The 121,896-nt window shown below is 55.7% G+C and overlaps 4 protein-coding genes across 5 annotated transcripts; 1 reads left to right on the top strand and 3 right to left on the bottom strand.

Moving 5' to 3' along the window:
- The first annotated feature begins 1,688 nt into the window (after positions 1–1,688).
- On the top strand, positions 1,689–2,899 carry LOC136570916 (NAD(P)(+)--arginine ADP-ribosyltransferase 2-like). Its single transcript, XM_066571330.1, has 2 exons — positions 1,689–2,430; positions 2,814–2,899. The coding sequence occupies exons 1-2, from the start codon at positions 1,689–1,691 to the stop codon at positions 2,897–2,899; spliced, it is 828 nt and encodes a 275-aa protein (XP_066427427.1).
- Positions 2,900–16,895: 13,996 nt separating this feature from the next.
- Positions 16,896–19,124, bottom strand: LOC136570899 (erythroblast NAD(P)(+)--arginine ADP-ribosyltransferase-like). The gene is made up of 2 exons (XM_066571306.1): positions 18,374–19,124; positions 16,896–16,981 (listed from the first exon to the last, which is right to left on the bottom strand). Exons 1-2 carry the CDS (start codon positions 19,122–19,124, stop codon positions 16,896–16,898), a joined length of 837 nt encoding a protein of 278 aa, XP_066427403.1.
- A 6,550-nt stretch (positions 19,125–25,674) lies between these two features.
- On the bottom strand, positions 25,675–53,291 carry PUF60 (poly(U) binding splicing factor 60). 2 transcript variants are annotated; one of them, XM_066571322.1, is made up of 11 exons: positions 53,211–53,291; positions 48,423–48,518; positions 45,861–45,950; positions 44,872–44,922; positions 40,378–40,539; positions 39,213–39,305; positions 37,553–37,766; positions 36,647–36,837; positions 33,210–33,345; positions 30,702–30,937; positions 25,675–27,008 (listed from the first exon to the last, which is right to left on the bottom strand). In XM_066571322.1, exons 1-11 carry the CDS (start codon positions 53,235–53,237, stop codon positions 26,709–26,711), a joined length of 1,596 nt encoding a protein of 531 aa, XP_066427419.1. In that variant the 5' UTR covers positions 53,238–53,291; the 3' UTR covers positions 25,675–26,708. The 2 variants fall into 2 exon arrangements, with proteins under 2 accessions (XP_066427419.1, XP_066427421.1); XM_066571324.1 differs by lacking the exon at positions 44,872–44,922.
- A 7,522-nt stretch (positions 53,292–60,813) lies between these two features.
- On the bottom strand, positions 60,814–117,299 carry NRBP2 (nuclear receptor binding protein 2). Its single transcript, XM_066571327.1, has 18 exons — positions 116,964–117,299; positions 83,399–83,521; positions 81,885–81,986; positions 81,662–81,751; positions 80,800–80,840; positions 80,435–80,529; positions 79,467–79,490; positions 77,448–77,531; positions 76,619–76,674; positions 75,872–75,967; positions 73,292–73,424; positions 71,673–71,775; positions 71,247–71,297; positions 69,777–69,912; positions 67,392–67,445; positions 65,560–65,623; positions 64,664–64,719; positions 60,814–62,354 (listed from the first exon to the last, which is right to left on the bottom strand). Exons 1-18 carry the CDS (start codon positions 117,078–117,080, stop codon positions 62,286–62,288), a joined length of 1,494 nt encoding a protein of 497 aa, XP_066427424.1. The 5' UTR covers positions 117,081–117,299; the 3' UTR covers positions 60,814–62,285.
- Positions 117,300–121,896: the final 4,597 nt, after the last annotated feature.

Consider the following 121,896-nt stretch of genomic DNA (forward strand, 5'->3'; position numbering starts at 1 on the left):
GGATTACTGGGAAATGGCTTTTCTGAGCTACCATGCCAACATAGGCTCAGGTATCTCCTGGTATTGATGGATCCCTTTTTTGGTGGCTCCAGAACTTCTCCTGCCACACCAAGGCCACACCAAGGCCACACCAAGGCCAAGGGAGTCACCCAGGCACTCCCCCAAGAGATCATCCCCAGGCTCAAGGTGCCTGCAGGGATGGCATCTGATAGGGGACCCCAGCTGGTATCTGAGGTGTGGCAACAACTCAGTGAGCAGTGGGGAGTGGGACTGGGGGGCACTGGGGGGACATGAGACAATGGGTTTGGGGTCATGGGGGGTGAGCAATAAGAGAGAAAATAGAAAGTTTCAGATCCCTTAATGATGCTGGATAGAGCTTAATGATGAACGGGCAAAAGCAAGAAAAGGAGTGAGAAGTGTGGATACCAGGATGAACGTGGATAGAATCCCTGGAGAAACGGATAAAGAAACTCCAGTGAGGGTCTTCTGCGAGTTCTGGAGCACAGAAGGAGCAGTGCCTGCAAAAAGCAGAAGCTGCAGGAAAGGTCATCTGGCATATTGGGACACTCAGTATGAACCACACCCAGAAACCCCTTTGGGTGACCCTCCAGTACCATAAAAGGACTTCCAGAAACAGGCAGAACCATGCAAATTATTTCCAGAGAAAGTGATGCATCCACATTAGCTAAGAAGCCCCTTCTAATGAATATTTATAATTGTGGTGGATAAATACCCCATGGCAAAGTCTCCCCTGAGCTGCAGGACCAGGAGAGATCTGCTGTGAGTCCGAGCTGATAAAGAATTCCGTCTTTCTGATACCTCCAATTCCATCAGGGAGTTCACTCCGGCTGATTTTGGTATCGGGGCTGGGGGGACTCTGGGGACACTTGGAGGAGGGGAGAGGGGACCTTGACATCGGGACTGGGGCGCTGGGGGATACTGGGGGGACCCTGGGAGAGAATGTGATGTGGGTTTGGAATCCTGGGGGAAGCTGGGGGACACGGGGGGACATGGGACTGGGGTTCACTGAGTCCTGGGGGAAGCAGGGGGGAACTGGGGGTGTGACTGGGCCATGGGAGGGCTGGAGGACACTGCAGGGGGCAGGGGGTGATCCCTGCATTTGGGTTGGGGTCCTGGGGTGTATAATTTCCAACAACCCCAAAGGGGACTCCAGACTGGGAATGGGATTGGGGTCTGGGGGTGGGCTGAGAGGGACACACAGGGTGTCAGGGAGTGACCCCAGATTTGGGTTGGGGTCCTGGGGGGGCTGAGGGGACCCCAGGGGAATGACTCAAAACTGTGGGAGCATAATTAGGGTCTCTGGGAGGACTGGAGGACACTGGAGCTTTGAGGAGTGATCCCAGGATTTGGGATCAGGGTCCCAGGACATGTTCAGGGGTCTCCTGGCCAGGGCTGCCTCCCCTCCCTGGGCTGACCCAACTCTCTCTTTCCAGCCCCTCACCAAGGAGGCCTTGCCATATTCCCTGTGTCCCTCAGCGTCCCCTATGTCCCATCAGTGTCCCCTGGTGCCCATCAGTGTCCCCTCAGCATCCCCTGGTGTCCCCCAGTGTCCTCCTTGTGTCACACAGTCTGTCCTCTGTGTCCCCTCTGTGTCCCCTCTGTGTCCCCTCTGTGTCCCCTCTGTGTCCCCCAGTGTCCCACACCGGTCCCTGTGGCCTCTCTTCTCCATGGCCCCCCTGGCTCAGACCCTGGCACTGCTGGCAATGACCGTGGCCACTGCGGCCATCAAGGTGGTGCCCCTGGACATGGCCCAGAACTCCTTTGATGACCAGTACCTCAACTGTGGCCCTGCCATGACTGAGGCCTTGCTGGCCCTCAACGCTTCCGAGTTCCAGGAGAACAAGGAGTTTTCCCAGGCCTGGGTGAAGGCCACGGCCGAGTGGCGGAAGCGGGGCTCCTCTTCATCCCCTCTGTCCCCAGCCCAGGCCATCGCCCTCATGGCCTACACGATGCCGGACGTGCACAAGCAGCTCAACCCGGCCGTGCGCCAGGCCGGGCGCTCCCGCCAGGAATACCGGGACAACTTCCGCTTCAAAACGCTGCATTTTCTGCTGACCCAGGCCCTCCAGAAGCTGAGACGCCCTTATGAGTGTCCAGATGTGTTCCGTGGGGTGAGGACAATCCAGTTCAATGTGACAGCTGGTGATAAAGTCCGCTTTGGTCAATTCGCTTCGTCGTCCCTGGACAAAACGGCGGCCCAGGGTTATGGGAACGTCACGATGTTTGAGGTGCACACGTGCCACGGAGCAGACATCCAGAAATTCTCCTTCAATCCAAGCGAGAAGGAGGTGCTGATCCCACCCTTCGAGACCTTTGAGGTCACCAAAGTCACCAGGGAAGGGAAGAAGGTGCAGATTGAGCTTCGCTCCACCGGGAACTTCAGCAACTACAACTGCGAGTGGCTGCGAGGTGACATCATGGGAACAACCGGGGGGATGGGGACACTCAGTGAGGGCTGGGGACAAGGACCCAAAGTGCTGGGGACACCCATGGCCCAGAGGGGACAGGGACACCCACTGTGGGGGGAGGCAGGACACCCAGAGCTGGGGACAAGGACAGGGACAGCCACTGCCGGGCACAGGGGATGGGGACACCCAGTGCCAGGTGAGGGGGACAGGGACATCCAGTGCTGGGGACACCCACAGGGGTGGGGAGGACAAGGCCACCCATGGTTGGGCACAGGGGAAAGGGGCCTCATTATGGCCCCCTCTGACATCCCACACTCCCAGGACCCCCCATCACCCCTGTCCCTCTCCCCACGGCCCTCCTGACCCCTCTCTTTGTCTCCACAGGTGGGAGCCTCCCCAGGAAATTCCCCCAGCTTGGGGGGCTTCTCCTGGCCACCGTGGCCATGGCAGTGGCCATTGGAACCCTCTGAGCCATGAGGCCACCAAGGTCACGGTGGTCCTGGGGCCACTGTGGTCACCATGAGCATGAAGGCCACCAAGACCCCCAGGGAAATGAGGGCACCAAGGCTACCGAGGCCATTATGGCCACTATGGTCACTTTGTCCACTGTGGTCACTGTGGCCATTGTTACCCTTGTGGTCACTGTGGCCATTATTGCCACTGTGGCCACCATGGTCACTGTAACAAGGCGCCCATCCAGGGGAAGCCCCTCCGAGAGCTGCCCAGCGAGGGAGCAATGCCAGGGCAGCAGGACCAGCATGGGGGGACTGGAGCAGCCAGAAAAGTGCAGGACAGCACGGACAGCAGAGACTGGACAGCACCTGGGGCTGCTTGGGCAATTCCCAACAGAGGGGTTTGGGAATGGCAACATCACGGCCACCTGCTGACGTTCCTTGGCTGCCTCGCCTGATGTAGCAATAAATTGCTGCTTGCTCACCTGGGGTATAAAACATGTATCAAAAACTTGATCCTTGCTTGCCTGGCATATCAAATGTTTATCAGAAATTTGATCCTTGCTTGCCTGGTATATTAAAATCTTACCAAAATTTGCTGCTGGCTCGCCTGATGTATCCACTGCAGCTCCTTTAATGCCTCTCCTGCAGAGCACCTCATTTCCTAAAATAAAGCAGTTCCTGGAGTTTTCGTTTGAGGGAAATCAAAACTTTATTTTTAAAACCTCAATCTGCAAAAAGGTGCTGGAGAAATGTTCCTCCCTTTTTCACTGCAGACACTCAGGACCTGGAGGGGCTGGAGCATGTCCAGGGAAGGGATGGAGCACCAGGAAGGGTCTAGAGCACCAGGAAGGGCTGAGAAAACTTGCGGGAGCTGCTCAATGCAATTTAAAAAGGATGAACAATTAGTTTGGAGCCTGTTCCAAAGTTTCTGATTTGTGGTAACACTTCAGAAGAAGCATTGGGAATAAACAAATAAAAACAAACAGAATGAAGAAGGATGAAAAATAAAATAGAGAAATGGGGACAGAAGTAACACCATCCATTTATTTATTAAAAAAACCCCTGATATTTTGCTCAGGAAACTCTTTTTTCTTTCAAAGCAGGGATTTTCCTTTTTTACTTGCACATCTCCTGGAACTCATCGTACAATTGCAGTTCAGGAATTGTCCACCGGAGGGCAGCAGCGAGCACGGGAAATCAGCGGCACCGCGCATGCGCCGCCCCCAGCTGCAGTTCCGGGTGCCAACAGCAGGCGGCAGCACGAGCTGCTGGCGCTGCCGAGCGCCCGCCCCGCCCCATCCCGGCCCCGGGGGCTCTGCAATGGTTTGGGATGGAGCCACCCTGACCTCTGGGCCCAAGTCTTTCCAACATCCCCTGGGTCCATCCTGGCCTCAGGCCACACAGGCAGCTCCACTGGTCACCTACCAGCACCTCCAGGTCCTTCTCCACAGCTGCTCCAGCAGGTTAACCCCAGCTGGGACTGGCACTGGGGACTGTCCCTCCCCAAGGACAGGATCTGCCCTCGCGGTCTTGAACTTCCCAGTTTCCAGCCTTTAAGGTCCCCCTGAACAGCAGGATGTGTTAGGATGCTCTGCCTGGAATGTGGTCAAGGGACAATGCCCTATTTGTGGCCATCGGGGCTGCATTGAGAGGGGTCTGCTGCTGCTTTTGGTGCTGAATTGAGTTAAAACCAGCCCAAATCACCAATGCAGAATTGACAACTAAGGGTGAAGCACCAGAACTGGGCCTCATCTGGCCCTGGGAATGTCCAGTCCCCTCTTAGACAGAGATTCCTCTCCCATATTCGTGCTTAAAATGAAATGTGTGTGTTTCCTCCCTCGGGAAGGGGATGCTCCCCAAGGATCCTCCTCGAGGCTGAGAGAAAGAGAAATTCCCACGAGTGTTGGTGTGGTGAGTGACATTGAGCTCTGCTTAGGAATTGTCACTTTTTGTTGGCTTTGACAGATATACTTAATAGAATTGTTTTGATTGATTTTTTAAATACAATTGCATTGTAAAATGGTGTTGGTAGCCATGGTGGCTGTTGTAACTTCGTAGCTGAGGGATTCTAGGTGATCATGGTGGCCACAGTGGCCTTGGTGGCTTCTGTGACCATGGTGGCCACAGTAGCTGTGGTGGCTGCAGTGCCACAGTGGCAATGGCGGCCAGAGTGACCTCATGGTGGCAATAGCTGCCAAGGTGGCCAGAGTGGCAGTGGTGGCCTTGGTAGCCTTGGTGGCCTCGTTGGGTCATGGTGGTCTTGGTGATCGGGGTGGCCGCAGTGACCTTGGAGGCCGTGGTGGTCTCGTGGCTCAGAGGATCCCAGTGGCCACTGTGAGATGCAAAGCTGTGTTTCGTGTCAGGTACAAACAGGCAAAGTGTGTACTTGCGAATGTGAAATGTGTGGACATCGACAATGGGATAGTTGCAAATTCTAATAATAACTGATGAAAATAAAGCATGGAAAAGGCCTTTGAACCTATCTCTTGTTTGCAAGTTGATTTAGGAGCATTGGAATTAAGGTGTTAAGGATGTTGCTTTTTGCTTGCATTTAATCCATACAAAGCTCTGCAACAATAACCTTTTGAAGTATAATTTTAGAATATTACTTGCATCCTTGAAACTATAGCTTTAGAATATATATATAGGAAATATGCTTATCTCACGCCGTATTGAAGCAGAGAAAAACAGTTTGAGAAAGGAAGATGAACATCACCTCAAGGATTTATGGTTTCGACCAAAGGGAAGCTGGACATCACTGTTGTTAGATTTATAGCCTCTGCAATTAAAAGGTGGACACATCTGGGGAGCTGGACTCCACCAGATGGGATTCGTCTTTCTTCTTTCGGAAATTGGACCATCACCATCTGGGGATACTCCTTTGAAAATGCATCCTGAGAAATTAAAATCCCAATAGCGTATAGAATTGTGATGTAATAATTTGGAATAAAAATTGCTGATGAGTAAACATTTGAAATAGAAACTGTTACAAAAAACCTGATGAGTACCCCTAGAAATACCTGTAACCATCAATTATTGGTGTGCAGTTGGAGGGAAAATTTCCCCCACTGTACCCAGCGCTGTATTGCTCATACTTTACCACATAAAAAATTGATTGCTGCTTGAATATTAGCCTAGTCAAGCTTCTTATTCATAAGAGATTTGGTACGTTGGCTGGGAATTTCCAAATCCATTGAGGGAGACTCCTGATCTCGGGGAGGCGCCCCACCTTGGAGGCTTCTGCCTCCGGTGGCCCTGAGTGACGGGGGAATCTTTCAGGGAAGAGGAAATCCATAAGGTAAATTATGAGCAAAGAGTTTTGAGCTCCCGGAGTAGACTGCAGTAAATTCACCTGTAAAAACTCGTGCACGAAGACCCAGGTGAGAAAAGGAGGCTGTGAGTATCGCTTGGTTTGGTGGGATGAGAACGGGTGGTTGTAGGTGTGTGAGAGTGTGAATGGTGTGTGTATGAGACGTGACCTAGTCACCACACGAGTGAGGAGTTTTTCTAACCTTGGTTTCGCTACCCCGCGAGGGGCACGGCAGGTGAAAGAACAAAGTGTGTGGAAAAGGATTCTCTGTATGTAAAAGGTTGGGGGTGGTGAGAGAAGATAATAGTTACGGAGAGGAATTTGTTTTCTTTTCCCGGTAGAGAATCAGAGGCGGGAGGCGTTAGAAGGGACTTGTTATTAAGGAAATTCCTGACAAGAAAGGACTAAGGTCTGAAGGAGTGAGGTCAGAGCGAGTGAGGGTACACCCGTTCGGTGGAAAAATGGGTCAATGCCAGAGCAAATACCCAGGAGCTGGTATAAACCAGCAGGAAAATAAAGGTACTGAAAGTACTGGAAAAAGAGGGAGCATTTTGCCAGATATACCCCAGGACAGCCCCCTTGGGGTAATGTTAAAATTGTGGGACAAATGTGAATCCAGGAGAGGAAAAAGTAAAGAGAAAATGATACAATATTGTATGGTAGAATGGACTAAGGAAATTATACAACCTGATCATTTATACTGGCCAATGCACGGGTCATCTGAAGGGTGGATCTGTAAGGCCTTGAATGCCTATGTAAATAAAAAGAACCCTATTAACCAAGAAGAAAGCAATTATGCTGCTTTATGGCATGGGTCCTGGCCTACTCCCCTGTTTGCATTAAAAACCAAAAAGAAAAGGGATCAGTGGGAACCCTTAGATAACCTCCCCACCCTTATCTACCACAGCCAGCTGCACTGGCAGAGGTGCCTCATCCAGCACCTAACCCAGCACCCTTTGCACCCATTCCAGCACCCCCTGCACCACAAGCCCCGGTGGCTCCGCTCCCATTGCCACAAACCCCGGTGGCTCCGCTCCCATTGCCACAAGCCCCAGTGGTTCCACTGCCCCTGCCACAAGCCCCGGTGGCTCCGCTCCCATTGCCACAAGCCCTGGTGGCTCCGCTCCCATTGCCACAAGCCCCGGTGGCTACGCTGCTGCTGCCACAAGCCCCGGTGGTTCCACTGCCCCTGCCACAAGCCACGGTGGCTCCGCTCCCATTGCCACAAGCCCCGGTGGCTCCGCTCCCAATACTTGATTCACCACCAGCACACAGAACAAGAAGCCAGGAAAGGGCACGAGCAGAAAGCAGTGGGGATAGCAATGAAGAAGGGAAGGGGGGGCAGCTGTACCCATTGAGGGAAGTACCATTAGTAGGAAATCAAGGGAGACCAGTCATCGGGTATGTGTCAGCACCCCTGAACACGGGGGATGTAAGGGCTTTTAAAAAAGAAATGGGAAGGTTACTTGAAGATCCCCTGGGAGTGTCTGAAAGGTTAGATCAGTTTCTAAGACCCAGTATTTACACCTGGACAGAGATTCAGTCAATTTTAGGTATTTTATTTACAGCAGAGGAGAGGCAGCTGATAAGACAGGCTGGCATGAGAATTTGGGATAGGGACCACCAGCAGGGACCTTTAAGAGAAATGAAATGGCCCCTGGCAGTCCCTAACTGGGACCATAACAATGACCAGGACAGGCAGAATATGGTGGATCTCAGGAATATAATTATTCAGGGAACCAGAGAAGCAGTCCCCAGAGGGCAAAATATTAGCAAGGCCCTGAATGAACATCAGGGGAATGATGAGTCACCCACAGATTGGTTAGAAAGGATAAGGAAGAGTATACAAATGTATTCGGGATTAGATCCTGATACAGCAGTGGGGGAAGCATTAATCAAAACTCAGTTTGTGGCCAAGTCCTGGGAGGATATAAGAAGGAAACTTGAAAAGTTAGACGGTTGGCAAGAGAGAGGTTTGCAAGAATTGTTAAGGGAAGCACAGAGAATTTATATTTGCAGAGATGAAGAAAAGGCCAAAGCCAAAGCTGAGGTCTTTGTGGCTGCGGTAAAGGAAGTACAGAATGGTGGTGCATCTTCAGGGAATGCTAAAAAACCATGAGAAAAGTAACAGGTGAAGGTTCTAAAAAACCTACCTGCTTTTACTGTGGTAAGGAAGGACATGTTAAAAGGTTTTGCAAGAAACGGGAGGCAGATCAAAAACTGTTTGACCAGAATTAATGGTGTCAGGGGCTCTATTTATTAGGGACCAGACCATCGCAAGAGCCCTTGATAAAATTAAGAATGGGTCCCGAAGGTGAAGAATTCACCTTTTTAGTAGATACAGGTGCTGAAAGATCAACAGTGCAAAGATTACCAAAAGGATGCAAAATCAGCAGGAAAACAGCTCAAGTAATTGGAGCAAAAGGGGAGGCCTTTAAGGTTCCCATTATTGAACAAGTATTAATTGAAGCAAAGGGAAAAGTGGATATTAGTGATCTATTACTAGTTTCAGAAGCAGAATGCAATCTTTTGGGGAGAGACCTGATTCTTTCGTCAAAAATTGGCATCCAACCCTAACATGATCAACTAACGGTACAGCTGTACAAATTGACAGAGCAGGATGAGAGTAAAATATGCCCTGGTGTCTGGTCCACTCCTGGGGAGATCAGTAAATTGGATATAGAGCCCTTAAAAATCACCATTGTAAACCCCGAGTTTCCTATAAGAGTGAGACAATACTCTATTCCACGAGATGGCATGCAAGGGCTGAAGCCAGTGATTGAAGAACTCTTAAAGCAGGGCAAGTTAGAAGAATGTCTGTCACCCCACAATACTCCCATAATCCCTGTGAAGAAAAGTGACGGCAGCTCCCGTGTAGTCCAAGACCTAAGGGCTGTTAATCAACGAACAGGCACAAGGTTTCCTGTGGTAGCTAACCCCTATACATTACTAAGTCAGGTTTCCTCTGACTATACCTGGTATAGTGCAGTGGATTTGAAAGATGCCTTTTGGTCCTGTCCTTTAGAGGAGGGATGCAGGGACTATTTTGCCTTTGAGTGGCAAGATCCAGACACAGGGAGAAAACAACAGTTAAGGTGGGCGGTACTTCCACAGGGCTTTACTGAATCCCCAAATCTTTTCGGTCAGGCTTTAGAAAGAATTTTACAGGATTTTGAAAGACCAGAAGGAACTAAACTAGTACAATACGATCTATTAATTGCAGGAGAGAATCAGGAGCAAGTGAGAGAAGCAACAATCAGTCTGTTGAATTTCTTGGGAAAGAAAGGCCCAAAGGTTTCAAGGGCTAAGTTACAATTTGCTGAAGAGGAAGTGAAATATCTAAGTCACTGGCTGAGTAAAGGAACAAAGAAATTGGATCCTGAGAGAATATCGGGAATCCTAAGTCTACCTCCACCTAATACCAAAAGGGAGGTACGACAACCCTTAGGGTTACTGGGGTATTGTAGACAATGGATAGATGGATATAGTCAAAAGGTGAAATTTTTGTATGAAAAACTAATAGTCAATACAATGAAATGGAACCAGGAGGATGAAAAACAATTTAAGAATTTGAAAGATGCTCTAATTCAAGCCCCAGTACTCAGCCTACCTAACTTAGATAAACCTTTTCAATTATTTGTAAGTACTGCTGAGCAAACTGCTTATGGAGTGCTCACCCAGGACTGGGGAGGAGACAAAAAGCCGGTGGGGTATTATTCAGAATTACTGGACCCTGTTAGATGGGGATGGCCAATATGTTTACAAGCTATAATAGCAACAGCCCTTCCGGTAGAGGAAGCAAAGAAAGTTACATTTGGAGCTCCCTTAGCAGTATATACCCTCACAATGTCAGAAGCATATTGCATCGAAAAGCAGAGAAATGGCTCACTGATAGCCGGATTTTAAAGTATGAAGCTATCTTGATACATTCCCCTGAACTGGAACTTAAGGTCACTCGGGCTCAGAACCCCGCTCAATTTCTCTATGGGGAGCCAGCTGAAGAGCTTGATCATAACTGTGTGCAATTAATTGAATTACAAACAAAAGTGAGACCACATTTAAGTGAGACAGAGCTATCTAGTGGGGAAAAATATTTTTTCAATGGTTCGTCAAGGGTGATAGAAGGGAAAAGAAATTCAGGATACACTATTGTAGAAGGAGAAAATCTGTCTGTAATAGAACGAGGAAAAATAAGTGCTAGCTGGTCAGCTCAGGCTTGTGAATTATTTGCTTTATACCAAGCTTTAGAACTTTTAAAAGATAAGGTGGGGACTATTTACACTGACTCAAAATATGCTTTTGGAATTGTACACACATTTGGAAAAATCTGGATGGAAAGAGGTTTGATAAACACTCAAGGGAAGAAACTGATCCATCAGGAGTTAATAATCAGAGTGCTTGAAGCCCTGAAAGGGCCTAAGAGAATAGCTGTAGTACATGTAAGAGGTCATCAACGAGGGCCAAGCCACTTAGCAAGAGGAAACAACACAGCTGACCAAGCTGCTAAGGATGCAGCCTGTAAATTAAAATAAACTATCCAGCTGAACACTACAGCGGAAATTGAAGAGGAGCTGCCAAAAAGTTACAGTACTCAAGAGGAGGAAGGTATAAAAAGATTAGAAGCTAAGAAAGAGCTGGGAAAATGGGTACTGTCAGATGGGAGAGAGATTTTACCTAAAGCTTGTGCTAGAAGGATTCTAAGCCAGTTACACCAACATACTCATTGGGGAACAATGTGTGATCATTTTTAAAAATATTATGGATGTATTGGAATTTTTGAAATAGCGAAACAAATAACACAGGGGTTTTGACATGTCAAAAGGTTAACAAAAAGGTAATGAGTCAAGCTCCAACCGGTGGTAGAAAAATAGCCTACCGACCATTTGAAAGGGTTCAGGTGGATTATACTGAATTACCAAGGGTGGGCAGATGGAAATGCTTGTTAGTATTAGTAGATCAACTAACTCATTGGGTGGAGGCCTACCCGGCTGCCCCAGCCATGGCGAAGTTTGTGGTTAAAATATTGTTGGAACAAATCATTCCTCGATTTGGGGTTATCAGGGCCATTGATTCTGATCAGGGCTCCCACTTTACTTCCAGCATCATAAAAGGAGTAACACAAGCCATGGGGATTTCCTGGGAATATCACACACCTTGGCACCCCCAGAGCTCTGGGAAGGTAGAAAGAATGAACCAAACAATAAAACAGCAGTTAACAAAATTAATGATTGAGACCCAAATGTCATGGGTAAAATGTTTACCTTTAGCATTGCTTAATATAAGGACACTTCCAAATGCAGATACGGGACTTTCTGCATATGAGATGCTTTATGGAATGCCTTATTCCCAGGAAGTACCCCACACATCAGTAGTCATAGCCGATATGACTATTCAAAAATACATCCAGAAGATGGGACAACATGTCCTAGAACTAAGGGAGAAAGGGGTAATTGCTCAATCAGCCCCTCTCGGATTTAGCATACATCAAATAAAACCGGGTGAACGGGGTGCTGATTAAAAGCTGGAAGGAAGAGAGTTTTTCTCCTAGGTGGGAAGGTCCATATTTAACTCTGCTGACCACTGATCGAGCTGTCCGAACTGCGGAAAAAGGTTGGACCCACGCGTCGCGGGTCAAAGGAGCAGTGGAACCAGCGACAGAGACGGAACCAGCGACAGAGACGCCTGCTGGATCCCAGCGGAGAATTGCATCTACTCCCGGAGAACTGAAAATCAAGTTAAAAAGGGATTGATGTATGTCACGAAAACACTCCTACCTTAAGCTGCAAAACCAATTGTACTCACGAGAGGTAGAATGTGCTACTCCAAACTGTAAGTGTTATCCATGGGGTTCTTTTAAGTGTATAGAGCGTGAAGAATTTTGGTATGCAAACCTACCAAGGGGACAGATCCCTAATGCTCTCTGCTGTAATTGTATGAAAGAAATAGAGAAAGAAACTGATAAAACTTTGTGAGCTGCAGTAAGGAAAGGATATATTAAAACAGGAGATAAAGATTGGTGGAGAACCTGGGTACACGGAACAAGAGCAGGAATTGATTTGCAGGAAGTACCAAAGGCCAAATTAGAAAAAGTAGAGTGTGACAAGGGCAATTGGATACCGGACGAATATCAAATTAAAGCAAAAGAGTGGCAGGAAGCCGAGTATCGCTGGAAGAGGGGGAGGCACATACACCAACCCTATTGCAGTCGCACATCCCCCGAACTCAGGGGCCAATAAATTAAAAAGAATCGGACCACAACCACGATAAATAGAGATCTGAAGGCTCATGAGGCAAAAGGCAAAAATGAAACGGAGAATATCAGTGACTAAATCCGAAGGTATAAACTCTGCTACCGAGAAGATCTACATCTCGGCCCTTGGATGCAACCCAAGGGGCCCTGAGAGAGGTAGAGAGATAAACCCCTTGAGGATTATTCCCACTGTATTGATCATTGCCTCCCAGGCATATAGCTACCATAGCCTCACTCCCGAACTCCACAGAATCCACGAGCGAGCTGCAGGATCAGAGCCTATGGCTCCAGCTGTCTGTGACAAATGCAATCGCACTGTCTGGTTCGGGGGAAAAATGGAATCAATGTTCATGGCACATTCCCATGTTAGTGAAGTGTGCTATGACCATAACCAATTAAAGATGTGCACTATGGGTGGAAAATTATACTGGGTTGGAGAAAATTTAAAACGTGGACTGAAGGTTTCTATCGATGATGGACCCGTGTTAACCAACCTTCTTAAAGATGATGATGAACGAATTTGTCTGCGATGTGCCAAATTCTTTTGTTTAGCAAGGGACAGAGAAGGAAGAGACCCAGAGAGTAAAATAAAACAAATGACTCAAAAATTACAAAAGCAAGAATCAGCAGCAAAAAAGAAATGGGCAGAACAAGAAAGGCTAAAGAAATTGAGTGAAAAATACAAACAGTTAGAACAGCAATATGGTGATTGGGGTTTTCTGACTTCAAATAAGAACCTTTTTGTAGATCTAATGCAAGAAATTGCCACAGAATTAGAGTTATCCAACTGTTGGATTTGTGGGGGATTATAATCAGCCAAAAAGTGGCCATGGAGAAGGGAGGGTCTAGCTCCAGAGCAATTCCTAAAATAGAACCATACTCAAATTTCCAAAACATTGAAGCGGCCTGAGGGATACATTTTGAATCATCGAATAATTGGGACAGTTTGCATCAGCAGAGAGGGGAGAAAATATACTGAAGTGGTAGGGTATACTCCCTGCATGTCTACTTTAGCCGTGAATTCAAACAATAATGCTAGAACTTGGCAGCCAACACCTCCTGCTGGATACTGGAGCTTAAATAAAGAGAAAAATTGTGAATGGAACAACAAAACAAAGTTGTGCTGGCATAAAAGTCCTGGAGCTAACCCTTACCAATCCCTGGAGACGCTAAGAATGTACTGGGAAAAACCTGAGAGTGTAAATGACCCATGGAAAGCCCCAAATGGTATCTATTGGATTTGTGGGCAAAAAGCTTACAGTGAACTGCCCCATAGATGGAAAGGATCCTGTACTTTAGGGATTATACAACCCTCCTTCTTTGTACTACCAAAGTCCAAGAGTAACCTGTTAGGAGCACCCTTATATGAAAACCTTAACAGGGAAAAAACAGAATTGAAACTGGAGTTTCCAAGGGCAGGAGGGGACCAAAAATGGGGAGAAGAAGAGTGGCCGGCAGAAAGAATAATAGATTATTATGGGCCAGACACTTGGGCTCAAGACAGAAGCTGGGGATATAGGACCCCAATTTACCTGTTGAATAGGTTGATCAGACTGCAAGCAGTGGTAGAGGTAGTCTCAAATCACTCCTCAGAGGCCCTGGACTTGTTAAGCCGGCAGCACACTCAGGTGCGGGCTTTTGTGTATCAGAATCGAATAGCCTTGGACTATTTGCTGGCCGAAGAAGGGGGAGTGTGTGGGAAATTCAATGAGTCAGAATGCTGCGTTGAGATTGGTGATCACCGAGAAACCACCCGGGGTTTGGCAGCAGAGATCAAAAGGGTGGCTCATGTCCCTGTCCAAAAATGGAATTCCATTCTTCAAGCCTCATGGTGGGACCAGATGCTTGGAGGAGGAGCTTGGTGGAAGAAAATAGGGTTCCTGATATTGTGCTCATTGGCTGGGTTATTGTTTCTCCCTTGCCTTATTCCATGTTTTTCCGACTAATCTACTCAGTTATCCAAAGCATGCAGATTGCAGTAACCGACTCGGAATTGGCTACCGGAGAAGTTGGTCGATCTGAGAAAAGAGCTAAGATAACCAAAATAATGAAATTAAAGAAAAGAGACCAAAAAGAGAAAGCTTCCAAAGTTTTATCCAGATTTGAAGCCCAGACACAAATGAGTAAGATCAATGAAAATTTATACAAGCAGGGGGGGGACTGTGAGATGCAAAGCTGTGTTTCGTGTCAGGTACAAACAGGCAAAGTGTGTACTTGCGAATGTGAAATGTGTGGACATCGACAATGGGATAGTTGCGAATTCTAATAATAACTGATGAAAATAAAGCATGGAAAAAGCCTTTGAACCGATCTTTTGTTTGCAATTAACTCTGGTTGATTTAGGGGCATTGGAATTAAGGTGTTAAGGATGTTGCTTTTTGCTTGCATTTATCCATAAAAAGCTCTGCAATAATAATCTTTTGAAGTATAATTTTAGAATATTACTTGCATCCTTGAAACTATAGCTTTAGAATATATATATAGGAAATATGCTTATCTCACGCCGTATTGAAGCAGAGAAAAACAGCTTGAGAAAGGAAGATGAACATCACCTCAAGGATTTATGGTTTCGACCAAAGAGAAGCTGGACATCACTGTTGTTAGATTTATAGCCTCTGCAATTAAAAGGTGGACACATCTGGGGAGCTGGACTCCACCAGATGGGATTCGTCTTTCTTCTTTCGGAAACTGGACCATCACCATCTGGGGATACTCCTTTGAAAATGCATCCTGAGAAATTAAAATCCCAATAGTGTATAGAATTGTGATGTAATAATTTGGAATAAAAATTGCTGATGAGTAAACATTTGAAATAGAAACTGTTAAAAAAAACCTGATGAGTACCCCTATAAATACCTGTAACCATCAATTATCGGTGTGCAGTTGGAGGGAAAACTTTCCCCAGTGTACCCAGCGCTGTATTGCTCATACTTTACCATATTAAATAAAAAATTGATTGCTGCTTGAATTTTGGCCTAGTCAAGCTTCTTATTCATAACACCATGATTGCCGCAGTGACCACAGTGACCTTGGTGCTCATGGTGCCCATGGTTGCCGCAGTGACCACAGTGACCTTGGAGGCCGTGGTGGCCACAGTTGCTGCAGTGACCACAGTGACCTTGGAGGCCGTGGTGGCCACGGTTGCCGCAGTGACCACAGTGACCTTGGAGGCCGTGGTGGCCACGGTTGCCGCAGTGACCACAGTGACCTTGGAGGCCGTGGTGGCCACGGTTGCCACAGTGACCACAGTGACCTTGGAGGCCGTGGTGGTCTCGTGGCTCAGAGGATCCCAGTGGCCACTGCCAGGGCTGTGGTGACCAGGAAGAGTCCTCCGAGTTGGAAGGAAGCACTGGGGATGCTCCCACACATCAAAACTACGATCAATAACTTTCTGCCCTCTATCACAAATCCTCTTCTGAACCCTAGTTGCTAACGTCCTCATCCTAACCTTTGTGGGCAGCCAACCAGTGGAACACCCATTCATCATTATTGGCCTCCTAGCCCCATCCACCTGCTTCACAATCATTCTAGTTTTATTCCCCATTGTGGCTGCCCTAGAAAACAAACTACTCACACTCTAATTAACTCTAATAATTTATAAAAACATTGCACTTGTAAGCCAAAGGTTGAAGACTAAACCCCTTCTTAGATTTACCTTACTGTCACCCCACTACTTCAGGAAGAAAGGACTCAAACCTCCATCTCCAACTCCTAAAGCTGGCATTTTAAGCTAAACTGCTTCCTGACCCCCCACCCCAAAGAGCCTGAATTGCCCCTCAAGATAACCCTCGCACAAGTTCCAGCACCACAAACAGACTCAACAACAACCCTCAGCCCCCAATTAAAAGCAACCCCACCCCCTCTGAATAAAGCAAAGGCACCCCACTAAAATCTGACCAAATCAACAACAGACCCCCATTATTCACCGTCCCCTCGTCCACTAACAGTCCCAGCACACCCCCTATAGCAAGCCCCACCACAAAAAACCAAACCTGTCCTAAAACCAGAACCAACAAGCCCCCCAGCTAGCCCAAGCTTCAGGATAAGGATCCTCTGCCAACAACACTGAATAAACAAACACTAAATAACATCCCCCCTAAATAAACCATAACAAGCACCAAAGATACAAAAGAAACCCCCAAACTCACTAATCAACCACACCCCGCAACAGCCGCTACAACCAATCCTAACACCCCATAATAAGGAGGCGGATTAGACACAACCCCCAACCCCCCTAAAACAAAACATGGTGGCCAGGGTGGCTGTGGTGGCCGCAGTGCCACGGCGACAATGGTGGCCACAGTGACCTCATGGTGGCAATAGCTGCCAAGGTGGCCAGAGTGGCAGTGGTGGCCTTGGTAGCCTTGGTGGCCTCGTTCCTCTGGGGGTCATGGTGGTCTTGGTGATCGGGGTGGCCGCAGTGACCTTGGAGGCTGTGGTGGCCTCGTGGCTCAGAGGATCCCAGTGGCCACTGCCAGGGCTGTGGTGGCCAGGAGGAGTCCTCCAACGTGGAAGGGAGCCCTGGGGGCGCTGTCACCTGGCAGACAAATAGACGGACGTCAGGGGGATCATGGGGGGAGTGAGGGGGTGGGGGAGGACCATAATGGGGGATTAGGGGTGACAGGAGAGATGGGGGCCATGAGGTGACCAGTGATGGGCTACAGGCACCAGCGAGGTCATGGTGGGCTTAGGGGTGACAGGGATAGGGGAAGTCAGGGGGTGCCATGGCTGGTGACAGGGGGTGTCTGGGTGTTGTAGTGTGTTTTCTTTATTTGGCATGTTCACTGTTTAATTTCTGGTTTTGTAATCCCTCTGTATTTTCCTCCCCCTGTCTTTAGAGCGGCACAGACTTGCTTTTTCATTGTTATTCAGTTTAGTTAAGTACCTAGCAAAAACTAACATTAACGTTAGGACTAAGTCTTTTGTCCTTGGGTGTGTGTGGCAGCCATCTCGACGTCTTCATCCCCTTTGGTGGGGAGGCACAGGATCGGAATGGGGACATCCCTGTCTCTGTCCCTGCTGTCCCCTGGCTGGTGTTTCCCTGTCTCCTCCCAGATGTGGGGGTCCCCATCCCGGTGCCTGTCATGGACATTCCTGTCCCCGTGCCCACAATGGGTGTCCCGAGATTGGCGTCCCCAGCATGGGCTGTCCCTGTCCCCAAACTCTCACTGAGTGTCCCCACCCTCTGTGCCCTGTCGTGGGTATTCCCTGTCCACAGTGGCTCTCCCCAGCACTGGGTGTCGCTGTCCCCCATGCCCAGTGAGTGTCATTGTCCCCCGTGCCTTATCCTGGTGTCCCCATGGCCACAGTGGGTGCCCCCAGCACTTGGTTTCTCACCACATCCAGTGAGTGTCCCCAGCACCGGCTTTCCCTCTCCTTGTGCCCAGCATGGGCTGTCCCTGTCCCCAAACTCTCACTGAGTGTCCCCACCCTCTGTGCCCTGTCGTGGGTATTCCCTGTCCGCAGTGGGTGTCCCCAGCACTGGGTGTCCCCCATGCCCAGTGAGTGTCATTGTCCCCCGTGCCTTATCCTGGTGTCCCCATGGCCACAGTGGGTGCCCCCAGCACTTGGTTTCTCACCACATCCAGTGAGTGTCCCCAGCACTGGCTTTCCCTCTCCTTGTGCCCAGCATGGGCTGTCCCTGTCCCCAAACTCTCAGTGAGTGTCCCCACCCCCTGTGCCCTGTCATGGGTGTGCCCTGTCCACAGTGGGTGTCCCCAGCACTGGGTGTCGCTGTCCCCCCACCCCCAGTGAGTGTCCCCAGCACAGGGAACCCCTGTCCTTGTTCCTAGCAGTGGGTGTTCCTATCTCCACACACTGGGGGCCTATGTCCCTGTCCCCCATGCCCTGTGAGTTTCATTGTCCCTGTGCCTTCTTATGGGCCACAGTGGGTGTCCCCATTGCCCCAGGCTGTCACCTGCAATGTCACCTTCCAGCCACTCGCAGTTGTATCTGCTGAAGTTCTCGTTGGTGCGGAGGTGGATCCTCGTCCTGTCTACTTCCTGGCTGACTTTGATGACCTCGAAGGTCTCAAAGGGTGAGATCAGCACCTTCGTCTTGTTAGGAAACTTGGAGAATTGCTGGATTCCCACCCCATGGCACGTATGCACCTGGAACACCGTGCCATTCCCAAATATCTTGTCAGTTGTTTCATTCTCTGACACCGACATGAATCGACCGAACCGGACGATGTCACCGGGCTGTGCCTTGAACTGGTACCTGCTCACCCTCCAGTACACGTTGTGACACTCTGGTCCCCGAGTGACCCTCAGTGTCGCCAGGGCCTGGGTCAGCAGGAAATGCAGCGTTTTGAAGTGGAAGTTGTCCCGGTATTCCTGCCTGGAGCGCCCGGCCGTGCGCACGGCTGCGTTGAACTCTCTGTACAGGTCATCCATCGTGAAGGCCACGAGGGCGATGGCCTGGGCTGGGGATGACAGAGGGGACACAGGGGACCCAAGACTCTGCCACTCAGCTGTGGCCTTAGTCCAGGCCTGGGCAAAGAGAGGGTTCTGCTCAAACTCGGAGCGGTTGAGGGCTGGCAATGCCTCAGTCATGGCAGGGCCGCAGCCCTGGTACTGGTCATCGAAGGAGTCCTGGGCCATGTCCAGGGGCACCACCTCGATGCCCGTGGTGGCCACGGCCATTGCCAGCAGTGCCAGGGTCTGAGCCAGGGGGGCCATGGCAGGGAGAGGCCACAGGGACCGGTGTGGACACTGGAGGACACAGAGGGGACACAGGGGAGACACGGGGAGGGTTCATCAGTGAGGGACTGGGCCGGGGAGTGGGGTCAGCCCAGGGGGAAGGGAGGCACTCCTGGCCAGCAGAGCCCTGGGCATGTCTGGGCTCCCTGATCCCGAATCCTGGGGTTACTTATCCCTCCCCAATGTCCCCCAGCCCCAGGAGCCCCAATCCCACAGTACCGTGTCCTCCTGGCCCCCCAGAAGCCCAATCCTACTCCCATGAATACAAGTCCCCTCAAATCCTGGGGTCACTCCCTGAGGCCCCCGGTGTCCCCCTCGGCTCATCCCCAGACCCCAATCCCACTCTCCTTCCCCAGTTCCTTTGGTGTCACCCCAGAGCCTCAACCCAAATCCAGGCATCACCCTCTGCCCCCACTGTGTCTCCCAGCCCCCCCATGACCCCAATCCACTCTCACCATCCCGTGTCCCCCCTCATTTTCCCCCAGAGCCCCCCATTACCCCAATCCCTGACCTGTGACTCCCCCAGTGTCCACCCAGCACCCCAATCCCATTCCCTCAGTCCCGTGTCCCCCTGCAAGTGTCCCCCCAGAGTCCCCCCAGTCCCGATACCAAAATCAGCCGGAGTGAACTCCCTGATGGAACTGGAGGTAGCATAAAGACTGAATTCTTTATCAGCTCAGACTCACAGTGGATCTGTCCTGGTCCTGCAGGTCACAGGGGACTTTGCCACAGGGTCTTTATCCACCACAATTGCAAATATTCGTTATAATGTGTCCCTCACCTTGTACAGAAACAGCACATTTCCTAGCAATAATTTGCATGGCTCCACCTCTTTCTTGAAATCCTTTTATGGTCCTGGAGAGTCGTAAAAATGAGTTTACTCAGTGAGGTTTTCACTGAGTGCCCCAGTGTGCCAGATAACCTCACCTTGAACTTTCACCTTTGGTAGACACTGCTCCTTCTGTGTTACAGAATTTGGCAAAAAAACATTACTGGAGTGCCCTTTATCTCTTTCTCCACAGGTTACAGCAACCTTTGCCCTGCTGCACACACTTTTACATCCTTTTATTGTTTTTTGCTTGTTCATCTTTAAGCCCTATCCAGCACCTTCAGGACAACTCAAACTTTCTATTCTCTCTCTTATTGTTCACCCTCCAGGACCCCAATCCCACAGTCCCACGTTGCCCCAGTTTCCCCCAGTCCCACTCCCCACTGCTCACTGAGTTGTTGCCACACCCCAGATACCACTTGGGGTCCCCTATCAGATGCCATCCCTGCAGGCACCTTGAGCCTGGGGATGATCTCTTGGGGGAGTGCCTGGGTGACTTCCCTGGCCTTATTGGTGTGGCAGGAGAAGTTCTGGACCTCCAAGAAGGGATCCACCAACACCAGGAGATACCTGAGCCCATGTTGGCATGGTAGCTCAGAAAATCCATTTGCCGGTAATCCCCAGGAGTGTTTCCTCTTCCAGTGATGCCTGGAGGTGATGGGTTTGAATACAAAGGAACCTCTCGTGCCGCTTTATTGCAAGTCTGTTTCCCACAGGGATTTGTCAGCCCCCAGGCTGGTGTGCCCTGGGTTGTAGAACGGCCACGCCTTGGGGCAGCTCAGCTCAGCTCAGGCACCCAGGCACTCCCCCAAGAGATCATCCCCAGGCTCAAGGTGCCCACAGGGATGTCTGTTGAGGGAATTTTGCAGGAAAACGGACACAGTGCCCAAGCAGCCTGTAAAGGGACGGAGCAGAATTTCTCATTGTCCCCGATAGCTCAAAAACAGGAAGAGCCTACTCAGGAGAAAAACAAGTCCAGGATGTGGGGCGGGCTAAGAAGACGGAGCAAAAAACCACAGCAGAGTGCCTGAAGGGAAAACAATAAACCACAATGAGATGCATGAAGAAAGAAGACTGAACAATGAGCTGAAGGCTTGAGACGCGTGCACAGCCAGGCTAAACCAATCATGTATTAGCTTGAGGCGCATGAACAGTAGAACAAAGCATAAATACATTTTGTTCTTGCAATAAATTTGACTTCACTTGGTCATATTGATCGTGGCGTGATGTCCCATTGCTGATCCTCCGCAGATGGCATCTGAGAGGGGACCCCAGTTGGTATCTGAGGCGTGACTGCAACTCAGTGAGCACTGGGGAGTGGGACTGGGGGCAACTGGGGGGACATGGGACGGTGGGAGTGGGGTCCTGGGGGCTGAGCAATAAGAGAGAGAATAGAAAGTTTTACATCCCTTAATGGTGCTGGGTACAGCTTAAAGATGAACAGGTAAAAACACAGCGGGGCAAAGGTGGCTGTAACCTGTGGAGAAAGAGATAAAGGGAAATGCAGTGAGGGGTTTTTGGCAAGTTCTGTACCACAGAAGGAGCAGCGACTGCTCAAAGCGAAAGTTTGAGGCAAGGTCATGTGGGATATTGGGGCACTCAGTGAAAACAAACTCTGACACCCCATTTTTATGACTCTGTAGCGCAATAAAAATTATTTCCTAACAGAGGCAGAGCCATGCAGATTATTTATGGGAAAAGTGCTATTTCTGTATTAGGTAGGAGACACATTTTCATAAATATTTGTAATTGTGGTGGATAAAGACCCTGTGGCAAAGCCCCCCCTGAGCTGCAGGACCAGGAGAGATCTGCTGTGAGTCCGAGCTGATCAAGAGTTCCGGCTTTCTGATACCTCCAGTTCCATCAGGGACTTTCACTCTGTCCGATTTCAGTATCAGGGGCTGGGGACCCTTGTGGGACAGTGGGATTGGGGTCTGGGGGGGCACTGGGGGTGTCACAGAACAGGGACTGGGGTGCTGGGGTGGTCTGGGGGCCAGCGATGGGAGACACAGGACCATGGGAGTGGCAGTGGGGTGATGGGGGACGCTTGGGGGGCCCATGGGACTGGATCGGGGTCCAGGGGTCACTGGGGAGGCCATGGGACTGAGAGTGGGATTGGGGTAAGGGGGGGAGGCCACAGGGACAGTGGGACCCATTGGGGACCCCAAACCTTGGGCCAGGGTCCTGGGGGACATGGGGCCACTGGGAGGGGTACAAGGGATTGGGAGAGGGATTGGGGTAATGGAAACACTGGGAAACACCAAGAGGGGGGACACAGATCTGTGGGAGTGGGATTGAGAGTCTGGGGGTCACACGGGTTACTGGGGAGGGGGGGGTCAGGAAATGACCCCAGGATTTGAGTCAGGGTCCTGAGGGTGGCTGACAAGACACCTTGAGGGGGGATATAGGACTGCGGGACTGGGGTTGGGAGTCGGGGGGTCTGGGGGACACTGGGGCATCCAGGAGTGACCCCTGGATTTGGGATCAGGTTCCAGGACATGTCCAGGGGTCATGTCCAGCTCCTTTAACGCCTCTCCTGCAGAGCGCCTCATTTCCTAAAATAAAGCAGTTCCTGGAGTTTTTGTTAGAGGGAAATCAAAACTTTATTTTTAAAACCTCGATCTGCAAAAAGGTGCTGGAGAAATGTTCCTCCCTTTTTCCTCATTCACTGCAGACCCTGAGAAAGGACCTGGAGGGGCTGGAGCATGACCAGGGAAGGGATGGAGCTGGGGAAGGGTCTGGAGCAGCAGGAAGGGCAGAGGGAGCTGGCAGGGGCTGTTCAGTGCAATTTAAAAAGGATTAATAATCAGTTTGGGGCCTGTTCCAAATTTCCTGATTTGAGGCAATGCAACAGAAGAAGCATTGGGAGGAAAAAAAGAAGAACAGAAAGAGAAGGGATGAAAATAAAATGGAGAAAAGGGGACAGAGGTAGCACCACCCATTTTTTTAATTAAAAATCCTGATGTTTCGCTCAGGAAACTCTTTTTCCTTTCAAATCAGGGATTTTCCCTCTTTACCCGCTCATCTCCGGGAGTTGCAGTTCAGGAATTGTCCACCGGAGGGCAGCAGCGAGCACAGGAAATCACCGTCACTGCGCATGCGCCGCCCCCAGCTGCAGTTCCGGGTGCCAACAGCAGGCGGCAGCACGAGCTGCTGGCACTGCCCAGCGCCCGCCCCGCCCCATCCCGGCCCCGGGGGCTCTGCAATGGGTTGGGATGGAGCGACCTTAAAGCCCGTCCGGTGCCAGCCCTGCCATGGGCAGGGACATCTTCCCCTGGGCCAGGCTGCTCCAGGCACCGCCCAACCTGGCCTTGGACACGGCCAGGGATGGGGCAGCCACAGCTTCCCTGGGACAGAAGGAGAACATCGGTATGGATCTGGTCCATAAATGTATTCGATGGGTCCTTGTGACAAGAGCTCCAAGCCCTCAGTGCTCCCACTGCCAGAAGGGTTTGGTTGCTTCCTTGCTTGGGTCCTCCAGGTCCCGGACAGGTGGTTTGGGGTCAGTGGCCCACCGTGACGGGCGAGCAGGACAGGCTGTCCCGTGCTGGTGTGAGCAGCGCTGCCCGCTGGGCGCGCCGGTTCTCCCGTGCTTACCCCCTGCATTTTTGGGATGTTTTCCCTGAACTCCGGAGCCTCCTTTGACATGGCCCCAAACAGAGCTGCTCAGTGATTTGTGCAGCTACCCCTGAAAGCCTGGGGCTGCCAAAGACGGCATCAAAACTGCTGTAGCACAGCATCTCCAAATCCCTGCATCCCTATGTCCCAGCTGCTGTAGACACAGCATCCCATGATCCTTGCATCCTCAAATCCTAGTCGCTGTAGGCACAGCATCCCCAAATCCCAGCACCCCAAAATCTCTGCATCCCAAAATCCCAACTGCTGTAGCACAGCATCCTCAAATCCCTGCATCCCAAAATCCCAGCATCCCAAATCCCTGCATCTCAAAATTCCAGCATATCCAAACCCTGCATCCCAAAACACCACCTGCTGTAGACACAGCATCCCCAAACCCTGCATCCCAAATCCCAGCTACTGTAGGCACAGCATCCCCAAACCCTGGATCCCAAATCCCAGCTGCTGTAGCACAGCATTCCAAAATCCCTACATCCCCAACTCCTAACTGCTGTAGGCACAGCATCCCAAACCCCTATATCCCAAAATCCCAACTGCTGTAGATACAGCATCCCAAAATCCCTGCATCCAAAAATCCCAGCATCCCCAAATCCCAGCACCCCAAAATCCCAGCACCCCAAAATCCCAGCATCCCAAATCTCTGCATCCCCAAATCCCAGCACCCCAAAATCCCAGCATCCCCAAATCCCTGCATCCCAAACCCCAGCTGCTGTAGGCACAGCATCCCCAAATCCCCACATCCCAAAATCCCAGATCCCTGCATCCCCAAATCCCTGCATCTCCCAAATCCCAGCATCCCAAATCCCTGCATCCCAAACCCCAGCTGCTGTAGCACAGCATCCCCAAATCCCCGCATCCCAAAATCCCAGCATCCCAAATCCCTGCATCCCAACATCCCAGCATCCCCAAATCCCAGCACCCCAAATCCCTGCATCTGAAAATTCCAGCATATCCAAATCCCTGCATCCCTAAATCCCAGCATACCCAAATCCCTGCATCCCAAACCCCAGGTGCTGTAGCACAGCATCCCCAAATCCCCGCATCCCAAAATCCCAGCATCCCAAAACCCCAGCATCCCAACATCCCTGCATCCCAAACCCCAGCTACTGCAGGCACAGCATCCCCAAATCCCAATATCCCAAAATCCCAGGTGCTGCAGGCACAGCATCCCCAAATCCCTATATCCCAAAATCCCAGCTGCTGTAGCACAGCATCCCCAAATCCCAATATCCCAAAATCCCAGCTGCTCTAGGCACAGCATTCCCAAATCCCAATATCCCAAAATCCAAGCTGTTTTAGACACGGCGTCCCAGCCTCCCACCATGCCAGCTGAGGACACAGCTGCTGGCTGCGCTCCAGGCTGAGCCCTTCCAGCCCCGGGTGAATGTCCCAGCTCAGCTCCAGGACATCCCCAGGCCTGGCAGCAACCCCCGGAGGGAGGCTGGGCTCAGAATTCCCGAATTCCCGGCTGCAGTTCCCTGGAGGTCACTCTGCTCAGATCTGCATTTCTGGAGTACCAGGACCATTTCCTCCAGCTGGGTCCCAGTCCTGTGGGATTCCTGAGCACAGGCTCAGCTCAGTTCTCTGGATCGGGGCTCCCTCCCAGCACCCCCAGTTCCCCCAGTGCCAGCACAGGAGCCCCCAGGGGTGACTCCCCCTCCCAGCACAGGAGCCCCCAGGGGTGACTCCCCCTCCCCAGGGTCCCCCTTGGCTCCATCCCAACCCCCTGGAGCCCATCCCGGAGGGGAAGGGCCCCTCCTGCCCCCCAGGGAACTGACCCCGGTGTGCCTGAGGGAGCTGGGGCTGGGCAGGGGCACCCACAGCACCTCCTGAGGGCAGCTCTGCTCCCCCGGGTGCCAGTGCAGTGCCAGCCCTGTGCCAGCATGGGCCAAGGAGGTGCCAAACTGGGCTGAGGAGGCGCCAGTGTAGTGCCACAGCAGTGCCAGGCCGGGCCAAGAAGGTGCCAGTGCAGTGCCAGCCCTGTGCCAGAGCAGTGCCAGCCCCGTGTCAGCCCGGGCCGAGGAGGTGCCAGCCCTGTCACACACACACACAAGTGACACCGGCTTTCTCTGCATTTTTATCTCAACTCCCCAGACACCAGATCCCTGTGCCCGCCCTGGAATGTCCTGGAATGTCCTTTACACACGGCTACAAAAACCCCGGGAGGCAGAGGGGCAGGGCAGAACCCCAGGAGCTCGGCCAATTCCTGGGATCAGAGGTGGGCTGATTCCCTGGATCCAAGCTTGGCCAATTCCTTGGACAGAGCTGGGCTGAGTCCCTGGATCTGAGCATGGCCAATTCCTTGGACAGATCTGGGCTGAGTCCCTTGATCCAAGCTTGGCCAATTCCTGGGATCAGAGCTGGGCTGATTCCCTGGATCCAAGCTTGGTCAAGCCCTGGGATCAGAGCTGGGCTGGATCCAAGCTTGGCCAATTCCCTGGATCTGAGCTCAACCAGGCTCTGGGATCACAGATAAACCAATTCCCAGAGGCCAAGCTCAGCCAAGCCCTGGGAACAGAGTTGGGCCCATTCCCCAGATCAAGGCTCTGGGATCAGAGCTGGGGCTATTCCCAGCCCCAGGATCAGAGCTGGGCCTATTCCCAGCCCCAGGATCAGAGCTGGGCCTATTCCCAGCCCCAGGATCAGAGCTGGGCCTATTCCCAGCCCCAGGATCAGAGCTGGGCCCATCCCCAGACCCAGGCCCATCCCCAGGCCCCAGGATCAGGTCCAGGCCCAGCGCCAGCCTCAGGATTGGACCCAGGCCCATCCCCAGCCCCAGGATCAGGTCCAGGCCCAGCCCCAGGCCCAGGATCAGGTCCAGGCCCAGCCCCAGGATCAGGTCCAGGCCCAGCCCCAGCCCCAGGATCAGGTCCAGGCCCATCCCCAGGATCAGGTCCAGGCCCAGCCCCAGGATCAGGTCCAGGCCCAGCCCCAGGCCCAGGATCAGGTCCAGGCCCAGCCCCAGGATCAGGTCCAGGCCCAGGCCCAGCCCCAGCCCCGGATCAGGTCCAGGCCCAGCCCCAGGATCAGGTCCAGGCCCAGCCCCAGGATCAGGTCCAGGCCCAGCCCCAGGCCCATCCCCAGCCCCGGGGTGCAGTTCATGCCGAGAGGTCGCTGTTGTCGAACCTCTCCTGGTCGTAGACCTCGGCCACCACCTTCCTGCCCGCGAACCAGCGCCCGTTGAGCGCCTGGATGGCCTTGTGAGTCTCTGAGGCCATGGAGAACTCCACAAAGATCTTGACGATGATCTCGGCGTCCTCCTCCTCGCCCTGCTTCTCCTGGTAGATGATGACCCTGTTCACAGCCCCGAACTTGCCGCACTCCTCCGTCACCTCTCCCTCCAGGTCGTCGTCGATGTCCTTGGGATCCACCATGTTCCGCAGCACCATCACCGTGGACTGCAGGGAGGGAGGAGAGGAGGGGGTGAAGGCTGGAGACGCGCACGGGGCACAGCCCAGCACCAAAACCCCAAACCCCAAACCCCACTGCAGGCACTGCAGCCATGATATTTTATGAAAAATCCTTTCGCTAGAATGAGAAGCTGAGAGGCCTCAGAAATGAAATGTAACCAATAATTATCTGCTGCTGTGGAATGCAACAGGTGCATCTGTGATTGGTCTCAGGTGCAGCTCTGATTGGTCTCATGTGGTTGTTTTTAATTAATGGCCAATCACAGTCCAGCTGTCTCAGAGTCTCTGGCCAGTCACAAGATTTTATTATCATTCCTTTCCTATTCCTTTCAAGCCTTCTGATGAAATCCTTTCTTCTGTTCATTTAGTATAGTTTTAATGTAATATATATCATAAAATAATAAATCAGCCTTCTGAAACATGGAGTCAGATCCTCATCTCTTCCCTCATCCTGGGACCCCTGTGAACACTGGCACACAGGCACCCTCCAGGGGGCTGCAGGCTCAGCCTCTCAGGGATAATCACTGAGTTCCTATTGCTGCCTGGCAACTCAGCAAAGGAGGAATGATGAGGAGGACTTGATCCATTAGAAGGCTAATAAATAATAATTAATAATAATTAATTACTTTAATAATAATTAATTAAAATTAATAAAAACAAATTTTTAACTTTTACTCAATTAATTTTAATTAATTTTTAATTTTAATTTTATTTAATCGAAATAATAAAAAAATATTAATAATTACTTTAATAATAATTAATTACTTTATTATACTATGTTACATTCCATCTAAAGTGAATCTGCCAAGCACTCACTCTGCACACAACTGCTCTCTCTGCACTCATCTCCTGACCCTCCCTTGTGACTGTCCAGGCAGTCCAGGACACACACACACACCTGGGGCTGACAGGCCAAGGACACAAAACACCATCACTCTGGGTAAACAATCCCCACACTGCATTCCACTTCGGCACAACAAATGATAAGAATTGTTTTTCCTTTCTCTGATGTTCACAGAATGTGAAACTCAGAAATATTCTTGGGAAGATTTGTGCCTTGCTTTTCTCTGTGAAGAGAAATGTGGCAGCAAGTTTCCAGGCCTGTGTGCTGCTGGCCCCTGGATCAGAATTCCCCTGGCTGGGAATGCTGTGTGCCATTTCCTGGGACACTCCTGGAAGCACAACGAGCCTTGGGCACCACTCTCATCTTCCCTGTGCTGCTGCCATCCAGGTATGTCACTGGCACGTTTTCTGGAAAAATCCCTTCGCCAGGATTTCTCTCCTGGGAAGCTGAGCAGCCTCAGAGAAAACTGTAAACAATAATTTATCTGATTTGCTTCTCCTGTGTTTTGCTGCTTTGGAATGTGTAGGTGATTGCTTCACTGGCTTCATGTGAATTGTTTTTACTTAATGACCAATCATGGTCAAACTGTGTCGAGACTCTGGGGAGAGTCACGAGATTTCACTGGTGTCTTTCCAGTTTTCTGTCTGTATCCTTTCTGTATTCTTTAGTATAGTTTAGTTTAGTATTCTTTGATAACATAATATCATAAAATAATAAATTAGCCTTCTAAGAACATGGAGTCAGATTCACCATTTTCCTCACCTTCGACAGGGGACCCCGAAAACACCACACAGGTATTGTTGGCTTTTCCTCAACAATTCTGTCACAATTCTCTTTGTGTTCCTTTCCTCCCCTCCCAGTAAAGGATTCCCCAGGTGCCCCCAACAGGACACACAGGTGGGTGACATGGGTGACACACCTGCACCCAGCCCCTCCATGACTGAGCCCCTCGGGCTCTCAGATCACCTGGCCTGAGCTCCAGGGCCACGTCCAGGTGGCCTCTGGTGCCTTCAAGGACAGGAATTCCACTCCCCTCTGGGCAGGCTGCTCTGTGCACCTGGCCCTGGCACACCTGGGGCATTCCAGGCTCTGCCCCATCCCATTCCAGGCTCCACATGAACACATTTCCTGTGGCTGCTCCTCACAGCCCAAGCCAAGGGCACTTGTAGGCTCAGAATCCCAAACAGGTTGGGATGGAGCATTATATTAAAAAAGACTTGCAAGTTTTGGTTTTTGGGGGTTTTAAATTTTTTAAACCTTAAATGAGACTATTTATCTCTGCTCAGCTTTTCCCAAGCCAGGCTGTCCCATGGACTGAGGTGGTTGTGGCTGCTGGGACAGGAGCCCCAAGGTGTGTTTAACTTCAGGCACCCTTGGGAAGAGGAGGGAAGCCTCATTCCCTGGGAATGCTGTCAGCATTGTCCCTATCAGCAAATGGGGAAGAAATGCCTTAGGTTCCCTGTCAAAGCTCAGGAAATCTGCCAGGAGACTCCAGCAAAGGAACAAACTGGACGTGCCCAGGCAAGATCACCAAGTCTCCTCTGACAGCCCCCACAAAAATCCGTGAATCCATTGTTCTGTTTAATGTTCTTTTTCTACCCCTCATTCTTGTCCTCTTCCTCACTGCAATTCCCATGAACTTGTGTTTGATCAGCACCTCAGGGGTTCACAGAATCAATTCAGGTGGGAAAAGACCTCCAAGACCACTGAGTCCAACCAAGGCCCACCCTGTCACCCAGACTGGGGGCTCCTCTGGGATTCTGCACAGGACTCACCCCTCTATGGGATGTAGTGGGGCAAAGGTGAACTTGGTTCTCGGGACAGACTGGCCTGGCCTGTGCCAGTCCCACCCTTCCAGCCCAAAGGCCACGGGGTTTGGATCCAGTGACACCAGAGCTCAGTCAGAGACTCCTCACCAGGGCCTGCTCTGAGCCGTCCAAGGCACTCGGGGAAGATCAGGGAATGCCAGGATGGTTTGGGATGGAGGGACCAAGAGCCCATCCTGTCCCACCCCTGCCATGGGCAGGGACACCTCCCACCATCCCAGGGGGCTCCAAGTCCTGCCCAGCCTTGGGATGGGGCAGCCACAGCTTCAGGGTGCCCTAAAACCCCTCATTATTGGGATATTATAGGATATGATTATATGGAATACTGGGAAGGATTCCTTCCCAAAATCCCACCTAACCCTGCCCCCTTGGCAGTGGGAAACCATCCCCTTGTCCTGGCACTCCAGGCCCAGGTGAATCAATCCTGAAGTGCCCCTGAGCTCACAGGTGCTGTGGGTGCCCCTGTCACAGACATCTTTTATGAAAAATCCTTCCCTTAGGATTTTTCCTCCTGAGAAGCTGAGAGGCCTCAGGAACAAGATGTAACCAATGATTATCTGCTGCTGTGGGATGCAACAGGTGCAGCTGGGATTGGGCTCATGTGGTTGTTTCTAATTAATGGCCAATCACAGCCAGCTGGCTCGGACTCTCCAAGCCACAAGCCTTTGTTATCTTTCTTTCTTTTTCTATTTCTATTCTTAGCCAGCCTTCTGATGAAATATTTTCTTCTATTCTTTTAGTATTGTCTTAATGTAATATATATCATAAAATAATAAATCAAGCCTTCTGAAACATGGAGTCAGATCCTCATCTCTTCCCTCATCCTGGGACCCCTGTGAGCACGGTCACATCCCCCTGAGCTCAGAGGTGCTGTGGGTGCCCTGAACTGCTGTTGCTGAGCTCAGAGGTGCCCTGGGTGCCCCTCAGAGGTGCTCTGGGTGCCCCTGAGCCCCCCTGCCCTGCAGAGCCCAGCCTGGCACACAGGTGGCAGCTGTCCCCTGCCACACTCACCTCCTGCTTGCGCAGCAGCTTCTGCATGACCATGTGGCGGGCGCTGCTGCCCGAGATGCTCATGTGCTCCTGCTCGCTCAGCATCTCCGGCCGCTCCGACTCCTGGAACACCTCCTCCTCCTCCTTCTCCTTCTTCACCTCCACCAGCCCCAGGGCTGGGGGGCTGGCCAGGATGGGATTCACAACGCCCACCTGCGGGATGGTCACCGGGATGGGCGGCCGGGCAGGGGTCACACCTGGGAGAGCACGGGGACAGGAGGGTGGTCAGTGACAGCTGGGTGATGGTCAGGGACAGCTGGGCAATGGGCAGTGACAGCTGGGTGATGGGCAGGGACAGCTGGGTGATGATCAGGGACAGCTGGGTAATGGTCAGGGACAGCTGGGTAATGGGCAGTGACAGCTGGGTGATGGTCAGTGACAGCTGGGCAATGGGCAGTGACAGCTGGGCAATGGGCAGTGACAGCTGGGTGATGGTCAGTGACAGCTGGGTGATGGTCAGGGACAGCTGGGTGATGGTCAGGGACAGCTGGGCAATGGGCAGTGACACCTGGACAATGGTGAGTGACAGCTGGGCAATGGGCAGTGACAGCTGGGTGATGGTCAGTGACAGCTGGGCAATGGGCAGTGACAGCTGGGTGATGGTCAGTGACAGCTGGGTGATGGTCAGGGACAGCTGGGTGATGGTCAGGGACAGCTGGGTAATGGTCAGTGACAGCTGGGCAATGGGCAGTGACACCTGGACAATGGTCAGGGACAGCTGGGCAATGGGCAGTGACAGCTGGGTGATGGTCAGTGACAGCTGGGTGATGGTCAGGGACAGCTGGGTGATGGTCAGTGACAGCTGGGTGATGGTCAGGAACAGCTGGGCAATGGGCAGTGACAGCTGGGTGATGGTCAGGGACAGCTGGGTAATGGTCAGTGACAGCTGGGCAATGGGCAGTGACAGCTAGGTGATGGTCAGGGACAGCTGGGCAACGGGCAGGGACAGCTGGGTGATGGTCAGGGACAGCTGGGCAACGGGCAGGGACAGCTGGGAAACATTCAGTGGTACCAGGGCCATGGTCAGTGACACTTGGACAATGGTCAGTGACACCTGGGCAGTGGTCAGCGACAGCTGGGTGATGGTCAGTGACAGCTGGAAAACATTCAGTGGTACCCAGGCCATGGTCAGTGACAGCTGGGCATTGGTCAGTGACAGCTGGGTGACAGTCAGTGACAGCTGGACGATGGTCAGTGACACCTGGCAGTGGTCAGTGACACCTGGACAATGGTCAGTGACAGCTGGGCAGTGGTCAGTGACAGCTGGGTGACGGTCAGTGACAGCTGGGCAGTGGTCAGTGACACCTGGACGATGGTCAGTGACACCTGGCAGTGGTCAGTGACACCTGGACGATGGTCAGTGACAGCTGGGAAACATGCAGTGGTACCCAGGCCATGGTCAGTGACAGCTGGACAATGGTCAGTGACACCTGGACAATGGTCAGTGACACCTGGCAGTGGTCAGTGACACCTGGCAGTGGTAGTGACAGCTGGGCAGTGGTCAGTGACACCTGGACGATGGTCAGTGACACCTGGCAGTGGTCAGTGACACCTGGATGATGGTCAGTGACACCTGGACGATGGTCAGTGACACCCAGTGCCCATTATCCAGCTTTTCCCCCCATGCCAGGTGTTCCTGCTGGAACCCACAGCTTGTCCCATCTATTGGACACAAAATGAATCCATAAAACATCCAAGCTCCTGCCCAGGCAGGGCCAGGAGCAGGAGTCGTGGACTCCAGGCACAGAGTCACATCTGTGGAAAAGGGACACAGGTGACAAGGGCAGAGCACACACAGCTGACAGCAGGAGAAGCACACAGGTGACAGCAGCACATGCACATGACAGAAGGAAGAGGACACACAAATGCCAGGAGGAAGGGGGCACAGGGGCCAGGAAGAAGGGACAGACACGGGTGACAGGAAGAGGGGACAGACATGGGTGACAGGTAGAGGGGACACACACAGGTGACAGGAGAAAAGGGACAGGCGTGCCAGGAGGAAGGGGACACACACAGGTGCCAGTAGGAAGGGACACAGAGGCCAGCAAGAGGGGACAGAAGGGGACACACACAAGTGCCTGCAGACAGGGGACAGAGGTGCCAGGAAGAGGGGACAGATGCAGGTGACAGGAAGAGGGGACACACACAGGTGACAAGGGAACAAACACAGAAGTGCCTGCAGACAGGGGACAGAGGTGCCAGGAGGGGACAGACACAGCTGCCAGAAGAAGGGACACACACAGGTGACAGAAGGGGATGCACAGAGGTGCTAGCAGACAGGGGACAGAGGTGCCAGGAGGGGACAGACACAGGTGCCAGGAAGAAGGGACACACACAGGTGACAGAAGGGGATGCACAGAGGTGCTAGCAGACAGGGGACAGAGGTGCCAGATGCAGGTGACAGGAAGAGGGGACACACACAGGTGACAAGGGAACACACACAGAGGTGCCTGCAGACAGGGGACCCACCTGTGATGACACCAGGGGCCTGTGCAGCCATCACAGCCTGGGGCAGAGCCCCCAGGGGCTGGGCCAGGGTCAGGGCAGGGGACACGAGCCCCGGGGTGGCCAATGTGCCCAGCACTGCAGCTCCTGCCACGGCTTCCTGTGGGACACAGGGAAAACCTGGGGTGAGCCCTGCCCCAGGGACTGTGCCTGCAGAGCAGCCAGCCAGGCTCAGCTCCCTGCACTCGGGAAATTCCAACACTCCCATCCCCAGCAGCTCCCAGTGCTGGGAGGGAAGGCAAAGGCGTCACCCAGCCCAGCAGGGAAACAAACTCTGAAGCACCCTGGGAGAAAAACCTCCTCCAGGAACTGCAATCCCAAGAAGAAAAACCTCCTCCAGGAACTGCAATCCCAAGGAAGAAAAACCTCCTCCAGGAACTGCAATCCCAAGGAAGAAAAACCTCCTCCAGGAACTGCAATCCCAAGAAGAAAAACCTCCTCCTGGAACTGCAATCCCAAGGAAGAAAAACCTCCTCCAGGAACTGCAATCCCAAGGAAGAAAAACCTCCTCCAGGAACTGCAATCCCAAGAAGAAAAACCTCCTCCAGGAACTTCAATCCCAAGAAGAAAAACCTCCTCCAGGAACTGCAATCCCAGGAAGAAAAACCTCCTCCAGGAACTGCAATCCCAAGAAGAAAAACCTCCTCCAGGAACTGCAATCCCAAGAAGAAAAACCTCCTCCAGGAACTGCAATCCCAAGAAGAAAAACCTCCTCCAGGAACTGCAATCCCAAGAAGAAAAACCTCCTCCAGGAACTGCAATCCCAAGGAAGAAAAACCTCCTCCTGGAACCCTAATCCCAAGGAAGAAAAACCTCCTCCTGGAACCCCAATCCCAAGAAGAAAAACCACCTCCTGGAACCCCAATCCCAAGAAGAAAAACCTCCTCTGGAATCCCAATCCCAGGAATAAAAACCTCCTCCTGGAATCCCAATCCCAAGGAAGAAAAAGCTCCTCCAGGAATTGCCATCCCAAGGAAGAAAAACCTCCTCCAGGAATTGCCATCCCAAGGAAGAAAAACCTCCTCCTGGAACCCTAATCCCAAGGAAGAAAAACCTCCTCTGGAATCCCAATCCCAAGAAGAAAAACCTCCTCTGGAATCCCAATCCCAAGGAAGAAAAACCTCCTCTGGAATCCCAATCCCAAGAAGAAAAACCTCCTCTGGAATCCCAATCCCAAGGAAGAAAAACCTCCTCTGGAATCCCAATCCCAAGGAAGAAAAACCTCCTCCTGGAACCCTAATCCCAAGGAAGAAAAACCTCCTCCTGGAACCCCAATCCCAAGGAACACCCTGACTCCAGACACCCAGAACTCCCACAGCATCCAAGAGGAACATCCAGCTGAACAGTAAGCACTTCCATGGAAGGACTGAGATAATGTGCCTAAAACACACCCCAGGATCCCCATGGTTTTTGGCTGTTGTTGCTTTCCAGGCCACTGCAGTCCTGGTTTAGTTGCTCACATCCTCCTCTCCCTTGTGTTCTCGGGGCTCCTGTAATCCCTGATGGGGCAGAGCAGATCCCAAGGTTTTGTCCCTCCATGCCAGATGTTAGTGGATCTGTGACTGCTGTGATATCCCAACTCCCCTCCACATAAATGCCCAAGCTCTGGGATCCAACCCATCCCATCAGGGCTCTGCCCCCAGTGCCCACAAGGCCACTCCTATTTCCACTGGAGATGAAGCTCCTAAGGAGGGGGAATGGGAAAGTTTTGGAATTTCTGGCTCCACTGGAAATGGCTAAAAATCTTCTCCCAATACTTTTGGTTCCTTCACTTCCCTGCAAGCCTGACTTTTCCTCCCTCTGGCAGACAGGGGTGACCCCTGCTCCTTTCTCTTTAGTGCCACTCTCCTGACAGGAACAGACCCTGCAGTTTCCTGACAGAACAGCAGGATTTACCCGTGTCTGTACCACATCCCCACCACTTCACTTCAGCAGAGTCCATTCTCCCTTCCCCAAGTGATTCTGATCCGAGTAATTCCAGCCATGTCTCACCTTCCTCCCTGCCCTGACTGCAGAGCTTTCCAGCCCTGTGGAATCTCTCCTGGGGACCTGTGAGCTCCACAGGAGGGGCAGCTCCTCCCACTCCTGCCTCCACCTTTGATTCAGGGAACATTCCCCAAAAAGCCTTTGGGAGCCCCAGCTCTGCTGCAGCAGCACCAGAGGCTGCACTGAACATGCAATTCCTGCCCAAGAGAACCCCACAACACAAACAGTGCTGGAATTGTCTTGCTCCGTGGGCTGCAGTGCCATGGGGAGATCCTGCTGCCCAAGGCAGGGAGAGGGGCACAGCCATGGCCATCTGTCCCACCCAGGAGCTCCTGGTACCTTCAGGAAATGAGAACCCCAGTTCTGTATCAATATCCAACCCACCCCATCTGGGCCCTTCCCTGTTTTTAGCAGCCTAAAGCCATCCCAGGCCTGTTCCACCCTGCTACAGGTGTGACCTTCAGCCAGAGTGCTGCTCCTGCCCCCAGCCCTCACCCCTTCCATGTCCTCCCCTGCTTTCTTTCAGCCTCTCCTGCAAACATTTTCCCCTCGCTGCTGGCTTGATTTCCGGACTAGGAATTCCCTCCACCCTTCCCCACCAGTTCTTGGAATAAAGCTCCCATCAGCTGTGCCAGATCACTCCAAAATCTGCTGTCTCAGATTCCCCACTGCCAGGGACAAGCCTCCATGTGTGAAATCCTGGCACAGAGTATGATCTGGAATCGTGGCATCCTGGAATGGCTTGTGCTGGAAGGGACCTTAAAGCTCACACAGTCCCACCCCCTGTCATGAGCAGGGACACCTTCCACTAGCCCAGGTTGCTCCAAGCCCTGCCAAACTTGGCCTTGGACACTTCCAGGGATGGGGCAGCTTTTCTGGGCACCCTGTGCAGTGCTCTGTGCTGTCCCTGTGCTTTACCTCTGCTGTCCCTGTGTTCCATCCCTGTGTCTCACCTGTCCCTCCCCTGCTCCATCCCCCTGTCTCACCTGTGCTGCATTCTGAGCTGTCCCTGTGCCTCATCTGAGCTGCCCCCACATCTCATCTGAGCTGTCCCTGTCCCGTTTCACCTCCACGTTTCACCTGTGCCTCCCCTGTTCCACCCCCATGCCTCATGCCTCATCTGAGCTGTCCCTGTCCCTCTCCTGTTCCATGCCCGTGTCTCACTTGTGCCTCTCCTGTTCCATCCCCGTGTCTCACCTGTGCCTCCCCTGTTCCATCTCTGTGTCTCACCTGTGCCTCCCCTGTTCCATGCCCGTGTCTCACCTGTCCCTCCCCTGTTCCATCTCTGTGTCTCACCTGTCCCTCCCCTGTTCCTCCCTGTTCCACTCCCATGTCTCACCTGTCCCACCCTGTCCCTCCCCTGTGCCATCCCGTGTCCCACCTGTCCCAACCCCGTGTCCCAGCCCGTGTCTCACCTGTGCTGTGATCTTGGCGGTGGCAGCAGCAGCAGCCACAGCAGCTGCAGGGGGGAGCCCTCCAGGTGTGGCAGGTGTCAGGAGTGGCATTGGGGGAGTCACGGCCTTGCCCACCCGCAGGTACTGCCCCCCCAGGTCAAAGAGGTTCATGGAGGACACGGCATCCTGGGAGGACTGGGCCTTCTCGTACTCTGCAGGAGGAGATCATTCACTAATGAGCCTTCCCTGGTTCAGTCATGGAATTATGGAATGGTTTGGGTGGCAAGGGACCTCAAACACCTTCCAGCCCCACTCCCTGCCACAGAAACCTCCCACTGTCCCAGGCTGCTCCAAGCCCCAGTGTCCAACCTGGCCTTGGGCACTGCCAGGGCTGGGGCAGCCACAGCTGCTCTGGGCACCCTGTGCCAGTGCCTCACCCCCTCACAGCCACCATAAATTATATTTTTAAATCCAGCCTTGACCTGGATTTATTCAGGTCCAAATTTATTCAAATTTAAATAAATTTGGACCTGAATAAATTCAATTTTGGCTAAATTGAATACATTCAAATTTATTCAATTTATCCAAAATTATTCCTACCCCCTAAGGAAATTCCCTTACTAGGGTGGAAATTCCAGCCCCGAGTGCAGCCCCGGGAGCAGAGGATACCCCCCTGCCCTGCCCTGCCCCAGGAACACAGGACACCCCTTGCCCTGCCCTGCCCCAGCCCCAGGAGCAGAGGATACCCCCCCTGCCCTGCCCTGCCCCAGGAACACAGGACACCCCCTGCCCTGCCCTGCCCCAGGAACACAGGACACCCCCTGCCCTGCCCTGCCCTGCCCCAGGAACACAGGACACCCCCTGCCCTGCCCCAGCCCCAGGAACACAGGACACCCCCTGCCCTGCCCTGCCCTGCCCCAGCTGTACCAATGAAGCCGTAGCCTTTGTGCTTCCCTGTGGTGGGGTCCCTGGCCAAGGTGCAGGATTTGATCTTGCCAAAGGCCTCGAACACGCTCTTGATGTCGTCGTCGGACAGGTCCTGGTGCACCGAGGCCACGTAGATGCGGTTGAAGGCTCGGGCCTCCTCTGCCAGCTGGTCAATGATGGGCTGAGCCTGCCCGATGTTGCTGGGCCTCCCCACCTGCAGGGACAGGGTGGCAGTGGAGCTGGGAAGGGCCTGGAGGACCTGAGGGAGCTGGGAAGGGGCTCAGCCTGGAGGAATGGAGGCTCAGGGGGGAACTTGTGGCTCTGCACAGCTCCTGACAGGAGGGGACAGGACAAGGGGAAATGGCCTCAGGCTGGGCCAGGGGAGGCTCTGGGTGGAAATCAGGAGGAATCTCTTCAAGGAAAGGCATTCAGGCATTGGAAGGGGAGGTGCTGGAGTCCCCATCCCAGGAGACATCAAAGGAATGGCTGGACATGGCACTCAGTGCTCTGGGCTGGGTGACAGACGGGGCTTGATGGGCTGGGAGGGATTTGCTTGATTGGAATGTGAGCAGTTCCATTATTCTGTGGTATGGACAGCCCATGGAGCAGGGCAGCACTTGGCCCTTCCCTGCCTGTGCAAAGCACAGCACAGCTCCATTATTCTGTGGTATGGACAGCCCATGGAGCAGGGCAGCACCTGGCCCTTCCCTACCTGTGCAAAGCACAGCACAGCTCCATTATTCTGTGGTATGGACAGCCCATGGAGCAGGGTAGCACCTGGCCCTTCCCTACCTGTGCAAAGCACAGCACAGCTCCCAGGGAACAGATCCAGAACAGTTCCATTATTCTGTGGTATGGACAGCCCATGGAGCAGGGCAGCACCTGGCCCTTCCCTACCTGTGCAAAGCACAGCACAGCTCCATTATTCTGTGGTATGGACAGCCCATGGAGCAGGGTAGCACCTGGCCCTTCCCTACCTGTGCAAAGCACAGCACAGCTCCCAGGGAACAGATCCAGAACAGTTCCATTATTCTGTGGTATGGACAGCCCATGGAGCAGGGCAGCACCTGGCCCTTCCCTACCTGTGCAAAGCACAGCACAGCTCCATTATTCTGTGGTATGGACAGCCCATGGAGCAGGGCAGCACCTGGCCCCTGCCTGCCTGTGCAAAGCACAGCACAGCTCCCAGGGAACAGGTCCCATGAACAGCCTGTACTGATGGGGTCCTGGGCTCTGCTCCTCCTCCCTGTACCAATGTACCTTCCCTGCCAAACTTCCAGGGACTGAGAAGCACTCTGCCAGCAAAGCACAGCATTCCTCCCTCCTTCCTAAACCCCCTGGGCCCTCTGCACACCCTCAGGGCATGTCAGAGACACCATGAAAAGATATAAAGAATCAGCTTTGCTTTGTCTTCAAAAGAATTCCATGTGTGGGTGGGAAAACCTGACTGCAGTCCCTGGGGCCAATCTCAGGTGGGACTTGCAGCTTTCTCCTCGGGGAGGAGGGACCCAGAGCCACCGTGTGCCCCATGTTGGACATCAAGGTCCATCAGGGAACAGTCTTTAGGTTCCTTCCCCCACCACAGGGCTGTGGGGAGCGTTTCCAGGCGTGAAACCGGGAAAAGAGAAGCAGGAATTTGCAGAGCAGGTGTGTTACTCACCTTGATGTTCCTTCCCCCCAGCATGACAGAGTTCATCTGCTCCAGGGCCAGCTGGGCGGCCTCGGGAACCTCGTATTCCACAAAGGCAAAGCCCTGGGGTGGGAGGAGACACCTGTCAGCCACTCCAGCTGTGCCAAGCTTGCCCATGGACCTACAGGTGGGATTGATTCCCACCTCCCTGATTCCTGCTCGTGGCCCGAGGAGATTCCTTGGAGAAGCATTTTAATATGGCAGAAAATGCCTGCAGAGGTTCCCCCCCCCAAGGACATCTGATTCTGGAGCCTCAGACTCTGAGGCCCTGCAGCAAAACCCTGCCTAACTAAGGGCTGCTGCCTCTTCAGCACGTCAGAGCTTCACGTTGGACAGCAGGAGCAATTTCTTCACTGAAAGGGTGGTGAGGCTTTGGAAGGGGCTGTCCAAGGAGGTGTGGAGTCCCCATCCCCGGAGATGTCTGAGGAATGACTGAGTGTGGCACTCAGTGCACTGGGAGCTCTTTTCCAACCTCAACGATTCTGATTCCATGCACTTCACCCCACACACCCCCGGCTCCCACACAGAATCCTGCCCTAAGCAGATCAGGGAGCTGCAAACATTCACCCCCAGTGCTAAAAGGAGCCTGTTCTTCACAGGGATAGAGGCCCTTTCCTCTCCTGGCTGCATCTGGAAAGCCTTGAAGAGAGGAGGATGCTCCCTGAGGGCTGGGAATCATGGAATCATGGAAAGGTTTGGGTTGTAGGGACCTTAGAGCCCATGCAGTTCCACACCTTCCACTAGACCAGGTTGCTCCAAACCCCACCCAGCCTGACCTTGGACGCTTCCAGGGATGGGGTGGATCCACAAATTCTCTGGGCAACCTGTGCCAGGGCCTCCCCACCCTCACAGGGAAGGATTCCTTCCAGAATTCTGCAAAGCCACTTATTTTGTGTTTAGGACACACGGCTGAAAGAAATGTCCTTGCAGAAGACCCCAAAAGGCCTCACCACTGGGGCATCAGCACCACCAGCTCTCGCTGCCCCCAAGGAATTCCACCCCTTCCCAGGACAGTTCACCTCCTCTTTGCCAGACCCAGGCAATCCCACAAGGGTTTGGCCGGGACGGGACCTTAAAGCTCCTCCAGTTGCACCCCGTGCCGCAGGCAGGGAACCTCCCGGCAGCCCCGTCCCACCTTGTGCTTCATGGTGACCGAGTCCCAGGACATGTCGATGCTCTTGATGGGCCCGAAGGGGGCGAAGGCCTGGCGGATGGTGTCCTCCCCCAGCTCGTAGTAGATGGAGCCCACGTAGACCCGGCACATGATGGCGAGTGCGCGCTGCCTCTGGGCCGCCATCTGTAGCGAGACAAGGACTGGCCGGTCAGTGCCGGGCTGGCCACGGCCGCGGGGCCTCCTCCCCCTGCTGCTTCCCTCCCGGAGCCAGCCACAGCCTGGGCCAGAAGGATTTCCCTGCTCGCTGCACAGGCCGCTGGAGCGGATCCGCCCGCCTCGGTCCCGGATAAAGTCCGGCCCGTGCCGGGGCACGCACGGCTCGGCCCCGTCCGGCCGGGTCTCACCTCCAGCCACGCCTGCAGGAGGAGGGAATCCCTTCGCTCTAGGGCAGCTTCCCCCTCCAGGCAGCCAAGGGCTCAGCTCGGGGCACTGGGAGAACCCCTCCCGCTCCCCCCAGCAGCAGAGATCCATCGGCACTCCCGCCCCCTCCCCGGCAGCACAGGGCCTGGAACTGGGAACCTCCCCCCGCTCCCTCCGGCACCAGAGCCTCCCCCCGCCCCCGGCAGTCCGAGATCCAGTACTGGGCACCACCACTGCCACAGCTCAACAGCAAAGCCAAACACTTCCGTGGCCCAGTGGGACTCCTGGGAAGCGTGTGGTGCCAGTACTCATCCCTGCCTGGCGGCACTGGCTGTGCTGGGGCAGCCCCGCCGCGCGGGCGCTGCACACAGGCTTCCTGCCACGGTGCCCTACGTCTGCCTGGAAAGCTGCTCTCGAGACAAATCCAGCCATTCCTCACGGGAGGGATCCCAAAAGCAGAGCACAGTGTGCCTGTCCTTCGTGTCTGTCACCCCCAGAGCAGCTCTAGAGCTGCTGTGGGACGTGGCCCTGGAGATGCGGCCACGCCTCGGGGCTCTGGAGGAGTCACTGCCTGCATGTGAGGGGACGGCTCTGGGGCAGGTGGGACACACCTGGGGCACGAGAGGCTGGTGCAGAGCACGTGCAGCAGCAGCAGGTGACGCCTCTGGCCCTGCCCAGCAGCACAGCAGGGAGCTCTGAGCCCCCCCTTCCCTCCCCAGCACCCCCAGGGCAGAGGGGCTGCAAGCAGGGCCCTCAGGAGACCATTTCTGGGGTGCCCTAAGGAGCACGGGAGCTCTGCCATGCCTGGGAACCCCTGGGGCAGAGGGAAAGCACTCAGGGCCTCCTCAAGGCTGATTTTTGGGGTGCCCCAAGGAGCACGGGAGCTCTGCCATGCCTGGGGACCTCTGGGGCAGAGGGAAAGCACTCAGGGCCTCCTCAAGGCTGATTTTTGGGGTGCCCCAAGGAGCACGGGAGCTCTGCCATGCCTGGGGACCCCTGGGGCAGAGGGAAAGCACTCAGGGCCTCCTCAAGGCTGATTTTTGGGGTGCCCCAAGGAGCACGGGAGCTCTGCCATGCCTGGGGACCCCTGGGGCAGAGGGAAAGCACTCAGGGCCTCCTCAAGGCTGATTTTTGGGGTGCCCCAAGGAGCACGGGAGCTCTGCCATGCCTGGGGACCCCTGGGGCAGAGGGAAAGCACTCAGGGCCTCCTCAAGGCTGATTTTTGGGGTGCCCCAAGGAGCACAGGAGCTCTGCCTGGGGATGCTGCAGCCCAAAAGGAGGGAGAGCTCGTCTGTGACAGGCACAGCAGCAGGGACACAGCCTGCACCCGAGGGACTCCTGCTCCCTACTGCTCCTGTCCAGACTGCCCCTCGAAACAACCTGGGAGGGTTTGACTCCTGCCATTCCATACAGGACACTGCAAACAGGGACAGCTCTCACCCCAGACTGTCCCTGAGGTGACATCAAACCCCAACTGCTGCTCCCGAGGTGACATCAAGCCCCAGACTCTGCCCCTGAGGTGACATCGAGCCCCAACTGCTGCTCCTGAGGTGACATTAAACCCCAATTGCTGCTCCTGAGGTGACATCCAGCTCCAGCTGCTGCTCCTGAGGTGACATAAAACCCAAATTACTGCTCCTGAGGTGACATTAAACCCCAACTGCTGCTCCTGAGGTGACATCCAGCCCCAATTGCTGCTCCTGGGGTGACATCCAGCCCCAATTGCTGCTCCTGAGGTGACATTAAACCCCAACTGCTGCTCCTGGGGTGACATCCAGCCCCAGCTGCTGCTCCTGGGGTGACATCCAGCTTACCCCCTGCCTGGCTAAGGATTTCCCAGCACGGCTGGGCCACGGCTCTCTTTACTCTGCAGGCTGTGACCAGCAGGACTATGGCACGTACACATGCAGCACAGAGGCTGAGTGCTCTCCCAGGTGCTCCAGCACGTCCCCAGCTTTGGGGCAGGAAAGCCCCTCAGTCTGCAGCTCATCTGCTGAGGGGCTCAGAGCCACCACCAGTGTCACCCTGAGTGTCCCAGGGAGGTGCCTCTCCTGAGGAGCCTCTGCAGGAGGAAATGCCCACCTTGCCCTGCCACAGGACTCTAAAGGAGAGCTGGGGGAGTGAGGAGGACTCAGGATTTTCAGACGGCAGAATTCCTTCCTGCAAAGGGTGGTCAGGCACTGGAAGAGGCTGCCCAGGGAGGTGTGGAGTCCCCATCCCTGGAGGTGCCCAGGGAACACCTGGGCTGGTGACAGGGTGGGGATCAGGCACAGCTTGGACTCCATGACCTTGGAGGTCTTTTCCAGCCCTAATGACCCTGGGATTTTGGGCCTGCAGAAGGCAGAGCTGAGATGGGCTGTGCTGACTCTGTGTCTGAGGGGCACCAACAGGAGCATCTGGGTGGGGGATGTGCCCTGGGCCCCCGAGCTCAGCACAGGTCGGTGCCAGGGCCTCCTGCCTGGATATCTCAGTGCTCTCAGCAGCCCCCAGGCTGATCTCACTGCTCCCTGTGCCTCCTTCTCCTCCTGTCACATGGAAAAGCACCTGAAGCCTCAGCCAGGCAGCAGCTCCCACCTGTAGCTGTGCAGTGCTGCTCTAAAGGGATTGGAGGTTATTTTAAGGACTAAACCCCCACCTTGGGGTGCTCTTGTGACCAAAGCAGGTGATGCACAACCCCCACCACGAGCACCAGTCACGACACAGGGGATGGTGAAGGGATGTGGGAATCTCACACTGTGACACTGAGGACTGAGCCCAGGGGAAGCTGTCACTCAGGCCCTGAGACCCAGAGCTCAGGGAGTTCAGGCTGTGCTGCCTCCACAAAGGAACTGGGGAACCTTGGCCACAGGAAGAGTGCTGGACAGTTTGCACTTTGTGCATCCTGAGTGGGCTCTGGGATGAAGCACCTGCCAAGAATGGGATATCCTGACTGCTCTGAACTGCACCAGGCTCGGGCTCCTGGGCTGTGTCCACCTGTGACTGCCCAGGGAGGAATGGCTGAGGAAAAGGGGTCACTGAGCCCAGTGCCCTGAGGGTCATAAGCCATTAAAACTTTCCTGTGCCACCAACTCAGCTGTGCCCAGCTGGGGAGAATGAGCCAGAAACAATCTAGGCCAAATTGCTGCAGTTCCACTGTCAGGCAGCAGCTCCAGGGATGGGGGGAGTTCCTGGGCATGAGGGCTCCGACTCCGTCTCTGCCAAATCCACACCAAGAAGGCTGCTCTGCTCCACTCCAAACTCAGCCCTGCCCCAGAACAGCCACTCTGGCTGCCCACTGACACACCACCCATGCCAAGGGAGGGAGACTGGGGATTTCACCTCAGTGCCCTTTTCCTTGCAATCCAAACCTCCGCCCGTGTTTTACACCAGGCACAAATCTCACATTCCAGCAAGCCAGAGAGGTATTTACAAATGTGCAAATGAATTTACAAGTGAACCTTTGGGTGCACAGAGGAGTCAAAGGCCACTCTGTCCGGAAAAAGGAGGGGATGGCTCGTGCCAAGTCATTCAGCTCTTTGTGGCCTCTGATTAGAAGGGGCACAAAGGCTCACAGGAGTTCTCTGATCAGTCCTGCAGTTCTGTCCCTCCCATGCTGCTTTTGCTGCACTCAGAACGTGCCATACTGCCCTGGTCTGGAGCGTGCACAGTAAAGAGAGTCTGAGCCTGGGCTGCACCATGCTCTGCCAACCTCCGGCACCCCGGCCCTCCCCAGCACCGGCCGGCTCTGGCTGCTGGGAGGTCGTTCCACAACAAGTCGCCCCTTGGTGAGTTACCTTGGCCGTTAGTTTTAGGTCGGGACCTCAGAACTGTAGCATCCCTAGAAATGCAGCTCCCACAATTTCACAGGTGTGTTCAGAACTGGTGGAAATCTAAAGCTGTCTGTGCCCCCGAGTGGCAGTGTCCCCGCAGACTGCACAGCCTGGGGTCTTCTCGGGGCAGTGACACCTCGCTCTGCTCCTGGGCGTGTCCAGTACAGGTGGGGATGTGGGAGGGCTGCGCTGGGCGCGGACAAGAGCATTGGCACCACTACGAACGTCCCCACGCTAGGCCCTGACTAAGACAAGTGCCCCAGAAGAAGTGAATATGTCTATTGACCGATTGTAAAGGTGAGAGAGGATCTCCAAAGCCCATTGTCACTGCTGCCATCTGAAAGACAGTAAAGACAGAGTTCAGTCTGTTGGAGCTGAGCATACTACGGCTGTTTGTACAAACTCAAGCAGAGCGGCGGCGCAGGGGCACCTGCGAGAGGCCTCTCCTTCCTCGGCCCTCACTGCCTGGTCCCCAGGAGTGTCCGGCGCCAGGACCCTGCCGAGCCCGGTCCCACCAGGCCAGGGTGGGGTTGTGCTGCTGCCGCTGCCTTGGGAAGCAGGGTGGGATCCCAGGGGGGGACTCAAGGCCATAGTAACCTCTGCAACCACTGTCCTTGGTTCACCCCCAGCATTTAAAAGGAGCCCCTCAACTAGAGCAGACCCTCAGAACCAGGCACAGCCCCAAACGGCCTTGGCTGCCGGGCAGGGAGAGCACATCCGCGGGGATTCCTCAGGCAAAGCCCTCGTTTTGGGCTTCCTGACTTTGAGGAAAGGCACTGAGACGTGTTCCAGAAACCTCTGAAGGAGGGGAGGTCAAACCCCAGTTAAGGGCTCTCCCGGTATGGGCATTTCAGTACAAGCAGGAACAGCCAACAGAAATTCTCCAGAATTGAGAGCACCCGGGTGCAGGGGAGGGAAATGGGGCAGCACTGGGACACGGGGGGACACAGGGACCCTCCCTCAGGCAGAGGAGATGGTGACAGGCCACCGTTCCCAGGATCCCTTCTGCCTTCACCACCTCAAACACGGCTCAGAAGCAAAGCCCACGGCAAAGTCTTTGGCTTCTCGTATCTCAAGAAGGGACGTCCAACAGGACAGGAACTTTTAACCATTTCCTCAGGGAACAAGAGAGATCTGCGGGCAATTTGTGAGGTTAGTCAGGGTGCCTGGGGGAGCTGCAGGCTCAGGGCTGTGCTCTGGTTCCGAGGGCCCTGAGAACTCCACCGTGTCGGGGGGAGCACGAGGCACGGGGAGCGGCTCGCAGGGGGCTCTCACCTGGAGGTTGGTGAGCTGCTGCTGCTGGTGGGCGATGGTTTGTTTCACCAGCACGCTCTTGATGCTCTGCTCCATCGCGTACTTCTTGGCCTGCAAGGAAAACAGGGGCTCTAGGGGCAGCACAGCACGGCGGGGCAGGGAAGGAGGCCTCCACAGCTCCCAGAACCTTCTGGTCTCCGTGCCTAAGCACCAGGGCACTGCCCCCAGCTCCCCAGGGCCCTGGGACACGGAGGATGTGGTGAGGGGCAGCCCAGGGAAGCAGCATGCACCAGGAGCTCAGGGTTCCCCTCTTCCACCCCTGCAGCCCACCGCAGCCCCTTACCTGCAGGGCCGGGCGGGCACGGCCTCCTCCAGTCCTGTCCTCTCCTCTCCTCTCAGAGAGCCTCTGCACACACAGCTGCTACAGGAGGGAAGGGGCTCCAGCTCCCTGCTCCTCCCCATGGCCGCCCCTGCACTGGGCTCTGCCCTCTCAGCACGCCCGGCCTGCTCTGGCTCTGCTCCCAAAACACGGTACAGCTCTTCCCTGGCTCTGCTCCCCAAACACACCAGCTCTTCCCTGGCTCTGCTCCCCAAACACACCAGCTCTTCCCTCTGCTCCCCAAAACACGGTACAGCTCTTCCCTGGCTCTGCTCACCTCTGGCTCTGCTCCCCAAAACACACCAGCTCTTCCCTCTGCTCCCAAAACATGGTACAGCTCTTCCCTGGCTCTGCTCCCCAAACACACCAGCTCTTCCCTGGCTCTGCTCGCCTCTGGATCTGCTCCCAAAACACACCAGCTCTTCCCTCTACTCCCAAAACACACGAGCTCTTCCCTGGCTCTGGTCACCTCTGGCTCTGCTTCCCAAAACACACCAGCTCTTCCCTGGCTCTGCTCCCCAAAACACACCAGCTCTTCCCTGGCTCTGCTCACCTCTGGCTCTGCTCCCAAAACACACCAGCTCTTCCCTCTGCTCCCTAAATGCCCCAGTGTCGCTGACATATTTTCTGAAAAATCCCTTTGGCCAGGGTTTTTCTCCTGAGAAGCTGGGAAGCTTCAGCTTCTCCATGTTTTGCTGCTTTGGGATGTGATTTGGAGAACTGTTTACCCAGCATGTGAGTTGTTTTTAATTAATGGCCAATCACAGCCAGCTGTGTCAGACTCTCTGAGTCTGTCACGAGATTTTATTATTCATTCCTTTCTAGCCTTCTGATGTCTCCTTTCTATTTCTTTTCTATAATATATATCATAATATAATAAATCAGCCTTCTGGAACATGGAGTCAAGACTCTCATCTCTTCCCTCATCCTGGGGACCCTCAAACACCGCCACACCCCAGCTCACCTCTGGCTCTGCTCCCAAAGCACACCAGCTCTTCCCTCTGCTCCCAAAGCACACCAGCTCTTCCCTCTGCTCCCTAAATGCCCCAGCTCACCTCTGGCTCTGCTCCCTAAATGCCCCAGCTCACCTCTGGCTCTGCTCCCAAAGCACACCAGCTCTTCCCTCTGCTCCCAAAGCACACCAGCTCTTCCCTCTGCTCCCTAAACACACCAGCTCTTCTCTCTGCTCCCAAAGCACACCAGCTCTTCTCTCTGCTCCCAAAACACACCAGCTCTTCCCTCTGCTCCCAAAGCACACCAGCTCTTCTCTCTGCTCCCAGAACACACCAGCTCTTCTCTCTGCTCCCAAAGCACACCAGCTCTTCCCTCTGCTCCCAAAGCACACCAGCTCTTCCCTCTGCTCCCTAAATGCCCCAGCTCACCTCTGGCTCTGCTCCCTAAATGCCCCAGCTCACCTCTGGCTCTGCCTGCCCTCACAAGGCTCCCTTGGGGTTTCTCTCAGTCCTCCCCACATGTGGCAAAGCCAGAGATTCTGGGGTGCCAGCACAGAGCTCACCCCCACAGCTGTGCCTGTCCCCAGGACACACACTCAGCCACCCCTTGGCGCCTGGTGTCCCTGGCTGTGTTTGGGAGCTGCCAGGGAACAGGAGGATCTAGGCCAGGGCTTTGAGGGCTGTGCTTTGGGAACTGGAAATGGCCAAGGGGGCTTGGATCCATCCGCTCCAGAGAAGCCAGAGGGAACGGGGCTGGGAGGCAGCCAGCTCACACAGAGGGACAGCTGGGACAGCCCTGGCACAGCCACACGGAGCCTCCCAAGGACAGGGGACAAAGCTCTGTGCCCCTGCCACCCCGAGGACAGGCATGTTCTGGGATGTGTCCCACTCTGGTGTGGACAGTGACAGGCCAGCTGCAGCAGATCCCAGTTTCAGTCCTCCTGGAGCTCCTCAGTGGCACCCACAGCCTAGCTCTGACTCAGGATGCCATTTTTCTGAACTGATTGAGTTTTTAAATTAAACACACTCTCACCCACCCCAACAGCAATTCCCTACCACACTCCCAGAAGTGTCCATGAACTCTAAACCAAACCAAGCAATTCCAGGGCCCAATTGTGACTCTGGGACCCTCCAGCACGGCCACGACCCCACAGACCCGGTGGTGAGCTCCCTTTGGCCCCAGCAGTGCCAGAGGCTCATTAAAACACACCAGAACCCCCCAAAGAGCAAAGCCCCAGCAGTTTTACTCACTTTCTGGAGAGCTTCCTGCTGCTCTGGGGTGAGAGGGGGCAGCCCCAGCTTGGCTGCCGTGCTTTGCCCGTTCTCCATCTTAATGGACTCCGTGCCCTGAGGAAACAGGAGATGCTCAGGGAAATCTGCTCTCACAGCAGTGACCTGTCTTCCTTCCCAGAAAAACCAAAGCACTTCATGTCAGAACATGACAGCTGCCTAAAAACCCTTCCCAAACCCAGATGTATGTGGGGAAAACCAGTTCACATTCCCACCATTCCCTGTGGGAAGAGTCATCCCAGTAACTGTACAAGCCAAGAGATTGCTGGACACTTACAGAGCTCTCCAGCCACGTTTGCTGTGAACAGACAATCAGAAAATCCCCAGGCCTTGCTCACATCATCTCCATCCCCTCAACAGACCCACTGTGTCATGTCCCCATCAATGTTCTCTTCCCTTCTCCCTCCCCTCCCAGCTCTGCTGACCCAGCTTTCTCGAGTTCTCAGTTCAAAACCTTCTCTGAAACTTTCCCAAATCACAGAATCATGGAATGCTTCAGAGGGACCCTAAAGCTCACACAGTGCCACCCCCTGCCATGGCAGGGACACCTTCCACCATCCCAGGCTGCTCCAAGCCCTGTCCAACCTGGCCTGGAACACCTCCAGGGATGGGGCAGCCACAGCTTCTCTGGGCAAGCACTGCCAGGGCCTGCCCACCCTGACAGGGAAGGATTTCTCCCAAATACCCCAAGTGCCCCTGCCCTGTGCCAGTGGGAAGCCATTCCTCTCTGTCCTGTCACTCCAAGCCCTCGTCTGAAGTCCCTCTCCAGCTCTCTGGAACTAGGACTGCAGCCCAGCAATCCCACTGCTGGAACCAGGGATCCCACTGCTGGGACCAGGGATCCCACTGCTGGGACCATGACTGACTCCAGCATGGTGATCCCACTGCTGGAACCAGGGATCCCACTGCTGGGACCAGGGATCCCACTGCTGGGACCATGACTGACTCCAGCATGGTGATCCCACTGCTGGAACCAGGGATCCCACTGCTGGGACCATGACTGACTCCTGCATGCTGATCCCACTGCTGGGGCCATGGATCCCACTGCTGGGACCATGACTGACTCCAGCACAGTGATCCCACTATTTGAACCATGACTGACTCCAGCACAGGGATCCCACTGCTGGGACCATGACTCCAGCACAGTGATCCCACTGCTGGAACCATGACTGACTCCAGCACAGTGATCCCACTATTTGAACCATGACTGACTCCAGCACAGTGATCCCACTATTTGAACCATGACTGACTCCAGCACAGTGATCCCACTATTTGAACCATGACTGACTCCAGCACAGTGATCCCACTGCTGGGACCATGACTCCAGCACTATTTGAACCATGACTGACTCCAGCACTATTTGAACCATGACTGACTCCAGCACTATTTGAACCATGACTGACTCCAGCAATTCGGCAGCCCAGTGCTGGGACCCCAATTCCAGCCTGACTCAGAGCTGGCACCCCCAGCTCAGCCCCAGCAGCAGGACCTGGCCCTGCCTTTGGTGCTCACATGGGTTCTGGTGGCACCATGCACCAAAACAGAGCTGCTTCCTTCTCTCTGCTCCACATCTCCCACCAACCACCCAAAAACCAGCGGGGACAAACCCCAGCCTGTGGTCCTGGACATGTTCCTGTGGGAAGTCTTTGCCCGAGTGAAAAGATCCATGGAAAAACCTCTGTTCAGAGCAGGAGCCACAACCAAAAGCAAAGCTTCTCCTGGATTGTCCTGAATCATGGAATGGTTTGGGTTGGAGGGACCTCAAAGCTCATCCCATTGCACACCCTGCCATGGCAGGGACACTTTCCACCAGCCCAGGCTGCTCCAACCTGGCCTTGGACACTGCCAGGGATGGGGCAGCCACACCTTCCCCTCCAGGATATATCCCCAATATCCTGACTCTTATTTTACAGCAAGAATGAGACTCTCGGTTTCGTGCAGCCTCCAGTTCCCTGTGGGGGATCGGGAACACGGAGCAGACAGAAACCAAACCCTCCCAAGACAAAACCCTGGACAACACCCAGAGAGAGCTGCAGGTGCTCCCCATGGCTGCAGTGGGACACAAGGGACACAGGGATGATGGCAACACCAGGGCACCAACAGGGACACGGGAACAGAGGTGGCTGGAGCTGCAAACCGCAGTGCACAAAGCCACAGCCAAGCTGAAAACCAGACCAGCAAAGCGATATGGAATCATGGAATTGCTGAGATTGGAAAAGCCCTCACAGCCCACTGAGTCCAACTGTCCCCAGCACTGCCCAGGCCAGCAGTGACCATGTCCCCAGATGCCATCTCCACCTGGCCACACAGCACACGAAGGAGCCATCCAGGAATCCCTGGAATCCCACACAGCACACCAAGGAGCCATCCTGGAATCCCTGAGGATCCCACACAGCACACCAAGGAGCCATCCTGGAATCCCTGAGAATCCCACAGGCACACCAAGGAGCCATCCAGGAATCCCTGAGGATCCCACAGGCACACCAAGGAGCCATCCTGGAATCCCTGAGAATCCCACACAGCACACCAAGGAGCCATCCAGGAATCCCTGAGAATCCCACACAGCACACCAAGGAGCCATCCTGCATTCCCTGAGGATCCCACACAGCACACCAAGGAGCCATCCTGGAATCCCACACAGCACACCAAGGAGCCATCCAGGAATCCCTGAGAATCCCACACAGCACACCAAGGAGCCATCCAGGAATCCCTGAGGATCCCACAGGCACACCAAGGAGCCATCCAGGAATCCCTGAGGATCCCACACAGCACACCAAGGAGCCATCCTGCATTCCCTGAGAATCCCACACAGCACACCAAGGGAATTCCATCCTGGAATCCCTGAGAATCCCACACAGCACACCAAGGAGGAGGATCCTGCATTCCCTGAGAATCCCACACAGCACACCAAGGGAATTCCATCCTGGAATCCCTGAGAATCACACAGAGCACACCAAGGAACAGGATCCTGCATTCCCTGAGAATCCCACACACATCCCCTGGCCCTGCTCTGTCCCACAGCACACCAAGGGACCCAGACTGTCCATAACTCTTTGTTTCTATTGTCTTGTATTGTCCTAAATCCCAATTGCCCAAATTTTTATTACTCTAATTATATTACTATTTTTATAACCATTTTATTACTATTAAACTTTTAAATTCTAAAAACAAGTGATTGGCGTTTCTCACACTATTTTTATAACCATTTTATTACTATTAAACCTTTAAAATTCTAAAAACAAGTGATTGGCTTTCTTCCCACTATTTTTATAACCATTTCATTACTATTAAACTTTTAAAATTCTAAAAATGAGTGATTGGCATTTTTCACAAAAACCAACAGCCCCCCCGAAATTCCTACTCTCTCTCACCTGCAGCCACCCAACAAAGAGCAAGAAATGTCCCAGAACTCCCAAAGAACTCCCATAAAACCAGGGAGTTTGGGTTTTATCCAGGCAGATTTGGGAACGGGAGCCCAAAAGAAGCATTTAAACAAGTGGATTTGGGAAACCCAGCCCAAAAGTGCACATTTAAACAGGCAAATTTGGGAACGGGAGCCCAAAAAGAGCATTTAAAGAAACGGATTTGGGAAACCCAGCCCAAAACCGAGCACTTAAACAGGTGAATTTCGGAATGGGGGCCCAAAGAGCAGCGTTTAAAGCAATGGATTTGGGAAACCTAGCTCAACATGGAGCATTTAAACAGGTGAATTTGGGAATGGAGGCTCAAAACCAACATTTAAAGCAATGGATTTAGGAAACCTAGCCCAAAAGCGTGCATTTAAAGAGGCAAATTTGGGAATAGGAGAAAAAGCCGCATTTAAACAAGCAGATTTGGGAAATCCAGCCCAACACCGAGCACTTAAACAGGTGGATTTGGGAACGTGAGCCCAAAAGCAGCATTTAAGATTTGGGACACCTATCTCAACACCGAGCATTTAAAGAGGCGAATTTGGGAAAGGGAGACCAAAGAGCAGCGTTTAAAACAATGGATTTGGGAAACCTAGCCCAACATCGAGCATTTAAACCCCAAAGAGCAGCATTTAAAGCGATGCATTTGGAAACAGGAGCCCAAAGAGCAGCGTTTAAAGTAATGGATTTGGGAGCCCAGAGAAGCGTCTAAAGCGATGCATTTGGGAGCCCAAAGAAGCGTCCAAAGCGATGCATTTGGGAGCCCAAAGAAGCGTCCAAAGCGATGCATTTGGGAGCCCAAAGAAGCGTCCAAAGCGATGCATTTGGGAGCCCAAAGAAGCGTCCAAAGCGATGCATTTGGGAGCCCAAAGAAGCGTCCAAAGCGATGCATTTGGGAGCCCAAAGAAGCGTCCAAAGCGATGCATTTGGGAGCCCAAAGAAGCGTCCAAAGCGATGCATTTGGCAGCAGCAGCCCAGAACAGCGGCCTGCCTGCACGGCACCCAGCACGGGACGGCCGAGCCCGCTCCCCTCAATGCCTGGCACAGCCACGGCGGGGCGGCAGCTCAAGACGGCGCGGGGGAACACCGGCACCTTCTCCACACGGAGAAGGCCGCCACGGGAGAGCCCACAAGAGAGCCGGTGGGAAGCGGCGCCGTCCCCTCAGAGCCGCGCGCCCGGAGAGGGCCCGGCCGGGGCGGATCCACTTGGCGGCCGCGCTGTATCCCGCCCCGAGGAGCCGAACCGAACCGAGCCGAGCCGAGCCGAGCCGGCCCGGCCCGGCCCGGCCCAGCGTGGCTCAGCCCAACCCGGCCCGGCCCGGTCCTGCCGCCCCCTCACCAGCGCCATCGTCGTTGTCGCCGCCATCTTGTCCTCCCCGTCTGCAGCACGCGGCTCTCGCGAGAGCTCCGCGGGGCGCGCGCGCGCGGGAAACGGGACTGGAGGCCCTCGCGAGGAGAAGTCTCGCGAGAGCTCGGGTGAAGGTATCATGTGACTCCAGCGGTTGCCAAGATGGCGCCGCCCATCGCCGCCGGAGAGGGGAGGGGAGACGAGACGAGACAAAACAAAACAAAACAAAACAAAATAAAATAAAATAAAATATGATGTAATCCCGGGGTAACGGGGCTCTAGCGCGGCTGCTACGGCCTCAGCGCCGCTGGATCGGTGCTGGGCCGGCAGTGCCAGCCAGGGAAGGTCCAAAGCTGCCGGTGTCGCCTGGCCGGGCCCCGAATAAAACGGGCTCAAGCCAGCTGAAATGCGTTAAACCCGGGTACACCCAGCTAAAACGGCATGGAACGTGCTAAATCCGACTGGTACCGGGTGGCCTTTGGTCGCAGCCGGGGGAGGGAGCCGCGGAACCCCCCCGGTACCGGCCGTGGGCACCGGGAGGTGCTGGATGTGTCACGGGGTTGGACCGGATCAATAAATCATAAATTCGAGGTGTGAAAAATGCGTATGAAATGTTTGGCTTTTTGCAAATATTCAAATGAATATTACATGTGTTGTGTTAGAAAGTTATGCTGTATTAATTTTTTAAAGTAGTGTGTTAAATACAGTTTTAGATTATAACAAAATGTTAAAATAGAAACTATGTATGTGGGATATTTTTTTAAAGAGAGGAATGCGGTACTAGCACAGAGACAGCAGCCACAGGACACCTGAATCTTTCAGAGAAAGAGAATTTATTGCTCCATTATCAGAAGAAATGAACTTCTTCCTGCCTCGCTCAGCCCTGAAGGTGCTGTCAGGATTCAGAGGAAGAAGCTGACACTGCCCAGCCAGAATCCTGTGTTTGAATGGAATTTATGCATCATGATGATGATGAGGTGCATGAATATGCAACAGGCTGTTGCTTTTAAGGGTTAATCCTCTGTTAACGTGGGGCCTTTTTCGGGCTTATTTTGCCCAGAAAAGGTTCCCAGACCGTCCCTAACTCTTTGTTTTTATTGTCTTGTATTGTCCTAATCCAAATTGTCCAAATTATTATTGCTCTAAATATATTGCTATTTTTATAACCCTTTTATTATTATTAAACTTTTAAAATTTTAAATACAAGTGATTGGCGTTTTTCACAATTAGAAAGTTATGCTGTATTAATTTTATTAAGTAGTGTGTTAAATATAGCTTTAGGTTATAACATAATGTTAAAATAGAAACTATGCTGTGTAAGATACTTTTTTAAAGAGAGAACTCACACCAGATAGCAGCCCGATACTATTGTCTTAATCCTAATTGTTCAAATTTTTATTACTCTAATTATATTGCTATTTTTATAACCGTTTTATTACTATTAAACTTTTAAAATTTTAAAAAACAAGTGATTGGTGTTTTTCCCACAAATATTAACATGAATACTGTATGTGTTATTTTGGAAAGTTGTGCTGTATTAATCTCTTTTAAGTAGTGTGGTAAATATACTTTTTAGGCTACAGCATAACATTAAAATAGGAACTCTGTGATGTAAGATACTTTTTGGAACTAGCCCAGGGAATGGAAAAGATAATCAAGAAATTATTTGTATAGAGATTACAAAAACAGACACCTAGTTCTCAAGAGAAGAGTTATTGCCTCCTTATTGGGAAAACTCAGATTTTGGGGGACCAAGGAAGTTGATTTACAAGATGAGGAGGGAGCTAAAATTAAGCAGGAACATGCCATGAATAATGTATGAGATCTATGAATATGCAACAGGCTCCTGCTTTTAAGGGTTAATCCTTTGTTGGCAAGGTGTGCCTTGTGGCAGAGTGCCAGGCACCCAAATTCCACAATTCTTTACTTTTTATTTTTATTTATTTTTATTTATATTATTTATTTTTATTTATTTTTATTAATTTTTTTCATTTATTTTTTCTTTTTCTTTATTTTTATTTATTTAGTTTTATTTTATTTTCATTTATTTTTATTTTTATTTATTAATTTTTATCTTGTTTATTGTTAATTTTATTTATTTTAATTAATCTATTTTTATTTCTTTATTTTCATTTCTTATTTATTCTTATTGATTATTTTAAAATTTTATATCTATATTTTATTTATTTACATTTATATTATTATTTATATTTACAATATTGTAGTTGTATTTTTATTTATTTATTATATTTTTTATCTCTTATTATTCTAATTTTTACCGCTATTTTCATTACTATTAAAACTCTAAAATTTTAACAAAAAATCAATAACGTTTTTCACACCTTGGATCTGTCCCCGGTGCCCAAATTCCAGTGCAGGGCCGAGGGCACCGGAAATGGAGCCGGGCTGGGAATGTTCAAGTAGGGAGGAGAACATTCCAGAACATTCCAGAGACACCTCAGAGCCCTTCTAGGACCTAAAGGGGCTCCAGGAGAGCTGGAGAGGGACTGGGGACATGGGATGGAGGGACAGGACCCAGGGATAAATAGGATTTTGGGAATTAGGAATTGTTCCTAGCAGGGTGGTCCTGGATACCTGGGAGTGTCCAGAGTGGGCTGGGCAGGGCTGGGAGGAGCCCAAGAAATCCATGGATTTAGGGCTGGGTTGGATCCCTGAAATCCACGGATTTAGGGCTGGGTTGGATCCCTGAAATCCATGGATTTAGGGCTGGGTTGGATCCCTGAAATCCATGGATTTAGGGCTGGGTTGGACCCCTGAAATCCATGGATTTAGGGCTGTGTAGGAGGCCGTTAAATCCATGGATTTAGGGCAGTGTTGGACCCCGTTAAATCCACGGATTTAGGGCTGTGTTGGACCCCGTTAAATCCATGGATTTAGGGCTGTGTGGGACCCTGTTAAATCCATGGATTTAGGGCTGTGTGGGACCCCGTTAAATCCATGGATTTAGGGCTGTGTTGGACCCCCTGAAATCCATGGATTTAGGGCTGCGTTGGACCCCGTTAAATCGATAGATTTAGGGCTGGGTTGGACCCGTTAAATCCATGGATTTAGGGCTGGGTTGGACCCGTTAAATCCATGGATTTAGGGCTGTGTTGGACCTCATTAAATCCACGGATTTAGGGCTGTGTTGGACCCCGGAAATCCATGGATTTAGGGCTGTGTTGGACCCTGTTAAATCCATGGATTTAGGGCTGGGTTGGACCCTGTTAAATCCATGGATTTAGGGCTGTGTTGGGGCCCTGAAATCCATGGATTTAGGGCTGGGTTGGACCCCGTTAAATCCATGGATTTAGGGCTGTGTGGGACCCTGTTAAATCCATGGATTTAGGGCTGTGTTGGACCCCGTTAAATCCATGGATTTAGGGCTGTGTTGGACCTCATTAAATCCATGGATTTAGGGCTGTGTTGGACCCCTGAAATCCATGGATTTAGGGCTGTGTTGGACCCTGTTAAATCCATGGATTTAGGGCTGTGTTGGACCTCATTAAATCCATGGATTTAGGGCTGTGTTGGACCCCGGAAATCCATGGATTTAGGGCTGTGTTGGACCCTGTTAAATCCGTGGATTTAGGGCTGTGTTGGGGCCCTGAAATCCATGGATTTAGGGCTGTGTTGGACCCCGTTAAATCTATGGATTTAGGGCAGTGTTGGACCCCTGAAATCCATGGATTTAGGGCTGTGTTGGACCCTGTTAAATCTATGGATTTAGAGCTGTGTGGGGACCCCGTTAAATCCATGGATTTAGGGCAGTGTTGGACCCCGTTAAATCCACGGATTTAGGGCTGTGTTGGACCCCTGAAATCCATGGATTTAGGGCAATGTTGGACCTTGTGAATTCCATGGATTTAGGGCTGTGTTGGACCCCGTTAAATCCATGGATTTAGGGCTGTGTGGGACCCCTGAAATTCAGGGATTTAGGGCTGTGTTGGGGCCCTGAAATCCATGGATTTAGGGCTGTGTTGGACCCCGTTAAATCCATGGATTTAGGGCTGTGTTGGACCCCTGTTAAATCCATGGATTTAGGGCAGTGTTGGACCCCTGAAATCCATGGATTTAGGGCTGTTTGGGCCCTTGTAAATTCCATGGATTTAGGGCTGTGTTGGACCCCGTTAAATCCATGGATTTAGGGCTGTGTTGGACCCCTGTTAAATCCATGGATTTAGGGCAGTGTTGGACCCCTGAAATCCATGGATTTAGGGCTGTGTTGGACCCCGTTAAATCCATGGATTTAGGGCTGTGTTGGACCCCGTTAAATCGATGGATTTAGGGCAGTGTTGGACCCCTGAAATCGACTGATTTAGGGCTCTGTTGGACCCCTGGAAATCCAGGGATTTAGGGCTGTGTTGGACCCTGTTAAATCCATGGATTTAGGGCTGTGTGGGACCCCTGGAATCCATGGATTTAGGGCTGTGTGGGACCCCTGGAATCCATGGATTTAGGGCTGTGTTGGACCCCGTTAAATCCATGGATTTAGGGCAGTGTTGGACCCCTGAAATCCACGGATTTAGGGCTGTTTGGGCCCTTGTAAATTCCATGGATTTAGGGCTGTGTTGGACCCCGTTAAATCGATGGATTTAGGGCAGTGTTGGACCCCTGAAATCCATGGATTTAGGGCTGTTTGGGCCCTTGTAAATTCCATGGATTTAGGGCTGTGTTGGACCCTGTTAAATCCATGGATTTAGGGCTGTGTGGGACCCCTGGAATCCATGGATTTAGGGCTGTGTTGGACCCCGTTAAATCCATGGATTTAGGGCAGTGTTGGACCCCTGAAATCCATGGATTTAGGGCTGTGTTGGACCCCGTTAAATCCATGGATTCAGGGCTGTGTGGGACCCCGTTAAATCCATGGATTTAGGGCAGGGTTGGACCCCTGAAATCCATGGATTCAGGGCTGTTTGGGCCCTTGTAAATTCCATGGATTTAGAGCTGTGTTGGACCCCTGGAATCCATGGATTTAGGGCTGTGTTGGAACCCCGTTAAATCGATGGATTTAGGGCAGTGTTGGACCCCTGGAATCGATGGATTCAGGGCTGTGTTGGACCCCTGGAAATCCATGGATTTAGTGGACAGCTGTGCCAGGAGGGGCCAGGGATGGGCTGGGATTTGCTGGAATGTCAAGGGCCCAGGGGGCTGCTCTGGAGGGACTGGGATTGGGCAGCTGAAGGTTCCCTGCATCCCTCCCCCTTGGGAATCGGGAATCACGAGTAGGATGGAGCAGAGTCCTCAGTGGGATTGGGCAGCTGGAAGCGTCCCTGCGTCCCTCGCTTTGGCTTCCCCGGAGTCAGGAATCAGGAGCAGAGCCCTCCAGGGGGAATGGGCAGCCGTGAGGTGTCCCTGCGTCCCTCCCCCTTGGGAGTCAGGAATCACGAGCAGGCTGGAACAGTGGGAATGGTTTATTGATTTGTGGGGATGGGCTTTATTGATTTGTCAGGTGGGACGTTGGCACTGCTGGGGATGGAGCAGGGCTGGGGATGGAGCAGGGCTGGGAATGCAGCACTGCTGGGGATGGAGCAGGGCTGGGGATGGAACAGGGCTGGGGATGCAGCGCTGCTGGGGATGGAGCAGGGCTGGGGATGCAGCACTGCTGGGAATGGAGCAGGGCTGGGGATGGAGCAGGACTGGGGATGGAGCACTGCTGGGGATGGAGCAGGGCTGGGGATGCAGCACTGCTGGGGATGGAGCAGGGCTGGGGATGCAGCACTGCTGGGGATGGAGCAGGGCTGGGAATGCAGCACTGCTGGGAATGCAGCACTGCTGGGGATGGAACAGGGCTGGGAATGCAGCACTGCTGGGGATGGAGCAGGGCTGGGAATGCAGCACTGCTGGGGATGGAGCAGGGCTGGGGATGGAGCAGGACTGGGGATGGAGCAGGACTGGGTATGGAGCACTGCTGGGGATGCAGCGCTGCTGGGGATGGAACAGGGCTGGGGATGGAGCAGGGCTGGGAATGCAGCACTGCTGGGAATGCAGCACTGCTGGGGATGGAGCAGGGCTGGGGATGGAACAGGGCTGGGAATGCAGCACTGCTGGGGATGCAGCACTGCTGGGGATGCAGCACTGCTGGGGATGCAGCGCTGCTGGAGATGCAGCACTGCTGGGGATGGAACAGGGCTGGGGATGGAGCAGGGCTGGGGATGGAGCAGGGCTGGGGATGCAGCACTGCTGGGGATGGAGCACTGCTGGGGATGCAGCAGGGCTGGGGATGCAGCAGGGCTGGGGATGCAGCACTGCTGGGGATGGAGCAGGGCTGGGGATGCAGCACTGCTGGGGATGCAGCACTGCTGGGGATGCAGCAGGGCTGGGGATGGAGCAGGGCTGGGAATGCAGCACTGCTGGGGATGGAGCAGGGCTGGGGATGGAGCAGGGCTGGGGATGCAGCACTGCTGGGGATGGAGCAGGGCTGGGGATGGAGCAGGGCTGGGAATGCAGCACTGCTGGGGATGCAGCACTGCTGGGGATGCAGTGCTGCTGGGGATGCAGCACTGCTGGGGATGGAGCACTGCTGGGGATGCAGCACTGCTGGGGATGCAGCGCTGCTGGGGATGCAGCGCTGCTGGGGATGCAGCACTGCTGGGGATGCAGCGCTGCTGGGGATGCAGCGCTGCTGGGGATGCAGCACTGCTGGGGATGCAGCGCTGCTGGAGCACTGCTGGGGCTGCAGCCCAAGCCAGGAGTGCAGCCCGAGCTGGCTGAGCGTGGATGAAATCCCAGTGGGACGCAGCTGGAGCAGGAGCAGCGCAGGGCAGGCGGTGGCACAGGCAGCTCCTGCAGCGAGCAGGATTTCAGAGGCAGCTTCCCATGGCACAGGGGGAGCAGCAGCAGCAGCAGCACTGGCTCAGCACGGCGCAGAGCAGGGGGCCAGGGGCAGATTCCCCTGGCACAGCAGCAGCAGCACTGGCACAGGGCACTGGGATGGAACACCAGCGTGGTGCAGATCACCAGGACAGCACCGGATTCCCCAGCACAGAGGGAGCAACAGGAGCAGCACCAGCATAGAGCAGAGCAGGGTGCCAGGGGCAGATTTTCCTGGCACAGCAGCACCAGCACCAGCTCAGCACAGAGCAGGATTTCAGAGCTGCATTCCCACAGCACAGCCAGGCAGCACCAGCACAGAACACCAGCAGGGTGCCAGAGCCTGCTTCCCCTGCACAGCAGGAGCAGCACTGGCTCAGCATAGAGCAGAGCAGGGTGCCAGGGGCAGATTTTCCTGGCACAGCAGCACCAGCACCAGCAGAGCACAGAGCACAGATTTCCCTGGCACAGCAGCACCAGCAGAGCACAGAGCAGGGTGCCAGAGCCTGTTATCCCTGGCACAGCAGCACTGGGAGAGCACAGAGCAGGGTGCCAGGGGCAGATTTCCGTGGCACAGCAGCAGCAGCACTGGCAGAGCACAGAGCACAGATTTCCCTGGCACAGCAGCAGCAGCACTGGCAGAGCACAGAGCACAGATTTCCCTGGCACAGCAGCACTGGCAGAGCACAGAGCACAGTTTTCCCTGGCACAGCAGCAGCAGCACTGGCACAGAGCAGTGGATGCAACACCAGCGTGGCGCAGATCACCAGGACAGCACCAGAGCTGGATTTCCCTGGCACAGAGAGAGCAGCAGGAGCAGCACCAGCACAGAGCAGGATGCCAGAGGTGGATTTTCCATGGCACAGCAGCAGCAACACTGGCACAGCACCGAGCAGGATTTCAGAGCAGCTTTCCCTGGTAGGAGCAGCAGGAGCAGCGCTGGGACAAACCCTGGCACAGAGCGGCGTGGACCAGGGTGCCAGAGCCTCTTTCCTATGGCTCAGCAGGAGCAGCACCAGCACAGAGCAGATTCCAGAGCCAGCTTCCTATGGCTCAGCAGGAGCAGCAGGAGCAGAATTTCAGAGCAGCTTTCCCAGAAGCAGCAGGAGCAGCAGGATTTCAGAGCAGCTCTCCCTGGCACAGCAGGAGCAGGAGCAGGATTTCAGAGCCAGTTTCCTATGGCACAGCAGGAGCAGGAGCAGGATTTCAGAGCCAGTTTCCTATGGCACAGCAGGAGCAGCACTGGCCCAGCACAGAGCAGGATTTCAGAGCCAGTTTCCTATGGCACAGCAGGAGCAGGAGCAGGATTTCAGAGCAGCAGGAGCAGGATTTCAGAGCAGCTCTCCCTGGCACAGCAGGAGCAGGAGCAGGATTTCAGAGCAGTTTTCCCTGGCACAGCAGGAGCAGCAGGAGCAGCACTGGCCCAGCACAGAGCAGGATTTCGGAGCAGCTCTCCCTGGCCCAGCACAGAGCAGGATTTCAGAGCAGTTTTCCCTGGCACAGCTGGCCCAGCCCCGCACGGCTCCTGCACAGGGACAGTTCCTGTCTGCAGTTCTCTCCCCGTGTGTCCCTGGCAAAGGGCAGCCCTGGGGTGGTGCCAGGGGCAGTGCCCCATCTCCAGGCCGGAACAGGAACAGGCTCCAGGACTCTCTCCAAGAGATTGTGGAAGGCTGTAGGGGGAGCTGGAGAACGACAAGGGTTCTGTGGAGCATCCATGAGATTCCCGGTGGTGGGGCAGGGATTCCTTCTCGAGCCATGTACAGCTCACACAGTCCCAGCTCACGGGGAGGGCTCTGAGCACAGGCAGCACACTGGAGACCCCCAAACCTGGAGAATTTCGGGGTCCAGAGCGGAATGTGGCAGATGGGAAGCTCCACGGGGCTCTCCAAGCCTGCTCCTCCTCTCCCTCCCCTCAGCAAGGAGCACTCCAGACGGCAAAGGGGGGAGAAATCAGCTGTGGGAGCTGCAGGAGAGGGGCTGATCCTTCCCCGAGGGAAACGGATCCGGCTGGGGGCTCCTGCAGCAGCTCCCAAACCCCCCTGGGACGGGGCTGCCGGGGGGTGCTGCCCCCTCCCCACAGCTCCCCTCGGAGCAGGGAGCAGAGCACGTCCCAGGACGGGATTCCTGGGCTTGGCCGAGCCCCGAGCACGGCCTGGGCGAGTCCCCCTGGGCCCGGGTGGGTCCTGCTGGGCTGGGTGGGGCAGGGGAGCCCTTTGGGGTCCTCCCGGGGCGCCTCAGTCCCCTGGGCTGGGCTCACAGGGCTTGGGAGCGGTGCTTGTGGAAGGCGCTCTCCAGGAACGCGGCCAGCTTCTCACAGTCGTCCTGCAAGCGCAGAGAAAAATGCTGAAAAACCCTTTGGTCACAGACGTGTCTAATGAAAAATCCTTTCCTGAGGATTTTTCCTCCTGAGAAGCCGAGAGGCCTCAGGAACAAAATGTGAACAATAATTAACATTATAATAATTAGTGAACAATGGTTATCTGCTGCTGTGGAATGCAACAGGTGCATCTGGGATTGGTCTCATGTGGTTGGTTTTAATTAATGGCCAAAGTCCAGCTGTCTCAGAGTCTCTGGTCATTTATTTATAACAATAACAATAACAATAACAATAACAATAACAATAAAAATATTACTATTTGTATTTATTATTATAGTTATATAATAATAAATAATAAATAATAAATAATAAATAATAAATATATAATAATTAATATTCTAATAAATCATAATAATAGATATATTAATATATAAAATTATAATAATATATATTATAAATTATAATATATTATATATTATTATAAATAATAATATGTAATATAAATTATGATAATAAATATAATAATATATTATTGATATTATAATAATATTATAATAAATTATAATAATAAATAAATAAAAAAATAATATTTGTCATTCCATTTTCCTTTCCATTCCTTGCAAGCCTTCTGATGAAATCCTTTTCTTCTATTCTTTAGTACAGTTTTAAGATATCATTTTCTTTTAACATAATACATACCGTAAAATAATATATCATAGAATAGCTTAAAATATGTATTAAAAAGAATATATCATAAAATTTATCATAAAATAATAAATCAACCTTCTGAAACATGGAGTCAGATCCTCGTCCTGGGACCCCTGCAAACACCACCACACCCTTTGGCCAGGAGGATCTTTTCTCCTGAGGGGCTGGGAAGCTTCAGCTCCTCCGTGTTTTGCTGCTTTGGGATGTGATTTGGAGAACTGTTTACCCAGCACGTGAATTGTTTTTAATTAATGGCTGTGGTGGTGTTCACAGGGGTCCCAGGATGAGGGAAGAGGTGAGAATCTCGACTCCATGTTTTCAGAAGGCTGATTTATTATTTTATGATATATAGTATATTAAAACTATACTGAAATAATAGAAGAAAGGATTTCATCAGAAGGAAAAGGAAAGGAAAGGAAAAGGAAAAGGATGAAAGGACAGGAAATGGGAAAGGAAAAGAAAGGGGAAAGGAAAGGGGAAAGGAAAGGAAAGGAAAGGAAAGGAAAGGAAAGAGGAAAGAGGAAAAGATAATAAAATCTTGTGACTGACCAGAGAGTCCGAGCCAGCTGGACTGTGATTGGCCATTAATGAGAAACAACCACATGAGCCCAATCCCAGATGCACCTGTTGCATCCCACAGCAGCAGAAAACCATTGGTTACATTTCATTTCTGAGGCCTCTCAGCTTCTCAGGAGAAAAATCCTGGCAAAGGGATTTTTCAGAAAACATCATAACTAAAAACGGCCAATCCCAGCCAGCTGTGCCCAGGCTGTGAGCAGCCACAAGATTTCATTATCCATTCCTTTCTTCTCTAGCCTTCTGATGTCTCCTTTCTCTTTCTTTAGTATAGTTTTAGTGTATCAATATAATATAATATAATATAATATAATATAATATAATATAATATAATATAATATAATATAATATAATATAATATAATATAATATAATATAATATAATATAATATAATATATATCAGGAGAGGCTGAGGAAGCTGGGAAGGGAATGGAGAATCCCTGAGGGAGCCGGGCAGGGGCTGCAGAATCCCTGAGGGAGCCGGGCAGGGGCTGCAGAATCCCTGAGGGAGCCGGGCAGGGGCTGAGCCTGGAGCAAAGGAGGCTCAGGGGCCCTTGTGGCTCTGCACAGCTCCTGCCAGGAGGGCACAGCCGGGGGGATTTGGGATCTGATCCCAGGAACAGGGACAGGAGCAGAGGGAGCGGCCCCAGGCTGGGCCAGGGCAGCTCAGGGTGGGATATTGGGGAAATTCCTCCTGGATTGGGCTTTGCAGCCCTGGAAGAGTTCCATTAACACCTGGGTGTGGCACCTGGGGACATCATCAGGGCGGCCTCGCACGTTTGGACTCGTTAATCTTGGAGGTCTTTTCCCAAAGGAATGGTTCCGTGATGCCTCACGTGAGGAATCAGCCTCCTCCCCTGGGAGCTGCCCTGGTCCTCCCGCTCAGAATTATTTAAGCTCCAGCTAATTAACACGTGCCCCAGTGGGCAGATCCCCCTGGAGCAGAGCCTGGAGGCAGCAGAGATCCCAGAAATCCCAGAAATCCTGAGGGGCTGGAGGAGCTGCGGATGTGGGGACAGCAGAGACTCACCTCGTGGATGAACCCATAATGCACCAGCTCTGTGGCCAAATCCTTGGAGTTGTCAGCTGCAGAGACAAGGAGAACAGGAGAACACGAGCATGGATGCAGCTCGGGGAGCTCCTGAACCTGGCAGAGCCGGGAAATGGGGCAGGGATGGGCAACGAGGTTCCTGAGCTCCCAAAACACAGCTCTGGACAATGTGCCACCAGGAAATGGGGAGCGAGGTCCCAAAACACAGATTTGGACAATGTGCCACCAGGAAATGAGGAGTGAGGTCCCAAAACACAGATTTGGATAATGTGCCACCAGGAAATGGGGAGTGAGGTCCCAGAACACAGCTCTGGACAATGTGCCACCAGGAAAGGCTTGGTGTGGCTGAGCAGGGCACGGCCTGGGGCAGGAGCAGCTCCCACACACCATTCCTCAGCAAGGAAAGTTCCAGGAAAGTTCCAGGAAAGGAAAGTTCCAGGAAAGGAAAGTTCCAGGAAAGGAAAGTTCCAGGAAAGTTCCAGGAAAGTTCCAGGAAAGTTCCAGGAAAGTTCCAGGAAAGGAAAGGAAAGGAAAGGAAAGGAAAGGAAAGGAAAGGAAAGGAAAGGAAAGGAAAGGAAAAAGGAAGAGGAGGAAGAAAGGAAAGGAAAGGGAAAAGGAAGGGGAGGAGGGAGAAAGAGAAGAGAGGAAAGGCATGGGAAGAGGAAGAAGAGGAGGATGAGAGGAAAGGCACGGGAAGAGGAAGAAGAGGAGGATGAGAGGAAAGGCACGGGAAGAGGAAGAAGAGGAGGGTGAGCGGGAGGAAGAGAAATGCAGGGAATCTGTCTGGGAAGCTGGCCTGCTCCATGCCCAGCAGGGGCTCCCCCAGCCCCCCAGAGGAAGGAAGGAGCCCACCCTGCCCCTCCCTGCACACGTACTGGGCAGCAGGTCGTAGCTGAGCTGGCGGTGCAGCTTGTCCTCCAGGATCAGCAGGAGCGTGAGCTGCAGAGACACCGCCGAGTCTGTCCATGGGAGCCCTGCAGGGCGCCGCGGACTGGGGAAACTGGGGGCACTGGGGAAACTGGGGGGACTGGGGAAACTGGGGGGACTGGGGGCACTGGGGGGACTGGGGGGACTGGGGAAACTGGGGGCACTGGGGAAACTGGGGGGACTGGGGAAACTGGGGGGACTGGGGGCACTGGGGGGACTGGGGGGACTGGGGGGACTGGGGAAACTGGGGGGACTGGGGAAACTGGGGGCACTGGGGAAACTGGGGAAACTGGGGAAACTGGGGGGACTGGGGAAACTGGGGGGACTGGGGGGACTGGGGGCACTGGGGGGACTGGGGGCAATGGGGGGACTGGGGAAACTGGGGGGACTGGGGAAACTGGGGGGACTGGGAGGGCTGGGCAGGAACTGGGGGAACTGGGGGAACCGAGAGAGCTGGGGGAACTGGGGGCTCAGGGGGAACTGGGGGAACCGGGAGGGTGGGCAGGAACTGGGGGAACTGGGAGCTCTGGGGGAATTGGGAGCACTGGGGGAACTGGGAGCTCTGGGGAACTGGGAACTCAGGGGGAACTGGGAACTCAGGGGGGAACTGGGAGCACTGGGGGAACTGGGAGCACTGGGGAACTGGGAACTCAGGGGGAACTGGGAACTCAGGGGGGAACTGGGAGCACTGGGGGAACTGGGAGCACTGGGGGAACTGGGAGCACTGGGGAACTGGGAACTCAGGGGGAACTGGGAACTCAGGGGGGAACTGGGAGCACTGGGGGAACTGGGAGCACTGGGGGAACTGGGAGCACTGGGGGAACTGGGAACTCAGGGGGAACTGGGAACTCAGGGGGAACTGGGAGCACTGGGGGAAATGGGAGCACTGGGGCAACTGGGAGCACTGGGGGAACTGGGAACTCAGGGGGAACTGGGAGCACTGGGGGAACTGGGAATTCAGGTGGAAATGGGAGCACTGGGGCAACTGGGAGCACTGGGGGTACTGGGAGCACTGGGGAGCTGGGAACTCGGGGCAATTTGTGGCTTCTTTGGGAATTCCTTCATTGCACAGGACAGCAGAGAGTTCTTTGGGTGCCACAGAAACTGCCTGAGGGCTTCCCAGCCAGACCTCCCAGTCTGATATCCCAGGCAGATTTCCCTTTCCCATTTCCCAGTCAGATTTCCTGGTCTGATTTCCCAGTCCCATTCCCATTTCCCATTCCCAATCCCATTTCCCAGTCCCATTTCCCAGTTCCATTTCTCAATCCCATTCCCATTCCCATTTCCCATTCCCAGCGGGATGGGCAGGATCCAGGCACTCACGTGTCACTGTCAGATTTCCCAGTGCCATTTCCCAGTCCCATTTCCCACTCTCATTTCCCAGTCCTATTTCCCAGTCCCATTCCCATTCCCAGCCCCATTTCCCATTTCCCAGCCCCATTCCCAGCGGGATCAGCAGGGATCAGGGCAGGATCCAGGCACTCACGTGTCACTGTCAGATTTCCCAGTGCCATTTCCCAGTGCCATTTCCCAATCCCATTCCCATTCCCAGCCCCATTCCCAGCCCCATTTCCCATTCCCAGCCCCATTTCCCATTCCCAATCCCATTTCCCATTTCCCATTCCCAGTGGGATGGGCAAGATCCAATCACTCACGTGCCACTGGCAGATTTCCCAGTCCCATTTCCCATTTCCCAATCCCATTCCCAGCCCCATTTCCCATTTCCCAGCCCCATTCCCAGCGGGATGAGCAGGGATCAGGGCAGGATCCCATCACTCACGTGCCACTGGCTCTTGTCCTCGTTCAGCTCCATGTTGCACTGCATCTGCACCACCTGCAAGAGCCCAGCTGGGATCAGCCTGGGCACGGCCCCTGTGCCCCTGGGCAGCCCTTTGGAACCCCTACAGGAACCCCAAAACCCTACAGGAACCCCAAAACCCTACAGGAACCCCAAATTCCTTCAGGAACCCCAAATCCCTACAGCAACCCCAAATCCCCCTCCCAGCTCTGCCTCTGCTTGTGCAGCCCTCTGGAATTCCTACAGGAACCCCAAATTCCTACAGGAACCCCAAATTCCTCTCCTGGCTCTCTCTGCCTCTGCCCGTGCAGCCCTTTGGAATTCCTACAGGGACCCCAAATTCTGACAGGAACCCCAAATTTCCCTCTCAGCTCTGCCTCTGCCAGGGCAGCCCTTTGGAGTCCCTACAGGAACCCCAAATTCTGACAGGAACCCCAAATCCCTACAGGAACCCTAAATTCCTTCAGGAACCCCAAATTCCTGTCCTGGCTCTCTCTGCCTCTGCCTGTGCAGCCCTTTGGAATTCCTGCAGGAACCCCAAATTCCTACAGCAACCCCAAATTCCTACAGGAACCCCAAATCCCCCTCCCAGCTCTGCCTCTGCCTGTGCAGCTCTCTGGAATTCCTACAGAGACCCCAAATCCCTACAGGACCCCCAAATTTCCCTCCCGGCTCTGCCTCTGCCCGGGCACCCCTTTGGATTCCATACAGGAACCCCAAATTCCTACAGGAACCCCAAATTCCCCTCCTGGCTCTCTCTGCCTCTGCCCGTGAACCCCTTTGGAATTCCTACAGGGACCCCAAATTCCGACAGGAACCCCAAATTCCCATCCCGGCTCTGCCTCTGCAGCCCTCTGGAATTCCTACAGGGACCCCAAATTCCTACAGGAACCCCAAATTCCCATCCTGGCTCTCCCTGGGCTGACAGGACAGGTGTCCCTGTGGCAGTGGTGGCAGCAGGGCAGGGCTGTCCCCACCTGCAGCTGCCCTGGAGCTCCCTCACTGCCACAGGTCTGTTTATGGAAAATCCTTTCCTGGGGATTGTTCCTCCTGAGAAGCCGAGAGGCCTCAGGAACAAAATGCAACCAATGGTTTTCTGCTGCTGTGGGATGCAACAGAACAAAATGTACCCAATGGTTTTCTGCTGCTGTGGGATGCAACAGAACAAAATGTACCCAATGGTTATCTGCTGCTGTGGGATGCAACAGGAACAAAATGTACCCAATGGTTATCTGCTGCTATAGAATGCAACAGGAACAAAATGCAACCAATGGTTTTCTGCTGCTGTGGGATGCAACAGAACAAAATGTACCCAATGGTTATCTGCTGCTGTGGGATGCAACAGAACAAAATGTACCCAATGGTTATCTGCTGCTATAGAATGCAACAGGAACAAAATGCAACCAATGGTTTTCTGCTGCTATAGAATGCAACAGGAACAAAATGCAACCAATGGTTTTCTGCTGCTGTGGGATGCAACAGAACAAAATGTACCCAATGGTTATCTGCTGCTATAGAATGCAACAGAACAAAATGTACCCAATGGTTATCTGCTGCTGTGGGATGCAACAGAACAAAATGCAACCAATGGTTATCTGCTGCTGTGGGATGCAACAGAACAAAATGCAACCAATGGTTTTCTGCTGCTATAGAATGCAACAGGAACAAAATGTACCCAATGGTTATCTGCTGCTATAGAATGCAACAGAACAAAATGTACCCAATGGTTATCTGCTGCTATAGAATGCAACAGGAACAAAATGCAACCAATGGTTTTCTGCTGCTATAGAATGCAACAGAACAAAATGTACCCAATGGTTATCTGCTGCTGTGGGATGCAACAGGTGCATCTGGGATTGGTCTCATGTGGTTGTTTTTAATTAATGGCCAATCACAGCCCAGCTGGCTCAGACTCTCTGGTCAGTCACAAGATTTTATTTTCCTTTTCCTTTTCCCTTTCCTTTCCTTTTTTTCTTTTCCTTTTCATTTCCTTTTTTTTTTTTTTTCCTTTCCTTTCCTTTCCTTTCCTTTCCTTTCCTTTCCTTTCCTTTCCTTTCCTTTCCTTTCCTTTCCTTTCCTTTCCTTTCCTTTCCTTTCCTTTCCTTTCCTTTCCTTTCCTTTCCTTTCCTTTCCTTTCTCCTTTCTCCTTTCTCCTTTCCCCTTTCTTTTCCTTTCCCCTTTCCTGTCCTTTCATCCTTTTCCTTTTCCTTTCCCTTTTCCTTCTGATGAAGTCCTTTCCTCTATTCTTTCAGTATAGCTTCAATAGAATACATATCATAAAATAATAAATCAAGCCTTCCCAAACACGGAGTCAGATCCTCGTCTTTCCCTCATCCTGGGCCCCCTGTGAGCCCCACCAGCCCTCACCTTCCTGGTCTCCACGTCGAAGGGCTCTGGCGTGGGGGTTTTGGCTTTCTGGGGATCCTCCTGGGGCTGGGACAGGGCTCGGGGCAGCGCGTGGGGCCGGGAGGCGGCGAAGTTCATCAGGGGGTAAATCCCATTCCTGGGGAGGCACCGAGGGGACACGGGGCTGATGCCATCCCTGCCAGGGCTGGGGACAGCTGGGGACAGCAGGGACAGCAGGGACAGCAGGGACACTCCCATGGGGACAGCTGGGGACAGACACCGAGGGGACATGGGGCTGATGCCATCCCCTGGCAGGGCTGGGGACAGCGGGGACAGCAGGGACAGCAGGGACACTCCCATGGGGACAGCTGGGGACAGACACCGAGGGGACACGGGGCTGATGCCATCCCTGCCAGGGCTGGGGACAGCGGGGACAGCAGGGACAGCAGGGACACTCCCATGTCCCCATCCTGACCCCACATCCTCCTGGGGACAGCAGGGACACTCCCGTGTGCCGATCCTGATCCCACATCCCCCTGGGGACAGCAGGGACACTCCCATGGGGACAGCAGGGACAGCAGGGACACTCCCATGGGGACAGCTGGGGACAGACACCGAGGGGACACGGGGCTGATGCCATCCCTGCCAGGGCTGGGGACAGCTGGGGACAGCAGGGACAGCAGGGACAGCAGGGACACTCCCATGGGGACAGCTGGGGACAGACACCGAGGGGACATGGGGCTGATGCCATCCCCTGGCAGGGCTGGGGACAGCGGGGACAGCAGGGACAGCAGGGACGCTCCCATGGGGACAGCTGGGGACAGACACCGAGGGGACACGGGGCTGATGCCATCCCTGCCAGGGCTGGGGACAGCGGGGACAGCAGGGACGCTCCCATGGGGACAGCAGGGACACTCCCATGTCCCCATCCTGACCCCACATCCCCCTGGGGACAGCAGGGACACTCCCGTGGGGACAGCTGGGGACAGACACGGAGGAGACAGGGGGCTGATGCCATCCCCTGCAGCCCTGCCAGGGCTGGGGACAGCTGGGGACAGACACAGAGGGGACACAGGGCTGAGCCCATCCCCTGGCAGGCCTGGGGACAGCAGGGGACAGCAGGGACACTCCTGTGTGCCCATCCCAGCCCCACATTCCCCTGGGGACAGCAGGGACACCCCCATGTGCACAGCTGGGGACACCAGTGACACCCCCATGTCCCTGCATCCCCCTGGGGACACCAGGGACACGAGGGACACCCCCATGTCCCCATCCCGACCCCACATTCCGATGGGGACAGCAGGGACACCCCCATGTGCACAGCTGGGGACACCAGGGACACTCCAGTGTGCTCACCCCAGGACAGCAGGGACACCCCCGTGTCCCCATCCCAGGACAGCAGGGACACCCCCGTGTCCCCATCCCAGTCCCACATCCCCCTGGGGACCCCAGGCAGGGGGTGCTCACCCCAGGGGGGGCTCTCACACCCACCTCACGTCCTCCAAGAACTTGTCGAGCTCCAGGAAGGAAACCTCGGAGTACCTGGGAAAGGACAGGGGGGTCAGGGGGGTCCAGGGGGTTCCAGGGGGTTCCAGGGTGTCAGGGGGGGTCCAGGGAGGGGTCAGGGGAGTCCAAGAGGGTCCAGGGGAGATCAGGGGGGTCTGGGGGGATTCGGGGGGTCTGGGGGGTCCGAGGGAGGTCAGGGGGGTCAAGGGGGCTGCTGCCCATGGCAGGGGGGTCCCCAGGCTGGGGTCTCCAAGCTCTGGGGGGGTCTCAAAGCTGGGGGGTCCCCAGGCTGGGGGCGTCTCCAGGCTCTGGGGTCTCAAATCTGAGGGGTCCCCAGGCTGGGGGGGTATCCAGGGTGGGGGTCCCCAGGCTCTGGGGGCATCTCCAGGCTCTGGGGCCCCCCCTCCTCACCTCCACTGCACCCCGGGCCGCCCCTCCCTGCGGATCTCGGCCATCACCATGTTCAGGTCCAGCTCCTTGATCTTCTCCTCCACCACGTTCTCGGGCATCAGATCTGGGGCAGAGGCACGGGGGGGGCGTGGGTGCTGCAGCCCCTGCTCAGGGAGGGGCTGGGAGCCCCCTGCCCAGGGTCTGCACAGGGAATCGGGGGGGGGCTTGGGTGGGAGGGACCCCAAACCCCACCCGGAGCCCCCCCTGCCATGGCAGGGACACCTCCCACTGCCCCAGGGTGCCCTGAGTCCTGTCCAGCCCTGTCCAGCCTGGCCTTGGGCACTGCCAGGGATCCAGGGGCAGCCACAGCTGCTCTGGGCACCCTGCCCCATTCCCAGCCAGGAATTCCTTCCCAAAATCCCAAATAACCCTGCTGTGCAGCAGTGGGACACCATTCCCCCCTTCCTGTCCCTCCATCCCTTGTCCAAATCCCTCTCCAGCTCTCCTGGAGCCCCTTCAGGCCCTGAGAGGGGCTCTGAGATCTCCTTGGACCCTTCTGTTCTCCAGGGAAACATTCCCAGCTCTCCATCCTTGGCTCTGTTCTCCATCCTGACCATTCCCAGTTCTCAATCCTGAACATTCCCAGCTCTCCATCCTGGCTGTTCTCCATCCTGACCATTCCCAGTTCTCCATCCTGACCATTCCCAGCTCTCCATCCTGGCTGTTCTCCATCCTGACCATTCCCAGTTCTCAATCCTGAACATTCCCAGCTCTCATCCCTGGCTCTGTTCTCCATCCTGACCATTCCCAGCTCTCAATCCTGACCATTCCCAGTTCTCAATCCTGAACATTCCCAGCTCTCAATCCTGACCATTCCCAGTTCTCAATCCTGAACATTCCCAGCTCTCAATCCTGAACATTCCCAGTTCTCCATCCTGGCTGTTCTCCATCCTGACCATTCCCAGTTCTCCATCCTGACCATTCCCAGCTCTCCATCCTGGCTGTTCTCCATCCTGACCATTCCCAGCTCTCATTCCTGACCATTCCCAGCTCCCATCCTGGCTCTCTGCTCCATCCTGACCATTCCCAGCTCTCATCCCTGGCTCTGTTCTCCATCCTGACCATTCCCAGCTCTCAATCCTGACCATTCCCAGCTCTCCCATCCTGGCTCTCTGTTCTCCCTCCTGACCATTCCCAGCTCTCATTCCCAGCTCTGTTCTCCGTCCTGACCATTCCCAGCTCTCCCATCCTGGCTCTCTGTTCTCCCTCCTGACCATTCCCAGCTCTCATTCCCAGCTCTGTTCTCCATCCTGACCATTCCCAGCTCTCATTCCCAGCTCTGTTCTCCATCCTGACCATTCCCAGCTCTCATCCCTGGCTCTCTGCTCCATTCTGACCATTCCCAGCTCTCATTCCTGACCATTCCCAGCTCTATTCTCCATCCTGACCATTCCCAGCTCTCATTCCTGACCATTCCCAGCTCTATTCTCCATCCTGACCATTCCCAGCTCTCATCCCTGGCTCTGTTCTCCATCCTGACCATTCCTGGCTCTGTGTTCTCCATCCTGACCATCCCCAGCTCCCCCAGCCTGGCTCTGCTCCCCCTGCTGGCCCTTCCCAGGGGCTCCCCAGGCTCTCACACTGGTGGTTGATGAAGCAGTGTGCCGCCAGCAGCTTCAGCGAGTGCACCTCGAAGAGCACGCGGTGGAACAGGAGGCTGTTGGCGCTCGGGCGCCGCTCGGGGTTCAGGGTCAGGCAGGACAGGATGAACTCCTGGGCAGGGCAGGGCCATGGGGGTCAGCAGGGCCGGGCGAGGCCCTGCAGCTCCCACGGGGACCCTGGGATCCCTGGAGCTCACAGAGCTCCCCCCGTGCCCCATCCCCAGCTCTGAGTGCCCATTCGCCCCTGGGGCACTCCAGGGATGGGCTCTGCAACCCTCCCGGGGCAGCTCCTGACCCCCCCTTTCCATGGGGAAATTCACCCTGAGCTCCCCTGGCCCAGCCTGGGGCCGATCCCTCTCCTCCTGTCCCTGTTCCTGGGATCAGATGCCAAATCCCCCCTGGCTGTCCCCTGTCGCAGACGCATTTTCATGAAAAAGCCTTTCCTTGGGATTTTCCCTCCTGAGAAGCTGAGAGGCCTCAGGAACAAAATTTAAACAATAATTATCTGCTGCTGTGGGATGCAACAGGTAAATCTGGGATTGGTCTCATGTGGTTGTTTCTAATTAATGGCCAATCACAGTCAGCTGGCTCGGACAGAGAGCTGAGACACAAACCTTTGTTATCATTCTTGCTGATTCTATTCTTAGCTAAGTCTGCTGATGAAACATTTTCTTCTATTCTTTTAGTATATTTTAATATAATATATATCATAAAATAATAAATCAGCCTCCTGAAAACATGGAGTCAGGTCCTCGTCTCTTCCTTCAACATTTCCTTCTAATTCTTTCAGTATAGTTTTAATATAATATATATATCATAAAATAATAAATCAGCCTCCTGGAACATGGAGTCAGGTCCTCGTCTCTTCCTTCAACATTTTCTTCTATTCTTTCAGTATAGTTTTAATATAATATATATATCATAAAATAATAAATCAGCCTCCTGAAACATGGAGTCAGGTCCTCGTCTCTTCCTTCAACATTTTCTTCTATTCTTTCAGTATAGTTTTAATTTAATATATATCATAAAATAATAAATCAGCCTTCTGGCACATGGAGTCAGGTCCTCGTCTCTTCCTTCAACATTTTCTTCTATTCTTTCAGTATAGTTTTAATATAATATATATATCATAAAATAATAAATCAGCCTTCTGGCACATGGAGTCAGGTCCCTGTCTCTTCCCTCGCCATAAGCCCCCTGTGAACACGGTCACGGTCCCCTCCTGGCAGGAGCTCTGCAGAGCCACAAGGAACCCCCTGATCCCCCCTTTTCTCCAGGCCGAGCCCCTCCCAGCTCCCCCAGACCCTTCCCCAGCTCTCCTCCCTCCCCTGGGCACATTCCAGCCCCTCAATGCCCTCACCTGGGCACCTGGGAGGTGCCAGCACAGGGGGCACTGCCCAAGGCCCGCCTGGGACCCCATTTCCCAGGAAATGGACCCAAAGCTGGAGCAGGAGCCCCAGGACGCTCGGGGACAGGAGGAGGGACAGCAGGGACAGGGCCAGAGCCCAGCTGCACCCACTGGGAGCTGGCAGGGTGGGGACTTGCGCCCAGGAGTAAGAGATAAAGGTGGGATTTACACTGAGGAGAGGGAGATGGGGGTGGGTTTGAACCCAGCAGGGACACAGGACAGGGATTCACCCCCAGGGGTGGCACAGGGGTGGCACAGGACAGGGACTGTCCCCAGCAGTGACACAGGACAGGGATTCACCCCCAGGGGTGGCACAGGGGTGGCACAGGACAGGGATTCACCCCCAGGGGTGGCACAGGACAGTGACTGTCCCCAGGGGTGACACAGGACAGGGATTCACCCCCAGGGGTGGCACAGGACAGGGACTGTCCCCAGCAGTGACACAGGACAAAGATTTGTCCTCAGCAGTGACACAGGACAGGATTGTCCCAGCAGTGACACAGGACAGGGATTCACCCCCGGGGTGACACAGGGGTGACACAGGACAGGGACTGTCCCCAGGGGTGACACAGGACAAAGATTTGTCCTCAGCAGTGACACAGGACAGGGATTCACCCCCAGGGGTGACACAGGACAGGATTGTCCCCAGGGGTGACACAGGACAGGGATTGTCCCCAGCAGTGACACAGGACAGGGATTTGTCCCCAGGGGTGAGCCAGGACACAGATTTGTCCCCAGCAGTGACCCAGGACAGGGGCTGTCCCCAGGGGTGACACAGGACAAAGATTTGTCCTCAGCAGTGACACAGGACAGGATTGTCCCAGCAGTGACACAGGACAGGGATTCACCCCCGGGGTGACACAGGGGTGACACAGGACAGGGACTGTCCCCAGGGGTGGCACAGGACAGGGATTCACCCCCAGGGGTGACACAGGACAGGGATTTGTCCCCAGCAGTGACACAGGACAGGATTGTCCCCAGGGGTGATACAGGACAGGATTGTCCCCAGGGGTGACCCAGGACACAGATTTGTCCTCAGCAGTGACCCAGGACAGGGATTTACACCCCCAGCAGTGACCCAGGACAGGGATTTGTCCCCAGCAGTGACCCAGGACAGGGCCTGTCCCCTCAGGTCCCCAGGGTCCCCTCACCCTCATGTTGGGGTCATCCAGGGAGTGCCGGGCCCGCGCGATCGCCTCCTCCGACACCCGCGTGTCCCCGTTGGTCTGGATCTCCAGCACGGCCATCTGCCAGGGGACAGGGACAGGCTGGGGTGACAGGGACAGGGGACATGGCCATCTGCCAGGGGACAGGGACAGACTGGGGGGACAGGGACAGGGACAGGGACAGGGCCATCTGCCAGGGGACAGGGACAGGCTGGGGGTGACAGGGACAGGGACAGGGCCATCTGCCAGGGGACAGGGACAGACTGGGGTGACAGGGACAGGGACAGACTGGGCATTACAGGGACAGGGGACAGGGACATAGGGACAGGGGACAGGGACAGGGACAGGCTGGGCATTACAGGGACAGGGAACAGGGACAGGGACAGGCTGGGGGTGACAGGGACAGGGACAGGAACAGGGACAGGGACAGGGGACATGGCCATCTGCCAGGGGACAGGGACAGGCTGGGGGGGACAGGGACAGAGACAGGGACAGGGCACAGGGACAGGGACAGTCTGGGGGAGTTCCAGGGGACAGGGGACACGTCCAGGACCAGGCAGGGATAGGAACACGGCCATCTGCCAGGGGATGGGGACAGGGACAATCTGGGGGGGGGTTCCCAGGGGACAGGGCAATGACAGGGGACAGCCCCAGCCAGGGCAGGGACAGGGCACGGCCCCAGCCGGTGACCCCTCCCCACAGGCTCCCAGGGCTCCCAGCCCCTTCCCGCACCTCCAGCGCGCACATCCCGAAGGAGAAGATGTCCACGGCCGTCCCGTCGGCCTTCTCTGGGGCACGAGAGGGACACGGGGCAGAGCTCAGGGCTGGAAAGCACCTGGGCACCCCAGCTGGGCACACCTGGAACCCACACCTGGAACCCCACACCTGTGCACCCCACCTGGGCAGCCCTGGGACACCCCACACCATCCCCTTGGATACCCATCCCTGCCCTCACCTGTTCTCACCTGTCTCCCTTCCCCTCCCCTGCCCTCCTGCACCGTGCACCCCCTGTGCCCATTCCTATTCCTGTTCCTGTTCCCATTCCCTGTTCTGATTCCCGTTCCCCATTCCCATTCCCATTTCCCCATTCCCATTTCTATTCCCCATCCCCATCACCATCCCCATCCCCATCCCCATCCCCATCCCCATCCCCATTCCCCATTCCCGTCCCCATCCCCATTCCCCATTCCCCATTCCCCATTCCCATTCCCATTCCCATTCCCATTCCCTGTTCCCATTCCCATTCCCATTTCCCCATTGCCCATTTCCCCACTCACGGCCGTATTCCGGAGGGAAGAAGTGCAGGTTCCGCAGCTCCCATTCCCCGTTCCCATTCCCTATTTCCCCATTCCCTGTTCCCATTCCCATTCCCTGTTCCCATTCCCTATTTCCCCATTCCCATTCCCATTCCCATTTCCCCACTCACGGCCGTATTCCAGAGGGAAGAAGTGCAGGTTCCACAGCTCCCATTCCCCATTCCCATTCCCTGTTCCCATTCCCATTCCCCGTTCCCATTCCCTATTTCCCCATTCCCATTCCCCATTCCCATTTCCCCACTCACGGCCGTATTCCGGAGGGAAGAAGTGCAGGTTCCGCTGCTCCTCGCGCTCGATCCTCATGGGGCTGCGCAGATCGTCCGGGAGCGCTGGGGACGGAGAGGGAGAGAGAGGGGCACGGGCTGAGGGGCTGAGAGTGCCCACTGTGAGTGCCCACCTGACAGTGCCCATCTGGGACAGGGCACACCTGGGACAGTGCCCACCCTGACACTGCCCACCCTGACAGTGCACACCTGAGTGCCCACCCTGACAGTGCCCACCTGGGACAGTGCCCACCCTGACAGCGCCCACCCTGACAGTGCCCACCTGAGTGCCCACCCTGACAGTGCCCACCTGGGACAGTGCCCACCTGAGAGTGCACACCCTGACAGTGCCCACCCTGACAGTGCCCACCTGGGACAGTGCCCACCCTGAGTGCCCACCTGGGACAGGGCACACCCTGACAGTGCCCACCTGGGACAGGGCACACCTGGGACAGGGCACACCCTGACAGTGCACACCTGAGTGCCCACCCTGACAGTGCCCACCTGGGACAGGGCACACCTGGGACAGGGCACACCCTGACAGTGCCCACCCTGACAGTGCCCACCTGAGAGTGCACACCCTGACAGTGCCCACCTGGGACAGGGCACACCTGGGACAGGGCACACCCTGACAGTGCACACCTGAGTGCCCACCTGAGTGCCCACCCTGAGTGTGCCCACCCTGAGTGTGCCCACCTGACAGTGCCCACCTGGGACAGGGCACACCTGGGACAGGGCACACCCTGACAGTGCACACCTGAGTGCCCACCTGAGAGTGCCCACCTGGGACAGTGCCCACCCTGAGTGCCCACCTGGGACAGGGCACACCCTGAGTGCCCACCTGGGACAGGGCACACCTGGGACAGGGCACACCCTGACAGTGCCCACCCTGACAGTGCACACCTGAGTGCCCACCCTGACAGTGCCCACCTGAGAGTGCACACCCTGACAGTGCCCACCTGGGACAGGGCACACCTGGGACAGGGCACACCCTGACAGTGCACACCTGAGTGCCCACCTGAGTGCCCACCCTGAGTGTGCCCACCCTGAGTGTGCCCACCTGACAGTGCCCACCTGGGACAGGGCACACCTGGGACAGGGCACACCCTGACAGTGCACACCTGAGTGCCCACCTGAGAGTGCCCACCCTGACAGTGCCCACCTGGGACAGGGCACACCCTGACAGTGCCCACCCTGACAGTGCACACCTGAGTGCCCACCTGAGAGTGCCCACCCTGACAGTGCCCACCTGGGACAGGGCACACCCTGACAGTGCCCACCCTGACAGTGCCCACCCTGACAGTGCACACCTGAGTGCCCACCCTGAGTGTGCCCACCCTGAGTGTGCCCACCTGAGAGTGCCCACCCTGAGTGCCCACCTGGGACAGGGCACACCCTGAGTGTGCCCACCTGAGAGTGCACACCCTGACAGTGCCCACCTGGGACAGGGCACACCCTGACAGTGCCCACCCTGAGTGCCCACCTGGGACAGGGCACACCTGGGACAGTGCCCACCTGAGAGTGCCCACCTGACAGTGCCCACCCTGAGTGTGCCCAGCCGGGACAGTGCCCACCCGTGGGGTCTGTGTGCCCACCTGTCAGTGTGCCCATTGAGGGGGCTCTGAGTGTGCCCACCCCAGGGGGTCTCTGTGAGTGCCCACCCGTGGGGTCTCAGGGGGGGGATCTGTGCCCCTGCCCACTCCCGTGCCAGGAGCCCTCTCTGCTCCCACCCAGCAGCTGTTTCTGGTGGGATGGAGGTGCCCCCTCCCCACAGAGCCCATCCCCGGTGCCCCCTCCCCACAGAGCCCGTCCCCTGTGCCCCATCCCCGGTGCCCCCTCCCCACAGAGCCCGTCCCCTGTGCCCCATCCCCGGTGCCCCCTCCCCACAGAGCCCATCCCCGGTGCCCCCTCCCCACAGAGCCCGTCCCCGGTGCCCCTGCTGGGTCTGGGGGCTGCGGGGGTGCCCCCAGGACAGGGGGTGGCCGAGGGGGGGTCACTCACCGTTGGCAAACACCCGGTGCCAAACTGCCAGGGCGGGCATCGGGAGGGCAAGGAAAGGGGACAGCGAGGTTGGCACCCCAAAAAGGGACCCCGCGATTCTCGGGGCTCCTGCCTGCCCAGGACCCCCCCAGACCCCGTGGGACCCCCGCCCCCTTCATCCTGACAACCCCCTTGGACCCCTGAGACCCCATGGGACCCCCTGGGACCCCCTCAGACCCCTCGGACCCCCTGGGACCCCCCCAAACCCCTGTGACCCCCACCCCCCTCCTCCTGCCAACCCCCTCAGACCCGCCTGGAACCCCTGGGACCCCCTGGACCCCATGGGACCCTCTGGGACCCCCTCTGACCCCTTGGATCCCCTCAGACCCTGTGACCCCCCCCAGACCCCTCAGACCCCCTCAGACCCCTCAGACCCCTGTGACCCCCCCAGACCCCCCAAACCCCTGTGACCCACCCTAGACCCGTGTGACCCCCAGACCCTCCCAGACCCCCCCAGACCCCTGTAACCCCCAAACCCCTGTGGCCCCCGCAGTCCCCCCAGCCCCCTGTGACTCCCCAGCCCCAATGACTCCCCCAGACCCCTGTAACCCCCCAAGACCCCCCAAACCCCTGTGACCCACCCTAGACCCCCCCAGAACCTGTGCCCCCCCCTAGACCCGTGTGACCCCCAGACCCTCCCAGACCTCCCCAGACCCCTGTAGCCCCCCACCCCCCTGTGACCCCCCAGCCCCCTATGACCCCCCAAACCCCTGTAACACCCCCAGGCCCCCGTGCCCCCCCAGCCCCCTGTGCCCACCTGTGCCCTCCCAGCCCCCTGTAACCCCCCCAGCCCCCCCAGACCCCTGTAACCCCCCCAGCCCCCCCCACTCCCCTGTGACCCCCCAGACCCCTCAGACCCCTATGACGCCAAGACCCCCCCCAGATCCCCCCAGCCCCCCCCGTGCCCCCCCGTGCCCCCCCAGGCGCACCGGAGCCGATCTTGACGAGCCCGTTGTGCTGGATGAACACGGTGTCACTGGTCAGGTTCCCGTGGATGATGGGGGGGTCACAGGAGTGCAGGAAACTGGGGGGGAACGGGGGGGTCACAGGGGGGGCACAAAGGGCACACAGGGGGTACAGGGGGGCACAGGGGGCACAGGGGGCACACAGGGGGTACACAGGGGGTACACAGGGGGTACAGGGGGCACACAGGGGGTACAGGGGGCACAGAGTGGGGCACAGAGTGGGGCACAGAGTGGGGCACAGAATGGGGCACAGCGTGTTCCCAGCTCTGCCCGCAGCCCCCGCAGCCCTCGGGGCAGGGGTGGAGCTGCAGGAGCTGCGGGAGCCTCACCTGAGAGCCGAGAGGATTTGGGTGCACCAGCGCTTCCAGGCCTGCGGAGGGGACAGGGGGACATGGCTGCGTCAGTGGGGACAGGGACAGGGGGACAGGGACAGGGACAGGGGCAGAGTGGGGACACAGCTCTGCCAGAGTGGGGACAGGGACAGGGACAGGGGCAACCCCCCTGTGCCCTGCTCAGGGTCCTTCCCACCCCTTCCCAGGGACAGGGACAGGGGGACGCAGCATGGACAGAGCAGGGACAGAGCTGTGTCAGTGGGGACAGGGACATCTCCTGTGCCCTGCCACCCCTCGCAGAGACAGGGCCAGAGCAGGGCCAGAGCAGCGGGGACAGAGCTGTGTCATGGACACAGGGACAGGGACAGGGACAGGGACAGGGACAGGGACACAGGGACAGGGACAGGGACACAGGGACAGGGACATGCCCTGTGCCCAGCCAAGGCTCAGGGTCCATTCCCAGGGACAGGGACAGGGACAGGGACAGGGACACAGGGACAGGGACAGGGACACAGGGACAGTGACAGGGACATGCCCTGTGCCCAGCCAAGGCTCAGGGTCCATTCCCAGGGACAGGGACAGGGACACAGGGACAGGGACAGGGACACAGGGACAGGGACATGCCCTGTGCCCAGCCAAGGCTCAGGGTCCATTCCCAGGGACAGGGACACAGGGACAGGGACAGGGACACAGGGACAGGGACATGCCCTGTGCCCAGCCATGGCTCAGGGTCCATTCCCAGGTGCAGGGACAGGGACAGGGACAGGGAACATCCCCCCCGTGCCCTGCCACCCCTTTCCCAGGGCCAGGGACACGCAGCCCCCTCCCCAGAGGGGCTGGGGGTGCCCCCGGGGCTCACCCGGGCGTTCATGGCCTTGTGGTTCTTCTTGGTTTTCTTCAGGAACTGCTTGAGGCTCCCCGAGGACACATACTCCGTGATGAAAATCACCTGGGGGCAACGGGGCAGGGGGGTCAGCTGCCTCCAGAGACCCCCCTGTGCCCCCGAGAGACCCCCAAAACCCCCCAAAACCCCCCAGAGCCCCCCAGAACCCCCCAGAACCCCCCAGACCCCTCAGCCGTACCCGGGCCTTGCTGTCCCTGACGTCCAACCAGTACTTGTGCAGTTTGACAATGTTGGGGTGATCCACCAGCACCAGCTGCTCAAACATGGTCTGGATCTTCTCCTGGGGGGGCACGGGTGAGGGGGGCACAGGTGAGGGGCACAGGTGAGGGGGGAACAGGGGAGGGGAGCACAGGTGAGGGGCTGGCACAGGACTCAGGGCACAGGGGAGGGGCTGGCACAGGACTCAGGGCACAGGGGAGGGGCTGGCACAGGCAGGACAGGTGAGGAGAGAGCTCCTGGGGGCACAGGGCACAGGTGAGGGGGGCACAGGGGAGGGGGGCACAGGGGAGGGTCTGGCATGGTCTGGATCTTCTCCTGAGGGCACAGGGCACAGGTGAGGGGGGGCACAGGGCAGGGCATGTGAGGAGGGAGGTGCTGGGATGGGCAGGACAGGTGAGGGTGAAGCTCCTGGCAGGGGCAGGACAGGTGAGGGGCTGGCACAGGGCACAGGTGAGGGGCTGGGATGGCAGCACAGGTGAGGGGCTGGCACAGGGCACAGGTGAGGGGCTGGGATGGCAGCACAAGTGAGGAGGGAGCTCCTGGCACACAGAAGCTCCTGGCATGGGTGGGGCAGGTGAGCTCCTGGGGGCACAGGGCACAGGTGAGGGGGGCACAGGGGAGGGTCTGGCATGGTCTGGATCTTCTCCTGAGGGCACAGGGCACAGGTGAGGGGGGCACAGGGGAGGGGCTGGCATGGGGCAGGTGAGCTCCTGGGGCACAGGGCACAGGTGAGGGGTTGGCATGGGTGGGGCAAAGGTGAGGGTGAAGCTCCTGGCAGGGGCAGGACAGGTGAGGGGCTGGCACAGGGCACAGGTGAGGGGCTGGGATGGCAGCACAGGTGAGGAGGGAGCTCCTGGCACACAGAAGCTCCCAGGATGGCACAGGACAGGTGAGAAGGCAGCTCCTGGCACGGGCAGGGCATCTCAAGCTCTGGGGATGCCCCAGGGCCTGCTCTGGCCTTCCTGGGAGGGAGCAGTCAAGGAGGGGCCCGTGCCAGGGACAGAGCCCTGCCAGGCCGTGCCAGGCCGTGCCGGGCTGTGCCAGGCTGTGCCAGTGTGTGCCAGGCTGTGCCAGGGGGCAGAGCCCTGCCAGGCCGTGCCAGGCCGTGCCGGGCTGTGCTGGGCTGTGCCAGGCTGTGCCAGTGTGTGCCAGGCTGTGCCAGGGGGCAGAGCCCTGCCAGGCCGTGCCAGGCTGTGCTGGGCCATGCCAGGCCGTGCCAGGCTGTGCCAGAGGGTAGAGCCCTGCCAGACTGTGCCAGGTCATGCCAGGCTGTCCTGCCAGGCTGTGCCAGGCCATGCCAGGCTGTGCCAGGGGGCAGAGCCCTGCCAGACTGTGCCAGGTCATGCCAGGCTGTACCAGGCCGTACCAGGCCGTGCCAGGGACAGGAGCCCATTCTGCCGGGCCTTACCAGGCCGTACCAGGCCGTACCAGGCCGTGCCAGGCCGTGCCAGGCCGTGCCAGCCGTGCCCTCACCTCGTGAGCTTTGAAGGCTTTCCTGTCAGTGAAGAGCAGCTCGTTCCACACCACCTCCACGCCCTCCTCAGTGTCCATGGCCAGGAAGGTGCTCTGGATGCCAGGCATGTTCCCCTGGTTCACCTGGGGGCACAGGGGGGGTCAGGCCAGGCTGGCACCGCCTGTGGCACGGGCACCCCCAAAATACCAAATTTCTGTTCTCTTTTTGGGCCATCCTGGCCTGATCAGGAACAGGCCCCAAAAATACCAAATTTCTGTTCACTTTGGGCCATCCTGGCCTGATCAGGAACAGACCCCCCCAAAATACCAAATTTCTGTTCTCTCTTGTCCAGGAATGGCCTGATCAGGAACAGGCCCCAAAAATACCAAATTTCTGTTCTCTTTGGGCCAGGAATGGCCTGATCGGGAACAGGCCCCAAAAATACCAAATTTCTGTTCTCTTTGGGCCATCCTGGCCTGATCAGGAACAGGCCCCAAAATACCAAATTTCTGTTCTCCTTGGGCCATCCTGGCCTGACCAGCCAGACCTGAGTGGTTTGTGCACAGCCCCACCTCCATCCAGGCGTTTCTGTGTAGCCATAATATTTTATGAATAATCCCTTTGCCAGGATTTTTCCTCCTGAGAAGCTGAGAGGCCTCAGAAATGAAATGTAAACAATAATTATCTGCTGCTGTGGAATGCAAAAGTGCATCTGTGATTGGTCTCATGTGGTTGTTTTTAATTAATGGACAATCACAGCCCAGCTGTCTTGGACTCTCTGGTCAGTCACAAGATTTTATAGTTCCTTCCCTTTCCTTGCTGGCCTTCTGATGAAATCCTTTCTTCTATTCTATTATTATAGTTTTAATATAATATATACAATAAAGTAATAAATCAGCCCTCTGAAACATGGAGTCAGATCCTCATCTCTTCCCTCATCCTGGGACCCCTGAAAACATCACCACATTTCTGGGCATCCAGAGGGGTTGTGAGCACAGGAACCTCTGCTCTGGGAGGTCACTGTGAGCAGGGCTCACTGCAGTCACCTCTGTGCACGGCAAATGTACAAATAAATACATAAAAACATAAATAAATACACAAAAAAATAATAAATGGACCAGCAGGACCCCCCTGCAAACACCTCCATGCCACTGGCAGAGCACTGAGTGCTCCCACAGTCACTGGCACAACACTTCCCACAGCAAATGCACAAATAAATACATAAAAACATAAATAAATACACGAAAAATAATAAATGAACCAGCAGGAGGTGCACTGTGAGCAGAGCTCACTGCAGTTACCTCTGTGCACAGCCAATGCACAAATAAATACATAAAAACATAAATAAATACACAAAAAATAATAAATGAACCAGCAGGAACCCCCTGCTTTGGGAGGTCACTGTGAGCAGGGCTCACTGCAGTCACCTCTGTGTCACTGTGAGTGCTCCCACAGTCACTGACACCGGCACCTCCCACAGCAAATGCACAGATAAATACATAAATAAATACACAAAAAATAATAAATGAACAGCAGGAACTCCATGGTTTGGGAGGTCAAGTGTGAGCAGAGTTCACTGCACAGTCCCCTCCGTGCACAGCAAATGCACAAATAAATACATGAATAAATACATAAAAAATAATAAATGGACTGGCAGGAACAGGAACCCCCTGACTGGGGAGGGGTGAGCTCATTGCAGTCACCGCCCTGCACAGCAAATGCACAAATAAATACACAAAAACATAAATAAATACACAAAAAAATAACAAATGAACCAGCAGGAGGTGCACTGTGAGCAGAGCTCATTGCAGTCACCTCTGTGTCACTGTGAGTGCTCCCACAGTCACTGACAGCGACACCTCCCACAGCAAATGCACAAATAAATACATAAATAAATACACAAAAAATAATAAATGAACAGCAGGAACCCCATGGTTTGGGAGGTCAAGTGTGAGCAGAGTTCACTGCACAGTCCCCTCCGTGCACAGCAAATGCACAAATAAATACATGAATAAATACATAAAAAATAATAAATGGACCAGCAGGAACCCCTTGCAAACACCTCTGTGTCACTGGCAGAGCAGGGAGTGCTCCCACAGTCACTGACACTGGCACCTCCCACAGCAAATGCACAAATAAATACATAAAAACATAAATAAATACATAAAAAATAATAAATGGACTTGCAGAACCCCCTGGTTTGGGAGGTGCACTGTGAGTAGAGTTCACTGCACAGTCACCTCTGTGCACAGCAAATGCACAAATAAATACATGAATAAATACACAAAAAGTAATAAATAGACTGGCAGGAACAGGAACCCCCTGACTGGGGAGGGGTGAGCTCATTGCAGTCACTGCCCTGCACGGCAAATGCACAAATAAATACATAAAAACATAAATAAATACACAAAAAATAATAAATGAACCAGCAGGAGGTGCACTGTGAGCAGAGCTCACTGCAGTCACCTCTGTGTCACTGTGAGTGCTCCCACAATCACTGACAGCAACACCTCCCACAGCAAATGCACAAATAAATACATAAATAAATACACAAAAATAATAAATGAACAGCAGGAACCCCCTGCAAACACCTCTGTGTCACTGGCAGAGCACTGAGTGCTCCCACAGTCACTGACACAACACCTCCCACAGCCAATGCACAAATAAATACATAAATAAATACACAAAAATAATAAATGAACAGCAGGAACCCCCTGCTTTAGGAGGTCACTGTGAGCAGTGGGTCAGAAACACCTGGGCCTTGGATTTTAACCCACGGAAACAATTACCAACTTTGTGTGAAGATGTAAAAGCCACAAGAAGAATAATAATGAGTAGAATAATAATGAGTAGAATAAAGAGTAGAATAATAATGAATTTACCTCAGGGTGAAAAAGTAGAATTTTAAAAGTTTTTAGAATAAAGTTCAAAAAACAAAATAAAAGGATCTAAGCATGTTCTCTCTCCTTCTCCTTCTTAGCCTCCATCTCCTGCTGTGATGGTGGCATTTTTAGATTGGTTTAGAGTAATACAAACTGTCTAATATAAGTAATAATTTTATTACTTATTGTAAAGTATTATTACTGTTATTGTAAGTATTATTACTTATTGTATTCATTGTAAATTTCTTTACAATAAGAAAATTACTGTAAATAAAATACACGTCGTTTTTAGTATAAGATGAAAAGATAACGGTGCCCTGAGGGCTGGCAGTGTGCCACGAACTGACGTGGTGACAAATCTCAGCAAGGCAAAGAAAGATAATTAAAAAAGAGCAAATAAACAACCTGGAGCTGGTCCTGAGCTGGCTCTGTGGCTCCTCACAGGTGTGGCAGTCGCTGTGACAGTCCTGTCCCCAGCCCTGCACACCTGTCCCAGGGCCACCCACACCTGCACTGCCCAAGGAACATCAGGGCTGGGCAAATCAGAGAAAATCAGGTGTGGGCAAATCAGAGAACACCAGGTGTGGGCAAAGCCAAGAAAATCAGGGGTGGACCAACCAAAGCCACCACATCACCTGTGAGCGTCCTGAGGCACCCCAGCACCTGTCCAGGAGCTTCCCATCCCCAGGGGCCACAAATCCTCTCCCCAGGAGCCTGTGGGGGCAGCTCTGCAGGTGTCACCTCCCCACATGTCACCTCTGCAAGTCTCACCTTCACAGGTGTGACCTCTGCAGATGTGACCTCTGCAGATGTGACCTCCTCAGGTGTGACCTCTGCAGGTGTGACCTCTGCAGGGTTCATCCCACTGCCCAGGTTTGGGGTCCATCCCTGCAGCCAGGGCTGATCCCACTGCTTGGGTTCATCCACTGCCCAGGTTTGGGGTTCATCCCACTGCTGGGGTTCATCCACTGCCCAGGTTTGGGGTTCATCCCACTGCTGGGGTCTAGGCTTGGCACTCATCCCACTGCTGGGGTTCATCCACTGCCTGGGTTTGGGGTTCATCCACTGGCCGGGTTCAGGGCTGGTCCTGCAGCCAGGGCTGGTCCCTGCGGGGCTCGGGGCAGCCGAGGGTGCTCAGCACCCCCGGCTCGTTAGCAGGGCACGCCCAGGCAGTTCACGGTTCATGTTGCAGCCACACAAAGAACCTCTGTTCCTCCTCCACCTCTGTTCCTCCTCCCGCCCGGAACAGACTCCACACAGACGGCAAGGGACGTGGGCACAGCCTTCCCAGCGATCCCAGTGACCCCAGTGATCCCAGTGACCCCAGTGACCCCAGTGATCTCAGTGATCCCAGAGATCCCAGTGCTCCCAGTGATCCCAGTGATCCCAGTGACCCCAGTGATCTCAGTGATCCCAGTGCTCCCAGTGACACCAGTGCACAGCCAGAGTGGGAACCACAGAATCGTCTTGGAATCACAGCTTTGGGTTGGGAGGACCTTAAAGCCCATCTGGTCCTGGTCCCTCCCAGCTCCAAACAAGCTCTTTCCGGGCCCGAGGGGCATCCCGGTGCTCAGGGCTGGGGCAGGGGATCTGCTGGGATCTGGGATCTCAGCCCCAGGAGCGGGATCAGTGCTGGGATCTGCTGGGATCCAGGATCTCAACCTGAGCAGTGGGACCAGTGCCAGGACCTGCCGGGATCCGAGATCTCAACCCCAGCAGTGGGAGCAGTGCCAGGACCTGCCGGGATCCAGGAAGCTCTGGAACGTGTCAGGCCGGACCCTTCCCAGCTGCGTGCGGACACGAACGTGCTCAGCCTTGTGCTGAGTGAGAACAGAGCTGATTGTCACCAGCTGCTCCCGCTCCGAGCTCAGCCCAGCCTCCATAAATAAATAAACAAACGCAGCATTTTCCACACAGCCTGACTGGGATGAAGGGCGGCGGTGCTGGTCTCCGCGGTTTATTCCCCGTAGTTTATCCCCCATGGTCATTCCCCCATGGTTTATCCCCATGGTTTATGCCCGGGGTTTATTCCTCGTGGTCTATCCCCCGTGCTTTATCCCCTATGGTCTATCCCCCGTGGTTCATCCCCTGTAGTTCATTCCCATGGTTTATTCCCTGTGGTTTATTCCCCGTGGTTTATCCTCTGTGGTTTACCCACCATGGTTTATCCTCATGGTTCCTCCCCCGTGGTTCATCCCCTGTGGTTTATCCCCCATGGTTCACCCCCGTGGTTTCCCCCATGGTTTATCCCCGTGGTCTATCCCCCGTGGTTAATCCCTATGGTCGATCCCCAGTGGTTCATCCCCGTGGTTTATCCCCCTGTGGTATATCCCCCGTGGTTTATCCCCCACGGTTCATCCCTGTGGTTTATCCCCCGTGGTTTATCCCCGTGGTCTATCCCCCATGGTTTATCCCTGTGGTTTATCCCCCGTGGTTTATCCCCCGTGGTTCATCCCCCATGGTTTATCCCCCGTGGTTTATCCCTGTGCTCGATCCCCAGTGGTTCATCCCTGTGGTATTTCCCCCGCGGTTTATCCCTGTGGTCGATCCCCAGTGGTTCATCCCCGTGGTTTATCCCCCTGTGGTTTATCCCGCTCCCGGCAGCTCCGCGCGCTGCTCGGCGCCGCCCCGGGAGCGCTCGGCCGGCGCCCGGAGCGGCCGCTGGGGACGGGGCAGGGCCGGTTTAGCAAAGATCGGGTTGCAGCTTCCAAGCAATCGCTCCCCTCTGAGCCTTTCTCGTCAGCGAGCGCTGAGCCAGGCCCGGGAACGGGCTCAGGGATGGGGGAGCAGCCGGGGGATGGGGCTGAGCCAGGCCCAGGAACGGGCTCGGGGATGGGGGAGCAGCCGGAATTGGGGCTGAGCCAGGCCCAGGAACGGGCTCAGGGCTGGGGGAGCAGCCGGGAATAACAGGGAGAGGGTCATTTGCTCCCATGGCAGGAGGGGCTGCGAGGTCCCTTCCCACCCGAACCTTTCCGTGGTTCTCCCCTGACGGTGTACAGCGATTATTCCAGCCCTTTGTGCCCCCACGGCATTTGGGATCTGGGGCTTGGCGGGGCCGAGGGGTGAACGCGGCGTGCCTGGGAAATCCCTGTGCAGGAAATGTCAGCCCCGTGTCCACCCCGCTGTCCCGGGACATGGGGACACCCGCGAGTGTGTCCCGCTCTCAGTGGGACATGGGGACACTCGGGAATGTGTCCCGCTCCTGGTGGGGCACAGGGACACCCGGGAGTGTGTCCAGCTCCTGGTAGGACACCCGGGAGTGTGTCTGGATCCTGGTGGGACACAGGGACACCCTGCAGGCAGCAGGGACAGGGGGGGCTGCTGTCCCTGGGCCACCCATGCCCCCCAAACTCCGTGTCCCCTGGGCCACCCCCCGTATCCCCCAAACCCCGTGTCCCCTAGCCCTGGGCCACCCGTGCCCCCCAAACCCCATGTCCCCTGGGCCACCCGTCCCCCCCAAACCCCTCGTCCCCTGCCCTGAGCGAGGCCGTCCCCGGCTGTGGCCCCAGGCAGGGCAGGGGCGGCTGTTGCAACACAGAAACCGCTTCAGAAAACACGGGAAAGCAAAAACACCCGAGCTGGGAGCGCTGAGGCCCCAGGCGGGGACACCTGAGCCGTGTCCTGCACGTCCCCAAGGGTCAGGGACACCTGAGCCGTGTCCTGCACGTCCCCAAGGGCCAGGGACAGGGAGTGGCAGCATGGGCAGAGCCCGTGGGCCCCGGAGCTGAGGGGTCACTGACCCCCTGTGCCCTGCCCGAGGGAAGGGGTTGTCACACGCCCTGTCCCAGGCTGGGAGCTCGCTCCAGGCTCCAGTCCCTGCTCCAAGGGCTCCATTCAACACCGTGCCCAGGTAAGGGGCTGTCACACGCCCTGACCCAGGTGAGAGCACGCTCCAGGCTCCAGCTCCTGCTCCAGGGCCCCATCCAGCACCCGAGGGAAGGGGCTGTCACACCCCCTGTCCCAGGTTCCCAGCTCCTGCTCCAGGGCCCCATCCAGCACCCGAGGGAAGGGGCTGTCACACACCCTGTCCCAGGTTCCCAGCTCCTGCTCCAGGCTCCAGATCCTGCTCCAGGCTCGAGCTCCAAGGGCCCCATCCAACACCATGCCCAGGTAAGGGGCTGTCAAACACCCTGTCCCAGAGCCCCATCCAACACTGTGCCCGAGGCAAGGGGCTGTCACACACCCTGTCCTGGGTTGGGAGCTCACTCCAGGCTCCCAGCTCCTGCTCCAGGGCCCCATCCAACACCTGAAGGAAGGGGCTGTCACACCCCCTGTCCCAGGTGACAGCACGCTCCAGGCTCCAGCTCCAGCTCCAGGCTCCATCCAGCACCCAATGGAAGGGGCTGTCACACCCCCTGTCCCAGGCTGGGAGCTCGCTCCAGGCTCCAGCTCCTGCTCCAAGGGCTCCATCCAACACTGTGCCCAGGTAAGGGGCTGTCACACACCCTGTCCCAGGTGAGAGCACACTCCAGGCTCCAGCTCCAGGCTCCATCCAGCACCATGCCCAGGGAAGGGGCTGTCACACCCCCTGTCCCAGGCTGGGGGCACGCTCCAGGCTCCCAGCTCCAGGCTCCCAGCTCCAGCTCCAGGGCCCCATCCAACTCCATGTCCAGGTAAGGGGCTGCCACACGCCCTGTCCCACGCTGGGAGCTCACTCCAGGCTCCAGCTCCTGCTCCAAGGGCCCCATCCAACCCCAGGGGGCACCTGCACCCCTCTGTGCCCAGCGAGGGGACCGGCAGCAGCAGCAGCCCCAGGGCAGGGCAGGTGCCGTGCCCAGGGCTGGGCACAGCTCAGCCCCGCGGCGGTGCCAAGGGATCCGCGGCGCCAGACAAACCTGTTCTGTCCCTGCCATCCTCTGACACAACCAGCAGGTGAGGGCAAGGCAGCAGATGGAAAATATTTGGATTCCAGTGAAGCATTTGATCCTGTCTGCCACGAAGCCGTGAGCTCAGCACCAACCCAGCCCTGGGCCCTGAGGAGCGCAGGGAGACACAGGGGGCACAGGGGGGCACAGAGAGACACAGGGGGCAGAGGGGGCACAGGGGGTACAGGGGGCACAGGGGGCACAGGGGACACAGGGGGGCACAGGGGGCACAGGGGGGCACAGGGGGCACAGGGGGTACAGAGGGCACAGGGGGCACAGGGGGGCACAGGGGGCACAGGGGGCACAGGGGGTACAGGGGGTAGAGGGGGCACAGGGAGACACAGGGGGCACAGGGGGGCACAGGGGGCACAGGGGGGCACAGGGAGACACAGGGGGCACAGGGGGCACAGGGAGACACAGGGGGCACAGGGAGACACAGGGGGCACAGGGGGGCACAGGGGGCACAGGGGGCACAGGGGGGCACAGGGGGCACAGGGGGGTACAGGGAGACACAGGGGGCACAGGGGGGCACAGGGGGCACAGGGGGGTACAGGGGGCACAGGGGGTACAGGGGGTGCAGGGGGGTACAGGGAGACACAGGGGGGTACAGGGGGGTACAGAGGGCACAGGGGACACAGGGGGCACAGGGGGTACAGGGGGCACAGGGGGGCACAGGGGGTACAGGGGGCACACGGGGTGCAGGTGGTACAGGGGGTACAGGGGGCACAGGGGGGTACAGGGGGTACAGGGGGGCACAGGAGGCACACGGGGTACAGGGGGCACAGGGGGCACACAGGGGGGCACACGGGGCACAGGAAGGCACAGGGGGAAAAGGAGGGCACAGGGGGCACAGGAGGGCACAGGGGGGTACAGGGGGCACAGGGGGCACAGGGGGGCACAGGGGGCACAGGGGGCTACAGGGGGCACACAGGGGGCACAGAGGGCACAGGGGGCACAGGGGGGCAGAGGGGGCACAGGGGGTACAGGGGGGTACAGGGGGCACAGGGGGTACAGGGGGGTACAGGGGGTGCAGGGGGGCACACGGGGTGCAGGTGGTACAGGGGGCACAGGGGGCACAGGGGGGTACAGGGGGTACAGGGGGGTATAGGGGGCACAGGGGGGGCACAGGGAGCACAGGAGTGCACAGGGGGGCACAGAGGGCACAGGGGGGCACAGAGGGCACAGGAGGCACAGGGGGCAAAGGAGGGCACAGAGGGCATGGGGGGTGCAGGGGGCACAGGGGGTACAGGGGGGCACAGGGGGTACAGGGGGTACAGGGGGCACAGGGGGTACAGGGGGTACAGGGGGCACAGGGGGTACAGGGGGCACAGGGGGCACAGGGGGGTACAGGGAGACACAGGGGGCACAGGGGGGCACAGGGGGACACAGGGGGCACAGGGGGGCACAGGGGGCACAGGGGGTACAGGGGGTACAGGGGGCACAGGGGGGCACAGGGGGCACAGGGGGCACAGGGGGTACAGGGGGTGCAGGGGGGTACAGGGAGACACAGGGGGGTACAGGGGGGCACAGGGGGTACAGGGGGGTACAGGGGACACAGGGGGTACAGGGGGTACAGGGGGCACAGGGGGTACAGGGGGCACAGGGGGGCACAGGGGGCACAGGGGGCACAGGGGGCACAGGGGGACACACGGGGACACAGGGGGCACAGGGGGCACAGGGAGTAGAAATTTTCCAGAGCAGAAATCTCTTTTAATTTAAGTGAAATGCACACCTCTGAGTTAAACCTGCGGCTTGCTGTTTAGTCTGACCGCCTGTACCCCCTGTACCCCCTGTGCTGGCAGAGCCTGCTTCAGCCGAAGGACAGGAGAGATAAGGGGGCAGAAATAAAGCAGACAAAGCAAAGCAAGCCTGACTCAAGAGTTCCTTCTAATAAAGAAGAATTAGCAGCAAGTGTCACTCAAAATCTGTAGAACGGATATGTATGGACCTACTGTGAAATTGCATGTGCATGTACTTGAGGGAGAGATAAAAACCATCGGAAGTTCTCAGAAGGACTCATGTCATTTTAAAAAATGCAACACCCCACAATCCTCACAGGCAGGAATTCCATCCCAAATCCCATCCCAAATCCAACACTGATCCCATTGCAACATCCCACCACCCTAACAGGCAGGAATTCCATCCCAAAATCCCATCCTGCTCCTACTGCAACACCCCACAATCCTCACAGGCAGGAATTCCTTCCCAAATCCCATCCCAAATCCAACACTGCTCTCATTGCAACCCCACCACCCTGACAGGCAGGAATTCCTTCCCAAAATTCCATCCCATATCTAGCACTGCTGCCATTGCAACACCTCACCATCCTGACAGGCAGGAATTCCATCCCAAAATCCCATCCCAGTATTCCCATCCCAAATCTAACACTGCTCCCATTCCAACACCTCACCACCCTGACAGGCAGGAATTCCTTCCCAAAATTCCATCCCATATCTAGCACTGCTCCCATTCCAATGCCTCACCATCCTGACAGGCAGGAATTCCATCCCAAAATCCCATCCTGCTCCTACTGCAACACCCCACAATCCTCACAGGCAGGAATTCCTTCCCAAATCCCATCCTGCTCCCACTGCAACGCCTCACCACCCTGACAGGCAGGAATCCCTTCCCAAAATCCCATCTATCCCATGTCCAGCACTGCTCCCAGTGGGAGGGCTGGCAGCCTCTGCTTCCCTGCGTGCCCACGGCTTCTCTTCCCTCCTGCCCAGCAAACACTGCCCTCCCTGTTCTCGTCCCTGCTCTCCAGGAAGGGGACACCCGAGTATTTTTCCACTGCCCCGAGCAGAGCCAGGGCAGCCCCTGCAGGGCCAGCAGCAGCAGCAGGGTTGGTGTTTATTTCCTGCTGCTCCCTGCCCACACCAGGGCAGCTCCTGCAGGGCCAGCAGCAGCAGCAGGGTTGGTGTTTATTTCCTGCTGCTCCCTGTCCGTGCCAGGGCAGCTCCTGCAGGGCCAGCAGCAGCAGCAGCAACAGGGTTGGCATTTCCTGCGAGCAGCTGCTCCCTGCTCACACCAGGGCAGCCCCTGCAGGGCCAGGAAATGCCAATGCAGGGCCAGCAGCAGCAGCAGCAGCAGCAATAGCAGCAATAGCAGCAGAGTTGGCATTTCCTGCGAGCAGCTGCTCCCTGCCCACACCAGGGCAGCCCCTGCAGGGCCAGCAGCAGCAGCAGCAGCAGCAGCAATAGCAGTAGGGCTGGTGTTTATCTCCTGGCTCCCTGCCCACGCCTGCAGCCAGAGCAATGTTTGCTTTACCCCCTGGCCCCAGAGGGGGACACGAGCCCGGGGGCAGCCCTGGGAGGGGACACAAACCTGGGGTCACCAGCCCAGCCTGGAGAGGGGACACCAGCCTGGGGCTACCCCAGCCCAGCCTGGAGAGGGGACACGAGCCTGGGGCCACCCCAGCACTGCCCTGGGAGGGGACACGAGCCTGGGGCCACCCCAGCACTGCCCTGGGAGGGGACACAAGGCCGGGGTCACCTCAGCACAGCCTGGAGAGGGGACACCAGGCTGGGGTCACCCGAGCCCTGCCAGCCTGAGGAGGGGACACGAGCCCAGGGTCACCTCAGTGGAGGGGACACCAGCCTGGGGTCACCACAGTCCAGCCTGAGGAGGTGACACAAACTTGGGGTCACCCCAGCCCTGGGAGGTGACACAAGCCCAGGGTCCCCCCCAGCCCAGCCTGCTCTCCCGGGACACGGGGCTGGCAGTGTCACAGGGCTGGCAGTGTCACAGTGTCACAGGGCTGGCAGTGTCACGGAGCTCTGCAGCATCCCTGAGGACAGGGACAGGGTCCCAGTGCCAGCCTGCACCCCAGGGCCAGGGCAGCCTGAGGGGCTGGGGGGAAATGGGAGCAGCAGGAGCCAGGGAGGGGATGGGCAGGTGGAATTCCATCCCATGGGAATGCTGTGCCCCATCCCTGGGAATGCTGTGCCCCATCCCTGGGCATCCTGTATCCCATTCCTGGGCATCCCATGCCCCCCCCCTGGGAATGCTGTGCCCATTCCTGGGAATGCTGTTCCCCATCCCTGAGCATCCTGTATCCCATCTCTGGCCATCCTGTGCCCCATCCAATGGGAACACTGTGCTCTATCCCTGGGAATGCTGTATTCTATTCCTGGGCATCCTGTATCCCATTCCTGGGCATCCTTTGCCCCATTCCAGGGCATCCTGTGCCCCATCTTATGGCAATGCTGTGCCCCCTCCCACCTCAGAGCCCCCCGTGCCCCCCATTCCAAGCCAGCCCAGGACCAGGGAGCCTGGGAGAGCTCCAGGACACACATCCCTGCTGGAACAGCATCCCAGGACAGCTCCAGGACACACATCCCTGCTGGAACAGAGAGCCCAGGACAGCTCCAGGACACACATCCCTGCTGGAACAGAGAGCTCCAGGACACACATCCCTGCTGGAACAGAGAGCTCCAGGACAGCTCCAGGACACACATCCCTGCTGGAACAGAGAGCCCAGGACAGCTCCAGGACACACATCCCTGCTGGAACAGCATCCCAGGGACAGCTCCAGGACACAGATCCCTGCTGGAACAGCAGCCCAGGACAGCTCCAGGACACAGATCCCTGCTGGAACAGAGAGCTCCAGGACACACATCCCTGCTGGAACAGAGAGCTCCAGGACAGCTCCAGGACACACATCCCTGCTGGAACAGCATCCCAGGACAGCTCCAGGACACACATCCCTGCTGGAACAGCATCCCAGGAGAGCTCCAGGACACACATCCCTGCTGGAACAGAGAGCCCAGGACAGCTCCAGGACACAGATCCCTGCTGGAACAGCATCCCAGGGACAGCTCCAGGACACACATCCCTGCTGGAACAGCATCCCAGGGACAGCTCCAGGACACACATCCCTGCTGGAACAGCATCCCAGGAGAGCTCCAGGACACACATCCCTGCTGGAACAGAGAGCTCCAGGACACACATCCCTGCTGGAACAGAGAGCTCCAGGACACACATCCCTGCTGGAACAGAGAGCTCCAGGACACACATCCCTGCTGGAACAGAGAGCTCCAGGACACAGATCCCTGCTGGAAGGGCAGCCCAGCCCAGCAGGCTCCCAGGGAGGAGCAGGCCCAGCAGGAACCAGCCCAGCTGGGAGGAACTCGGGCAGATTCCTGCGTTCGTGCCCCGCTGAGCAGCTGAGCCCTGAGCAGAGCAGCTCAGGAGAGGCAGGAACCCCTCAGAACCCCGGGGTGAGCAGGGCCAGCCCTGCAGGAGCTCAGCCCGGGGTTTGCCATCCAGGCTGTCCAAAGCCAATTCCATTTATTTGCCATCTGCATGGCAGCTGCCTTCTGTTCAGTGGGCAGTTTTCCTTATCTCCTCCACAGCCTGGGAGACACCTGCTGATAACAGCTTCTGAACGTCCCTGCGTGGCTGATAAGAGCCACAGCATCCCACTGGGAGATGCGAGCCCAGAGGGGAGAGCCAAGCGCTCCCAACTGGATATAACGTGGAGATTCTGGAACACCAGCACGGCTTCCCCACTGGCTTTCCCAGAGGAACAGCAGCTGCCTCTTCCTCTGGATCTTCAGAGGAAACTCCACCTTTCTATACAGGATCCCTGCTCCAGCAGAACCACCCCCGACACTCCAAAAACTCGGCAGCCAGATTTCCAATGGGAATTCTACAGGAATCCCTAATCCAACAGAATTACCCCCGACACTCCAAAAAAACTGCAGCCACTATTCCAATGGGACTCCTACAGGATCCCTGCTCCAACAGAACCACATGTGACACTCCAAAAACTCGGCAGCCAGATTTCCAATGGGAATTCTACAGGAATCCCTAATCCAACAGAACCACATCTGACACTACAAAAAAACTGCAGCCACAATTCCAATTGGATTCTACAGGAATCCCTAATCCAACAGAACCACACCTGACACTCCAAAAACTCTGCAGCCATAATTCCAATAGGAATTCTACAGGATCCCTGCTCCAGCAGAACCACACCTGACACTCCAACAAAAACTGCAGCAAGATTTCCAATGGGAATTCTCCAGGATCCCTGCTCCAGCAGAACCACCCCCGACACTCCAAAAACTCGGCAGCCAGATTTCCGATGGGAATTCTACAGGAATCCCTAATCCAACAGAATTACCCCCGACACTCCAAAAAAACTGCAGCCACCATTCCAATGGGAATTCTACAGGAATCCCTAATCCAACAGAACCACCCCTGACACTCCAAAAAAACTGCAGCCACAATTCCAATTGGATTTTTACAGGATCCCTAATCCAACAGAACTACCCCTGACACTCCAAAAAAACTGCAGCCACAATTCCAATGGGACAGCTACCAACGCCCTGACCCACAGGGTGTCAGGTTGTGTTCTGACTCTGTCAGTGTTTAGTTTATATTTTTATTTTCTTCCCTATTAAAGAGCTGTTATTTCCTGCTCCCATATTTTTTTTGCCTGAGAGCCCTTTAATTTAAAATTCATGGCAATTCAGAGGGAGGGGGGTGTCACAGACATATTTTATGAAAAAATCTTTTCGTTAAGATCTTTTCCTCCTGAGAAGCAGAGAGGCCTCAGGAACGAAATGTAAGCAATGGTTATCTGCTGATGTGGAATGCAACAGGAAGATCTGGGATTGGTCTCATGTGGTTGTTTCTAATTAATGGCCAATCACAGTCCAGCTGGCTCGGACTCTCTGGTCAATCACAAGATTTTATTATCATTCCATTCCTTTCCTTTCAAGTCTTCTGATAAAATCCTTTTTCTCTATTCTTTTAGTATAGTTTTAATATATCATTTTCTTTTACTATATGTAATAAAATAATAAATCAGCCTCCTGAAACACGGAGTCAAGATTCTCATCTCCTCCCTCATCTTCGACCCCTGCAAACACCACCACGGGGAGGGGGTTTGCATTTTCCATGTCAGGAAAGGAGGCTCCCGCCCTCCTTAGCGCACACACCTGCCTGTTCAAACCCAGACGAGCGCTCAGGGCAGAGCTGAGCCGCATTCCAGAGGCTTCACCCAGCCCGGGACAGCCCCAGCCCGGCACGGAACACACGAAGCAAAGCCCCGGGCCAGCCGAGGGCTCGGGTTACAGCACAGGAAAGGCAGGAAGGGGCACGGAGGGGGCTGGAGCCGGCTGCAGCTCAAACAAAACCATCCCCGAGGGAAAGAGAGGGAAAGGGCCAAAAACCAGCGCGGATAAAGGCAGGAAAGGGAAAAAAAAAAACAAAACAGGGAAAATGGCAGGAATTGTAATGCTGCGGGAGGGGGGAGCACAGGGGGAACGGGCTGTGAGCTGGGGATAAAGGATAAAGGAGCTGCAGCCTGGAATTGCTGTGAAAAACAGGGATAAAGGAGCTGCAGCCTGGAATTCCTGTAAGAAACAGGCTTGGGATAAAGGAGCTGCAGCCTGGAATTCCTGTGAAAAACAGGATGGGATAAAGGAGCTGCAGCCTGGAATTCCCATGGAGAACAGGGATAAAGGAGCTGCAGCCTGGAATTCCTGTACGAAACAGGATGGGATAAAGGAGCTGCAGCCTGGAATTCCTGTAAGAAACAGGGACAGGATAAAGGAGCTGCAGCCTGGAATTCCTGTGAAAAACAGGGATAAAGGAGCTGCAGCCTGGAATTCCTGTGAAAAACAGGGATGGGATAAAGGAGCTGCAGCCTGGAATTGCTGTGAAAAACAGGGATGGGATAAAGGAGCTGCAGCCTGGAATTCCCATGGAGAACAGGGATAAAGGAGCTGCAGCCTGGAATTCCTGTGAAAAACAGGGATGGGATAAAGGAGCTGCAGCCTGGAATTCCTGTGAAAAACAGGGATAAAGGAGCTGCAGCCTGGAATTCCTGTACGAAACAGGGATGGGATAAAGGAGCTGCAGCCTGGAATTCCTGTAAGAAACAGGATGGGATAAAGGAGCTGCAGCCTGGAATTCCTGAGCAGGGATGGGATAAAGGAGCTGCAGCCTGGAATTCCTGTAAGAAACAGGATGGGATAAAGGAGCTGCAGCCCCTGGAATTTCTGTAAGAAAGAGGGACAGGATAAAGGAGCTGCAGCCTGGAATTCCTGTACGAAACAGGGATGGGATAAAGGAGCTGCAGCCTGGAATTCCTTTCAGAGCACGGATGGGGATTGAGGAGCGTGTTCCTGCATGAAAAACCACAATTCCTGCTCTGAATCCTCTCGGCAGGCTGACGTCAGCCCCTCCCCAGCAGCCAGAACAAGGCTCGGGATTGTTTCGGCCCGGGAGAGCTCCCCGAGGATTAAAGGCTCGGTGAAATGCAGAGCGCGGCACGGCGAGAGCGGCCCCGGGGCTCCGTCCGTCCGTCCATCTGTCCGTCCATCCATCCATCCATCCGTCCGTCTGTCCGTCCATCCATCTATCCATCCATCCATCATCCACCCATCCATCCATCCATCATCCATCCATCATCCATCCATCCACCCACCCATCCATCCGTCCGTCCATCCGTCTGTCCGTCCATCCGTTCATCCATCCATCATCCATCCATCCGTCCGTCCATCCGTCCGTCCGTCCGTCCGTCCATCCATCATCCATCCATCATCCATCCATCCATCATCCATCCATCCATCATCCATCATCCATCCATCCATCCATCCATCCATCCATCCATATATCCATCATCCATCCATCCATCCATCCATCCATCCATCCATCCATCCATCCATCATCCATCCATCATCCATCCATCCATCATCCATCCATCCATCATCCATCATCCATCCATCCATCCATCCATCCATCCATCCATATATCCATCATCCATCCATCATCCATCCATCCATCCATCCATCCATCCATCCATCCATCCATCCATCCATCATCCATCCATCCATCCATCATCCATCCATCCATCCATCCATCCATCATCCATCCATCCATCCATCCATCCATCCATCCATCCATCATCCATCCATCCATCCATCATCCATCCACCCATCCATCCATCCATCCATCATCCATCCATCCATCCATCATCCATCCATCCATCCATCCATCATCCATCCATCCATCCATCCATCCATCCATCCATCCATCCATCCATCATCCATCCATCCATCATCCATCCATCATCCATCCATCCATCCATCCATCATCCATCATCCATCCATCATCCATCCATCATCCATCCATCCATCATCCATCCATCCATCATCCATCCCTCCATCCATCATCCATCCATCCATCCATCCATCCATCCATCCATCATCCATCCATCCATCCATCCATCCATCCATCCATCCATCCATCATCCATCCATCCATCCATCCATCCATCCATCCATCCATCCATCCATCATCCATCCATCCATCCATCCATCCATCCATCCATCCATCCATCCATCATCCATCCATCCATCCATCCATCCATCCATCCATCCATCCATCCATCATCCATCCATCCATCCATCCATCCATCCATCATCCATCCATCCATCCATCCATCCATCCATCCATCCATCCATCCATCCATCCATCATCCATCCATCCATCCATCCATCCATCCATCCATCCATCCATCCATCCATCCATCATCCATCTATCCACTCCGCCCACGGAGGGTGATGGGGGGGACTCCAAAACCCAGCACAGCCCGGGCTTGATCCATGCCAGGCCCGTGCTGGGGACAGAGCTGCACTTTCTGCTTCCATTTATGTATTTTTGTATGTTATATATATAACATTCATGTACTGGTGAGCTCACCACTGGAATTCCGTTTGCTTTTGGCTCACCCTTAGCTGGGGTGCCCCAGAACCCCCGTTCAGAGCACAGCCAGGGTGAAGCTTTCACTGTCCTAAAGTGTTGGATATTAACCCTAAATTCATGGATATTAACCCTAAAGTGCTGCATATTAGCCCAAATTCTTGGCTATTAACCCTGAAGTCCTGGATATCAGCCATAATTCTTGGATATTAATCCTCAAGTCTTGGATATTAGCCACAATTCTTGGATATTAGCCCTGAAATCTTGGATATTAACCATCAAGTCTTGGATATTAGCCACAATTCTTGGATATTAACCCTAAATTCTCAGCTATTAACCCTGAAGTCCTGGATATTAGCCCAAATTCTTGGATATTAACCCTAAAGTCCTGGGTATTAGCCATAATTCTTGGATATTAACCCTAAATCCCTGGCTATTAACCCTAAAGTTCTAAACCCCATTAACCCTAAATTTTTGGGTATCATCCTGAATCCCTTGGATATTAACCCTAAATTCTTAGATATCATCCTAAATTCCTGGATATTAACCCTAACTCCATGGATATCACCCTGAACTCTTGGATATTACCCAAAAAATTTGGGGCCATCATCCTAAATTCCTGGATATTAACCCAAAAGTCCTGGATATTAACCCAATACTCTCAGCTATCACCCTGAACTCTCGGCTGTTAACCCAGAAGCCTTGGCAGCTCCCCCTGCCAGGTGAGCTGAGCCGGGCAGGGTCCCCCCAAACTCCCCCCTGGGGCAAACAGGGGAGCAGGAGGGAGGGCAGGGATGGCAGGAAGGGAAGGAGCCGAGCCCTGCAGCTGATCCCCCAGTGCTGGAACGGCTCCTCACGGCTCCCTGGGGACGGGCTGGCAGCAGAGCAGCTTTTAAAAATAACCCCGCAGCAGGAATCGCGCGGCTGGAGCCTTCCCAAGCCTTTCCCCGGCGCGGAGCCGGGATCCGCTGCCAAGTGCAGACCTCATCCATGCCTAAAAATGGGAAACCCCCGCACCTCCCGGGATTCCAGCCCTCCCAGCGCTGCTTTTCCATGCTTTGTTTTCCTTTTGCCGCCCCAAACCTTCCCCCCCCTCGCTGCCGTCTCTGGCTGCTTTTTTAACACCGCTTTATCCTCATTAAACGCTGCCTCAGCGTTTCTGCCCTGCGGTTTTTGCTGCTGTTTCCCTCTTTGGCCCCTTTCTCCACCCTCCTGGAGGAGTCAAAGCTCAGAGCTGGAGAGCCCCGGGGTGGTTGGGGTGGGGAGGGGTCTTCAACAGGCCCAGTCCCACCCTGGGACACGGGCAGGGACACTTCCATGGGACCAGGGACACATTCACAGGAGCAGGGACAGCTTCCATGGGCCAGGGACACCTTCCACGGGAACAGGGACACCATCCATGGGCCAGGGACACCTTCCATGGACCAGGGACACCTTCCATGGGAATAGGGACACCTTCCATGGGAACAGGGACACCTTCCACGGGAACAGGGACACCTTCCATGGGCCAGGGACACCTTCCATGGGACCAGGGACACCTTCCATGGGAATAGGGACACCTTCCATGGGAACAGGGACACCTTCCATGGGCCAGGGACACCTTCCATGGACCAGGGACACCTTCCATGGGAACAGGGACACCTTCCAGAGACCAGGGACACCTTCCATGGGACCAGGGACACCTCCATGAGATCAGGGACACCTTCCATGGGAACAGGGACACCTCCATGAGACCAGGGACACCTTCCACGGGAACAGGGACACCTCCATGAGATCAGGGACACACTCCATGGGACCAGGGACACCTTCACAGGGGCAGGGACAGCTTCCATGGGCAGGGACACCTTCCATGGGAACAGGGACACCATCCATGGGAACAGGGACACCCTCCATGGGAACAGGGACACCTTCCATGGGACCAGGGACACCTTCCACGGGAACAGGGACACCTCCATGAGATCAGGGACACCTTCCATGGGAACAGGGACACCTTCCACGGGAACAGGGACACCTTCCATGGGAACAGGGACACCTTCCACGGGAACAGGGACACCTTCACAGGGCCAGGGACACTTCCATGGGAACAGGGACACCGTCCATGGGAACAGGGACAGCTTCCATGGGCCCAGGGACACCCTCCACTGTCCCAGGCTGCTCCAAACCCCAATGTCCAGCCTGGCCTGGCAAACCTGCAGCGATCCAGGGCAGCCCCAGCTGCTCTGGGAGTTCCATCCCAGCCCCTGCCCACCCTGCCAGGGCACAATTCCCCATTCCCAATGTCCCATCCAGCCCTGCCCTCTGGCACTGGGAGCCATTCCCTGGCTCCTGTCCCTCCATCCTTGTCCCCAGTCCCTCTGCAGCTCTCCTGGAGCCCCTGCAGGCCCTGCCAGTGGCTCCAGGCTCTGCCCAGAGCTCAGTTTCTCCCTTTCACCCCCCCAGATCTGCACCCCACAGGATTTGTGTGCTGAGAATCAGAAGCCCAGCCCGGAGCCATGGCAGGCAGCAGCACCTTGGGATGCCAGGATCCCCACTGGGCTGGGTGGGAAGGGAGCTTAAGGGATATTAACCCTAAATTCTTGGATATCATCCTGAATTCTGGGATGTTAACCCTAAATTCTTGGATATCATCCTGAATTCTGGGATGTTAACCCTAAATTCTTAGAAGTCATCCTGAATTCTTGGATATTAACCCTAAATTCTTGGATGTCATCCTGAATTCTGGGATGTTAACCCTAAATTCTTGGATGTCATCCTAAATTCTGGGATGTTAACCCTAAATTCTTGGATGTCATCCTAAATTCTCAGATATTAACCCTAAATTCTTGGATATCACCCTGAATTCTTGGATATTAACCCTAAATTCGTGGATAGCATCCTGAATTCTTGGATGTTAACCCTAAATTCTTGGATGTCATCCTGAATTCTTGGATGTTAACCCTAAATTCTTAGACGTAATCCTAAATTCTCAGATATTAACCCTAAATTCTTGGCTATCACCCGGAATTCTTGGATATTAACCCTAAATTCATGGATAGCATCCTAAATTCTTGGATGTTAACCCTAAATTCTTGGATGTCATCCTGAATCATTGGATATTAACCCTAAATTCTTGGATGTCATCCTGAATTCTGGGATGTTAACCCTAAATTCTTGGATGTCATCCTGAATCATTGGATATTAACCCTAAATTCTTGGATGTCATCCTGAATTCTGGGATATTAACCCTCAATTCTTGGATATCACCCTGAATTCTTGGCTATTAACCCTAAATTCGCAGACGTAATCCTAAATTCTTGGATATTAACCCTAAATTCTTGGATATCACCCTGAATTCTTGGATATTAACCCTAAATTCTTGGATATTAACCCCAAAAACCCAAATCAAATCCCACACTGAAGCAGCAGCCGCAGAATCACGAGCAGGGCCCAGCTCCAGGGTGGCTCGGAGGAACAAATCACAGGAACAATTCCGAATTTCCACCCGTGGGCCCCAGCTGAGCCCTCCCATCCCAGGGAAGGGCTGCAGGAGCCCAGAGCTGCTCCAGGGCATCCCCACAGGGGCAGAACTGACAAGTGGGGATGGGGACGGGGTAGAAAATCACAGCCTGAGCCCAGGAAATGGGACGGACGGACGGACGGACGGACGGACGTGGTGGGAGCAGCAAGCTCCCGCTGGTCACAGCCCCCCCCTTCCCGGGCAGACTGGGGGTCTGGGACCCCAAAGCAGCAGGGATGAACCAGACTGACAGACCAGGCTCACCCCAGTGCTGCCCACCCCAACGGAGGCACAAAGAAACCTCCCGCAAGAGCACAAAAGCAAATTTTTCCTCCCTTCTGCTGGCGCTCCCCAGGGCGGGTGGTGCAATACGTGGCAGGGGTAATTCATGCTATTTACGTACGGTATAAAATATTGTGAAATCCAAACCATGTCTTTTGACCACCCTGGCTGGGAGTAGCTGTTTATTTAGGTTCAGCTAGTTCCTGGACACAAGTTAAGATAACCATCGACGCTTTAACATAAGAACACGTGAAAAATGCGTGTATTTTATGATTGGCTTTTCGGAAATATTCAAATGAATATTATACGTGTTGTGTTATAAAGTTATGCTGTATTAATTCTCTTAAGTAGTGTGTTAAATATAGTTTTGGGTTATAAAAATCGTTAAAATAGAAACGATGCTGTGTAAGATACTTTTTTTAAGAAAGGGCTCGAAGGGAGACAGCAGCCACAGGACACCTGAATCTTTCAGAGAAAGAGAATTTATTGCCCCATTATCAGAAGAAATGAACTTCTTCCTGCCTCGAAGGCGCTGTTAGGATTGGAGGAAGAAGCTGACACTGCCCAGCCAGAATCCTGTGTTTGAATGGAATTTATGCATCATGGATGAGGTGCATGAATATGCAACAGGCTGCTGCTTTTAAGGGTTAATCCTCTGTTAACGTGGGTCCTTTCTCGGGCTTATTTTGCCCAGAAAAGGTACCTGGACTGTCCGTAACTCTTTGTTTTTATTGACTCATATTGCCCTAGTTCAAATTGTCCGAATTATTACTACTCTAATTGTATTGCTATTTTTATAACCATCTTATTACTATTAAACTTTTAAAATTTTGAAAACGAGTGATTGGCGCTTTTCACACCGCGCGAAGCCGCGAGCGTGAACGGGGGAGGCTCTGACACTCCAGGGATCAGATCCAGGTTCACCCAACACCAAACCCGGGCTCGACGCTGTCCCTTTGGCTGTGGTGGCTTCAAAGACCGAACTTCAGTCTCGCAGGCAAATTAATAATAAATAATAAATCTTTGCTAAATTTCTGATCATTTTGGCTTGCGATTTGATCATTTACAACAGTGGGAAAAGCGAAGGAGGTCATGGAGGCAAGGCCGAGAGAGAGCCCCGGTGCTCCCAGGTGGGAAAGGGTGTGTGAGCAGCAGCTCCCAAACAGCAGCAGAGCTGTGGCAGGGGCAGGGCAGGGCAGGGACACTGCCAGGGCCATGGAGCTGATCCTCTGTGACACTGCAGGGTCGTGGAGCTGCTCCTCTGTGACCCTGCCAGGGCCATGGAGCTGCTCCTCTGGGACACTGCCAGGGCCATGGAGCTGCTCCTCTGTGACACTGCCAGGGCCATGGAGCTGCTCCTCTGTGACACTGCAGGGCCATGGAGCTGCTCCTCTGTGACACTGCCAGCGCCATGGAGCTGCTCCTCTGTGACACTGCAGGGCCATGGAGCTGCTCCTCTGGGACACTGCCAGCGCCATGGAGCTGCTCCTCTGTGACACTGCAGGGCCATGGAGCTGCTCCTCTGTGACACTGCCAGCGCCATGGAGCTGCTCCTCTGTGACACTGCAGGGCCATGGAGCTGCTCCTCTGGGACACTGCCAGCGCCATGGAGCTGCTCCTCTGTGACACTGCCAGGGCCATGGAGCTGCTCCTCTGGGACAGTGCCAGGGCCATGGAGCTGCTCCTCTGTGACACTGCCAGGGCCATGGAGCTGCTCCTCTGGGACAGTGCCAGGGCCATGGAGCTGCTCCTCTGTGACACTGCCAGGGCCATGGAGCTGCGCCTCTGGGACACTGCCAGGGCCATGGAGCTGCGCCTCTGGGACACTGCCAGGGCCATGGAGCTGCTCCTTTGTGACACTGCAGGGCCATGGAGCTGCCCCTCTGTAACACTGCAGGGCCATGGAGCTGCTCCTTTGTGACACTGCAGGGCCATGGAGCTGCTCCTCTGTGACACTGCCAGGGCCATGGAGCTGCTCCTCTGGGACAGTGCAGGGCCATGGAGCTGCTCCTCTGGGACAGTGCCAGGGCCATGGAGCTGCTCCTCTGGGACAGTGCCAGGGCCATGGATCTGCTCCGCTGTGACACTGCCAGGGCCATGGAGCTGCTCCTCTGGGACAGTGCCAGGGCCATGGAGCTGCTCCTTTGTGACACTGCCAGGGCCATGGAGCTGCTCCTCTGGGACAGTGCAGGGCCATGGAGCTGCTCCTCTGGGACAGTGCCAGGGCCATGGAGCTGCTCCGCTGTGACACTGCCAGGGCCACGGAGCTGCTCCGCTGTGACACTGCCAGGGCCATGGAGCTGCTCCTCTGGGACAGTGCCAGGGCCATGGAGCTGCGCCTCTGTGACACTGCCAGGGCCATGGAGCTGCTCCTCTGGGACCCTGCCAGGGCCATGGAGCTGCTCCTCTATGACACTGCCAGGGCCATGGAGCTGCGCCTCTGGGACACTGCAGGGCCATGGAGCTGCGCCTCTGGGACAGTGCCAGGGCCATGGAGCTGCTCCTCTGTGACCCTGCCAGGGCCATGGAGCTGCACCTCTGGGACAGTGCCAGGGCCATGGAGCTGCGCCTCTGTGACCCTGCCAGCGCCATGGAGCCGCTCTGCTGTGACACTGCAGGGCCATGGAGCTGCTCCTCTGTGACACTGCCAGGGCCATGGAGCAGCTCCTCTGTGACACTGCCAGGGCCATGGAGCTGCGCCTCTGGGACAGTGCCAGGGCCATGGAGCTGCTCCTCTGTGACCCTGCCAGGGCCATGGAGCTGCTCCTCTGTGACACTGCAGGGCTGTGGAGCTGCTCCTCTGGGACCCTGCCAGGGCCATGGAGCTGCTCCTCTGTAACACTGCAGGGCCATGGAGCTGCTCCTCTGTAACGCTGCCAGGGCCATGGAGCTGCTCCTCTGTAACGCTGCCAGGGCCATGGAGCTGCTCCTCTGTGACACTGCCAGGGCCATGGAGCTGCTCCTCTGTGACACTGCCAGGGCCATGGAGCTGCTCCTCTGTGACACTGCAGGGCTGTGGAGCTGCTCCTCTGGGACCCTGCCAGGGCCATGGAGCTGCTCCTCTGTGACACTGCAGGGCCATGGAGCTGCTCCTCTGTGACACTGCAGGGCCATGGAGCTGCTCCTCTGTGACACTGCCAGCGCCATGGAGCTGCTCCTCTGTGACACTGCAGGGCCATGGAGCTGCTCCTCTGGGACCCTGCCAGCGCCATGGAGCTGCTCCTCTGTGACACTGCAGGGCCATGGAGCTGCTCCTCTGGGACCCTGCCAGGGCCATGGAGCTGCTCCTCTGTGACACTGCAGGGCCATGGAGCTGCTCCTCTGTGACACTGCAGGGCCATGGAGCTGCGCCTCTGGGACAGTGCCAGGGCCATGGAGCTGCTCCTCTGTGACACTGCCAGCGCCATGGAGCTGCGCCTCTGGGACACTGCCAGGGCCATGGAGCTGCTCCTCTGTGACACTGCCAGGGCCATGGAGCTGCTCCTCTGTGACACTGCCAGCGCCATGGAGCTGCGCCTCTGGGACACTGCCAGGGCCATGGAGCTGCTCCTCTGTGACACTGCCAGCGCCATGGAGCTGCTCCTCTGTGACACTGCCAGGGCCATGGAGCTGCTCCTCTGTGACACTGCCAGGGCCATGGAGCTGCGCCTCTGGGACAGTGCCAGGGCCGCGGAGCTGCTCCTCTGTGACACTGCAGGGCCATGGAGCTGCTCCTCTGGGACCCTGCCAGGGCCATGGAGCTGCTCCTCTGTGACACTGCCAGGGCCATGGAGCTGCGCCTCTGGGACAGTGCCAGGGCCGCGGAGCTGCTCCTCTGTGACACTGCAGGGCCATGGAGCTGCTCCTCTGTAACACTGCAGGGCCATGGAGCTGCTCCTCTGTGACACTGCAGGGCCATGGAGCTGCTCCTCTGTAACACTGCAGGGCCATGGAGCTGCTCCTCTGTGACACTGCAGGGCCATGGAGCTGCTCCTCTGTGACCCTGCCAGGGCCATGGAGCTGCTCCTCTGTGACACTGCCAGGGCCATGGAGCTGCTCCTCTGTGACACTGCCAGGGCCACGGAGCTGCTCCTCTGGGACAGTGCAGGGCCATGGAGCTGCTCCTCTGGGACCCTGCCAGGGCCATGGAGCTGCGCCTCTGGGACAGTGCCAGGGCCATGGAGCTGCTCCCCTGGGACAGTGCAGGGCCATGGAGCTGCTCCTCTGGGACAGTGCCAGGGCCGCGGAGCTGCTCCTCTGTAACGCTGCCAGGGCCATGGAGCTGCTCCTCTATGACACTGCAGGGCCATGGAGCTGCTCCTCTGTGACACTGCCAGGGCCATGGAGCTGCTCCTCTGTGACACTGCCAGGGCCATGGAGCTGCTCCTCTATGACACTGCCAGGGCCATGGAGCTGCTCCTCTGTGACACTGCAGGGCCATGGAGCTGCTCCTCTGGGACCCTGCCAGGGCCATGGAGCTGCTCCTCTGTAACACTGCAGGGCCATGGAGCTGCTCCTCTGGGACAGTGCCAGGGCCATGGAGCTGCTCCGCTGTGACACTGCCAGGGCCATGGAGCTGATCCTCTGTGACCCTGCCAGGGCCATGGAGCTGCTCCTCTGGGACACTGCCAGGGCCATGGAGCTGCTCCTCTGGGACACTGCCAGGGCCATGGAGCTGCTCCTTTGTGACCCTCTTCACAGGGGTTCTTGGATGAGAGACAGGGATCTGACTCCATGTTTCAGAAGGTTTGATTTATTATTTTATGATGTATATTATATTAAAACTATATTAAATGAATAGAAGGAAAGGTTTCATCAGAAGGCTGGCTAAGAATAGAAAGCAAAGAATGAAAACAAAGGTTTGTGTCTCGGACAGAGTCCGAGCCAGCTGACTGTGATTGGCCATTAATTAGAAACAACCACATGAGACCAATCACAGATGCACCTGCTGCATCCCACAGCAGCAGATAATTACTGTTTACATTTTGCTCCTGAGGCCTCACAGCTTCTTCTTTTCCTAAGGAAAGGACTTTTCATGAAAAGATGTCTGGGACACTCCTCCTCACCCCCTGCCCGAGGGCTCCTGCCCCCCGGGCTGCTCCTGGCACCCTGTGCCTCCACATCCCGAGGAACAGAGGATCTCAAACAGGCAGAGGAGGCTGGGCAGGGAGATTGTCCCCAGGGGCAGGGCAGGCCCAGCACAGCCCTGTGTGTCACAGGCGTGTTTCCTGGAAAATCCTTTCCTTGGGATTTTTCCTCCTGAGAAGCTGAGAGGCCTCAGGAACAAAATGTAACCAATGGTTATCTGCTGCTGTGGGATGCAACAGGTAAATCTGGGATTGGCCTATGTTGGATGTTTGTAATTAATGGCCAATCATAGCCCAGCTGGCTCAGACTCTCTGTCCCAGACACAAACCTTTGTTATTCATTCCTTCTTTTTCTATTCTTAGCCAGCCTTATGATGAAATCCTTTCTTCTGTTCTTTTAGCATAGTTTTAATATAATATATATCATAAAATAATAAATCAGCCTTCTGAAAGACGGAGTCAGATCCTCATCTCTTCCCTCACCCTGGGACCCCTGTGAACACGGTCACAGAGTGTGTGACAGCGAGCTGCAGTCCCTGTGCCCACACCACTCATGTGCAGCAATGCCAATAACATCCCTGTCAGTCTACAGAAACACGGAATGGTTTGGGCGGGAAACGCCCCTGAGCCCACTGAGCCCACCCTGTCCCACGTCCCCAGGCCCACAGGGAGGTGACATCTCCCCCCTGGGAGCCCTTTCCAGGAGGAATTTCCACAACATCCCACCCAAACCTGCCCTGGCACAGCCTGGGGCTGTTTGCCCTTGTCCTGTGCCTCGTTTCCTGAGAGCACAGCCTGTCCCCTCCTGGCAGGAGCTGTGCAGAGCCCCAGGGTCCCCCCTGAGCCTCCTCTGCTCCAGGCTGAGCCCCCCGGGTCAGGCAGGACCCTGCTCCACCGGGACCCCAAGCTCTGCCCACCGGGACCTCCACGGCCCTGCCCTCCAAACCGCAGCTCTGAGGGTCCCACACAAGGCTGGGCCCCTCTGAAAACTGATTGGGGAAATGAATCATGGCAGTGGGGCTCCAGCAGGAGCTCCCTGTGGAGACAGAGCCCAGGGCAGGGAGAGCAGAGGGGATCTGCAGCGCCCGGCTCCGTCCCGCAGGTCACAAACACCTGGGAATCTGCGCAAACAAACACCTGGGAATCTGCACAAACACCTGGGAATCTGCACAAACAAACACCTGGGAATCTCCACAAACACCTGGGAATCTGCACAAACACCTGGGAATCTGCACAAACACCTGGGAATCTGCACAAACACCTGGGATCTCCACAAACAAACACCTGGGAATCTGCGCAAACAAACACCTGGGAATCTGCACAAACACCTGGGAATCTGCGCAAACAAACACCTGGGAATCTACACAAACACCTGGGAATCTGCGCAAACACCTGGGAATCTGCACAAACACCTGGGATCTCCACAAACAAACACCTGGGAATCTGCACAAACACCTGGGAATCTGTACAAACACCTGGGATCTCCACAAACAAACACCTGGGAATCTGCACAAGCACCTGGGAATCTGCGCAAACACCTGGGATCTCCACAAACAAACACCTGGGAATCTGCACAAACACCTGGGAATCTGTACAAACACCTGGGATCTCCACAAACAAACACCTGGGAATCTGCACAAGCACCTGGGAATCTACACAAACACCTGGGAATCTGCACAAACACCTGGGAATCTGCACAAACAAACACCTGGGAATCTGCACAAACATCTGGGAATCTGCGCAAACAAACACCTGGGAATCTGCACAAACACCTGGGATCTCCACAAACAAACACCTGGGAATCTGCACAAACACCTGGGAATCTGCACAAACACCTGGGAATCTGTACAAACACCTGGGAACCTGCACGAACAAACACCTGGGAATCTGCACAAATACCTGGGAATCTGCACAAACAAATACCTGGGAATCTGCACAAGCACCTGGGAATCTGCACAAATATCAGTGAATCTGCACAAACAAACACCTGGGAATCTGCACAAACAAACACCTGGGAATCTGCACAAACACCTGGGAATCTGCACAAACACCTGGGAATCTGCACAAACAAACACCTGGGAATCTGCACAAGCACCTGGGAATCTGCACAAATATCAGTGAATCTGCACAAACACCTGGGAATCTGCAGAAACAAACATCTGTGAGTCTGCATGAACACCTGGGAATCTGCACAAACATCTGGGAATCTGCACAGCTCCTGCACAAACATCTGGGAATCTGCACAAACATCCATCTGTGAACCTGCACAAACACCTGGGAATCTGCACAAACGAACACCTGGGAATCTGCTCAAACACCTGTGTGTAGGGGGTAGCACGGTCGGGACAGATGGAGAGGAGAGATCCCTGCAGCCAGGTGGGGAATTTGGGGTTTATTGCAAAGGGCCTGGGGCAGGGCCCTGCTGGAGCTGCCAGGCACAGCTCAGAGCAGGCCTGAGAGAAGAGAGGGGAGAGAGGATGGGAGGGTGAGAGAGTAAAAGGGGTAAGAGAGTAAAAGGCAAGAGAGCAAAGTTCCCCTTACAATACAATAAATCTTCTTCTGTGTTGAATATTCTGATTCTCACTAACCAATCCAGTACAAGATACAAATCCTACAGCATTTCCATACAGCCTATAAGAATCACTACATTCCCACACTGTGTTACATTTTAAACCCTAAAAACTCCTCTTTGGGCCCCTTCTGCCAAGCTGTAGGGTCTGCTCTGCCCCTTGGACCTGTCTGCAAGCAGAGGGTGTTGTTCCATCAAAAGGGGATCACCTTCAGCCGGCCACACCATTGTTTTCCAGTTGTTCAGTAACTGAGGCATCTCAAAGCTTGCTTTCATTTCAATCTCGCTTATAGTTTCCATATTCTCAAAATCTTTTGCCAGACAATCACATTGATAAGGCTTTTCCTGTTTCATCTTCCCCAACACCTGTGAATCTGCACAAACAAACACCTGGGAACCTGCACAGCTCCTGCACAAACTTCCTCCAGCCGGCAATCAGGAGCGTTCCTGCCCTCTCCTCGAGCAGCTGTGATGCCCAGGGAAGGCCATCCCACCCTTCCCACCCCTCAGAAGCACATCCCACCCTTCCCTGCTCCAGCTGGAAAAGCCCCGGGGATGGAGAGCACCGGGACCCAAAGCACTCGTGTGGAGACGGCTCTGGGGGTTCCCACCTGTCCCACACCTGCACAGGAGGATGAACCCCCCCCCCCGGGCCAGGTCTGGGCATGGCAGCACCGCTCCAGAAAGGTCCTGCATAAATCAGCATGGAAATCCTCAATAAACACCACTGGCATTGAAATCCTCACCATGAAACACGGCTGGCACTGAAATCCTCATCATGAACACCACTGGCACTGAAATCCTCACCAATAAATATCACTGTTTGTTTGGCACTGAAATCCTCACCATTAAACACCACTGGCATTGAAATCCTCACCATTCAACATTGAAATCCTCACCATTAAACACCACTGGCATTGAAATCCTCACCAATAAATGTCACTGTTTGTTTGGCACTGAACATTAAACACCACTGGCATTGAAATCCTCACCATGAAACATGGCTGGCATTGAAATTCTCACCAATAAATGTCACTGTTTGGCAATGAAATCCTCACCATGAAACGTCACTGGCACTGGAATCCTCACCATTAAACATTGAAATCCTCACCAATAAATGTCACTGTTTGTTTGGCACTGAAATCCTCACCATTAAACACCACTGGCATTGAAATCCTCACCATTCAACATTGAAATCCTCACCAATAAACACCACTGGCACTGAAATCCTCACCAATAAAGGTCACTGTCTGGCATTGAAATCCTCACCATGAAACATCACTGGCATTGAAATCCTCACCATAAACATTGAAATCCTCACCAATGTCACTGTTTGTTTGGCATTGAAATCCTCACCATTAAACACAGCTGGCATTGAAATTCTCACCATTAAACACCACTGGGATTGAAATTCTCACCAATAAATGTCACTGTTTGGCAATGAAATCCTCACCATGAAACATCACTGGCACTGGAATCCTCACCATTAAACATTGAAATCCTCACCAATAAATGTCACTGTTTGTTTGGCATTGAAATCCTCACCATGAAACATCACAGTTTGTTTGGCATTGAAATCCTCACCATTAAACACCACTGGCATTGAAATCCTCACCATTCAACATTGAAATCCTCACCATTAAACACCACTGGCATTGAAATCCTCACCATTCAACATTGAAATCCTCACCATTAAACACCACTGGCATTGAAATCCTCACCAATAAATGTCACTGTTTGTTTGGCACTGAACATTAAACACCACTGGCATTGAAATCCTCACCATGAAACATGGCTGGCATTGAAATTCTCACCAATAAATGTCACTGTTTGGCAATGAAATCCTTACCATGAAACGTCACTGGCACTGGAATCCTCACCATTAAACATTGAAATCCTCACCAATAAATGTCACTGTTTGTTTGGCACTGAAATCCTCACCATTAAACACCACTGGCATTGAAATCCTCACCATAAACATTGAAATCCTCACCAATGTCACTGTTTGTTTGGCATTGAAATCCTCACCATTAAACACGGCTGGCATTGAAATTCTCACCATTAAACACGGCTGGCATTGAAATTCTCACCATTAAACACCACTGGCATTGAAATTCTCACCAATAAATGTCACTGTTTGGCAATGAAATCCTCACCATGAAACGTCACTGGCACTGGAATCGTCACCATTAAACATTGAAATCCTCACCATGAAACATCACAGTATGTTTGTAATTGAAATCCTCATCATTAAACACCACTGGCATTGAAATCCTCACCATTCAACATTGAAATCCTCACCATTAAACGTTGCTGTTTGGCCAGAGCAGACTGAAGGAATTTCCCCAATATCCCACCCTGAGCTGCCCTGGCCCAGCCTGGGGCCGCTCCCTCTGCTCCTGTCCCTGTTCCTGGGATCAGATCCCAAATCCCCCCGGCTGTGCCCTCCTGGCAGGAGCTGTGCAGAGCCACAAGGGCCCCTGAGCCTCCTTTGCTCCAGGCTGAGCCCCTGCCCAGCTCCATTCCTGTCTCTGAACATGCTCCAGCTCCGCGATATTCTCCACTTCACGAGGGGCAGGGGCAGGGCCCTCGGTGTGGGGAAGGTGTTTTCCAGAGAGGGGGAGGGAGCAGGAACGGGGAAAGGGGGTGTGGAAGCACCTGGCAGCACCGAGGGACAGAGCAGCTTATCGGCCAGGAGGATTTGAGTTATCAGCCAGGAGGAATGATCAGCCAGGAGGAATGATCAGCCAGGAGCTGTGATCAAGCAGGAGGATTTGATTTATCAGTCCCAGGAACTGTGATCAGCCAGGAGCTGTGATCAAGCAGGAGGATTTGATTTATCAGCCCCAGGAGCTGTGATCAGCCCCAGGAGCTGTGATCAGCCAGGAGCAGGGATCAGCCCCAGGAGCAGGGATCAGCCCCAGGAGCTGGGATCAGCCAGGAGCTGGGATCAGCCAGGAGGAATGATCAGCCCTGGGAGCTGTAATCAGCCCCGGGAGCTGTAATCAGCCCTAGGAGCTGTGATCAGCCCTGGGAGCCTTGATCAGCCCTGGGAGCCTTGATCAGCCCTGGGAGCTGTGATCACCCAGGAGGAATGATCAGCCCTAGGAGCTGTGATCAGCCCTGGGAGCTGTGATCAGCCCCGGGAGCTGTGATCAGCCCCGGGAGCAGGGATCAGCCCCGGGAGCAGGGATCAGCCCTGGGAGCAGGGATCAGCCCTGGGAGCTGTGATCAGCCAGGAGCAGGGATCAGCCCCGGGAGCTGTGATCAGCCAGGAGGATTTGATTTATCAGCCAGGAGCTGTGATCAGCTTCTCAGCAAAGCCCAGCCTGGGAATTCAGGCCGGGAGATCCAGCCCTGGGCTGAGCTGAGCGCTGGGGCCGGGTCCTTTACCGGGACAGGGGAGATAAGGGGCAGATAAAGGGTCTGGCCTTGGGGACAGGGGAGATAAGGGGCAGATAAAGGGTCTGGCCTTGGGGACAGGGGAGATAAGAGGCAGATAAAGGGTCTGGCCTTGGGGACAGGGGAGATAAGGGGCAGATAAAGGGTCTGGCCTCGGGGACAGGGGAGATAAGGGACAGATAAAGGGTCTGGCCTTGGATGGGCCTTTCCCCTCCAGGCTCCAGCAGTGCCTATGGTCTGTCTGTCCCCCAGCCCCAGCCTGGGGCCAGGATTCACCCCCCAGCTCTGCTCCCTGTTCTGGGGGCCCTGACAGGGACAGGGTGGCTCCAGCCCCGTTTTTGGGGAGGCACTCCTGGTGCTGCAGCCTGGCACAGGAGGATGAGCTGCCCCCTTCTCTGGAGAGGAGGAACGGCGCTCTCCAGCCCCGGGGTGGGCTCTGGGGGCAGCCCCGACAGACACCGCACCGGTGACCGGCACGTCCCCGCTCCCGCAGCAGCTCCGGGGTCACCGTTCCGCCACCTGTGGGGCTGGCACCGGGCACGGCTCCGGGACTCAGACCGGCAGAACCCTCCGGGAGCCCCGCGGGGCGGTTACCGACTGCCCGGCACGGCCGGTCCCACCGGAACCGGGGCCGCGGGACGGGCCCGGACTGACCCGGGGCACAGCCCGGTTCTCCACACCGGGGCCTTCCCACACCGGAGCCCGGCCTCCGGAACCCGGTACCGGGACACGCTGAGCCCGAGTCCTGCCCCAGACACCCCAGAGCAGGGCACGGTGAAACCTGAGCCCTTGCAGCCTGCACCCCGCACGGTGAGATCGGCTCCCTGGGCACGGTGAGATCGGGTCCCTGGGCACCTGGGCACGGTGAGATCGGGTCCCTGGGCACCTGGGCACGGTGAGATCGGCTCCCTGGGCACGGTGAGATCGGGTTCCTGGGCACCTGGGCACGGTGAGATCGCTCCCTGGGCACGGTGAGATCGGCTCCCTGGGCACCGTGAGCCCGGTCCCCGCACCGGCACAGCCCGCACCGAGACACGGCGGGCTCGGCTCTCCCCGCACCGAGACACGGCGGGCTCGGTTTTCCACACCGAGACACGAATCGCTGTGGCATGGCGAGCTCGGCTTCCCTCACCGGCACAACCCGAGCCAGGCATGACCGAGCCCGGCTCCCCGCACCTCCGGCCGCCCCCGGGCACTCGCTCCCCGCATCGCCCTCCGGCCGCGGCCCTCGCGGTGCCCCGCAGGGCCCGGTGGCCCCGTCCCCGGGATCCCCATCCCGTCTCCCGGCGTTCCGCGGCTCCCACCTGCTCGCGGCGCTTCTGCCAGCGGCCGCAGGGACTCTCCTCCAGCACCTCGCTCTCCTCCTCGCTCTCCTCCTCCTTCTCCTGCGCCAGCCGCGCGTCCGGCTCCGGCACCGCCATCCCCGCCGCGATCCGCGATCCGTGCCCGGCTGTGCCGGGCTCGAGTCCGACCTGATCCGCTTAGATCCGACCCGATCCGACCCGATCCGCTCCGAACCGCGTCGAGCCGAGCTGATGCGCGCCGAACCGAAGCGAACCGAACGGAACCAAGCCGAAGGCGGCGAAACGGAGCCGAGCGGCACCGCAGCGCCCCGAGCCCCGCCGCGCTCTGCCGGTGCCGTGCGGGGCCGGCCCGGTCTCGTCCCGCCCCGCTCCGGACGTGCGGCCGCGCACGCCCCGCCCCGCCGGGAGGGGCTCCCGCACCCCCGGCAGCTCCGGCACCCCCGGGAGGGGCTCCGGAACCCCCGGCATCCCCGGGAGGGGCTCCTGAATCCCCGGCAGCTCCGGCACCCCCGGGAGGGGCTCCCGCACCCCCGGCAGTTCCCGCACCCCCGGCAGTTCCCGCACCCCCGGCAGTTCCCGCACCCCTGGCAGTTCCCGCACCGGGCTCGACCCGCCCCGGGGCCGTCCGGTTCGTGTCCGTGTCCGTGTCCTGCCCCCGCCCTCCCAGCAACCGCCGGTTGCCCCCTCCGGGGCCCCGGGGCTCGTCCCACCCTCGGAGCCCCGTTCCCTTCCCACCCCTCCGAGCCCCGTTCCCGTTCCCGTCCCCCCCTCGGAGCCCCGTTCTCGTTCCCGTCCCCCCCTCGGAGCCCCGTTCTCGTTCCCGTCCCCCCCTCCGAGCCCCGTTCCCTTCCCACCCCTCCGAGCCCCGTTCCCGTCCCCCCCTCCGAGCCCCGTTCCCTTCCCAGCCCTCGGAGCCCCGTTCTCGTTCCCGTCCCCCCCTCCGAGCCCCGTTCCCGTCCCCCCCTCCGAGCCCCGTTCCCTTCCCACCCCTCGGAGCCCCGTTCCCGTTCCCTTCCCACCCCTCGGAGCCCCGTTCCCGTTCCCTTCCCACCCCTCGGAGCCCCGTTCCCTTCCCACCCCTCGGAGCCCCGTTCCCGTTCCCCCCTCCGAGCCCCGTTCCCGTTCCCTTCCCACCCCTCGGAGCCCCGTTCCCTTCCCACCCCTCCGAGCCCCGTTCCCGGGCCCGTCCCGTGTCCCTGGGGCTGCCTTGCCCGGCGCTGTCCCCATCTCGGGGGTCCCTCCCTGCCCGTCCCCCGCAGCCGCCCCTGCTCCGGTCCCGGGGGCTCTGCGGGACCCCCTGGCCGGGCCCTGGGCACCCCGGGAGCTCCGCACCAGCCCCCACCCGGCGCCCAGCAGATGTTTTCGTTCCCCCGGGAGCTCTCTGGCTCGTTAGATTATTTTTGGTTTGTTTTTTGTTATTTTTTTTCTTTTTCTGGCCGTCTCCAGTTACTTTTAGCCCGGCCGTTCCTCGTCCCACCCTTTTTCCGCGCTGCGCTGGCGCCTGGCGGGGCTCGGGCTCGTCCTCCCCCTCTGGGCTGCGGCTGCTCCGGGTGACCGAGGGGACCGCGGGGCCAGGGGGGGACACGGGGAGGGCACGCCAGGTATGGCCACAACATCCCGGCCTGGCACGGGACAAGGGAGCAGGAGGTGTGTCCTGGTGGGGGCCACCACCAGATCCCCCTGGGCCACCACCAGATCCCCCTGGGCCACCACCAGGTCCTGCACGGCCACCACCAGATCCCCCTGGGCCACCACCCGGTCCTGCTGTGCCACCATGAAGTCCTTCTGGGCCACTACCAGGTCTCACTGGGCTAGCACCAGATCCTGCTTGGCCACCATCAGGTCCTGCTTGGCCACCACCATGTCCTGCTGGGCCACCACCGAGTCCCCTGGGCCAACACCAGATCCCCCTGGGCCACCACCAGGTCTCACTGGGTCACCACCAGGTCCCTCTGTGCCCCCCAGCCCCCGTTCCAGCCCAGTGCCTGGTGCCAGGATCTCCCCCTGGGTCACTTTGTCCCCTGTGTGCCAGGAGCCCCCCCTGGGTCACTTTGTCCCCTGTGTGCCAGGAGCTGCCAGGATGGGTCACCTTGTCCCCTGTGTGCCAGGATCTCCCCCTGGGTCACCTTGTCCCCTGTGTGCCAGGATCTCCCCCTGGGTCACCTTGTCCCCTGTGTGCCAGGCGGGGCTGGAAGCGGTGCCAGCCCCTGGTTCTTATCACAGCGGAGTCTGGGAATGAGTTCAAGGACAAGGGATGGAAATGTTGCCACCAAACACAAACCGAGCACCACGCCCAGGCTCCTTCCCCATCCCCACAGCCCCTGCAGCGCCCCGGGGCCACCTCCCGGCCTCGATGGCAGCCCCGGGGCCACCTCCGGCCTCGATGGCAGCCCCGGGGCCACCTCCCGGCCTCGATGGCAGCCCCGGGGCCACCTCCTGGCCTCGATGACAGCCCTGGGGCCACCTCCTGGCTGTGTCTGACTCCAGCTCCTGATGGGACCCTTGTGACCATGTCCTGGCCATGGCTGACTGCTCCCAGCTCCCAGTGCCACCCCTGTCACCCCTCCTGGCCTTGATGCCACCCCTGTGACCCTTCCCAGCCTCGGCTGCCTCACTGCAGCTCCTGATGGCAGCCCTGGGACCATCTCCTGGCTGGGGCTGACTCCAGCTCCCAGTGCCACCCCTGTGACCCCCTCCCAGCTCCCAGTGCCACCCCTGTGACCATCTCCAGGCCTTGATGGCAGCCCTGTCACCCCCTCCTGGCCATGGCTCACTCTAGCTCCTGATGCCACCCCTGTGACCATCTCCCAGCCTCAGCTCACCCCAGATCTCGATGGTGGCACCCCTGTGACCATCTCCCAGCCTCGATGGCAGCCCTGTGACCGCCTCCCAACCTCAGCTGATTCCAGCTCAGGATGTGACCATCTCTCCCAGCTGACTTTGGCTGATTCCAGCGCCCAGTGCCACCCCTGTGACCCCCTCCAGGCCTCCATGGCACCCCTGTGAGCCCCTCCTGGCTGTGTGTGACTCCAGCTCTCAATGGCGGCACCCCTGTGACGCCCTGCCAGCCTCGGCTGGCTCCAGTTCCCTGGGACCATCTCATGGCTGACTGCTCCCAGCTCCTGGTGGCACCCCTGTGACCCCCTCCCAGCTCTCAGTGCCACCCCTGTGACCATCTCCTGGCCATGGCTGACTCCAGCTCTCGATGGTGGCACCCCTGTGACCCCCTCCCAGCTCTCAGTGCCACCCCTGTGACCATCTCCTGGCCATGGCTGACTCCAGCTCTCGATGGCGGCACCCCTGTGATCCCCTCCCAGCCTCAGCTGATTCCAGCTCCTGATGGCAGCCCTGGGGCCACCTCCTGGCCTCGGCTCACTCCAGCCCCCAGTGCCACCCCTGTGACCATCTCGTGGCCGTGGCTGCCTCCAGCTGTCAGTGACACCCCTGGGGCCACCTCCCAGCCTTGATGGCCCCTCTGTGACATCTCATGGCTGACTGCTCCTGGCTCCTGGTGGCACCCCTGTGACCCCTCCTGGCTGTGTCTGACTGCAGCTCTCGATGGTGGCACCCCTGTGACCCCTCCTGGCTGTGTCTGACTCCAGCTCTCCATGGTGGCACCCCTGTGACCCCTCCTGGCTGTGTCTGACTCCAGCTCTCCAGGGTGGCACCCCTGTGACCCCTCCTGGCTGTGTCTGACTCCAGCTCTCCATGGTGGCACCCCTGTGACCCCTCCTGGCTGTGTCTGACTGCAGCTCTCGATGGTGGCACCCCTGTGACCCCTCCTGGCTGTGTCTGACTCCAGTTCTTGATGGTGGCACCCCTGTGACCCCTCCTGGCTGTGTCTGACTGCAGTTCTCGATGGTGGCACCCCTGTGACCCCTCCTGGCTGTGTCTGACTGCAGTTCTCGATGGTGGCACCCCTGTGACCCCTCCTGGCTGTGTCTGACTGCAGTTCTCGATGGTGGCACCCCTGTGACCCCTCCTGGCTGTGTCTGACTCCAGCTCTCGATGGTGGCACCCCTGTGTCCCCCTCCTGGCTGTGTCTGACTGCAGCTCTCGATGGTGGCACCCCTGTGACCCCTCCTGGCTGTGTCTGACTGCAGTTCTCGATGGTGGCACCCCTGTGACCCCTCCTGGCTGTGTCTGACTGCAGTTCTCGATGGTGGCACCCCTGTGTCCCCCTCCTGGCTGTGTCTGACTGCAGTTCTCGATGGTGGCACCCCTGTGACCCCTCCTGGCTGTGTCTGACTGCAGCTCTCCATGGTGGCACCCCTGTGACCCCTCCTGGCCGTGGCTGCCTCCTGGAGCTGCCTTTTCACCACCTCCAGCACCCCCAAAAGGGATGAGCGGATGAGCAATGTCTGGGCCGAGTTTGCTGATCCACCGAAGTTTCTGGGTGGTTCGGCTTCCAAAGCCGGCTCGGGTGGCACAGGGAGGGGTGGCACAGGTGGGTGTGCACAGGTGGAACCAGTTCCTCAGCTGGGAGAGCACCTGGGCAGGGCTGGAGCACAGGGAGGGCACGGGGAGAGGCTCCTCAGGGTCCCACACCTCTCCCCTGCTCTGCAGCTCCCTGCTCCATCACTGGGGAGCACAGGTGAGCTCACCTGTCCTGCCTGCCCCTCCCAGGTGTGTCACTGCGCACAGGGAGGCAGCTGGGAGCCCCATGGAGCTGTGGAGCACAGGGAGCAGGGAAATCTCTGCTGTTCCTGCAGGTGAGTGCTCAGAGAGGGAAATCTCTGCTGTTCCTGCAGGTGAGTGCAAATCTCTGGCTGTTCCTGCAGGTGAGTGCTCGGAGCAGGGAAATCTCTGCTGTTCCTGCAGGTGAGTGCTCGGAGCAGGGAAATCTCTGCTGTTCCTGCAGGTGAGTGCAAATCTCTGGCTGTTCCTGCAGGTGAGTGCTCGGAGCAGGGAAATCTCTGCTGTTCCTGCAGGT

Source organism: Molothrus aeneus, unplaced genomic scaffold, assembly GCF_037042795.1.
Source record: "Molothrus aeneus isolate 106 unplaced genomic scaffold, BPBGC_Maene_1.0 scaffold_43, whole genome shotgun sequence".
In the NCBI taxonomy this organism is placed as follows: domain Eukaryota; kingdom Metazoa; phylum Chordata; class Aves; order Passeriformes; family Icteridae; genus Molothrus; species Molothrus aeneus.

Bases quoted from the DNA above. Each gene is read 5' to 3' on its own strand.
- LOC136570916 (XM_066571330.1), top strand. From the start codon at position 1,689: ATGGCCCCCCTGGCTCAGACCCTGGCACTGCTGGCAATGACCGTGGCC. The intron at 2,431-2,813 runs GTGACATCATGG...TTGTCTCCACAG, and splicing joins CAACTGCGAGTGGCTGCGAG to GTGGGAGCCTCCCCAGGAAA.
- LOC136570899 (XM_066571306.1), bottom strand. From the start codon at position 19,124: ATGGCCCCCCTGGCTCAGACCCTGGCACTGCTGGCAATGGCCGTGGCC. The intron at 16,982-18,373 runs GTGACATTGCAG...TTTGTCTGCCAG, and splicing joins CAACTGCGAGTGGCTGGAAG to GTGACAGCGCCCCCAGGGCT.
- PUF60 (XM_066571322.1), bottom strand. From the start codon at position 53,237: ATGGCGGCGACAACGACGATGGCGCTG. The intron at 48,519-53,210 runs GTGAGGGGGCGG...CTGTTTCCTCAG, and splicing joins CGACAACGACGATGGCGCTG to GGCACGGAGTCCATTAAGAT. The intron at 37,767-39,212 runs GTGAGTAACACA...CTGTCCCTGCAG, and splicing joins TGGGGGGAAGGAACATCAAG to GTGGGGAGGCCCAGCAACAT.
- NRBP2 (XM_066571327.1), bottom strand. From the start codon at position 117,080: ATGGCGGTGCCGGAGCCGGACGCGCGGCTGGCGCAGGAGAAGGAGGAG. The intron at 73,425-75,871 runs GTGAGGGGACCC...TGCCCTGCCCAG, and splicing joins TGGATGACCCCAACATGAGG to GAGTTCATCCTGTCCTGCCT. The intron at 71,298-71,672 runs GTGAGGAGGGGG...GTCCTTTCCCAG, and splicing joins CGGCCCGGGGTGCAGTGGAG to GTACTCCGAGGTTTCCTTCC.